This window comes from Dreissena polymorpha, chromosome 11, assembly GCF_020536995.1.
Source record: "Dreissena polymorpha isolate Duluth1 chromosome 11, UMN_Dpol_1.0, whole genome shotgun sequence".
Classification (NCBI taxonomy): Eukaryota; Metazoa; Mollusca; class Bivalvia; order Myida; family Dreissenidae; genus Dreissena; species Dreissena polymorpha.
The window spans coordinates 1,941,682-2,085,860 of record NC_068365.1 but is presented as its reverse complement, the minus strand read 5'-3'; the positions used below and the strand labels follow the sequence as shown (position 1 = coordinate 2,085,860).

Here is a 144,179-nt window from a genome sequence, read left to right as displayed (position 1 = left end):
TAACTGCCGTTGTTAATGACGCTTAGTGGCAAAAAAGATTATGACTGGTTTCAGGAATAATGAACACACAAACATTGGATAGTCACCAAGCATGTTGAAACAATCATCAAGTATAACCGATAGAGAACAAGCATGTTGGAACTGTCATGAAGCATGTTAGAATAAACATCATGCATAATGTAAATAGTCATCATGGATGATGTAATGTTGCAGCAATCATCAAGTACAAACGAATAGACAACAAGCATGTTGGAATTGTCATAAAGCAAATTAGAATAAGCATCAGTCATAATGTAAATATTCACCACGAATGATGTAATTTTTACATAAATATCCTTCCATAGACATGTGTTATTACTAAAATAGACATAGAGATTTGAGCATTGGGAGTGACCTAATCATACTGTGCTTTAGCAGTATTACGGAATACCGTTAGTGCCATCATGGTTACACATTAAAATCCAGAGGGCGAGAACGCGAGAACGCGATAGTACGATGGCGACAATGTGGCAATACGATGATCACAGGGTGACAATACGATGGCGACAATGCGATAGTACGATGGCGACAATGCGAGAATGCGATAATACGATGACGACAATCAGACAGTGCGATGACGACAGTGCGACAATACGATGGCGACAGTGAGATAGTACGATGGCGACAATACTACAGTTCGATAGTGCGATAATACGATGACGACAGTGCGAAAATACGATGACGACAGTGCGACAATACGATGGCGATAGCCGACAGTGCGATAGTACGATGGTGCCAATGCGGTAACGCGATAGTATGATGGCGGCAATTCGAAAATGCGATGGCGACAGTGAGACAATACGATGGCGACAATGCGATAGAACGATGGCGACATTGCGATGATACCACGGCGACAGTACGATATGACTTTCGCATTGTCGCCCCCGTACTATAGCACTGCCGCCATTGTATTGTCGCACTGTCACATTGTCGTCATCGTACTAGCGCGTTTTCGCAATCGTACGAACGCATTGTCGCCATCGTATTGTCGCACTGTCGTCATCGTACTTTCGCGTTCTCGCATTCTTGCCCTCTGGATTTTAATGAGTAACCACGGTGGCCCTAACGGTATTTTGTACAGTAAAGTGCGTAAAATCTGGTTTGGAATAACAATTTATATGCCGAAAACAGATGTTGAAAACCCGACTTTGTTTTATAAGTAGTAGTCTAAATATACAATGAGTTTTCCGAGCATTAAATAAACATATTAAAATAAAAATCATGTTCGTATCGGTTGAAGTTCTTGTTAATAGTAGAAGCAAAGAACACAATAAAACGCTGATTGGGCTTACTAATTTGAGGCAAGAAAAAACACATCGCGCTATTATATATAACATATAACGCGCATCCGCAAAGTTCGAGCGCCCGTCTCGGTGCCGTCGTTTCCGGTGAAAGTTTCGCACAGGAGCTACCGAGTTTGGATATGAGATCGCGAATCATGGCTTGACTTTATATATCAGTCAGCGTAGAACCTGACCAGACTGCGCGGTTGGACAAGCTAGGATGGACCAACTTTGGCCGCATATGACATAAGACCCATTTTCGCATGACGCGGGTCATCTGACCTTTATAATGTGTATATAGCTTTGAATGGAATTTGCACATAGTTTTTGGCATGGACTTATTGTTATGTTAATGTGTTGCACGCTTTCAAAAGCAGAGGGCATATATAAGATCAATTATACTACGGAGTTCATTTTCTGTTGCAAAATGAAATGCAATAAAGATTGTTACTCAGCGGTGTGTACAGTATGACAGCGTTGTCTGTCTGCGATGCATTTATACTGGTTCTAAGCTGGCATACCAATTGGACTCAACCATCTGCTCGAACAAGAAATGATAAGTTCTACTAGCATAAACCTTTAATTGTAACTTATTTTAAAAATATTCATGTTATTTATATTATTCAATTTATTATTCATAATTATAATTGTTTTTTCCTTTATTGTTGTTTTTCGCATTTAGAAACTAATTCGGCTTACGAAACTGAAAAATCCCATTGGAAAAAAAAAAATTAAAAATCCCATGGGATTTAAAAATCACATGGGAAAAATCCCATGGGAATTTTTTGTTTTTTTTTTAAACACGACTAAACGCATTAAAATATCGTAGTTGTTCATCATTTCATAAAATGATGTTTCTGAAAGTTTCATGAATAAATCTCTCAAAATAAGAAAAAAATCCCATGGGATTTTTTTCTCCCATTTTAAAATGGGATTTTTTTATTACTATATATTTATATATATAATTGGCATAAAACCAATATACAGTCCTTAAATAACGTTAAAATACTTGCAAACGCAAATAAAACACGTTTTTTAAAATGTTCAAAATCCTATGGGATTTTTCTCCCATTTGACAATTATGGGAGAAAAAAAATCCCATGGGAGAAAAAATCCCATGGGAAAATCAAAAATCCCATGGGGAAATGCAAAAATCCCATGGGAACCCCAACTTTGCTTATAAATTTCATAGTGAAGAAAACGCGTTTTTTTAGTGAAAATAACCAATTATTAATCAACGATAAGACTTTTATCGCATACTATGTCTCAAAGTAGCAAATCTTTAAGAAAAAGGGTACTTAAGTTTGCGAAATTTCGGTTTCGCAAAGTTTTTCCGGTGGCCGTTATATGTCTAATAAGTCAAAGAATAACCAGAGTAAAATAATATTGAATGAAAACCAAATAACTTTGTCAGATAATAATGAAGTAGCTGATATTTTCAACGATTTTTACGTAAATGTTGCTAAAGATATCGGAAAAGATTTTTTTTTTTGATGAAAATAACCATCCTAGTATAGAAAAAATTCTAGAGCAGAATATCTCTCAAGATGGTTTTAACTTTTCACATGTTTAACAATCCACAGTTTCAATTTTTTTAATAAATTTAATGCTAAAAAAGCTACAGGCATTGATAAAATATCTGTCAAACTACTCAAATTAGGTTCGCAGTCACTGGTCCCTTTCTATACACATTTTATAAATAAATCTATTTATACCGAAATTTTTCCGGATAGACTAAAGCAGGCACAGGTAACCCCAGTATACAAGAAAAACGACCCCCTAGAAAAATCAAACTACAGACCTGTTAGCATACTACCAGCTCCTTCAAAAATCTTTGAAAAAGTACTTGCAAACTAACTTACATTACATTTTGATAAAATTTTCAATAATTTCTTATGTGCCTTCAGAAAAGGACATGGATGCCAAACAACTCTATTGAAACTTGTCGAGGATTGGAAAACTGCATTATACTCTAACCAATATGTCGCTGCTGTTCTCATGGACCTATCTAAGGCCTTCGATTGCCTACCTCATGATATTCTTTTATGTAAATTAAAATGTTACGGCCTCTCTAAAACCTCAATCGACCTCTTAACATCTTACCTTTCCCATAGGAAACAACAAATTAAAGTTGGCAGCTCAGTAAGTTTATGGGCACACATTATCATGGGCGTGCCACAGGGCTCTATACTCGGTCCTCTCCTATTTAATGTATTTATAAATGATATATTTTACTTCATTCATAAGGGTACACTCTATAACTATGCTGACGACAACACATTATCGTACTGTACCTCAAATTTTGATGATTGAGTAAATGTTCTACAAGAAGAGAGCAATATTCTAATAGACTGGTTTACTTTTAATTGTATGCAAGCCAATCCCGACAAGTTTCAAGCAATCGCTGTAGGAAAAAGAACTTCTTCAAGAAATCCCTCTTTTGATATAAGAAATGCTAACATAAAATGTGATGATGTAGTCAAACTCCTTGGTGTAAACTTGGACTCCAACTTAAATTTTAATAGTCATATTAGTAGTATATGCAGTAAGGCAGCTCATGATTACTGTAGTTCCTATGATCAATTACTTAGTAAAGCAAATCTACCTAGCCTGTATATCAGAAGAATCAGATCTATGGCACTTGAAACTTTCAAAATTATAAATAACATGGCACCACCTGTTTTAAATGACCTAGTGTTTAAACGTGACTCTTGTTACCATTTCAGGTACACCAACTTATTAGAGATTCCCCAGGTTAAGTCATCAAAGTACGGTAATAGCAGTTTCCGGCATGCGGCTCAAGTTCTGTGGAATTCCTGTCCAGAAAGCTTCAGAAAAGCGAGCAATTTTAACCAATTTAAGAGCTTTGTTGTGCACTGGAATGGTAAAGAATGTAAATGCTCAGCATGCAATGTCACATAGGCTCGCATAGCTGGCACACTGATCTGGAGCGGCATGCCACACTGCTTTCTTTGTTTTGTTCTTCGGCTGCTTGTGCTGTCCTTATTTCTGCTTTTGTATTTTATTTTTGCTTTTGTATTTTTATTTTGCTTTAATATATTAGTTTGCCTGTGCCTTCTCATAGTTGTGTTACTCATAGTTGTGTTGCTTTTCGCTCTGTTACTTGTTCTATTGTGAGAAAGCTGCTGATCAGTTCACCCCAAATCTGATTTGAGATGATATTCGTTCTTAGATAAGTTTTATCGGGTCGCACTTTTGTGTTTCTTTTTGTGTTCAGCTATTTATTTCCTTTTCTTTTATTGCAATTTTTAGTCCTATCCACAGGAATAGATCAGCAGCTTCATACACAGCTTTTAAACTCTCATATTGTTTTATTTGTGGTTGCAAATGTACGTTTATTTTTGCTTTATATTGCTTTTGGTTTCCATCGATGCTTCTTTTCTCCCTGGTCATTATAAATAACTTCTTGCAAAGACTCTGCTGCTGGTCCAGCTAATCTACATCCTTACATTGATATGTTTGTTTTAAACATATTTAACCCCATGCGTGCCATGATGATGATAATATCATGCCTTAAATTGCCCCTCCTAGTGCAATACCAGCAGGAAAGTAAGGAATATGTCTACCGTAGTCTAATTTTTGTTTTATGCCTTAAATTGTATCGACTGTTTGTGTATTTGTATTTCTTCTGATTATGTATTTGTATTTTAATACCCAAGTAATTGTCTTTCTTTTAACTAGCTTCTTTACTCTTGTTTTACTGTTTACATTTGTTGTATAGTCGGTTCAAAAGCTTCACAGTTTATGTTATTTGTTATTGTCTTGCCGACTCAAAATAAAATTTATTTGATTTGATTTGATTTGAAATGATCGGCTTTCTTCAAGTTCATTTAATTTCTTTTCTGTATTAGTTATCTTTGTTTCAAGTGTTGAAACTTTTGCTTCTACTTGTGTCTCTTTACAGGAGATTGTTTGGACGTCAATTTCGATCTTATCGAGTTTATGTGATTTCAATTGAATGTTTCTTTGTCCTTCTTCAATGGAATATAAGGAAACACGTATGGCATTTATCATGTTTGGATCAATGTGAGGAGGTACCTGATTCAGTTGGTTACCAAACGGTGAGTGTGTAGTTCCGCCGGTCTGGAACGTAGCAGGTGATGTACTTAAGTACTGGCTACGTTGTATTGGTGTAAACTGGCTTGCAACAAATTGTAAATAAGTGGGGAAATAAGAGCCCGTTCCAGGCGATTTATCAAACGGTGCTGGTGTTGTGATGCGGTCATATTGGATGCCATTATGTGTAGTTTGTCAGGTTGTACACTGACACTGTCCGGCCACGCTTCTCTTTTAGTCCGTTTATTTCTTGTCATATCACCGTGCACAGTACATGCCCAGTAATGATTGTTCGTAAGCAGCTTTTTGATTGTGAGCAGAATTTGTAAGTATATTTGTTATGCACAATTGTCACATAGCCATAGGATATAAAGGCGCTCGAGATAATTGGCAGATGATTGTCCGAACTGGTGAAAGCGTAATCCGATGTAATCCAATTCACTCGTAAATGGCACAAAACACAATCACGCTTGATGTTAAATTTTGTACTGAAATGTGTTCACGATTAATATCCAGACTGTTCTAGATCACATTTACCTTATTTTGAATCGCGAAAATAGAATAATACTTAGTTAAATAACCTATATCTTCGACAAATTTAACAATTCAAAATTATTTTTATGGTATCTTCCTGCTATGCGATATATCCATGCATAGGTCAATTTTCAGAAATGTAGCGATATTAGATTTTTAGTAAATTCCATTGTAAGAGGAGCAAAGGTGCAAAGAAAAACACTTCCACTGTGCACTAAGACTAATAAAAAAAATGTGTTTCTGGTTAGCGCGCTTCGCATGAAACAAAAACTACCTATAGGTTTTTAAAAATGTTTTTTATGTTTCTTGCTCGATATTTGTTGTAAACATCTTGAACCGACTTCAAAATCATAAGACACCTCCGGTAAATATTTAAGTTTCAAATTGTGTTCAATTCTGATTTTCCGTTTTCAATTTTAGCTCAACTCATGTGTGGCGTCATGCTAAAATAGTTAATACAAGACATATAAAAACATTGCCCTCTGACTTTTTATATACGTTGTACAGCAACTTGACTGTTTGAAATATGATAACGTGATATAACAAGCTATAAAACTGTGTTTAAAATAATTGGTTTAAATATGTATTGCAAATGATACAGAATGGCAATGCTTTGAATTGAAAGACAATTTGTAAGTTCATGTACTTAACAATAATGAAAATAATTAATTTGCAGTATTTTACAAATATGATGTGTTACTCGAATTGAAATCGAAAATACAGGACATTTTTGTTTAGTTCAAACCCCTTCACATTAACATTGTGTGTTTCATTATGTTTCATACAATATTAATTTGATCGAGAGGTTCATATTTATTGTGGCTTTCAATTACAATTTTCGTTGCGTATTCTCGGTGATGTCTGACGAATCTCATACGGGCACACTTGCTAGGTGGCATTGTATTCACTGTTAATCAAGGTCCGTGTCAACTTCTACCAGATTCATCGAACTTCAAAGGGATTTGCATTTCGGAAGAGGATTTCATGTTCGATAACATTTCGAAGCAATAGACATCGTTTGATTTATGGAAACATTTTAAATCAATTAATTGCTTTTACGATAACTTGCTCCCATTCATGTGTTGCTTTGATATTTTAAACCTGTATGTTAATACAATCGTATCCAGTCGCTTAAAGTTCTGATGGTGCATAAGAAAAGAATTCAGTACATGTTAAGAGTGGAGAACGGGACATCAGTTTTTTAAATCAATATGTTTTGTGCATAAACAACAACTTTAAAATATGGTTGTATTGTGACTGTATTACTCGTCATGCAAGGTTTTTCAACCTCAATATATGGCAGATGCAGCCAGTTACCAAAATCACATTTCTAAACAAACGGATAAACGAGAAGATAATTGTCTTTAATTGCAATACACCGTATGTGTAATAAATATTAATTTAAGATTGTATATATATTATAATATCTATACAATCTTATCAAATATGATCCTCCGATGAGTACCGAAAATAAACCTACTAAGAAAGCCGTCTTTTTTAGAATTTGTTGACACTATTGTCGCCTGAAAGTCGCTTAAGTCCAATTTTCGATAGTTCCAATTTGTATTACATTATTTCGTGTACAATAACTTCATAGCTGTTAAACTACCACTACTACTTTTCTTACTTGGGTTTAAAACAGTACAAAGAGGGCAGCCTTTAATAATTCGTTAAAGTCTCTATAACGCTCAAAATCAACGAAAATTTCGTAAAGTATTTCGTAAAATAGAGTTAACACCTAAACAATCAGTGTTCCTTATAGTAATAGCCACAATTTCAACGCTGGATGTGGTATGATTACATAGATTTTTGTAGATACAAAATGCTCGTTTATATTTATTTGTGACCACAATTAATTCCATTTTAATTTCCCGCGAATATATCTATTCATACGACACACGAACACCATGTTAGTGTTCATGTGTCGTATGAATAGATATCGTTGCGGGAAATTAAAATGGAAAAACAACGAGCATTTTGTATCTATAAACATCTATTTTACCAGACCTCATCTTGCGTTGAAATGTCGGCAATTGTCATAAGGAACAATGATTTTTTTTATTAGTTAAGTTTATTTTACGAAATATTCTACGAGATGTTCGTTGATTTTGAGAAGTAATATTACTTTAAGAATATTAGAAAGCGTTTATTCAAATAATACGTGTCTTAAGTAGTCATTTATTGATTTATTTAATACTATTTTTATTTAAAATGTAATACCACAAACACCGTAAAGATACCCCTTTATTTGCCAATTTCTGTTCTTATTGTCTTAAATTGCCAGTTCTACTGTATTGGATCAATAAGACTCCTCTTTAATTGCCAGTTCTACTGTATTTGATCAATAAGACTCCTTTAATTGCCAGTTATACTGCATTGGATCAATAGGACTCTTTAATTGTCAGTTCTACTGTATTGGATAAATAAGGCTACTCTGTAATTGCCAGTTCTGTTGTATTGGATCAATAAGGATCCTCATAAATTGCCAGTTCTGTTGTATTGGATCAATAAGACTCCCATTTTATTGCCAGTTCTGTTGTTTTGAATCAATAAGACCCCCATTTATTGCCATTTCTGTTGTATTGAATCAATAAGACTCCCATTTTGTTGCAAATTCTTCTGTATTGGATCAATAATAACCCCAAATATTGCCAGTTCAGTTATATTGGATTAATAAGACTCCCATTTTATTGCCACTTTTGCTGTATTATATCAATAGGACTCAAATGTATTGCAAGTTCTGCTGTATTGGATAAGAAAAAGACTCCCATTGATTGCCAGTTCTATCGCATTGTATCAATAAGACTCCAATTTAATTTCCAGCTCTGTTATATTGGATCAATAAGATTCCCATTTGATTTCAAGTTCTGTTGTATTGGATCAATAAAAGTGTATTGCCAGTTCTGTTGTATTGGATCAATAAGACTCCCATTAAATTACCAGTTCTGTTGTATATGATCAATAAGAGACCCATTTAATTGCCTGTTTTGTTGTATTGGATCAATAAGACTCCCATTTTTTTGCAATTTATGTTGAATTGGATTAATAAGACTCCTATTGTATTGCCAGTTCTGTTGTATTGGATCAATAAGACTCCCATGTAATTGCCAGTTCTGTAGTATTTGATCAATAAGACTCCTCTTAAATTGCCAGTTCTGTTGTATTGGATCAATAACACTCCCTTTTTATTGCCAGTTCTGCTGTATTGGATCAATAAGACTCCTCTTAAATTACAAGTTCTGTTGTATTGGATCAATAAGCCTCCTCTTTTATTGCCAGTTCTGCTGTCGAGGATCAATAAGACTCCTATTAAATTGCCAGTTCTGCTGTATTGGATCAACAAGACTCCATCTAATGGCCAGTTCTTTTGTATTGGATCGATAAGACTCCCATGTAATTGTCAATTCTGCTGTATCGGATCAATATGACCCCCATGCAATTGCCAGTTCTGTTGTATATGTCGTACCATGAGGATCTAAAGTCATAAATTCTTCCTTAGGAAGATATAAATCTTTCTAAGGAAGATTTCTTTCTTCTATAGGAACAATTCAATCTTCCTAAGGAAGATATAAATCTTCCTAAGGAAGAGGTAATTTCAAATCTTCCTAATGAAGAATTCGTGACTTATGACCCTTTTTTCCGCGTCATCTTAATTCTTCCTGTGAAATGTGAATTCTTCCTTAAGAAGATTAAATTGTTCCTACAAATGTTATAGCCAATCAGGGTTCTGTAAAATTGCAACTAATCAAAATACGTGTAACATTTCACTTGCACTATTATATCTCCCTATGAATCTTGAAATCTTCTTCAGGAAGATTTAATTGCTCGTAATAACCTGTACCGTCAGAAATCGATATGTATATAATTATGGACTGTGGACTAAGCTGTACAAATATAGTAACGATAGTTCGTGAGTACAAAATTTATCAAAGAAATCATGTTATAAATCAAACCTACTCCATCGCATGATCGTATCGTTTGCAAGATTTCTAGACCATTATTGTATTTACGTACGCAAAATCGGCATACCGGTCGAATTCAATTATGAAATGATAGATAAACGGAAAAAGTACAGTCCATCAATTGTATAATTAGTATATAAACCAAATGAAATAACTGAACAGACAGGCAGGATAGCACTCTTTATCCGAATACCACTGGGATATTTGATGATGATCAGTAATTCAAAGCGTTTGGATTTGAACCCATTAAGGAAACTTTCAATGTAGGAATATTATTCATTAATATATTCAAGAGAAAAATGTGGGCTATCATCCTAACATAGTGTATAAAATACATGTAAACAAATAACTGTATCACACATTATTCAACTATAAATATATAAAACTGTGTACAATTTGGATCGACACCTTGAAAGTCGCAGTACATCATATAAATTATTTCGCCTGAAAAGATTCCGGCATATGTTGTGTAAATTTAAATGTAATTCTTATCCTGTGAGGAAAAACCCAGCATATATATATATATATATATATGCTGACCTTTGTTGACCTTCGATTAACCCCGCCCACACCAATCAGCACCCAGCGTTGCAGATGCAGCGTGTGTGGCGTGGCCTGGATGCGCTGGTGTTAAGATTCTCTAGTATAACGCTGGACTGTTTGTATCTCTGAGTGTGTGTTTAAAAAATATATAAACAAACTCCGTCTACTGGATCTATATCTTAACCATACCTAAACGTATATATATACGTAAAAGGCTGTACGTTTACCGTGCAAAGTGCCTAACATGGTATAGAGTATACACTTGATTTCTTCGTATTAAAGTCACATATGTTTTTAGTACAGTTTAGTAATTAAACGGCATGTAATACGGGCGTGATTATAAATCTAAACACCGCATATATTTTTTAACTTTAAGAAGTATTTTTTTTTAATAAAATGCGACTTGCATAACTCGGACAGTACTTCTGTACACTGTGCACACTGGTCTTATCAGTATTAAGAATTAGCATTACTTACTGAAGGAATATGAATCACAAAACTGTAAGTAATATGGCTGACCGCATTACCAAAACCATGTCTTTTCGTGAACCATATTACTTAAAGTCCTATGAACTCTTTCAATTCTCAAACACATTAATCTTCGACATGTGTAGGTGTTGATCTGTTAAGCTCGACGAAGTCTTTGCAATTCTACCGCCGCATACTACACCATGTAGCTTCAGCCAGTTCAGCATTGCATTATTAACACAAACGTGTTTATAAGTTATCGAACCAAAAATAGAAAAACAACAAAATGCAACCGACAATTCAAATATTACATTAAAACTGGATTTGGTACACTAAGTATCGTCGAGAATACACGAAAGTTACTAAAAAGTACACACAGAACAGATAATGCTTGGTGGAAGCGAAGAAAATATTAGACATGTTACCTTATGTTGGTCACGAGACAATGTTTTTTTATTTGTGTGACGACACTTACAGGCAGACGTCAAAACGCGTTCTTATCTTCGTCACGTATCTGATGTATTCATGTATGATGGGGAAATATAGGTATTGGTTTGCAATGTTATCCTTACATTAATTGTGAGAGCAGGGTATACTTCATACAGTTCATAGAACGTACTTAAATGTGTTTACATGACGTTCATTAAAAAAAATATGAACATTCAACAAACTTGCTGTTTGTTCATTAATACAAAAGTAAAAGTCACGACGTTAGTTATATTCATATTGCTTACATTTTGTACGGTAAATAATGAAACAGTTGACAGTTGGAATATTGTCTCCGAAAAAATGTATAATATTATATGCTATAATGTTACCCTTTGTTGATGATCAAGTGCATTCAATAATAAAAATAAATTAAAGATGCACACAAAGTTGTTCCATGAAAGAATGTGATGTATTATCATATATGGCGTTTGGAAAGCACAAATTGGCAATTCATTGAGGCCTACCTTTTACAATAGATATCATTTAATTTTACGCCTTATATGAACACGCAATATTATTCATGATATAAATATGTACATACTGCAAACCATGTTATTAAGCAAAAAATACCACTTAATTGAAAAACATCGACACAATATTTTACCACCCACTACCCTGGACGACTTGTTAATATTAGCTTTAATTGAATTCAATGTGTTGTCTTCCGGGTATAAACTGTTCCAGTTATATGATACATGCACCATAAACATTAAGGTGGCTTTTCCTCGCATGTTATGAAATGAGTGAATATCTAAAACAATATAAAATCAAAAGCTGTTTGACGCTGTATTAATTATCGACGCAAGACATAATGGATTTCCCCAGACCGTGCTTTTATTTAATTGATTGTTTTTGCATTTACGCTCAGCAATAATGCAACATACATTAAGGCATGTGTTTGAATGGTTGTGAAGTAGTTTATGGAAATAATCAAACGTTCTATAGCGATCATAAAGTGTTCACATACCATTGTTTTGAACGGTTTTGATCAAAATTGTATTCCGTCTATACCACAAGTGATATTTTAAGAAACCGACGTTTCATTCGGGAATGTGTTAATGTGTTGAAAACGGAAAAGTCAAATTCCTCAATTGTTAATTTGTATCATTTATCTCTATGTCAAATATCACAGAGATCTAATCGTACAACAGACATCAATTAACTACAATGTAATGCGCGTAATTGACATTGCGTGCTTTTCATATAATGTTGCCTCGACGTGAATGACTAATATTATGTGATGACATTTGAAGATGAAAAGCATTATTGCGTATGGAACGCCATAGCTATCTTACGTTGTTACATTTCTTTCTGTCTTCTTTAGAAGGTGTCTTATTATGTCAAACCGTCGTGATATCTTGCCCATGTTTGTAGTTGTCTTGTCAAAACACAGACGCATTATGTCAAACCGTCTTGTTATCGTGTCTGACTGTGGTGCTGACTTGTCCAAATACAGTCTAATTATGTCAAACCGTCGTGTTATCTTGTCAAAATGTGATATTGACTAGTCAAAACACAGTCTTAATATGTCAAACCGTCGTGTTATATTTTCCAAATGTGATGTTGACTTGTCAAAACACAGTGTTATTATGTCTAACAGTAATCTTGTCCAAATGTGATGATGACTTTTCAATACACAGTTCTACTATGTCAAACCGTCGTGTTATGTTGTCCAAATCTGGTGCTAACTTGTCAAAATACAGTCTTATTATGTCCAAGAGTCGTGTTATCTTGTCCAAATCTGGTGATGACTTTTCAAAATACAGTCATTTTTATGCCAAACCTTAGTGTTATCTTTTCCAAATGTGATGTTGACTTGTCAAAACACAGACCTATTTTGTCAAACAGTCGTGTTATCTTGTCTAAATGTGATGTTGACTTGTCAAAACACGGTCTTACTATGTCAAACAGTCGTGTTATCTTGTCCAAATCTGGTGCTGACTTGTCAAATACAGTCCTATTATGTCGAACCGTCGTGCTATTTTGTCCAAATGTGATGTTGACTTGGCAAAATACAGTCTTATTATGTCAAACAGTCGTGTTATCTTGTCCACAACTGGTGCTGACTTGTCAAAATACAGTCCTATTATGCCAAACCGTCGTATTATCTTGTCCGAATGTGATGTTGACTTGTCAAAACACAGTCCTGTTATGTCAAACAGTCGTGTTATCTTTTAAAAATGTTTAACATAATAAGACTGTCTTTTGACAAGTCAGCACCATATTTGGACAAGATAACATGACGGTTTGGCAAGACAGCACCACATTTGGACAAGATAACACGACGGTTTGACATAATAGGACTGTATTTTGACAAGTCAACTTCAGATGTAGACAAGATAATACGACGGTTTGACATAATAGGACTGTATTTTGACAAGTCAACACCACAATTGAACATGATAACACGACTGTTTGACATAAAAAGATATCTTCTAAAGAAAACAGAAAGAAATGTAACAACGTACGACAGCTATGGCGTTCCATAATTGCGCCTGAAAGTTCATATAGAGATGTTATCAGTAAATGACCACATTACATATATATCAACAATCAACTAACTACTGGTTTGATATTCATAAAATAACTCCGGGAATTGTCAAACTTTACGACAGTGACCATTAGAGGTGAGATACACCCGAATTTAATATGTTAGTGCCTGTGGGGAATTTCAGATGATATTTTATTGTTATCTAATTAATCATTAATATGTGTAAACTGGAGGCGAGGTACAGTATCGACATCGTCTCGTCCAGTTGTCAATTATATCAATTTATATGACGATCATCTTGAATTTTTGTTAATCCTTTTTTCTTCTTACAAGTTCATTCACATATATAAAATATTTACACACATATTCTGTTTGTTGGATAAATAATAAAGACAAATATCGTTCTTTTCGAAATATGTTACGTTATTTTTCTAGTCAAGTTTCATCCGTTTATGTAGCGTTAAAAGATCATGACACCCGTCTGTGTAAAAATGAGTAAACAATACATTTATTTGATCAATAAATCCTAAGACACATAAAACTGTGCGAACTGCACAGGCTTATCTGGGTCGACACTTTACGCATATGCATTAAACCCTATTTTCACAGAGCACGGCTCATATGTATACTATCTACGGATAGTCATCCATACCTTCTTGTATCCAGCTGCCACCCACGGCATTGCTGCAGAAATATTCCTTTCAGTTTAGCAAACCGTATTAGACGCATATGCACTCCGAAAAGTACCTTTGAATTGAGAACACAATATCTTACTCAATACATTCGTAGGCGTGAATACGACGATGAAAGTGTTTCCCAGGCTATAGCTAAAGCGAGCGCACTACAGAGGGACGAATTGCTTACATATAAAACAAAGATAACAAATTCAAGAATTCCATTTGTAGTCATCTACCATCCAGATTACCCAATATTATAGCAATTATTGACAACCACTGGTCCCAATCATGACATCGACAAAACTACAAAAAAATATTCCCTGAAAAGCCTGTTATAGCCTACCGAAGGCCAAAAAGTCTCAGGGACATACTTGTGCGTGCCAAAGTAACACCCGAAACTGTGAAAAATGTCCCAGGTGAGTCAGTCCCATGCAACACTGCTCGTTGCCAAACATGTACGATTATGCAACCAACACGGACATTCATAAGTTAATCAAGCGTTATTACGTCCATCAAGGGTACTTCAAAACAGCAAATGCAGTATACCTCATGACGTGTAATGTGCGCAACAAACTATAAGTTGGTGAGACAAAAATTACTATGAGCAAACGCATAAACTTGCATAGGTCTGATTGGAAAACACGCAAATTTAACAGATCCCCCGTTGCAGCACATTTTAGCGAACATCATCACACGTTTGATAATATCGTACTGTGCTGTATTGAAGCTAATGAAAAATGGTCAGACGAAACACGAAAACTTTGAGAAACATACTGGATAAGGCGACTCAATACTCTTCAGCTCCATGGAATGATTAAAAAAGACATATAAAAATAAAAATAAAACAACTTAACGCAAATTCGCACTTCCATATTAATCACTTTAACGTTAAATCGATATAATTAACATTTAAAGGGCCATTTTATAACACACAATTTTAATAAGTGTAAGTAAATAATCACAAAGCGAAAAATAAATATGACACAATACTGAATGAAAACGTTCACTGCGAATTTTCATATTTTATTATTACATCGGTTTATGTTATGTTTTGCGGTGGTTTATAAAGAAATATCAGTGAAATGACGTCCTGTTTTGACGAAATGACGTCATTATTCCAGCGATATTATCCAGTTAATTTCTTTAACAATGGAAATAAACGGTGAAAAAAACATCAAATAAAATGAAAATTTGTTGTTTTCGGTCGAATAACGATTTTAATTCACTCGTGATCATAAACAATATGTATTTTCACTCGAACATATAATTTTCTACGATCATCGTGAATTAAAATCGATATTCCACCGAATCCAACAAATATCCTATATATAATGAGTATCACGGGCGCCAGTCTATAACACAATTATAATATGCGTAAATAAATAAATACAAAAAATAAACGACACATAACTATAAAAACAAGACTGAATGCCCAAGAGTTAGCTTCAATTTTTACATCGATATCATAAACACTGTGGGTGCCAGTCTAAAGCACATGGCTTAAATCAGATGTAAATCAATGTGTTAATATCAATCTTTGGTATATATTTTTCATTTGTGATTCTTCTGTCTATTTTTTTTATTTTAGTTACTATTGCGTTGTTAATATTCATATTAAATAAACCATTATCTATAACAATATATATATAGACGTGCATCGGCCTTGATCCTTGGTCCAGCCACCTGGTCGATTGTAACAGGTATCAAGAAGCCCTGCTGGTGAAAGTGTACGCCGCCTTGCCGGGTTCCACCACCAAAGATTGCATTCCCCAGGCACGGTAGCAGAAGGTAGCTGAGATGTACAGCTTGATATTGACAAAAATATTAAACAGATAGCGTGTGATCGAAACATGCGCTTTCAGTTGGCGGATATAAACCAGCGCATTTTGATTGCTTGGTAGGTATGTATTGAAGAAAACATGTATTCATAATATCATCATCGTTTTATAATATTATATTAACGTTTATAGCTAATTTGTATATGAGTGCATTTCTGTGATTATTATAATCAATTAAAATAACAAAGGCATTTCATTGTTTCTATTAACAATGTGATTTTCGTTAAGTTTTTTTGTTTGATTTAATGTTCAGTGCTCTTTGAAAGCGCAGGGAAAGGACCTTGCTTGAACAGGAACTTGTCCTTAGTCGTCACTACTGGTAGCGCCCGAGTCAATAAAAGGCCAGTTGCCTTGGACATAAGAAACCCTGACCCACACGAGATCCTCATTCAGAGCAGCACTTACGGCGAGCTCACGAAAGTGCGAAGAATAATTATTCCAAGTGTTCAAGCCTGTGTCGATTCCGCAATCACCAAGTATTTACTTTTAGAAAATGGCAGAAGGAGGTATCGAGCGTACAGAGTTAGAGTCTTAAAGATATCTCAGACACAATGGCCTTTACGGTCGTTACTGCCAGGCAAGTAAACAATGATTGAATCAAAGACAGCCTCCAATGTCCATAGGGTTAAAATAAGATACACATTAGCACTGCGTGGTATTTGCCACATGTTCCGACATAAAAGCGTACTGTTGTTTTATTTGTAAAAAGGCAGCTAACAAGATTTTAAAGTAAATTCAAGTTTACTTTGTGGAATACATTTGTTTAAGCTCTGCCAATAAAGGGAACGTTCAATTGCAACAATACATATATAAATAAATATTATTTTACTGTTGTAATAACTATAGTATATTTATAATGAAACACGTGTAACTACGTATCATTATGATAAAGCTAATTCAGAAAAACAAAATATCAAATAAACAGTTTTTTGTTGTTGTTGTTGTTGGTTTACATAGACTAGGTCTTAACATGAAATAATACTTTCTACTTTACCAAATAATAAATATATAAATATATAAAATAATAAATACTAAAGTTAATAAAACAGTAAAATAATACTTATTAATTATATTTGTATTGTTGCAATTGAACGTATTATTACTTTGTTTAATCATGGCTATTTACTTTGTAAACACCGTACGCTTAATTTGTCTTCTTGGGCTTTTTTGCCTTCTGGATGTTATGTTCAAATAAACTTGTAAAAACTTATACAATTAGTTGGTCCTTTATTTAAGGCAAGTGACCAAATGCCAAAACAGTATGACCCAGCACACTAAGAAACAACATACACACATAGAAGAATAAATTTATGGTCACCGCCTTGGAACAGTCAATGCAAAGCATTGGGGGTTTAACCACCCATCCGTCTGTATTTGCAAAAGCACTTATGCCGAATATTCATCTGCAAATAAACCCCTACTTAATAGCAAATCTCAATCTCCATTATCACACAGAGCATTGTGGATTATGGCATGTCTAGGCGCTGGTTTCTCGAATAACATTATACAATGTTCCTTTAAAAAAATACATAGGGGCGCACAACGGGGAAGTATATTGTCCGGAATGGCAAAAATACAAAAACAAATATTTTCTCTGTTTTTTGTTTATAAAGTGCAATGCCTTATGATATACGATGAAACTGAATGTTGAATTATTTAATAATACCGGACAAAGTACGAGCACAAATAAATGCATATATCATTTTTTAAATTATTTGTATCATTTTTTGTATTTAAGTAATTATATTATCATTAATTTGTGTAAGTAGTGTTGATAGACATACATACACACAATTGTATTATACAAATAATACTTATATTGACATTTTTATACTTAAATAGTCGTGTATTTTTGTAAATGTAACCGTTTAAACTTTAATCATAAAGGGATCAATTTTTCAATTATGTTAAGCTCTTTCAATGCGTCATATTTTTGTTTTTCCGAGAGTAATAATATAACTCTTTTTGTAATTATTATGAACGTAAGTGATACATTTGTTCACGGAGTGTTATTGATAGGAGATGAATCGAGTATTTGATCCTTACTGTAGTAAATTCAATCTTATGCAAAAATATTCATCCGATTTTATTGGTTTATACGTTATCTTGTTGCTTATTAATTCCTCTTTCAAAAAAATTTAACTTTTAGTATATTCCCGTTGTTATTAATGGACTTATAGCGAGTTAAACACAAGATATACACATTTTATGTTTTACCACCGCGGGTTTTAACGTGTTGTGGCTATCGATCTTTTACAATTAGCGTACAGCGAAGCGCCGAGGTTATACATTTTGATGTACCCACTCACGTCTTTTGTTAAATTATAGTTTCATTTCTCGGCCGATTTTGACAAATTATATATCATTAGAAAGCTTTCGTTACGTAGTTTACAAATATATAAATATATATTAATTTTTACTTCTGATTTCGACAGCCCGGCGAGTTATAACTTTAACTTTTGCAAATATCATACCGTTTTGGAGTTTTAGAATCTAGATTTACGGTTGACATGTTCGTACTTAATACCAATTTGTAGCGTTTATATTTGGAGTTCAGTTTTAAAAATTACATCTTGCTTAGGAGAATAGAATTCTGTATATGATAGAGAAAAAAAATTATGTTGTTCCGTACACTACCATACACTCTTTATAGGACTACGAAATGACGGAGTTTTTTACCGGTACCCGCTAAATAGCGATTTTAATAATGCTACCTATGGAAAGTGAGCCTCTAACACGCAACATTGCAGTTTGTATGAGGTATTCATTATAATTCATATGGTATAAACAAGCTTGAAACGTATTTACGAGCGATAAAGGTTAAAAGTGTACGGCGGTTTTTATTTCGGGTTTGTAATCAAAGACATAACTGATTTTTTACTTCGTTAATTCTACAAATGGAAACATGTGCATTTAACGTCCTCGCACCAGTACCGAAATCCCGCACATTTCAACAGTTGTGTATCTTATTTACCACAATAAACATTTCTTTATTAATATCATAGAACTTTATGGTGTAAAAATACCCAAACATTTTGAAAATGTTTCAATGAAATCCGTTTCTGAAATATATTTTCGAATGTTTATTATGATTTTTCTGTGTGTTGCACGTGAAGGTAAGGTCTCTTTCACTCTCGGGCAAAATGAACGTGAAAGTGCTCTTATTTATTTTTCATATTAAGACCAAATAACGAAGTATATTTTAAGTGTTAACAGAAAAATGTGTTCTTTTGAAGCTGCCTGTTAAACAAACTTGTTCAAGAAAATATACTTTGATCACTCAGACTAGCATTTGGAATTGAACATTGATGAAAAGACATAACAAGTTCATATGTGGCTGGATTCGAAGGATTCCAAATTACAACATTTATTCGCAACAGCATACTTCGAATTAAGCATCAAATTTTAAATGTAAGACACGAATTCGGGAAAGACAAATACTTTCAAAATGATGAATGTGGATGTACGGTGATCAACTGTAGGGGATTACATCGGGAGTGTGCAAAATGTACCCATAACATGCTCACGTCATAACCAAAACCACGTGTGTAACTTAAGTTCAAAGCGACATAAATACTTAAAATCTACGAACATTTCGTGAAATAAAGATAACCCATAACAAATCAGAGTTCCTTATAGCAATAGCCAAAATTTCAACGCTGTATGCAGTATGGTAACATATATTTAACGAGATACATGCGAATTTTCCGCGACGATATCCGAACATTTACGAGCAAACGCGAGATTGGCTTTGGGCAGCGTCGGAAGAACAAAATAGTTTTAATGAGTTTCCCGAAGCCAATCTCGCGTTTGCTTTTGTGTCAATGCACCGATTTCAAATAAAATCCTTGCTTTCTATGGTATGTTCCATTATTTTTTATTGTATAGAGGTAATTTATTAATGGAATATTACAATTGTATGCAGATAATTATCACATTTACAAATGTGCATGTGTATTGCTGAAATATTGTTAGACAACTTTATTTAATGTGGTTTAATACTTACCAAGCACTATTAATTACTTTACAAGGGCTACTTATGTGCTTCTTCAATATATTGCGTTAAATGCTTTACAGTAAAAATTATACACATAAATAATAGTGTGCATTGTAAATATACTATCGTATTTTATGTTTAGATGACACAGGATGAGAAAATTGTGCAGCCAGTCAAGTATTTAAACCCCTTGCTTTTCTGATTGAGCAGGGCGCTACAAAACATCTCCCCTTGAGTGACAATCACTAAGTTCGTGCACTGACATTCTCCTCTGCCAAGCTGGAATTTGTTCGGGATTTCAAGTCACAGGGATCATTATAAACCTGATCCATTCAAACCACGAACAGATTTTGCTGATAATTGCTTGTGCCAGGGTCCCACAATGGCTCCAAATGTTGCAGGGTGGGAAAATTGTACAGCCAATCAGGAACTCGGATCTTTTACCCCTCGCTATCAGGGCCAGTGCTGTAAGATAAATGTGTATAATAAAACATGACGTTAATTTCTTCATCACTATTAATGGTTACCGGTAACCTGCTTATTTGGAACTGCCGTCATTGTGGGATCATACTAGTGGTCATTTATATCAAGATACGGACATATTTACTAACCTTCATCTAGAATAGTAGATGTTTGTTTCTGGTCACAATGATTAAAAGTCTAAATATATAAACTTCAGTTCTAGGTCTTATTGCCACTTAAAGATATACTAAAATATGATAAATGAAATGCTGAACGTTGCTGAATTCTTCATTCCCGCCCTTGAATTTCAAGAGAGAATACTTTGCAGTCAACCCAATTGGAAAGATGTCCGGGTTCAAGTCCCAGCAGGGGCTCCACAAGATGATGTAATGACAACATAACATTTATTGATTATATTCAATTGGTACTTTCATTTCCATACAAGAATCGCCATGGTTTTATATTGCATTTACTAGTTTATAAATATCAAAAATGCCTGAAATCAAAGATTTCATTGTAAATACATCAATAAAGCAATGATCCTGAATATTTGTGTTTGATAATGTCCATATCAGTATCAACTCCCCATAACCAGTATATAAACCATTAAAAACAATTTCAGTTTGTGAAAATATCCACAAATCAACCATAAGAAAATTAAATGAACTGCTGTTTTAACTCATGAAAAGGGGAATTTAAGCGTAAATTCAACCAAAATTGAGAACATACTATAAGTTTTCTAAATTTTTAAAATTAAAACTATGATAACCTTTGGGATTTTTGTTTAATGGAAAAGGGAAAAAATATAATGTTTTCCATTGAGAATATGACCGAATACCGGCGATAAAATCAGCTGAAAAAAGCCCCGAGTTACAATGCAAATAAATGTGCATCTTAAGTCTTAAAAAAACATAGATTTTATTCCATACCTCGTGTTTATTTTCATCATAATCTCATACCAGTAATAATTTTACATTAAACAGTCTAATTTTTTTACACTTTCCTTTAAACAGGTTTACTGGGATACATGTGTTATCTTCAATTTTGATAAATAACTAAGATTAAATTTAGATACATTCTTAATGTAATGTAGATGTATTATTTGACATTTTTAAAGTTGTATATTTCGAACCAAGTTGATATTCTTAAACAGCTTGTGGTACAATAGGCCCTATACACAAATTATTCACAATATAAATAAATGTTTAAAAACAAAAAAATAGCAACATGCATTATAAGTCTTTACAACATTTATTATATATATTAGTAAATTGTCACAGTTGTTATTTAATAAATAAACTTTGTTCTGCAATCAATTTACAATATGTAACCATTCATACAAAATTCATGAATGACATTCCTATAGATAAAATGTTAAGCTCAAATGTTAATGCTAGAATATTTTTATACTGAAGTGCTTGCATGTACATGTTACTTTTGTATATTTTGTATTGTTTAGATTGAAAAGAGACTCCCCCAAAAAAAAATTATTGGTATGGTAATGTATGTTGAAACATAAATAAAGCTGAACATGACGGATTAAAATGAACTCAAGTTGTGTTTTCCTTTTTATTGTAATCAGATATAAATTATGGAAAAGTATGCAAGTGTATGAAAGAAAAAAGTAAGGACATTTGAATTTACACCCCACTGTCCTTTTTTCTCTTATTGTTTTCTATTGTTAAAGTCATCCTCTGCACTTGCGAAGAATATCAAACAAGTCATGTCATTTTGTTATCATGTTTAAATGTGTGTACTTTGAGTATTGCTGTACATTTTGAATATCCTGAATAAATGATATTGACATTGAATAAACATGGACATGCACTAATGTATCAGCAATTCAGGTTTTATTCCAGAAATGTGCTAAGGCACAGGGGAAAATATGTGTGATTCACCGTGTACTGGGCTACCCATTTGAATTGTTTTTAAATTTTAGGCACTAAATCAAATGTTACTGTACTTAACAAAGTGCAATAATTGAACAAATATATTAAAACTAATCAGCCTTTAAAAAGCTGTTGAATCTTTTTATTTGTATGTCTTTCATGATATTGAAGAATTACAGCAACCCAAATTGGTGCGAAAATGTAATACATTCAAGATTTAGGCACAGGTGTGCCCTGGTGCTTAAAGAGCCTGGGGAAAGGCATGAGTGTAACAAGTATGGCGATTTCTTATTTATTTAAAAGATCATGTAAAAAATCGAATTAATGCTATAGCAGCTTGGTTCTGTGCAGTTTGATTCTGTACTTTGTTGACATATTGTCATATTTGTTCTTATAGTATTGTTTATTATTATAAATGTTGCTGAATGAACTTGTAAGTGTATGATATATGCTTCCAGTTGTCCCCTTTCGGGAAAACATGGGACAATTAAACGTTTTTTGTTAAAACAACAATACAAAAACAACTGTACTGGTGTTTGCCTGGAATTTATTTTAAGATTTGTATTTTACCATAGCATTCGTTTAATTGAGTGAACATCTTCTGTGTCTATGTGTACCAAACTGGCATTGCATTGATATAGCATAAACAGACCGTTTACTTTGGTCAATATTTATATTTTATATTTCTCATTCACTCAAAATCTTGTCAAAACAGCAACTAAATAGTGCTGCTTCTTGATAATTTTATATAATTTTCTATCTATCTATACTACCATGCATTATAGGCTTAGTACTTGGTGCCTATGGAGGAGATAATGTGAACACTCCCCGAGTAGGGAGCGAACCCACGAACTCCCGATTGCTAGGCGGACACCTCATCCACAACACCACCGAAATATTTTCTAATAAAGATATACAGCTTTGTCTTATTTTTAATATGGCAATATGTTCATTTAATTAAATATGTGCATGAAATAAAATTGTATAGCACGTGCCCAGTTGTAAACTTCAATTACTAGCAGTTAAAGCAAAGCCGATGGGCGCGGCCATTTTCAATATGCGACTATAATCATGTGAATAAAAGTCACGTCCGGTGGAAAGTAGGCCGTGAGACCACGACAGAGGTGAATGTAATGAACCGCAGTGTAAGAGAGTGGTAACGTCGCTTTTCCGCAACAGCTGACAGTTTATCTGACATTTCCAACGACATTCATCTGTGTAATGGCTCGTCAACAATGAGTACCATCACTTATCACTTCAGGCCAATAGGGAATAAGAGTCACATACAAATAACTAGCCAAGTACAGGCAAATGCCAACGTCTGAGTATAATGAGGCACTAATATCAAACATTATATTTGCAACAAATGTATGCTCTGTGATCAAAGTATATATAATACCACTTGGACTTCATGCCAACTTGATCAAATATAATAGAAATGCGCAGGCACATATTGTGTGTGAGTTTGTGTTATGATTGTGAATTATACGAGTGGAAATATCTACCATAAAGAGATGGGAGAAGTTTGTCGCGGAAATTGGTGATTAACCAATTATTCAGCACATATAAATAATAACGCCAGTATAAACTTTTCTACGCTCTATTAATAAGTTAAAGGAAAACAAACATTTGAATAAATATATTGTTTAACAATGACTGGAAAGAACATGTTTGGAAGAAATACATTAGGTTTTGCAATCGTTATGCTTCATTTGTGTTGTGAAATGTATTGTGCAAATTTCTCTCTCTTCGGAGAAGACACTGTTAAATCCGATTTCCGGTCAAAAGAATTAGATACTCACAAGGAATTATGTCGCCTCTCAGGTATGTGTTCAGTTACAGGAAATCCATCAAGTTGTTGTGATAAATGTAGTTGTGAGCCATCTTGTAATGCTACAGGTAATGATGAATGTTGTCCAGACTTTATTAAGATCGACTCTTTCAATGATGGTTCAAATATGATGAATTTCACTGATCAACGGTGTATTCCTCTGAAGTTGGCCAAGATGAACGGGTATATTGAACCAGGAGTTTTTGGATATGCAAACTGTCAAAATGGACCACTTCATCTTAAGAAAAGGTGTGAACTAGAATACAAATCAAACGAAGCTACACTTTCAGATATGCTTATATGTGTAAGTAATAAAACGAATACTTATTACAGAAATAAACACTGCGCACTTTGTCATGGAGAAATGGAGAATGATCTAAAATATTTAACTGCGGCGATGAATTGCTATCACCCACCTTTTTCAGAAGAAATCGATATAAAACGATCTGTGCTTGAAACTCGAAACTGCACTATAGTGTTCAAACATGAGGGAGACATTCCGCAAGACTTTAACGAAAAATCTTGTTGGACAACCATAGACAGATGTAACATAACAGGCGAATGGGACAAATACGATCCTGAATTGGAGGATGCTTGCCATAAGGATCATTCTTTCATTCGGTTTCCATACGACAATTTGAGGTTTCAAAATGTGTTTTGCTTTTTATGCAATAGATTAAAAGCTTCATCATATCAACGAGGGTGTTTTCATGACATAGTTATCTTCCCGTCGTTTTCTGGTCTCTTGAAGATAGATACGCGCACATCGACCTTGGCATCCGGAAACACGATTTTACAATCTGAGGTATGTGAGTAAAAAGTTGTCACTGGAGTATTTACAACTTCAAATAATGTTTACCAATACAACCAGATATTAGTCAATATTGTGTTATATTCAGGCCGACCTTTATATTAAAACATCCTGTCTGAACGTAAAGTTTATTGCTATCTGGTTAATGCAAATTACGGGAATCTCGTCAGGAAAAAGTTGTAATCTTCTTTTAACAAATAAAATTTTGAGTCGTAACATGCCTTAGTCTGAGTTTACTATTCAAACACCATAGTCAACTGGTTTATTAAAGTGTTGTGTTCACGTCACCCTAATAACAATTTGGATAAATACATGTATTGTATACATCAGTTAATTAAATCAAATATTTAATGAAAGAGCTTCTTATCATCATTTTCATTATTTGCAGGAGGAACATGAAGTTTATTGCCCTGGTCGACGTACCTACCAAAATGGTCAGTGTGTCTCAAATATAAAATGGTACGATTATATCATCTCGGTCAAAGTAAAGCTGATCCCTTTACACATAGTCGCCGAACAGGAGGAAGAAACTGTGCTTCACCTGATTGACGTATTAAACAAGAAGTTGGGAAATTTAACAAATCTCTGTCTTTGTGATGTAAATGCTGTATATTTAATAGCACCGCCTCGTCACGGGACAGGATCACTTTGGTTTTCTGCAGACGTTGATCTTAGATATCATGTGAAAGGGATATTAGAACTGCAAATATTTAGTAATGACACTTTATCGGCGTTACACAATTTGGAAATAGTTGATCGAGATAATAATGTGTATCAAGTGAAAGTTGTGGATACGTTTGGCGATTATGACAACAGTGTGCTTTTAATAAAAGCTAAACTAACTATTGATATTTGGCCATATATTAGTTGTCATAGCGCGAACGCTTTATGGGAAAGATATACTTTTGATTTAATGGATTTTTTACCGTGCCCTAGAATAAATTTATATCTAAATAACACACACTGGCAACGAACATACGATGGCGTATTGCACCTTAGTAATAATTTAGAAATTGATACGGACAAGTACATGGACATTAACCCTGGTGTGATATCATTGTGCCACATGACCTACCAGAAATACATGAACAACATTTCAAGAGTATCATGGTCTACTGATCAATTGGTTTCGCTTGTCTGCATTATAGTTTCGCTTGTATTCGTTTCTTTATCACTAATGACATACGCTCTTCTGCCTAGTCTCAGAAGAAACACACCTGGACAAAATACTATGACATTATTTACAGTGCTGCTCAATGCACAGGTTGTGTACATTGTTGGTAGTTTCGGACAATTGGAAGCTGATTCAACGTCATGCAAAACAGTTGGTATATTGTCTCACTTTTCTTGGTTGATGGTCATCATGTGGATGAATGTCTGTACACTGCATATGTACCGTGTGTTCCGTAAAACACAAATCATACATTCTGGATCACGATTGAGGGAATATTGCTATTATCATATATATGCTTTTACGGTTTCAGCGATATGTGTAGGAATTAATATCATTATTTCAACACATTTTAACAATAATATAGGCTATGGGTACAACATATGCTACATAAACTTACAAGAAAATGTAATTTATACATTTCTGATTCCTGTTTGCCTTGTAATCGTTTCGAATTTCGCAATGTTCGTCATTGTGATCATCAGTATCAGAAATTCTAAAATTGAAAGGCATTTGCGGAATGACAGAAATGATCTGGTCATTTTTGTCAAAATATCAACACTTACAGGAATGACTTGGGTATTTGGTATCATATACAGTTTCACCGATAATGTAGTATTCTCGTATTTATTCATTGTTCTTAACGCATCACAGGGTGCATTTCTATTTTTTGCCTTCATTGTAAACAAGCGAGTCTTAGGAATGATATTAGAACGCTTTAACAGCCATCTGCAAAACTGATACTCGACCAGAAATTACTTCATCGTCAGGGTGTATTTCTGTTTGACGATACGTCAAATATTTAAGAACCAATGCTTTACACTAATATAACGTGACGTTGATTTGATGTTTGTCTTAGATGTCTGAAAGAAAACAGAAATAAGACATACAGAGTCTTTGAGAGTGATTTTAACTGGTTATAAATAAAATAACATACGTTTTGTAAAAGAACTCTTCAAACCTGTCAAAGCATTATAAATTCACCTTAACTTAAATGTTTAACTTCCTGTTCAAAACGTATGGCGGCTTCTTCCTGATGTTCGCGACCATTATTCGTATTATGTTCTATGGCTGCAACGGGGATTAGCGATATTTGTCATGTTGGGTCGGGTATCGTTCATTGGGTCAGGAATACTCAGGACGGGTCTTGTAAAGATAATCATAAACAATAATATCAATTTTATCTCCGAATTGATAATAACAAAATATAATATATAGTACGCTATCAGTAGTAATTAATACCTTATATCCGCTTAGTGAAGAAATTTGAACAATGTGTAATGTATTTATTATCCGATTAATAAGTTTATTTACTTTTTATTGACATTGTCTTAAATGTATATTTTATATTGTATTTATCGGAGTCTGCGTCTTAAGATGTTTGTTTTAAATTTGTATCAGTAGTGAAAGCGGTATCAGTAGTGGAAGCGGTATTCAATCGGCCCATTTTAAATATTTGAGTATTAGCCGTGAGAGGTACTATTCCATCTCAAGTAATGGAATGCTATGTATGAACTGACAAGTTCTTACTGTTTTTATAGCTTATTTTATTTCATTATGATTAAACGCTTCTTACATGTCGATTTCGCCAAAAGTAAAGCTGATTAAGGCAACTTTATAATGGTCTTTAACATGGGGTCACATACGCCCTCCTGCCATTTAAAATAAATGAGCAGAAAAATGAACAGTGGTGTTACGTACACTTCTTTTGGTGGTACACATATCGCCGCAGCTTAAATAGCAATAGAATATTACTTTGTGCACATACTCGGTATTTATTTCAGGCTTACAGTAAATTATAGTTCAGTTGAAAGAGAATGCCGTTACACTCATAATTGTACATGCTTATTTTTGCATTTTACGATATATATATTAGCGTCGTGTCTTTTCCTTAGATATATATATACGAGGAATATTCAATTATCGACAACAATCTAACCAACAACGATTGTGATCCGACGAATTCGCCGACTCTAATTGAAATCAATTGCGTGTGCAAATCGCGACCAAATTCAAACCTTTTTCTAATTTGCGTTAAGACCGTTTTGGTGATTTATTTTTTTGTGGAACGTCTCTAAATAACTTTAAATCTTAACACACACAAATGCAACTTAAAAGAGTATCTTAAAAACGTAGTAATATATTTAATGACACGTGATTACCTTTATTAAATGCATGTTCGTTTATAAACTTGCAGAACAATTGCATTTGTATGAAATGGTAACCAAATTGGAACGTTAAATCATTATTTTAATGCTATGTTAATGTGTTTTTATATCAGTTCATTTTGTATACATTGCCATTAATTCAACGTTATCTAATATATATCCAAATATATAAAATCTAAAATGTATCTAAAATTAAAATTGAATGCAATCTTGCTTAGACGTCTTGAATGTTACCAATATTTATCAAAGCTGTGTTATGCATTTTATATCATGTATTATGGAATCTTTCACAGCTTCATTACGATATTCTGGAATGTGTTCTAGATGGTGCTGTGTTCTCAATAGGATGACGCTCATCTGATACTAGTATTATATCCAGTTGTGTTCCGAAAGGTTGAAATATAGTTGTTCTGATGAATACTGAGAAACAAGTTTTTAAATTGTAATCAAATTGAATAACTTATATCTTATATTAATTTTTATGCATAGTTTTATAATTGTTTTTTATTGTACAGGTTATTCGTCTATTACCTTATTTAACATAATTTGATTTTCCTGCCGATGTTTTTGGATTTGATTATTATATATATGTATTCTTTTTTCTATGCATATATTCATACTACTTAATTGAAAGGCTACCAAAAGGGTTTTAGTCATATTCTATTTTGATTCATATCTTTACATGTTGTTTCTTATTATAGTTGAAATAAATTCTTAAAGATTAATCGCATTTTAACTTCATTTAGTTAATTTAACGCACGATTTAAGCAGAGATGTGATCACCTAGAGTATATATAAAATACATTTGAAATACCATTTACATATTAAATATACTGCATTATTCTCGAGCTCAGTCCTTTTTCAGTTGTAAGACAATGTGTACAGCTTAGAAATAAATAAAATATGTATATTTAATATGCAAATTGTCTTATACAAAAATGCATTTGTACATAGCGGAGTAAACAATTCACAATTTATACAACATAATTCTTAAATAGTTATCTTATGCATTATGCCGGATGCTGTTGTTGCTTGCTTTCCTTATGCGCGTTTTTGTGCTATGAAAAGCTCAAGACATATCACCTTTACTGTATGTCGAAAATCTGCCAATGTATAAACTTTTTTTGCAAATATAAATGTGGCAAAAAACGATAGAAATTTCACCATTTTAATAATAAAAAAAAGTTTCAGGTAGGAATGGATACAATAAATATTTGTGAATCAATTTAGTTTAAACATCTCACCTTTTACAACGAGTCATTTATTGTTGGAAACACACACAACAACAAATTGCTATTATTTAAAATTACCTTAAAGTGTCTAGTTAAACAATTTTATTTAAAGTGTAATTTCAAAAAAATATTAATAAATACTTACTTACTATTACAATGTCAAGGCAACACATCAATGCAATAAATCAAACATTCTGAAAAAAACTGATCCTTACAACTTGTTCGCATAATTAAATGATATAAGAGCAATATTTATGCTTTATATGTTTCGAGCGAAAAGGTTCCAAGTAATTTTTTTTTAAATCTAAAAAAAACAAACTTGTATTAAAAATCTTAAGCATGTTCCATTTTAAATATTTGCTATAAAGTAAACATTTCCAATTGTTTAAAGAAACGTAATGTCACTTAGAACTTTTTTGCTTTTAACAATAACTTGAAAACCGTAACTTTCCAGTGCAAGCAGGTTCTAAGTGCATTTTTTGCAATATTTGTAATAATCTTTTTTTTCAAATAAGCAATGTATTGTTTATTAAATAAATGTTGTAAATAGATAACTTAAGAAAGTTGTAAAATAACTAAAAGCTTTTTCGCACTTAACGCCAAGTACAAAAAAATATGACATTTCAGTGCAAAACGGATCTAAGTGACGTTTTTCAAATAAATTCTTTATTTGTGAAAAATACAAACATGTTTCAAAATCGTGTGATTAGAGCAGACTATTATCAATAAATTTTGAAATTATAAAGCATGCATTGTTTGAATGGTTCCTTTGATACAGTTTAAACCTTCTCCTGAAAAACAAATAAAATAATGCACTTAGAGCTGTTTCGCTTTCACCCCTCAATGTAGTTGGTGGACATGTCTTCATAGTGCTCCTGTCGACCGGCAATGAACTTTGCTTCAACGTGCCCGAGAATATTTTGCTGAAATGAAATCTTTGACAATACACATGTACTTTCTTGATAATTATTATTTTAATGTATGTTTAGAATTTTATTTATCATTTATTGCACTTGCCATAACACTTTCCGCAAAAAAGCGCAAGGGATAGCATTTTGTTTACTCTTTGAGTTCTGGGAGTTCTGGTAGTACCGGTGTCGATTTTCTGACGTATTTCCGTCGAGTAGCTCGAATATCGGTCCTGCAATCTAATATGGCGAACAATTTGTACACGAATCGTTAAAGCTATAACTCCGATATATATATTTACCAAATGTAATCCTGGGTCATCAATCATGATAAACTATGCACCAATATATTAGAAAGAAAGATTGGCTACCTTGTCACGCAGATATTAAGTGAAGTCGTCAAAATATGCACAGGATAGAATTAATACCTTTTCACACAGATACATTTAAATAAAGAATTACAACCTTGTCATACAGAAATTATTACAATGTATATTGCCGAAAACACGTAGAGTAAAGAATAACTACTTTTCACCCAGATATTACAAGGTATGGCTGCCAAAACATGTACAAGAAATAAAAACGACCTTGCCATACATATATAACAGGCCCCAGATTCATGTCAGGAAATTATAAGTACCTTGTCACTCTTATATTGAAAGCCGCCAAAACATTGTGCCTACCGCAATATGTTTGGTAAACAGCTTCTCTTCTGCTATGGTGGGTTCAACCTTCAGCGCCCTAGCAAAGGTGTCCATGGCGCCTGGAATTGCCATGGCAACAACATATTTATATATATATATATGCTATTATTTGTCTGCGTTCAAACATGTTCACTTCTTACATTTCTACTACGATTTCATCACGCGACGTATAAACCATTCAACAGTGATTACAGAAGACGTAACATATTAAGCGCTTAACTTTAGTATTGTGTATGTATTAATAGATTAACCCTGTTGACTTATATTTTCAGCAGGGCTGTAAACCAAATATTAATACTTGCCACTGTCTTTAATTTATGTTTTGCCACGTCTTTATGCTTTCACAAAGTATTGGAAAACTTAGCAATCGTAAAAAAGACGATGATTACTATCGAACATGTGTTATCGGCTGTGCCAGTCCTTACTTTGCTTTAAACAAACATTAACAACAACTATGTTGTGCGATTTGTGAGAGACGCATATATTGTGGCAACATGTTCACAGAGCTTCAATACAAACTTGCTTTTATAAAAGCCAGTACAAAACGTCTAATCTATACTAACAAGTATAATTCATGCACATATTTGTATTAAGTGCATAAGTGTATGCCCTGGTAAAATCTGTAGTAATTTTTTATGTACATTTTGCCTGGTTCAAACTTAAAAAATAACTGTTTACAATTGAACCGCATTACCATAAAGTAATTTTCTTGTCCAATTTACTACAGATTAAACCTCATATTCATCACAAGAATGGTAGTCGCCCACGAGCAACTCCCTTTACTTTTCTCTGATGGGACCACCCTACCAAAGAAGAAACGTGTGGACCGTAGCCATGCACTTCAGGTCTTTATCCGAGCATCTTCGTACAATAAAAAATATACACTGTATGCATATATATACACACATAATCTTGTATACAACAACAACAACATGCATTTGAATTTGATGTTGCCACGTTGACGACTTCGCTAGAACTGAAATCGAACGCTATTTATTTCTATAAATAGCCCTACACAAACAAACTTGCAAAACCGGTTTGTTTTCTCATGTCCGTCAGGACAAAAGTACTCCGCTATACGATGTAATGCGGAGTACTAATAAGCCCTAACTTTGCTTCAAACAAGCATACACAACAACTATGTTGTGCAATTTGTGAGAGACGCATATAAACCATGCAACGTATAGTAGGATAAACATCAAATTCAAATTCATACATATGGTTTCATAAGTAGTATAGAAATGTACACGCATTTACAATCTCTAGCAAGTTACAAGTTTAAAGTTTGTGTAACTGATAATCTTTTATCTAAAGAATCTTGAAAATAACCGTCTTTTGCTATGTCAGTTCTCCATCTCCCATGCATCTTAAGACATCTTTCAGAAACGCTCGAAGCATTTGCCATATTAGTGGCTCCACTAGCTCGTAGAGAGTGTGTACCAAGGTTAAGTTCGGGACCAATTTATTTCAAATTTTTAACAATGCATTCTCTCGCTCTTGCGTAACTTAATTTCATGTCTTTCTTAATTCAAGCAGATACAGTTTTAGAACGAAAAGCTGGTTTGAGCAAAAAATCGTTTGAATCATAACATAATTTTGCTAATGACAAATATTTTCTAAAATGCCATATGGGCAAGTTGTGGTTGCACCTTTTGCAATAATAATCTCCGAACAATTTCTATAAATGTCAGTTTTGCTATGGCGCACATTAATAACTAAATGATCAGATTTGAATTGAACGTCTTTACACCGAAGTTCACTTACTTCGTTCATACGCATGAAACCATCATATCCTAAAATGATCATAGCTAAATCTCTTACATCAATAACATCAGTAGAATCTTTATACATCAAGCATAATGACTGTTTCATTTCTGAAGAAAATACATCTTTCTTTTGAACTGGTTTTGAACAAACATGTTTTGAAGCTTCTAATAATTGTTAAACAATGTGTTTTTTTCCCGTTGGATCATTTACACCAGCAATTCACTGGGCTCTATGTCCACTTCCGGGGACCATAGTATAAGCTCTATGTCCACTTCCGGGGACCATAACATACAAGATCTGCTCACTTCCGGGAGCAATCTACTGGGCTCTATGTCCACTTCCGGGGACCATAGCATCGGCTCCATGTCCACTTCCGGGGATCATAGCTTCCTCTTTCTGCTCACTTCAGGGAGTGATAACATACCTTTTCTCAGAGACCGTATGTCTGTACCTTTACTCTGTTCGCCAAGTGAATTAAACAAATTGCTGTTTAAATTTGCTCTTTGATTTCTATGAAAGTCGTAAACTTGACTATCATTTTGCCTATCAACATGAAATCTACAACTTTCTATTAAACCTCCATAACCTGTGCTACTTGCATCAGCAAATATATTAAACAAACACACTTGATTGTGTTTGAAATATTTTCCACTGCTATTAAATTGCGTAGCATTTTCTTTCCAGAACGTAAGCTCGGAAATAGCTTGCACTCTCACAATAACGGGAGCTCTCCAACTAGCCCTGGCATTTATGCAATTGTATAAATGTCTCGTTAGCAACCTAACTTTATTTCCAATAACACTCTGAAAGGATATTATCTGCCGTACAATGCTAGCTACGGATCTTACTGGCAATATTTTTTCGCTCGTTTGATGAATTTGATAGATCATCGAATCAATACTTTTCTCTAGTCTAGTCACTCTGTTTTCAGTAATGAAGAGCCGAATTGTTTGCATATCAAGCACATGCCCTTATCATTCAACTCTCTGAGAAGGAATCCAATTACATTTATCTTCGGCCAATAAAAATCCAAACTCTTCCGGGTTATTTCTTGTAAATTCACTGGCATATAATGCTCTATCGTATTCTACATTTCCACCAGTACCATCATCCAAAAACATAACTATTTTCAGTCCTTTTGATCTAAGGAATGCTACTACAACTCGTAGAAGTTTAGTAAATATATGACCGGATGTTTTTATGCTGAATGGAAGCGAATTATACATATAATAACACTGTTCGTTATTGTCTTGACAGCTAAATCCTAAATATGTTTTATGTTCATTGAATATATCAATGTGATGATATGCTCCTTAATATAATATTATATAATAATATTGAAAGTAAATAAAAAGGAATTTTTCTCAAACAAAGCTTCAGCAACTTTAATATCTTCAAATTTTACTTTAAACTGGTGCAAGTGTGGATTAATATACCTACACTCTAGAACTAATCGTGGTTTCCCTTTCTTATTAAATGCGACTGTAAGCGGATTAACAATATGTGGAATATCGTAACATCTCGAAACAAGACTTTTCTCTAATAAAGCTTTTATTTCGCTTTCTACAAATACTGAATTTACTCTCGCAGAGTAATTGTTTCTAATCTGAGAATGTTCGGGAACAGTTTTAAAAGGAAGCTTGTATCCGTTACTTACTACATCTAAAATGTACTTACTATCAGTAGCTTCTTGCCTCTTGGCCACGTGTCTTCAGTCTACTTACCGGCGAACTTCCGGTATTAATCTCTGTAATAGGATCCTTTTGATCCATATCAGTTTTTACAACTTTATGTACGTTACCGTTTTACGACGGAATCAGCACTTCCAATATTTTGGATAGCGGTGTCTCAAACATAAAAACATATAGACTGCACGCCACTATTGATGTGCCCAATAGTTGATTATATATGTTCCTTTACCTGTTTCCATGCGTTGCTATTCAAACATTGGAATATTCTAGACGGATCTTATAGTATGACTTATTCGACTTTACCTAAACTTAAAACAGTTGTTGCATACCTTTTAGAAGGACCGGTAGTGAGCAGGATATTCCATGTTATTTATAATAATCTCTCCGATTTTCTTAAGCATAAGCTTGTTTAACAGTGTTAACACTAGCTGAATAATTCCACGCTTCGGTCGACTGAACATGGAGCAAGTATGATATTTCTTTGCTGAATCACGAACATTTGCTAAATCAATGTTAATTGAAAATATTTGGAACCGCCCTGCTTTGTTCAAAAATGAACACAGATACGTCCCCGTATAAGAATCTAACACTTAATCGACTTTGTATTTACGGGTACTTGAAGTTAGCAATTTCGGTAATCGTACAACTTTTGAAGAAATGGTAAATACTCAAATCATATTTAATTGTTTAATAGTCGATTTGCGTTATTACAATTCACAAAGAGCCGTCCTTTATGTTTACAAGACCTAGCGGCGTATGTTCAAGAGGACATTCATGACATCCACAATGTCACGCTAGTAAGTGACAATGTAGTGTATTGGAATACGGAGAGTTTTGCGCGTTGGCCTCGGATCCAGCTTTAATTTAAACATAAAATTGTATCGTGATTATACATAATCATTTTAATAGGCAGTAACGCTCTACTGCGAGGGACATAACAAATCGGGTTATAGTTACATGTCGAAAGCGTACTTTCCCGTATCGGCTAAAAATAACGTATGTTAACTATTTGAGCCTTGTTCTGAGAAAACTGGGCTTACTGCATGTGCGTAAAGTGTTATCCCAGATTAGCTGTGCAGTCCGCACAGGCTTATAAGGGAAGACACTTTCGGCCTAAACATGATTTTCGGTTAGAAGGTACTTCCTTGAAACTAAAAATACCATAACAGCAGAAAGTGTCGTCCCTGATTAGCCTGTGTGGACTGCACAGGCTAATCTGGGATGACACTTTACGCACATGCATTCAGCCCAGTTTTCTCAGAACGCGTCTCATCTGTGTAACATGATTTCCTTACAATATTTGATTGGGGATTTTCAAATACAAATAGTGCATTGTCAGTTTACGAAAGTACATACATATTAGAATACAATAAAGCATTTGGCTTTATCATGATTGCAGTCATTAAATTATTCTTACAAAAACATATTTTGGATGTCACAAATTTAACGATTGTGCTTTATAGCAATACGTGTTGAACAATATAAGTATTTTTTGATATTTTTTAGTTGTGAGCGTTAGCTCACATCTAATGTTACAGAGCAGTTTTGCAAGTCAATATGCGCTTAGCTACGCTAGGAACGATAACCACTGCCTGTTGCACTACCTGCAGTAAAATTATGCAGACGACGAATGCTAAGAGCGTCTGCTCTATTACGCTAGGATCGGTAAGGAGCGCATCTGCCTGTTTATAGTTCACCACTGGTACACTGCAGTGTGTGTTTATGATCAATAGTGTTTAACAGCTTGTAAGACGACATTGGCCAGTCTAGTGTTTATGATTGAAATCTGTACATATTGGCTGCTTTCAGGGAGAACGGTGCTAAATGCATGTCAAATAAGATTAGCCTGTGCACACTGATTAGCCTGTGCAACGCGCACAAGCTACTCAAGGGCGACACTTTCTGATTTTATGTTGTTTTTCGTTTAAAGAGAGTCTCTCGTACTGGGATGACAATTAATGCATATGCATAAACCCCTGTTTTCCCAAAATGAATCTTAAATTATTTTTTTATTAATTATTTGAAAAAACCCACATCTCGACCTGTGCTTTAAGACACACTCTTTATAAATTTGAATGGGTTGTGTTCATTTCAAACTTGCGATATAAACAGCTATAACATAATTTTGAAAACTGAGTTGCGTCTAAGATTATACAACAGCGAACAACTTCGGTGCCTTCAGCGCGTTGATTAACATGTTGTATTCCCAGCATATTATGTACGAGTTTACATATGCATGGATGTGTTGGAATGACATCGGCCTTGTTCGTCTATACCTTTTAATTTACGAACTCAATTGTATCCATAATATGCCGGGACACCAAATTACCAGAGGAACACCAAAGAACAACCACTTCACTGACGCTGGAAAGATGAGTTTATCATTTCATTACGGACGTTTATTTATGAAACGTTGTTTTTATCTTCACCTTTGGATTTTGCTTAGCGTTTTGTTTTTTAAATGTGTAGTTTGTCGTTCATTTTGACACTAAATGATAAAAAACGCCGTTTCTATCTGGATCTAAGAAAGAATTGGTATCCGTCCTGTGGTGTATGCTTTGAAGACTAAAGCCAAATGACATGGTCCGTAATGAAAACGGTTTGTTGAGAGCAATTTTAAGTTTACCATTACCATCCGGTAGCAATTTATGATTTAACTTGTGAAAAGAACGGACCTTACGTTGGATCTGAATAAATCCTACCTGCCTATTGTTTAAATATTGTTACTTGCTATTGCTTTTTGAATTGAAAAAAAGGTACTTATAGGTGGGCTAATGGGCAGTTGTTAAAAGGTATCTGATAGCACGGTGTTCCATCCGCATTGGTTTTTAATTTTCAAAGGTATTCGAGCCAGTATTTAGTACGTAAGTTACTTGGGGATAGGAGCAGAACGCAGTATGCGACAATCATTATACACAAGTCAGTACGCAAATTTAATTTTACCATACTATGATTGCACAAGCCCTAAAATTATGCAGAAATCCATTCAGGGGTCGATGTGGTTACGCATAAATGAAACTTTGACTGATCCTGTCTTCAACGATCTTTTCGTCACTGATCCTTTCCGAATGTCATCTGATAAATCGGAAATACACCGACATCAGAATTAATAATATATATATATATATCTCTACCCCCCCTCATGAACTTATGATAACATTTTTGAATTAAAAATCACTACTGTTTTTAATATTATATATGCATCTGTTTACTCGAGTTAATGACAGTGCGGCACTAAATATATCTATACCAATACTTATACACAGACCACTTGAAGTAAATTACAGGCACATAAAAAAATTATGTTAAGTGCCAATAAGCGCTTCTCTTGCATTATATGATTGTACATGTATAATTAAATGCGAGCATGACTCATCAATATATACTTTTAAAAGGCGACTTTATATGCGGTGCCTATCAAGTTCTCAAGATAGTGGGCTTGTGGCACAAGTCTCGAACACATATACATTTCATTTGACGACACAATGCAAGAAAAAGAGTATTTAATGTACTAAAGATTTTTGCAAATGTATTTCATTAACTTGAGATACTTGAAGTAAAAAAAGTTCTTAATGGTGTGTTTACATTATTTCAAGCCCGCGTTTAACGCCCTGAAAAGTTCCGTTGATTCTGCACCCATGCTACTGTAATCGGCTCGACTCTAACACATACAAAATCTTACCTTAACATGACTTTCTTAATTTAAAAAAAATGTGCCACACTCATCTAGCCTGGATTACCTCCCCCTCCCCCGACATTACGTGGATGGGTCACAAACCGACGACAAAAAGCCGAGCAACAACAATATGTGATTAGGAATTTTAGTCGATGTAAATATATGTGTTATGAATTAATGTGGTTATTTTTTGTATTTGTAATTCTTCTTACCTACCTGGCCGTCTATAACATGTATCAAGAAGCCCTATGGTGAAATAGTACGCCGCCTTCCGGGTTCCACCACCAAAAATGTTCCCCGGGCTTCGTTATAGGACGGTACCGGAGAAGTACAATTTTATATGAGAGAAGGTGTTCAAAAGATAGCGTGTGATGCAAGACATGCGATTGCAGCTGGCGGATATAAACCCGCGTAATTTGAATGGTTGGCAGGTAGTTATTGACGAGTACATGTATTCATAAAAATCATCATCGTCTTGTAATATTTTATTTACGTTTATAGCAAATTTTCATATCGTTAAATTTATGAATACAATTTATTTAAAGATTATAATCAATTAAAATTAAGAAAGGATATCCTTGTTTCTATTTAAAAAAATATGATTTTTGTTAGTATTGTTGTGTGATTTCAGGTCCAGTGTTCTTTGAAAGCACACGGAGAGGACCTTGCTTGAACAGGGACTTATCATTACACGCTGGTAATGCGGATACTATTAAATGGGCATTTTAAGGTTTGGCTAAATTGACAAAATTGAAACAAAGTTGTTTCAGAATCGCAAATTTTCGTTTTAGTTTTGATATTTGTGAGGAAACAGTAATACTGAACATTTACCATGCTCTAAATTAGTTATCATATGCATATTTTGACGATTTAAAAACCAGAAAATTATAAAGCGTTGCAACGCGAAACGAATTAATAATTTGGAGAGTTCTGTTGTTGTCGTTATATTTTGTGAAACTACGAGGATTATTTATATAAAGTATAAAATACGTCTGGCATTATATCCGGAAGGATGGCCGAGTGGTCTAAATGGTGGACTTTTTACTTCAGGACTCCAGAGTTAGTGGTTCGAGCCCTACTGGGGGTTACCTTTTTTTTCTTTTTTAATTTTATTCTTGATTTTTTACTGGAGCTTTTTATATCCAATGTTTACATTTATCAATATAAAGCATTTAATGACAAACTTGAAAACATGCCAAAATCTGTGAAAAGGTCCCTTTAATTAATAATATCAATATTAAAATGGAATTTTTTTAATAAGATCAAAATGCTTACTTCTGAAGAAATATATGTTAAGTGACGACCAGAAATAATTGTCCACATAATGAACTTGTGTTTTTGTGGCAACTTGAGATTCAGAGAGATGAAAATACAACTGATCATGTGGATCTACTCGATCGTGTTAAATGTTACTTATAGCAGGGTTCAAATAACGGGAGCGAATGGGTCTTTATTAGGCAAATACACCTGTGTTCTTCATAAAATCCTATATCATTGGTGCTCATTAGAATCGCATCGTCAAAACGATTCTAATGCGTAGCCACAAAATTAATAAGAGAATTGAAAACGCCCTTTATCTTGAGCTCTGCTTATAGAGAGCACTTACTTTTACACAATGATAACGTAAGCTCGAAGTGCGATTCAACTGATCCTACATCACTTTATTGGTTGAGTTAAAAGAATTTCGGACCTGCATCGCTGCTGATATTTATCTTTCAATAGCAAATTTAGCTTAGTGATGTTTCATGACATGTTATCTAACATATAAGTAAATAACCTTAGTACCTTTATTATGACATAATTATACATGTTTTAGATCAACCGCTACGCTACAAGGAACGTTAGTAAAAGTTGTAAAAGCTCGCGTACTATGCGAAGATCCGGTCGTTGGGTGACTCGAAAATTGAAAAATATATGGTCATATACACGGTACTCATTACACATATCGAATTAGTATGACATTTATATTTCACATGTATACAAAATCATAAACATATTCCAAAGGGATAAGAAATATTTCGGTAATTCGTTTTTAATTTATTTCAGTACATATATTTTTATGCATTGTCTGCCAATTATACCAGTATTCCACAGCGATTTCTGCATTTCTGATTCACTAAAAAGAGTGTGTTATATCTGGTAAAAATTATCGACTAATCGGGAATAGAAGTGCCATTTTCATTGAGATGATCGGTTAAAGAAGTGTCCATGAAAAAGTGGCATCCGACTCTTTAAACATTTGAATTTTCACTAATACGTTAGTAAGCTAAAATGTAACATGTTGTAACATTAATGGATATATTGAACTTTTATTTCGAAAAGTACTCACGTTTTTGGTTTATTTCTTAGTATTTTAAAATAAGAAAATAAATGCAAAAAAAATGAAGAACTCTTCTCTCGCCCGTGGCTTTTGTTGTTCTCTGTTATCGAAGTGCCATCTGTTATCAAAGTATCCGCATACCCGGCGTGCATAAGTCATCTTTATTGATAGCGCCCGAGGCAAGTAATGGCTATTTTCCCTGCCTTGAAAACCCCTGACCCAATGAGATCCCCATTCAGAGAAGCACTACTCAGTCCAGAGAATCATGCCACAAAAAGTGCTTATTCAGGCTGGCTTGGCTGAAGCATATTTACAGTTACCACTGATGGGCCACATGTGGGCTGTGGTCAGTCTCTCAGCATGGTAGGGTAATAAGAGGCCATAAAACTGCCATAAAACTGTACAGGGCAGGTGTGGTTTCAAGTTGCTTCCAAGTACTCTTTAACCATGTATTCTAATAATTGTTCTTGTAATAAAAACCTTAAACAGTTTTGCATGTTTTCACGGTTTATGTTTAGACTGAAAAGTTAATTAAGATACAGTAAAATATATAATTTCAATATATTTAAAATACATGGAATATTTCAAAATTCAGAATTCATATTCATAAAAAATAGGTACATGTATGAACAATGTGTACTTGAGTAATGGCATTTGAGACATTTTGCTACATATTAATTTCAAAATGTATTGTTTGCAATAAAACAAAACAAAATATCCAGACGAAAAAATGTCACACAAATTTATTCACAGATCAATGCAGTAATTAAACTCACAGTTTGCATTGTTTTGCTAACCACACTAAAAGGTCACATTTTAAGATATTTTATTCGAAGTCAACACTGACATAACACTAATCTATGGGAGTTTACGACATTTTTGCCAAGGAACTGTCCAAAATGCTCATTATAGACACAGTGCATCCTTTGATTTTGTATGCACGAGATTTTAAACATAAAATCTTATATCAATTAAATTTTAAAATATAAAGTTAAGTGTCATGTTCAAAAATGTCTAAACAATAAGAGTACAATAAAATGTACAAACAAGCAGAGTAAATATTGTCCCCAATCATTTATATGTATACTTTGATCAGACAGCTCCTACAGGATGTACTTGATTAGGCTAAACAACACTAAATAACTTTTTTTTTTAAGTAAAAAAGATAACCCTCAGCAGGGCTCGAACCACTGATCCCTGGAGTTCTGGAGTAAAATGTCTACCACTTAGACAACTCGGCAATCCTTCCTCAAGTCAAGTCAAGTCAAGTAATATTTATTTATACAGTCGGGTATATAAACATATATTTACATGATAACACAATAGCACATATAGTATGCAACTTCCTAACGTAAGACATATTATTTAAAAAAAAAAGTTAAAACTGTTTAACATGACAAAATGAGCAATACATGGCAGCACAACATTTGATAACGAAATCGATTATTTATCAAACCAGTCAGTCAATTAATTATTTAGATAATTAGACAAACAAAACTATCATTCGAGCAAACTGCTGAAATTGAACCTACTCAAGCATAGATGTCTGTAGATACAGATTTTGAAACAGCATAGTTATTTTATAGCATTAAAATATAATAAAATACTCAGACTAGAATCATTAATCATGAATATTTACATAGGTTTAGTACAATAAGGTTAAAATAACAAATTTCAGTGTGTATTTTATAACATGAATATAAAGCATTTGGACACATAGTATTTTATCATCCTCTGGAGAAGGAGGAGGCTAAAGTATAACAAGTTACATACATGCATATCACATTATAGCATAAGTTTGAAAGAACTTGATTAGAAATAAATTAAAATAAATAAAACAGAATATAAAACTAAACTTAACACTTGAATATATGGTACTACAGCAAAGGATTGAGCAGAAACATTCTCTACATTCATAATGCCAGACATGCATAATAGTCCCGCAGGAGAAAACTAACTAGAGGGAAACTAGACTCATAGATAATGTCACGTAAGTACACATTGTTTGTGGATAACACACAGTAACAACCAAAGTTCATTTCTGTTTTCATCGAGATTTATTTCTGTTGAATATTCTCTAACACAACGCTTGCTAATGTTCATGAAATACAATTTTACAGCGCGGCAGCCAACATGGCTGCCACGTTAAGAAGACATGACCACTTTCCAAGTTCTTATCAAATCTAACCGCGGAGTCCTTATTAACTAAAACACTTCATTTTATCCCCAGGTTAATTTACATAAAATCTACTTGTAATTTCCATTGGTCACCAAGGTCCGGGCTTATTACGGATTGGTTGACTCTGGACTCATTGTGTTCTTATTTGGATTTAATCTTAAATCAGGTCTGACTTTCCATTTTATTGATTCCAATTATACCCCCCCCCCCCTGAGTGTAAACGTATTTGCGTTATTACTTTAAATAAATCTTTAATCAGGTCTTAGTTTTGCAAATACCTCCCAAGATGTATTATTAAATTCTCAAACTTCATCTTAACATTGCATATACATATTATTGAAATATCCCCTTATTAATTTCCATCATAAGAATAACTCATAAGAATAAACGATATGTTATAAGCTGTTACATGACACAACTTTCCCCATAAATAATTTTTTTAATATCAGCAAGCGTTGTGTTAGAGAATATTCAACAGAAATAAATCTCGATGAAAACAGAAATGAACTTTGGTTGTTACTGTGTGTTATCCACGAACAATGTGTAATTACGTGACACAGAACATTTAATTCTCAAACCTCATCTTAACATTGCATATACATATTATTGAAATATCCCATTATTAATTTTCATCATAAGAATAACTCATAAGAATAAACGATATGTTATAAGCTGTTACATGACAATAAAAGCAAGCAAAAAGTAGCAAAGCTAAAGGCAAAACATATTGATACAAGCACGCAAAATAGTAGCCGACTAAAGGCAAAACATATAGATACAAACAAGCAAATGATAGCAAACTAAAAGCAAAACATATAGATACTGCTAGCAAATAATAGTAGAAAACTAAAGACAAAACATATGGATACCAGCAAGCAAATACAGCAACTAATAGCAAGCTAATGAAAAAAAGACACAAGGTAAAATGAACAAAAGATAAGCATTACAGAGTACAGGGTAACATAATGCTATGCAGTATTGTATCTGGCCAGCCAGCATGTCAGCGCTCCCTACCGGGCACACGCAGAACAGTTGCAATCTGGTCCATTCCATTGGTCCTGCTACAATGTCGGATGTATTTTTATACCTTATCTAAGCAATCCTCATAGTTTTCAGATGTCTGTAGAAATGGTGTTGTTGTTTTGTTAATTCAAACAATTGCTTCGCAGTGTTTATTATGCACAAGGTATAAAATCTCGATTTCCAACATATTTTGCATGTGCTTCAAGGATTATGTAGTGAATAAAACACTGTGTAGCTGTTTAATAACAGAAACGCAGAGGGTACCTCAGAAGTGAAGTTTGGGCATACCAGCCAACTTTTTATCAACTTTAATGGCCCCTAAATTACTCAAATCATGCTGGGATGCTGACCGCAGCACACATTAATGGACATCTTTCCATTATCTGTAACTGTAATTATGGTTGGAACTTAACAGCCGGAATGAGCTCTTTTCATGTCATGATTCTCTGGACTGTTAAGCCCTTAACTGTTTGTTCTCAAGCAATGAGTCAGTCTCGTACAGAGCTCCTTCCCATATGGCTGGTAGCCATTCCTGCAGCCGATATATTCGAGGGATATTATTCGCCTTCCTCTAAAGCGCCCGCTACATGACACGTAAATAAACATATGCTCAACTTAACTATTATATTAAGTTTACAAAACGCTTCGCTTAAATTAGTTTAATTAGAACAAGTGCATTAACTAAATCTAAGTTGTCCATTCTGAAGATCAAATTACAGATTATAAATAAGATCATTGCCAAATACGTGAACGGTGTATTAGACATTTTAACAATGGTCTTTATTTCAATATCGTATGGGAGTATAGAAGCGCTTTGATGCCAGGTATAAATTAAAAAAGAAATAAATTAAGTCGTTGTTACAACGTTTTAAATCATAATTAATTAGAGTTTAGTATTTTGAATAAGTATTTTGTACTGACGACTTTTTATATCGTAATTATGACTTAGTATGTCGCAACTACGACTTTCTATCCTGTATTTACGTCTCTTTGTATATTCAAAAGTCGCAATTACGTGATAATATGTCATAATTACGAGATACAAAGTAGTAATTACGAGAAAACAAGTCTATATTACGAGAGAGTAAGTCAAAGTAACGAGATACTAAGTCGTAGTTACGAGATACCATGTCGTTATTTAGGGATTTTTTGGGGTTTAATATTTAGCAATTAGTTGGTCTTAAAATGGTTATTGAAGTTCCATCCTCAGAAATGTAAATGTATGACAATTAGCTCAAAAGAAAGCACTTGAAACTTAAAATATACTCTAAAAACTGGAATAGAGTCTATGGAAAAATCTAAATCAGAAAAGGACATTGGGGTTATAATCGATAATGAATTGTATTTTGAAGAACATATACTAAAAAATGAACAAGGCTAACTCAGTACTGGGGGTCATACGCAGATCTTTTGAATATCTTGATAGAGAAACATTTGTGACATTACATAAAAGTTTAGTTAGGCCACACCTCAGAGTGTCTGTCCGTCTGTCTGTCTGTCTGTCTGTCTGTCTGTCTGTCTGTCTGTCTGTCTGTCTGTCTGTCTGTCTGTCTGTCTGTCTGTCTGTCTGTCTGTCTGTCTGTCTGTCTGTCTGTCTGTCTGTCAATCAATTGTGTGCACCACACTTGAAGAGGCATATATATCTGATAGAGAATGTCCAGCGTCGTGCTACAAAACTGGTCCCTGGATTACACGAGTTACCGTACGAAGAAAAACTGAGAGCTCTGAAACTGCCAAGCCTGTCATATAGACGTATCCGTGGATACATGATATAGACACATACGATCATGAATGAAAAATATGATTACAAGCGCAGAAATATGTTTACGTTACAAAGTGAAGTAGTGGCTGACAATTTAAAGAAACATTCATTCGCATACAGAACTGTTGATCTATGTACTAGCTTACCACTTAGTGTTATAGGCTCAAACAATGTCAACACATTCGAATTGAGGCTAGATTAGATCTGGATGGATCAAGAAATAAAGTTTAATTATAAATCCACCGTCGTGACAGGGCAAAGCATCCGCCACAGTGAAGAAAACTTAGAGTTGGTGTCACAGGAGAAATCCTTCTACCAGAATCAACTATAACTATGTATATATGTATGTATGTTTAGTTTTTAAATTAACGACTGTCTTAGGACGTTTCGATACTATCGAGCAGTGTTCGCGATACACGACCGACAGTGTATTATTGTGTTGGTGGAATTTATTATTATATCAGGCAATTCCTAGTGGGTTTTTTTGGATTTTCTATGCAATCTGATATATATAATCCGTTTTAATGACTGCCTGAAGGAAACATCCACACATTCGCGTGTGACATACAAACGATGGTTTTGCAGTTGCAGTCAGACTTATAACAGGTATTCTGAATATGAGATTTATCATCATATTTAAAAATAACTGTTTGAAAAAAGATGTGTTATGATGCGTAGCAATTAAACCACAAGGTTGCATTTTAATATTCCCATATTAGTTTAATAGTCACTTAAATAGAAAGATAATGGCAATGCGAAATTTTCGATTCTACCAGAGACCTTATATTTAATCAATTGAAATGAGATATACAAATGCGTGTATCAACGTTATGGTAACGTCTGTTTGCGTTGTAAATTACGAATGCAGTTTAACTAGGACTATTTCATGTTGTTATTACGACTTTTTATCTCGTTAGTCTTTAATAACTGCATAAGTTATAACCTTTAATACACACCTGTCTGTCTGTCTGTCTGTCTTCTGCCTGCCTGTCTGTCTGTCTGTCTGTCTGTCTGTCTGTCTGTCTGTCTGTCTGTCTGTTAGTATGTCTGTCTTTCTGATTGGTCATTTGTCTGTATGTTTGTCCATCTGTCTGTATGTTCGTGTACTTGTCATTACATATTTCACATATAAAATTAATGGCTGAATGAATGTTAAAATGCACAATCACGTATTGCTTGTAATACCATCAACCCTTTAAGCCTTACTAACGAGATAAATAGTCGTAATTTCACGATAATTTGTCAAAATGGAAACATTAAAAGTAGTTATTAATAAATTAAAATCTAAATTACAAGATAATAAGTCTTAATTACTAGATACTGATTCGTAATTACTGTATATCTTGTCGTATTTGCGAGATCAAACGCCGTTTTACGAGATAAATTACGCGATCCTATGACGTGATAACGACTTGTTTTTTTGTTGTTTTTGTAATGTCCAAATCGCTCAAGGACGCTTCTATACAAAGTCCAAGAACACATACGTTTGAATCTAATGGAATATAATTATGACTAGCTTGTCATATTTGGTAATTTCTTTTTTCAATAGTCATTTTCAACTGTTCTACTTAACAGTGGCTAGGCTTACTAGTGATAATAACATTTCAAGTATTGCTGTACTGCAGCAATATAAATATTTGTTTTAGTATGATTGTCGTTATGAGAACACGATTATCATGCAATTTAATTCATATAACAAATACCATCATTCATGCAATTACCATACAGTCCAGAGAATCATGACATGAAAAGCGCTCATTCCGGCTGGTCAGTTCCAACCATATTTACAGTTACAGATAATGGCAAGATGCCCATTAATGTGTGCTGCGGTCAGCATCCCAGCATGATTTGAGTAATTTAGTTGATAAAAAGTTGGCTGGTATGCCCAAACTTCACTTCTGAGGTACCCTCTGCGTTTCTGGTATTAAACAGCTACACAGTGTTTTATTCACTACATAATCCTAGAAGCACATGCAAAAAATGTTGGAAATCGAGATTTTATACCTTGTGCATAATAAACGTTGCGAAGCAATTGTTTGAATTAACAAAACAACAACACCATTTCTACAGACATCTGAAAACTATATGGATTGCTTAGATAAGGTATAAAATACATCCGACATTGTATCAGGAAGGATGGCCGAGTTGTCTAAGTGGTAGACATTTTACTCCAGAACTCTAGGGGTCAGTGGTTCGAGCCCTGCTGACGGTTATCTGTTTTACTTAAAAAAAATGTTAGTTAGTGTTGTTTAGCCTTATCAAGTACATCCTGTAGGAGCTGTCTGATCAAAGTATACATATAAATGATTGGGGACAATACTTACTCTGCTTGTTTGTACATTTGATTGTACTCGTATTGTTTAGACATTTTTCAACATGACACTTAACTTTATATTTTAAAATTTAATTGATATAATATTTTATGTTTAAAATCTCGTGCATATAAAATCAAAGGTTGCACTGTGTCGATAATGAGCATTTTTGTCAGTTCCTTGTCAAAAATGTCGTTAACTCCCATAGATTAGTGTTATGTCAGTGTTGACTTCGAATAAAACATCTTAAAATGTGACCTTTTAGCGTGGTTAGCAAAACAATGCAAACTGTGAGTTTAATTACTGCATTGATCTGTGAATAAATTTGTGTGACATTTTTTCGTCTGGATATTTTGTTTTGTTTTATTGCAAACAATACATTTTGAAATTAATATGTAGCAAAATGTCTCAAATGTCATTACTCAAGTACACATTGTTCATACATGTACCTATTTTTTATGAATATGAATTCTGAATTTTGAAATATTCCATGTATTTTAAATATATTGAAATTATATATTTTACTGTATTTTAATTAACTTTTCAGTCTAAACATATACCGTGAAAACATGCAAAACTGTTTAAGGTTTTTATTACAAGAACAATTATTAGAATACATGGTTAAAGAGTACTTGGAAGCAACTTGAAACCACACCGGCCCTGTGCAGTTTCATGACAGTTTTATGGCGCCTAATTACCCTACCATGCTGAGAGACTGACCACAGCCCACATGTGGCCCATCAGTGGTAACTGTAAATATGCTTCAGCCAAGCCAGCCTTAATGAGCACTTTTTGTGGCATGATTCTCTGGACTGCTGACGGGCTAAATCTCGTTTATTACAGCTAACAAGTAATGGTCTTCATTATAAAGAAAGAATGCAATAAAGAAAATAAGAAGAGCACACTGATAAATTTATCATGAAATAGAACAAATGAGAAACAATGTGGTTTTTTTTATACATTATTGTCCAGTTACTTTCTCAATGTTAACCCATAGAACATATACCCGTTGTGTCTATTCATTGCATCCTGTTTCAGGTCATTAATAGACCCTTTTCACAATAGGCCAAATTGATAAGAGCGCAAAGTAACGTGACTCGCAGAACTCCAGAACGGTGCTGAACGTGTAGCCATTTCCAATAGTACAGCGCAGCGCCGCATCTGATTTCAACCTTTTACTCATTTGAACTTTCGGCGATGTAACGATTAAGAAAACACAATATAACATTTTCAGAATAAGTAATAAATACGTACTTCACATTATAAGCGTCAATACATTAAATAAATGTTCTTGATTACAGTATTTGTTTTTCTTCTTTTTTGCACACATTTGACACGCTTTGTTAGTGCTTTTTTATCGCGCTGCTTGAATAAAGATCTATCTTGTTTATTGATACATCTGTGGTATAATAGCCCCTGTATTCACCACAAACCCATTATCTCGTTATGATCAGATACTGTGCCGACAAATACTAAATACCAGCATGGTGTCATAAACCACCCGTGGTAAATGCCTTATCATTGAACATCATTTATGATACCCCAATGTCTTATCGTGGTAGTAGTATTACGTTGTCATTTCTTAGACTAATGTAACGCCAAAGACTCAAACTAAATACTGTATAGATAGTAGACAGCTTAATCATAATAATACAGTACATTCGTCCTAGCCTTTTATTCACACTGGCGGACATTCGTTCCTAATTTTTTTGACAACCTGAACATTCGTTCCTTCGTTATATCGACAGCCCAGAGATTCGTTCCTGAATAATTGCTATCCCGGTCATTATTATCACATTTCATCAAAATAATATGACACTCTGGGCATCGACACTCTGGGCATTTTATCCGGTATTTTAATGCGTCGTTATTAAACTATTTTGTTTTTTATACATTTTTCTCATATTTTTTGTTATACTTTATACTGTTGTAAGACTTTATCGTGATCATGAGAATCATAACGTTAAAACTATTCAAATAAATCGACTTACACTGAGATCTGTACTTTGCGAAACCTTGCAGAAATTGGAGGTGAAAACTTTGTAGTAGCGAATATCCGGTCTGTCAACATAATGTTGGAACGATTGTCCGGGATGTCAAAACAAGGTGGGAATGAATGTCCGGGTAGTTAAAACAACGTATGAACGAATGTCCGCCTCGTCAAAATGAGCGTAGTCCTACCGATCGTCCGTGTGAAAGAATGTTCGGATACATAATTAAATGCTTAATACCTATACATTTGAATATTTATTAAATTTTATTCTTATCAGGAAACCTATTTAGCGGGTAATGCTAAAATAAATATCCGTTATTACATAGTCTTACAAAGAGTGTTCGTTAATATATGGAAGAATACAATTAAAACAGGCATTTTCGTTGACCACAACGGGGTTAAATAATGTTTCCGAAAAATACAGACAAAAGAGATTTATGACATAAAGTGACATATATTTATCACTCATAATCACGTTTAAAGAGAAATCAATGTGCGTGCATAGACAGTTCAGTTTGCTCCACGTTTGTTGTTTTCACCTGTATAAAAGAATTCTTCAATACCGTCTTTCGCTGCAAAAGAACAATAATTCAAGTTAAAAGAAAAATGACATACCATTTAAATAGTGTCATGTGCTTTTCATTTTCTTTTGCTTTTTCTTATGATTGAGTCAAAACACATTTCACACGTTCGATCGTTCATGAACATATTACAGACCAACACACATACCTTTGAGAATTTAAGTTATCATAACGTTTTGTAGTATACGACTAATGTATATCTTTGTTTGTGCAATTATTAATGTGTATTCTTCAGGCCACATTTGCTCTGATGATCATGGGTATCTTGAACTTTAATAAAGATGAAATAAAATGTATATACACGAATACACTAGTGGTACTAAATACTATGGCTTTGAAATATGAATTAGGTGTAAGAATGTTCATTTTATAACCCCCTCATCAATGTATTGATTAAACAACACATAAGTGTATGAATATGTTTGCTGTAATTGTAAGCAGTGTCAGTGGTTATGAAAATCACGAATGCCATTAATAAAATTAAACTGATTTATAATCATCGATATTCTCCGTCAACGATCTATACACGTTCTGAAATTCGACGCGTCACGTGATATCTAAAATAGCAACAACGGTAGTATTGTTAAACTGGTCTATTAAACAACTGTATAATGATGAAACCGTGCATTACTTAATTAACTTGAATTTTCAAACTGCAGGTGCAGTAATAAATTAATTCACACTTGTATATACATTCTCAAATAAAGTTCCACATAAACAATTTATTTTAAATCATCTACTTTAAATATGTCACGTAAATACTTATTGTTTTTATCGACCTAAACTCATGTCAAATAATGATGAGAAATTGGGTGAAATATTTGGGTTTTCTTTATGTACGAAATATTGACAAGTATATCAGTGGCGAGTATGCATGACGGTCAAAAGATTAAATATTTGGATCTGGTGTGTGTTTAACAACAAAGGCGTTACAATGCTGTTGACACAAGCCTTAGGCTGTATTTGCATTATTTATTGGTATCACAATGCTGTTTAACGTGTGCATACTTGAATAGTGACTTCTCCAGTAGGTTGAAATTCAGCCAATCAGAAATAAACACGCATAGAACACTGACCAATGGGATTCATAACTGAGTTTCACGGGGCAGATGTTAGAGGGAAATAGGCAGTTAGCGTTTAGACCTAGAGGTGGACAGATGGAAAGGACACAATCATGTAGCAATCACAACGTATTTGTATGGCTGAAATATTAGCTAAGTCAGACATTAAATTGGACTAGAAACTGATATATATAGTGTTGTTGAATATTTTATCCTTCATTATGCAGAATAATTAATATTATTAGAGAGGGACGGACTTGTCCCATGCGCGGTACGAGAAAATGGTAGTTAATGCAAATCTTGTCATCTTGGCATTATGCGCATGAAGAGATATCGAAAGATAAGCTACACACCGGTAATTTAAGAGTAATGAACATTGTTAGTAACTATGTGTCGTCCATGAGCTATGAACGATTACGTGACACAGGACGTTAAATGGTGCTCGTGAACCAAGGATTCGAACAAAGAAATACTACCACTTACGATTACAAGGCCATGAAAAACAACGCGAAGAAACTCCGTTTCGGCAACTTCTTTAACCAGTAACAACGACCGTGAGCCGGGAACAACGACATCAGACCGCACATATTCTGCAACTTCCGGTGAGTGACTGTTTTATTTCCTAACGCTTGTATCAAAATGGCAAATCAAATAATCCCTGAGTTATTTCAAAATTTGAATGAACAAATTAAAGATGTTAAAACGGCCATAAGCACTCAGACTATTTCACAGGTAGTACAATCATTTGATGGAAATTCAAAAGAATTTAAAAATTGGATTAAAAATGTAGAAAAATATGGAACACTTACCAATTTAGATGAGAATAAATTAAAATTTGTTGCTTACCAATCTAGTAAAGGGCTTGTTAGTGATTACATACATCGTTTTTTAACTGATGATCCGACAGGGACGTGGACAGATTTAAAGGAACAGCTTAAATTAAGATTTGCAGAAATTCAAGACCCACAATACGCTTTCTCATTATTAAAGACGACTAAACAAAAGACCGACGAAAATGTTCAAATATACGCTGAGCGACTTTTATCTCTTGCGACTGACGCATACGAAAATATTGAAGGAAATTTAGACTATAAAGAAAAACAGTTAGTAGAAATTTTTATCGACGGATTATCGCACGATTATTTGAGACTTAAATTAATGCGCGAAAATCATGCAACCCTATCGAAATCTTTAAAAAGCGCTATACAGGAGCAAAGTGTTAGAGCTAGATTTGAGTTGCGATCACAGGTAAATAAACTTGATAACATTACGACCGATAATATTCAGACAGATATCGATTATATTAGGTCATCTATTGTTTGCGCATATTGCAAGAAACACGGTCATTCTATTGAAATCTGTCGCCGTAGGCAACGCGAGATAAGTGCATATACGGTAGGGCGGAACAGTCATACGATAGATCAAAACGGTATCAGGCGCAAGAACGAATATGACAAAAATTGGAAAGATAAAATTGATTGTTGGAATTGTGGTAAATTAGGACACTTTAGTAGAGAATGTACTCAAAGAAAAACGTACATTAATCGAAAAAACTAGGAAATTCTTACCAAAAAGGGGTCTATGGTAAGAATGAAAAAGTCGAGACATATAATATCGCTTTGTGTGGTAGTCCAAATTCTTGTGTTATTTCAACAGGTGGTTATCAATTTAGGAGCTTAAGGGATAGTGGAGCTGAAGCATCCTTGATAAACAAACGTACTTATGATATGTTAAAACAAAAACCCGCACTGATAATTAAAAAAGTAAATCTAAAGTCGGTAAACGGAAATTCATTATATGTCCACGGATGTGTAAAATTGAGATTCAAAATAGGGAGCATGTATAAAGAGCACATGTTTTTTGTAGTAAGTAACGTTAATAGAAATGTTATTTTAGGAAGAGACTTTTTACAAGATAATGGTGTCCGTTTATACTTTGATTTAGGATGTTTGAGGATTGATAACTGTTATGTACCTCTAGAAGAAGATGTACATCTTTCAACGATAGCGAGATTAACTAGACATACTGTGTTAAAACCACAAACTGCATATAGACTCTTTGCTCAAGCTAAAAGAAACTGCATACGTTCAAATACAAATTATGAATTTAATGGAATAAGCAATTCTTTCTTTGATAATGAATCTGGTTTAACAATTGTTTATTCAGTAGTCAAGACAACGCGTGATAGACAATTTCCCATTTTAATTATAAACAATACGCACAAAACAATAAGGCTTAGACGACACTGTGCCATAGGGCGAATAAAATCGGTAAATGATACTGAAATATGCTCAGTACAAGAAGTTATCAAAAATAATCAGCCGAAATCAGGCTTATCTAAAGATGAAATCTTATCAGATTTACGTGTAGATGAAGATCAAAATGAAAATATTCTACCGGTACTCTTAAAACACAGATCTCTCTTCGCAAGAAATAATTTAGAATTAACACAAACTTCAGCGATAGAATTTACCATAGATACAGGGGATCATCCACCCATTAAATTGAAACCGTATCGAACACCATTAAACAATAAGGTATTCATAGATAAAGCCATCGACGAAATGCTAGCCGCAAACATAATAAGTCTATCAAGAAGTCCGTGGAGCTTTCCTATTGTTTTAGTAGATAAAAAGAAAAATAACCATGACTCAAACAAAGATAATAAAGATGAGAAAAGGTTTTGCGTTGATTTTAGACAATAAAACAAAATTACAAAACCAATTGCCTATCCATTACCATTAATAGATGATATATTGGCCTTGTTAGGTAAAAGTAAATATTTCACCAGTTTAGATTTGATATCGGGATATTGGCAAATACCTATAAAGGAAGAGGACAGAGAAAAAACGGCCTTTGCTTCGGGATTCAGGGGTCTATTTCAATTTAACGTTATGCCCTTCGGTGCCTCCTCTGCAGGTGCTATATTTCAAGAATTAGCTAATAAAGTTCTCAAAGGTTGTGAGAGCTTCGCTGTGGCGTATCTAGACGATATTCTAATATTTTCACCTGACTCTCATTTATCACACGTAGATACAGTACTACAGAGTCTCAGTAAACATAACCTAAAACTAAAACTATCAAAATGTCAATTCATACAAAGAGAGACTAGATACCTAGGCTTCATCATAGATCAAAATGGTATAAGGCCGGATCCGTTAAAAGTGGAAGCGATCCGACAATTCACTAGGCCAAAGTGCGTGCGCGATGTACGATCTATCTTAGGCGCAGCGGGATTTTATAGGAGATTCTGTCCGTCGTATTCAGAAGTAGTCGAGCCTCTCATTAATCTCACGAGAAAGAATGTCCCATTTAAATGGTCAAAACAATGCGAAGATAGTTTCATACAATTTAAAGACTCATTTACGCAAATCCTTATCGTTCATACCATGATCCGAAAAAAGGTTATATACTGTATACTGATGCATCCGATAAATGCATAGGATCTTGCTTAACTCAAAAATGCGACAATAACGAGACCGGGGATTATGTGGGCGAAAAGCCGATATTTTTCATATCGCACAGATTAAGCCCCACGCAATGCAAATATAGTACCATTGAAAAAGAATGTTACAGCATATTTTACAGTCTAAGTAAATTACACCATTATTTACACAACGCCGAATTTGTTATCAAGACGGATCAAAGGCCGTTGAAATTTCTTCTGGAAAGTCCGATGCAAAACAAGAAAATACAATTATGGGCCTTAAGTATAGCGGGTTACAACTGCAAAATTGAATATATACCGGGAAAAAAGAATATTATTGCCGACTTTCTAAGCCGACCTCCAAAAACCAAAAAAAAGAATAATCAATGCGATCAAACGGAACTAGAATTAGATATTAACGATAAACATTTTACGATTAATTCGCAAATAAATAAACAAGACCAAACACGCGAGATTAATGTGATCGACTCCACAAACATTGACCACAAGCAAATAATTGATACTATTATTACCCCGCATCCACTCCCAGTCGATGACACAGCGTTGAACGATAACATATCAGGGCTTAATATGCAAATAGAACAAGAAAAAGACCCTCATATATCTGAGATTAAAGCGAGGTTAAGATTAGGAAAACAGAACAAGAGTGAAGATGATAGATATATTACGGTAGATGCAATACTGTACTACATATCAAACGTAGATGAGGAACCTACTCTCAGGCTTTTTGTACCTAAACACCTGACTGGTTCAGTTGTCAAGCAATATCATGATGAAAACGGGCATCCTGGGTCTCAAAGGCTTTTTCAGACACTAAAAGAGAAATATTACTGGCCTAAAATGTTCAAAGAATTAAATGATTATGTATCTAAGTGCATTATATGTCAAAGTAGAAACTTCAAAGCAATTAAAGCTCCCATATTGTCGGACACCTCAATACCGCCGTTTCCGTTTTCAGTTGTTTCCATAGATATATGCGGGCCATATCCGAAAACGCTTTCCGGAAATAGATATATAATATGTTTCGTAGATCAATACTCCGGATACATAGAAGGATTTACCTCGCCAGATAAATCTTCTGATAGCGTAATACACCTGTTAATGAACGAGGTTTATTGCCGTCATAGTTGTTCTATAAGAATTATAACTGATAACGGAAAAGAATTCACTAGCACAGCGTTCACGGAAACATTAAAATCAATGAACATTGACCACGTAAAGACGACAATATATCATCCCGCAGCTAATGGCATGAACGAACGTTCACATGGGACTATGAACAATATACTATCAAAACGGGTTCAAGAAAATCTACAACAATGGGACGTACATTTAAACATGTCTTTAGCGGCAATGAGATTTAGTACATCCGAGACTTCGAAGCACACACCATTCTTTTTACTTTTTAATAGAGACCCTATTCTTACAATAGACAACTTGTTAAAGCCTAGGCGTAAATATCACGGTGAAGATTATCATAAAATAATATTAGAAGAACAACACAAATCATTTAAAAAAGTATGTGCCCAAATTCAAAAATCGCAACTTAGACAAGCTGATTATGCGAATAAAAATACGAAAGATATTAAATTCGAAATCAATGACCCCGTTTACTATAAAAACTTTCAACGTACGAATAAATTAGACAGTAAATGGAGGCCATATTATCGTATAATCGAACAAAAGTCACCGTTAAAATACGTAATATAGAATCAGTTAGACAACTCAACTATTACAGTTCACGCTGATCAAATAAGGCACGCAAATATCGATGAATGGCCAATGATAAATAAACCACTAGCGCGCCCGATTAGAAAAGCAAATTTAGCCTTTGCGGACGACACATTATCTTCTGATAGCGATTCAAATACGTCAGTACATGGGTTACCTGTAATTACGCAACAGACCCGACTGATTAGAGATAACACGGATGACGAGGAAAACACTCCGCTTGCTGAATTGCAAAAACATTTGAGAAACAAACAATTCGCGGATATACAGTCAAGCTCCAGTGAATCAGATACGATGCATTCCGATACCAGTAATTCACAAAACTCACCTGTACGTAGGTTTGAAAATGATTCTTCGGATGATCAGATGCAAATTGACGCGGTAGCGTTAAGACACAAAAAACGAAAATTAACCAAAAAGACTTCACGTTCAAATAACGCCATGAAGAAAGCAATTTTCACGTGCCTTCAGACAATGGCTGAACACATGTAAATGAATGGACTACAAAATAAAGCGAGATAAATGTCGAGACTTAAAGACCCCAGATTTTTGTATATAGAGAAATATGTTTTGAATGTATATGTAGTAAATATGTAAAAACAGGATTCTAGAGGACGGTATCGTCCGATTTTTATAATGTATCGTCATTAGCATTGATTTACGGGTTTAGAATGAAATGAAAATGTCATATTTAAGTCTACGGGTGATATAATAGATATATTTCAGTAATATGTAACGAACAAAAAATATAAGAATCGTGACTCGCAAAATGCACATAAACAGTTAGTAGGTACATTAAGAGGGAAGAAACGCGGCATTCCGATGCTTAAAATGTAAGAATCGTGACTCGCAAAATGCATATAAACAATTAGTAAGTACATTAAGCGGGAAAGAGCGACATTCCGATACGTTTTCCAGGTGTGAATACAAATTGGCTTGTCAAATTAAATGGAGACCCGCGAGTACAGAAGGCGTACAATCCGTAGGGATGGTATGTCATCTGTCTATGAACGCCAAGATACACACGTTTGACGCCCATTACTTGATGACAGGCGTGGGTCACGAATTAGGCGAGTACGTAACGAAATTTGTATAAATTATGACAACGCACTTGACAGCGACATTTACCAACGCTAGCTTATGCCCTACAGCGCTCAGGTAAACACCATTTTAGGCATAAATAACATTTTAATACAGTTTGTAAATATCCTTAAAAGCAAAGCAGTTGACCTTTAATAAGTACAATGTAAAAGATACAACTATATTGCTATAATTCATTAAAAATTTGATACTGTTCGAATATGTGGTTTATTCTTTTTCGTTTCTTTATAAGAATAACTACATTAAGACAAATGATTTTGTTTGTTAATTTTTGTTCTCAAAGTAAATAAAACAAAATAAAGCACAATGCATTTTATTGAATAGACAAACGCGTATAGTTTAAATAAAACATCATAAATTTGCGTCATGAGAATCGCGTTCCTTTAGCACAGTAACTTTATTTGGGTATATCTTATCATAGGTGTGAATAGTAATCTGAGTGCTTATATAGTAAATTCCATTAATATGTAAATAAAAGGCCCGTTTATCATTTCATGAAATTGACCCTATAAGATTTGCCAATGCGATACAAGTTAAGGAGAAAAACAGTGCTCCTGACATCGTTGGCGTGGTTTGCCTGCAGCAACATGCGTTCATAACGCATTTGAGATCGTGATCAGATCTTAACACCCCGACAAAGAAGAAGAATATGTCATCGATATACAGATATCTTCGACGACGATGTATCCGTCGAGAATCAGATGACGTAACAGACGACTTCAATTAGGATCCAACATTGTCGACATTGATCCAAATTGTGAACCAGCATCAGTACCATACAACGAGTGGACTGTTAATGGACATTTCATGCGTCGTCGAAAATGATTTTTAAAGATACGATGATATGAAAGGACTTGATGATGAAAAATCGCGCGTACGTTGTACATATATTAGGTGAACATTTTATCATCTATGAACTTATATATACCTATATGTGTGTTACCTTAATTACGTGTACATAAACAATTATTATGATGCTACAGTCGTGAGCGCAGTCATTCTTTAGAACTCTATATAATAAACGTTTGAAGTATTCTAAATCGTGCGACAACCGAGGACCAACAGCTCCTCCGACTGACAATCATCGTCTTCATTCGGAAGCCGCCGTCTTCAATCGACTGCATGTCACCATCTACAACCCGATGTCACATACTCTCCAACCAGACGTCTCATCTCTTCACCTATTCGCCACTTCGCCTCCAGCAAAGATGTCAAAAATGGACACTATTCGTATTGGATTTCCCAAATCAGCGACGCATTCCACGTCATTGTGATTGAAATTGACTATTTAAATATTCTGACGTTTTATTATTTCAGCAGAAACATTCGTTAAAACTTTCATTAATAATTTGCAGATTTTCATCATATATATGTTTTAGTCACTGATGTTTTCATGTTTGCGTGTTTGATTTTCTACATCGTATGTATTAATATGTTTTCGTTTACTTCCATACTTACATTCTTAAAGATTTTTCTGTATCCTAAAATACATAAAAATCAAATTGAGAGGATAAGTTGTGTCAAATAATGATGAGAAATTGGGTGAAATATTTGGGTTTTCTTTATGTACGAAATATTTACAAGTATATCAGTGGCGAGTATGCATGACGGTCAAAAGATTAAATATTTGGATCTGGTGTGTGTTTAACAACAAAGGGGTTAAATGCTGTTGACACAAGCCTTAGGCTGTATTTGCATTATTTATTGGTATCACAATGCTGTTTAACGTGTGCATACTTGAATAGTGACTTCTCCAGTAGGTTGAAATTCAGCCAATCAGAAATAAACACGCATAGAACACTGACCAATGGGATTCATAACTGAGTTTCACGGGGCAGATGTTAGAGGGAAATAGGCAGTTAGCGTTTAGACCTAGAGGTGGACAGATGGAAAGGACACAATCATGTAGCAATCACAACGTATTTGTATAGCTGAAATATTAGTTAAGTCAGACATAAAATTGGACTAGAAACTGATATATATAGTGTTGTTGAATATTTTAACCTTCATTATGCAGAATAATTAATATTATCAGAGAGGGACGGGCTTGTCCCATGCGCGGTACGAGAAAATGGTAGTTAATGCAAATCTTGTCATCTTGGCATTATGCGCATGGCGAGATATCGAAAGATAAGCTACACACCGGTAATTTAAGAGTAATGAACATTGTTAGTAACTATGTGTCGTCCATGAGCTATGAACGATTACGCGACACTAACTCATAATTATCGAAATATTAATATTAATATGTTCCTCACCCTTCTGCAAATTCTTCTAATTGTATGTATTGTTAATAAACTAGTAAATATTATTTGTGCAGTTGCAATATTAGTTGCAACTATTTATTTCCTTCATAACTTTCCATGTTAACCAGTTCATAACACTATCGCCCAGCCTCTATCTTCTTCCATAACTCATAAATTGTATCATGCATATCCAATGTATGCCATGAGCTTGTATAAGCTTCATTGCTGAATGACTGTGGGCATTCATGTTCTTCTTGTTGTTGTTGTAAAAATACAGACAACATATACATTTTGTGATAACTAGTATTTGTTGTGTAGGTGTTTATTACACTCAGAGAAGGTTTGCACAAAACATAAGTATTGAAAGTTGAAAGATGAATTATGTTACCAACAGTACTGTTTTCATTGTGTCTTCCAGTGTTACATCACAAATTGATGTGAATATGTAATCACATATTTTTTTCAAAACTACTGTAGAGATTGTCTGCCCCTTTCTGAAAATGTAAGTAATCGACGTTGGCTTGACACTGTAGTAGAAAGTTAACACATCAATTTATTATAATGTTTAAAACAAGTTGGACATCATGGAATTATCGATTTATTGAAAGTTGCTGGTTCAAACGTGATCGTATGAATTCCAATGTCCAGTGTCATTGCGTTTATATCTGTTTAACTGCTACTACACATGTTAAGGCTTAAATAAAAACAGTCCGGGAAGAACAACTTGTTATACTTCTTTTAGCAATATTTAGAATCGTGTATACACACGAGACACGTGTGCCTAGTAATCATTTATTGTATTTGTTTATTATATGAGTCGCGTTCTGAGAAAACTGGGCTTAATGCATGTGCGTAAAGTGTCGTCCCAGATTAGCCTGTGCAGTCTGCACAGGCTTATCAGGGACGAAACTTTCCGCCTTACTGGATTTTCTTGTAGAAGAGACTTCCTTTAAATGAAAAATACCATAAAGGTGGAAAGTGTCGTCCCTGATTAGCCTGTGCGGACTGCACAGGCTCATCTCGGACGACATTTTACGCACATGCATAAAACCCAGTTTTCTCAGAACGCGTCTCATATAGTCTTGTCTTTTGAAAATGTAAAACAAGATACCCCATTATTTGCCACTTATGTTGGTTTGGATCTATTAGACTCAAGAAACTTTAGCAACAATTCTTGTTTAAAATAGGTAGTGTTTTATTTAAGACAACGCATTATCTCATAACTACGTTTAATATAATAAACAGTATATGTACCGTATGTGTCGAATTGCCCCTTGAGACCCTCACAGATTACAATCTCGCCTAAGAGAAGCAGATTAAATTTACAGCGCTTTGATAAATAAGCGTAGAAGAAGTGTCCGTAAGGGTGACAGGTGACCGTTGGCTGAGGAATCCGACAGCCAGAGTGCAGAAATATCCTTTAATGTATCCTTTGAGTTAATGAAATCTGTGTCTTTATGTTCCCAAATATTTGCTCATAATAGCATGTCAATTATTGACTTAACCTTAGTTATATCAATTTTTATCCCACTTTTACAGCGAAATCGGTTGATTAAAGCCCCGTTTATTAAATTTCATCTATAATCAACGGCAAGGCTATAATCAATGGCACGAAATGACGTCATCAACTGCCAAACCGGGACTACTTTTTCCCACGCACCTCGTCACCTGTATTTGCCAAGTGCATCAATAATAAAAACAATCTCAAAAGTTTTTCAATCTTAATAACCTTAAAACAAAGAAAAGTAGCAAAAAAACGTGTTTTTGTCATTTATTTTTATAAAAACCTCTAGTATTAGGTACATTTAACACTATGCAAATAGGTTCTGTTGTTGTTGCTCCCCTTTGAAGAAGTCAGTTCGAGTTGTTCCCCTTTGACCGTAGAACATCGTCTGGACCAAGAAATCCTGTGTTAATAGATAATGATATAAAACTCGGATATGCGTCCATCTGATTTTTCTTCAAAGCATCTTTTCAACCTGGCAATACGCACAAATGACACTGCATCCCAGTGGTTCTTGCGTCAACAATTGGGTGTCAACAAGCTAGGTCAGACGCTGAAGGCCATGGAAAAAGACGCCGGCTTTCTCAAGCACAAGAGAATAACGAACCACTCAGTTCGCAAATTCCTGGTCCCAAAACTTCGAAATGCAAACATTCCACCCACTGAAACCATGGCAATAACAGGGCACAAAAATGTTCAGTCCATAACCAATTATTCCAACATATCTGTTGAACAGCAGCAAAAGTGTTCATTCTTGCTCAGTCCAGTAAATGTAACAATGCAACAGATTCCTCTTGTTCACTTTCATGCACCGAAACTATGGCCGAAATGCAGCCTAGACAACCACTGTCTACCGTCGAACAAGTTGATCTTGATGTTCGCCCCACCCAATCACTTCACCAGCAAATGTCTTTCTCTAGTTCGAACAACTTTGCCTCACAATTCTTTGGTGCCACTTTCAACATTCAAAATGTATAAAATAAGCTTAAATCCAAGTAATCTTTGTTATTTCGTCACGAAATAACCACATATTATAACAAAGAAGCAAATATTGTGCACCTCGTGATCGACTTGATAGTTTGATATTTGTGTGTGGTGTTAGGCTACGTTGTAAACAAATGTAGTTCCTTGTATATAACAACTTAATGTCGTATTGATATCATAAAACTTTAAGATTTGCAATTAAATATGATCAAAATTGTATTTAATAACGCTGGACACTTTGTTACAGAACGATATTCTGATTAAAAAAAGATTATTTGATCAGCGGTTATTTTTGGAACGCGGAGTAATACACTGACCTTGGTTACACTACAGTCATTATCAAAGTACGACAAACACTTATGAAAACTTATTTTGTTTAAATAAAAAAGTTTACTGAATAAAAAGTGGGATAAATAGAATAATAGGCTCGTGCTTTTTGTTTTCTAAGCCTCGCATGATAAACCTGATCTATAATCAACACTAACCTATTATTCTCTATATAACATAATAGTTTACTGTTACTGTGTTTTAATATTGTAGCCGGCATTGCTTTATTGCTTAAGTTTCTTACAGCATTTTTATTTATATCACACACTTTAGGATTATTAATCCTTTAATTTATGCTTCATAATAGTATCAATCACTCTTATTTTTTATCATTTTTATGTACATAAATATGTTTTGTATAACGCCATTGAATATAATTATATCAATAGGCGTTTCATCAAATTAGCCAATCTCCACGCAGAGTTGTCGTTCCTTGCTCTCACATACAACTCTGCAAAAGGCTCAGCCCTCCATTTTGTCTATAAAATAGATCAAACCGAACAAACGCATTAAACGTATATTTGATTGGATATTTAAGATCGCATGCATTAAATTAAGAAACATGACTTTTAAATGTACGATAAATCGTGCAAAAACATGCAAGTTTTAATGCAACTCTTTGGAACTAATTTATTGCCCATTTACGCAGATGGAATCATTCCACGCACTTCACAAATGTAAACAATTGAACATATTTTTTTTGAGTGACGTTAGGAATTGCTTCGAAGTGTGTATGTATGTATGTTGGTTTCTTAACATAAAAAAAACATATCAATTTTATAATAATGAATTAAGACTGATATAAGATATCATGGTATGAGATGGTTTTCTTTAATGCAGTGAATGCAATGTAACCGTCGTGCAAGAGATTGTTTAGTATTCTGTAACCTCAATGATGAACGCTTGGAATGATCATGACATAAATGAGACGCTTTCATAACAATAGTCCGTTCTGAGCCCAACACAGTGGTGAATGTAATGTAACCGTCGTGCAAGAGATTGCAAATTAGCAGGTTTCAAGTTTCAAGTTGCATGTGTAAATAATAACGTAAAAGCTATTTAAAGAATTGCCTTACTAACTTAACCATGGGCAGAGGTAGTTTAACGAGGATATGATTTACACCGTGGAAATATTCATTCGCATATATTTGTTCCGTAGGTAGCTTTGTTATTATATATTTTATGTTTATAAGCGAATTTATGTATACACGAATCATATTATTTTTAATATTGTTCAAAACTACCTTATCTTCAAAGTTACTTTTCTTGTGATTTATAAACAGTTGTATTCATACGATGGTGATGTTTTATATTTGTCTTGTTACTTCTTGTTCTTAAATTAGCTTAATCAAACGATGAATTAATTTACATATTTGAGCCGTTTTGTAGGAATCTGTGGCTTAATTAATGTAAGCAAAGAATCGTTCAAGATATGCCAATGCAGCTCATGTGTATACTATTTAAAACTTGTGATTTTCAAGAAATATTTGATTAAGAGAACAACTGGGAATGCCAACTAGGTTTTTAAATCCGTTTTCATTCGTCTAACTCAGGCTATTATTTTATATTGAAGTCGTTACGTTGTGCGGTTTTTTACCAACTCGTCTATTGATACAACCAGGCCTATATTGTCTTGATTCTGGACCCTCAGTCCAGAGAATCATGCCACAAAAAGTGCTCATTTAGGCAAGCTTGGCTGAAGAATATTTACAGTTACCATTAATGGGCCACATGTGGACTGTGGTCAGTCTCTCAGCATGGTAGGGTAATTAGGGGCCATAAAACTGTCATAAAACTGCACAGGGCCGGTGTGGTTTCATGTTGCTTCCAAGTACTCTTTAACCATGTATCCTAATAATTGTTCTTGTAATAAAAACCTTAAACAGTTTTGCATGTTTTTACAGTATATGTTTAGACTGAAAAGTTAATTAAAATACAGTAAAATATATAATTTCAATATATTTAAAATACATGGAGTATTTCAAAATTTAGAATTCATATTCATAAAAAATAGGTACATGTATGAACAATGTGTACTTGAGTAATGACATTTGAGACATTTTGCTACATATTTATTTCAAAATGTATTGTTTGCAATAAAACAAAAAAAAATATCCAGACGAAAAAATGTCACGCAAATTTATTCACAGATCAATGCAGTAATTAAACTCACAGTTTGCATTGTTTTGCTAACCACGCTAAAAGGTCACATTTTAAGATATTTTATTCGAAGTCAACACTGACATAACACTAATCTATGGGAGTTAACGACATTTTTGCCAAGGAACTGACAAAAATGCTCATTATCGACACAGTGCATCCTTTGATTTTGTATGCATGAGATTTTAAACATAAAATCTTATATCAATTAAATTTTAAAATATAAAGTTAAGTGTCATGTTGAAAAATGTCTAAACAATACGAGTACAATACAATGTACAAACAAGCAGAGTTTATATTGTCCCCAATCATTTATATGTATACTTTGATCAGACAGCTCCTACAGGATGTACTTGATTAGGCTAAACAACACTAAATAACTTTTTTTTTAAGTAAAAAAGATAACCCTCAGCAGGGCTCGAACCACTGACCCCTGGAGTCTTGGAGTAAAATGTCTACCACTTAGACAACTCGGCCATCCTTCCTGATAAATGTCGGATGTATTTTATACCTTATCTAAGCAATCCTCGTAGTTTTCATATGTCTGTAGAAATGGTGTTGTTTTTTTGTGAATTCAAACAATTGCTTCGCAATGTTTATTATGCACAAGGTATAAAATCTCGATTTCCAACATTTTTTGCATGTGCTTCTAGGAGTATGTAGTGAATAACACACTGTGTAGCTGTTTAATACCAGAAACGCAGAGGGTACCTCAGAAGTGAAGTTTGGGCATACCAGCCAACTTTTTATCAACTTTAATGGCCCCTAAATTACTCAAATCATGCTGGGATGCTGACCGCAGCACATATTTATGGACATCTTGCCATTATCTGTAACTGTAAATATGGTTGGAACTGACCAGCCGGAATGAGCGCTTTTCATGTCATGATTCTCTAGACTGCCCTTGTGATGAGCCATCGTTCCTTTTCATATTTCCATAGGAGCATAGATCTTTTTTGAACCAGGAGGTAGCATATATGTATAAACGACTTTTATATGGCATGTTATGCGATATAATAATTTAAAGATTAATTCGAAAAACGTATTTCTTTTTATGCGAGCTTATTTGACATTTAACATCGATAAAACGTGTCAATTCTATCAAAACAAAATATGAAAGTTGATAATACCTATTTAATTTTATCTTAAACAATAAAAATCCCTTTTACTTTCAGTAAATGGCGGAAGGAGGTATTGGACGTACAGAGTTAGAGGCTGAAAGCAATATCAGACACAGCAGCATGTACAGTCGTCAGTCTCAGGCAAGTCAACAAACAATGTTTGTATTAAAGATAGCCGCAGCTGAATTACGGATTACATACACCACACTATTTATCAATTAGAATTTTTACACATAATTTCAAACAAAAATCGCACACTTTTTGTGCACACTTATTTCGAATATTACAAAAAATGCTTAATTAGCGTCTCGAAAAAGAAATCAGCGACTTATTGACTTGGTGCAATTACGTTCAGGCTAACGGTTAAAGTCAAATCGTGGCGAGTCTGTGCCTGAATGTATTCAGGTTTCTTCAAATACCCGTATCAATTCTGCACGATATTTATTATCTAAATTTAGATTCGGCTACGGATTTCAACGGGATACTCATTAGGGCCGTGTTAAATCTATTGTTCAATACATGCAGGGTTACAATCATAGATTAAGTTTTGATTCTGGCAGTATAGTTTTGTTAAAATGGCGAAAGTGTAACTTGGCATACGAAGGGTGTCGGGGCCAATTGCTGTAATTGAAACCTCTACGTATTCAACAAAATTAAGTATTTTAAATTATCAAAGGTTTCACGTTTATCAATAGTTATTGAAATCATATCCATCAACGATGCCAACACCACCATCTGAAACAAATTTTAAATAATTGAGAAAGTGAAAAGTAAACTAGTCTAATTACAAAACTAGACTTAACGTCGATTTGAAATGGATGAAAATCAATAGCAACGTTCTAACAGCAGGTAAACATTGAACATTAGTAAGTTTAACGGAAAGAACAAAATACATAATAATGACAATAATTGCTATAAGCGATACGACCCGAACGTTAGGTCTCCCCGAAAAACGATAAATACTAAAGAAGATAATTTCTCGTAATTGGTTTATTTCTTCTCCAATACTTTGAGAAGGATAATTGCATACAAAGTTCAACATATATTTGCAAATCCGTGTAATTAAATGTATATCCTTCTTTCGTATTGTTTCATCCATTTCTATAGATTCATCCCCCCCATGTATATTGGAAATAAATTAGGATTTCTTATAAAATTTACGCCAGTCATCTGTATTGGGGCAGGTCTGTCACAAAATCTTCTTTTGTTGTCGAAATAATGAGGGGAAATACATTTTGTGTAAAACCATGAGATTTTAAAAGGATTTCTATGTAAATTGCTACACACAGTTTGTAAAAACCTACGATATTGCACAATCTTAATTTCAAATAATGAACGGTTGTGTGTTTGCTAGGTAAGGAAAGCTTCTGATAAAGTATATCACAATTGCTTGAACATTCAGATGTTTTCTTATCAAAATGGAGACTGAACAGATTGATAGGAAAGATGGCGTCATTCTTGTTTGAATTGATAGGAAAGATGGCGTCATTCTTGTTTGAATTGATAGGAAAGATGGCGTCATTCTTGTTTGAATTGATAGGAAAGATGGCGTCATTCTTGTTTGAATTGTGTACATTTATAATATATAATCTGTAAATGTTTTAAGTTGATGAAGATACAGGAAAAGAGGCTAATTAGTTATACCTTTTTATCACGAACATTTTATGACCGTTATGTAACCAAGGTACGCGATAATAAATTAGTTTCGTTTTTAAAGATAGAACATGAACGTACAATAATTATGACACGCTTGAAATTGTACTAACAAATGTGTTTAAGTTGTTTAGTTAACCGTTCAATCAAGAGGTTAACCGGTTGATGTTTATGTAACGTGTTTCATTTTATTCTACGAGCCCGCACGACAAATAGAATACGATGTCACACCATCAACGACTGCGATACATCACACCGGAAAACAATGATTTTGGCATATTCCACCACATTTATATATCTATAGGAAAACATAATGGAAAATACACTAGAAAACAACCATTTTCTTTCAAAATGGTAAATTTATACTAAAGGAGAACAGATGACATGTTGTCAACATAGAACGTGTTTTCCCAAATGTCCCTCGGAACATTACAAATATATACAACAGTTAACACATAAGAGAAGTCACTTTCTCAGCCGTTCAATACGGAAACGGACTATGAGTATATAATAAAGAACTGTATATGATCATCAACATTTTAAACGTTCAGTTTCTTATAATGTTAGCATGTGGCGGGTGCGATTGGTACGATTCGCCCTGATGTAATCGTAACAGATGGTCACCGTGAATCTGACTTCATCATATTTTGACGTATTTGTTTGTCCCCATTGTTTTTTTTCAATTAATTGATAAATTTGACGCTTTATTTGGAAGTACGTTGCTTGAAATGATTTCTTTTTATTTCTAATCAATCGCTTTCACTTGGTCAATTTATCATTGTTTAAATCTAAGTTATGTGAGTGATCAAAATCTTTGTTTATAGACAGGTTTTTTTACAGGCAGCCTCAAATTACCATTTATTCTCTGTTAACACTTAACGCTTTACAAATACTTTTTTTCTTTAATATGATTGAGTATCTATCAATTAACCAATGTATTTCCACGTGATTTTTGACAGAGCGTGTACGAGAAAAAACTTTTGATGTCAAGCATTAGCTGGACGGGAGCAACTTATTATTCGGCGTCTTCTTAATTTAATCGCATAAGTGAATACCGAATCATTTGATAATACACATAATATTTTATAGAAACAATTTGGAATAAAATACCATCATTGTCTTTTTCGAAGCGTTTAATAAAGAATTTCCTTTCTTCATACTCTCAATTTACCTTTCAGCTATCGACATTTAGCGCGCTTTCAAAGCCGTTTCTCAATTCAATTTTAATTTTATGTAGCATAATAGGTAAATTTCTATCATAATAATTTAAGATAAGTAGGACAGTATCGAATGACGAAAGAAAACATACGCTTAAGTGAACATATGGCTATCAGGGGAGAAGTTGAGTTTCGACTTGTATTAATTAACAGAATTAAATGTTTTGATAAAATATTAAAATCACCTGTTAAAGTCACCAAGCATTTATTCATTAATACAAAATAACGATCAATATGACGACAGTCTTCATGTAATTATATAAACATGTTAGGGAAATCGACATGATTTGTGTAGATAAGTTTTGACTTTGAACACGAAAATGACATTTTCATGTAAAAATATAATAATATTTATCCCACTTTTACAGCGAGTTCGGTTGATTAAAGCCCCGTTTATTAAAGTTCTGCTATAATCAACGGCACTTGCGACGTTGTTAGGCTACGTTTTACGCAATTGTACTTCCTTGTATATAACAACTTAATGTTATATTAGTTTAAATCTATTTTGATGTTATAAAACTTTTAGATTTGCAATTCAATATGAATAAAATTGTAATTAATAACGCACGACCCTTTGTCACAGAACGACTTTCTGTTTAAAAAAAGGATTATTTGATCAGCGGTTATTTTTGGAACGCGGAGTAATACACTGACCTTGGTTACATAAAAGTCATTATCAAAGTACGACTAACACTCATGTAAACTAATTTCGTTTAAATAAAAAGGTTTACTGAATAAACAGTGGGATAAATAGAATAATAGAGTAGTGCTGATTATAGATCAGGTTTATCATGCTCGGCACGAAAACGAAAAAGAACTCGCCAAGGCTCGTGCTTTTCTGTTTTCTAAGCCTCGCATGATAAACCTGAGCTATAATCAACAATAACCTATCATTCTCTATTCATAACATGATAATATGCATCTGTAGTGGGTCAATATTTTACGATCTCAAAAGTTACTTAATGTATCTTATTTTTTTGGGATATTTTGAGAACTTGTTGATTAGCAGAATTAAATCTAAATGAATACTTCATCGGACTTGTGTATGCATTGTCATCCCTTCGAATTACGTGACATTTATATATAATAAATAAATTTACAAAATTAATGTTTTTATTATAAAAATTAACACGATTAAACTTAAATAACTACCAATACATTACTAAGGTATAAAATGGTATTAATCGTCTTAGGAGTATCCATACTACAAATACAATACTGTTTAAGTATTCATAGCTTAGGATCAAACTGAAACAAATGGTTATAACATACATTAATTATATGTTGTTAAACTGTATAGATGGCAGAAGAACTGCATATGCCCATCGAGAGAAAATTGTTGAAGAGAGAGTCTGGTATATCCATAAATGAAGAGACTATAAAGAGTCTCTCAGCAAGGAAAAACACAATTCTGAACCAGAGAGTATATCCAGTGGTCATTGATATCATGCCATCAACCAGTGTAAGTCGAGGCATTATTGCTACTGTTGACGTCAGTGATATTCCAATGGCCTCGCAATCAGAAGGAGTCAAGAATTTCAGGAAGCCAGAAATGGTCAGTCGTACCTCCATTATTGTATGCTTTTTGGTTTTAAGTAGCACTTGTTTTTGTCTTTCTAAAATTGTTCAATGCAGCACAAGTGAAACAATTTAAAACATACATTCTCCTAACATCAGAATATTAAAAGCAATATGCCTAAGGGTTAATATATAGTTCAAACCTCTGATGTGAAGAATTTTAAATTTATATAAAAATATGTGGTACTTAACACACCGGTAGTTGCAAACCCAAAGAGAATTATACATTTAAATTTTGAGTAGTAAAAATGTTTTTATTTTGGACAGAAAATGACAAGTTCTACTAAGTCAGCGACCATGTTGAATATGACACCTCATTCCAAGGATTTTGTAAGGCGTATTACTCCCTCTTCTGCTAGACAGGCGGCGGAAAATGAACAGGTGGGTTAAGTATGTCTCAATTCAATGGAATAACTTCTGTTCGATAATGATGATAATAATGGTGATAAAGCTGATGATGATGACTATAATGATGTGATAATTGCACATTATTATTGTTATTATCATCATCATAGTCTTCTTCATTTAATGCTCCCGGTAGGGTGGCGTACAGCAGTCTGACTGTCTGTCCGTCTTCATGCAACGCTTTCTGATATTGAACTTACTTTCGTTATGTTAGTCTACCTACGACCTACAGATCAAGTGTTATATTTGTTCTGGTCCATTGTTTTTTGGAAAAATTAAGGACCTTCGATTTGGACAATTTTCCCTAAAATAGCTGCTATGCAGCTTCAAAGCGCAGGAGCGATCGTTGTATTTTACACACACAGGTCTTGTTTTTTCTCCTTCTTCATCATCATTTAACTCAAATATCTGTCAGCCTTGGACGAAACAAGTTTAATGAAGTTTGTACTAGTAATAGTTAAGATATTACAAGATTAAGTGCCCTGTAATTGATGTTGATCTTCTGCAGAGGCTTGATAATTATGATAATGATTATGATGATGAGATTTATTGATTCAAACTATCAATGTTATAGCTTGTTAACTCCCATTTGCGTTGGTTATACTTGATTGTATTAATAAGACTGCCCTCTATCATAAGCTGTTGTAATATTTATTATAGGCAATTAAAAAAGAGTATTGCCAGTTTGTTCGACAGCACTTCAACATGGTGGAATGTCACAGATTTGTGCCTGCTGCTGGACAAAAGGGAAAGAAAATCAAAGAAGTCAAGTAAGAAAACAATGTGACTTTTTCCATTACCTCGGTATATTCCAAGCCTACAGAGACTCTAATTCCATAATATGTCTTACACCTTTTTGGACATCGGGCTTGGGCTGTTTTGATTAGGATAATTCTTGTCACTTTGACTGAATTAGGGAAAGTGGTGTTGTTGATGTGTTCTTTGCTAAATAATACCTTAAGATTGAGGATGATGGTATTTCAAAAAAAACTTATTTTTATGTTTAACTTATAGATCTGAATATGGAGTTTACCTAAATATTGCAAGTTAAAAAAAAAAAATACACCTTCGAATGGGAATTAAGGCAGTCATTTTGGAATAATTTGAAACATTTGACATTGGGAATGGTGCTGAATGTCGGCCCCATATTTGACAAAACATCCCACTGATTTCATCACTGTTGAACTTATGAGGTGGAATATTTATGAAGGCTTGTGTTTTTTTTACACAAATGGGAGTCCATAAGTCTGCTTGTAGGACTTTTTTTTAACGTACATGAATGTTACGTCGAGGGTTCAGAAATATTTTATACAGCAACCTTTTTTAATACTGACGGATCATTATGTCAGGAAATACTTGTTGTTATGTAAGGCCAAAAAGATCCCTATGTCAGGAAAGACCGGTCAATATGTCAGAGAAGACAGATCACTATATAAGTGGAGACATATCACTAAATCAGGGAATACATATCTCTTTTCCAGGGTATGCAGATCACTAAACCAGGGAAGATATATATCTTTTCCAGGGTATGCAGATCTCTATGTCAGGGTATACATATCACTATGTCAGTGGAAGACATATAACTATGTCAGTGGAGACAGATCACTATGTCAGGGAAGACAGATCACTATGTCAGGGTAAACATATCACTTTATCAGGGAAGACAGATCACTATGTCAGGGAAGACAGATCACTATGTCAGGGAATACAGATCACTATGCACTAGTATACAGATGACAATGACAGGGAAGACAGATCACTTTGTCAAGGAAGACAGATCAATATGTACGGGTATACAGATCACTATGTCAGGGAAGACAGATTACTATGTCAGGGAAGACAGATCACTATGAAATAGTATACTGATGACAATGACAGGGAAGACAAATCACTATGTCAGGGAAGACAGATCACTTTGTAAGGGAAGACAGATCAATATGTCAGGGTATACATATCACTTTGTCAAGGAAAACAGATCACTATGTCAAGAGTATACAGATGACATTGCACGGAAAAATAGATCACTAGGTCATGGAAGACAGATACCTATGTCAGGAGAAACAGATCACTATGTCCAGGAAGACAAACTCTTTGTCACGTAAAAATATTACTGTTTCTGGGAAGTTATATCAATATGTCAGGGAATATAGATCACTCGTGGAAAGATAGGTCTGGATAATATTGAATAGCGATCTATATGTCAGAGAAGATGGAACACTATAAAGGGATATACAAACCACTATGTCAGGGGAGACAAATTACTTTGTCAGATAAAACAAACACTTGTGTACGGGATATTGATATGTATGTCAGGATAGACTGAGTGTTATCTCAGAGAAGACAGGTTACTATTTTTCTGTTTTCAGGTGCCATTGTGGAGAGGTGCTAAATGAACATGCCTGGGTGGCAAGCAAAAAACTGGCCAAGACTAGTGAAAAAGTCCTTGACATTGCAGAGAGACCTATAGTACCAGCTGGTATGTACTGGATAATGTTTGAACTAATCATAAGTCATTAAAATATAAAGTTTAGCCTTTCAGTCCCATTTTCTCATATATATGAGTACTCGTGTGTAGTAGTGGTTAACACCTACCAATGTTAATCGAAGAAAACCATGCAAAATTCAACACAACAGGTGTTAAAGGCATTTGCTTAATTTGAAGCTTAATTCGTATTCATGGAACAAAGTGATTCAGGATTGTTATCACCTTCCCTCCCTCTCTCCCTCTCAGCATCTACAGATGGTAGGCTTATATGAATTGGTGTGTCAGTTTTCCGTCCGTTTATCTGTCTGTATGAGGTTATCCCAAATTAACATGTTTCGTCTAACATAAATAATGCTTCCAACTTAACTTTGCTATTTGCATGGACAATGTCTTCTAGCACTATCAAGACACATTCACATCACTTGACCTCATTTTTTCTTAACATCGACGGACTTTTGTGCTAGAATAATTCTGAAGGTCAAAATTCCTGGTTAACCAAAAATAACGTGTTCTGTCTAATACCAATTACAAACCCTTGATACTTGTATGGGTTTTTTGTATGAACACTATCAACACACTCACTTCACCTTAACTCATTGTGACCTTGACACTGACATTCTTTTGAAATAAGCCTTACTCAGACGGTCCTTATCTTAGATTTAATCAAGCTGACATGTTTCGTCGAACATCATTAATTGTTCATACAATTTTCTAATACTTGTACTAATGTTATCTATATTCTGTCAGAATACAACCTAATTACCTTACCATATTTTAACCTTGGTTGATCTACATTTGGACTTAAACTTATTAAAATAGGCTATTGGATAATAATGACAAGGCTTCCGCTAAAAGTGTATGCATTTACTTATAACAGCATCTTGGTTATTAAGGAAATAGTTGGTTCATTTTTAAAATATGCTTTGCTTTTAATACAACCATATGCATGTTGTGCTACTTGATAATCTTTAAAAGTAAAGACAAATTAAATTCCACAATTCCAGTGAAGTTTTTCTGTTCATCTATAACAGCCATATGGGCCTTGCTCTGTGAAAAAGGGGTTAAATGCATGTGCGTAAAGTGTTGTCCCAGATTAGCCTGTGCGGGATGACACTTTCCGCTTTTATGATATGTTTTGTTTCAAGAAAGTCTCTGCTAAGCGCAAATCCAGTTTAGTCGGAAGTGTCGTCCCTGATTAGCCTATGCGGACTCTACAGCCTAATCTAGGACGTCACTTTACGCACATGCATTAAGACCCCTTTTCATAGAGCACGTCTCATATGCTTGTCTGCAAAGAAATAAATTGTTACCACTGCTAAATTGTAATCTTGAAGCAACATTTTTGAAGTGAAGGAACAACAACATTATCTGAGTAGATTGGAGTTCAAAAACAACACCAACTACAAACAAAAATCTTCAAAAAGATTTTATCTATTTGATAAAGAAGACAACACAATGTCTTAATATCCATCAATATTGCTCTCAAAATAATTTCAGAGCAGAAGCTTATTTTCCAAGACATAAATCTTGACGATCCAAGTCCGGACAACATTCCCCAACTTGAGTGGAGCAGGGATGAGGCTTTCAGCAAGAAGGTTACCAATGCCTTCGGGGAAATTGACTTTGTCAATGTTGAGCACGTGGGCGGGAAAAAGCCTGCAAAGGTTTGTGTAATCAGATGGCTTGTTGCTTTTTGTGTTATTTTCTCCAAAATTAGTACTTAAAAGTAACAATATGGTGCCCTTTTATCATATAGGGAAAAAACCTCATCAACAATATTTTCCTAGACGAATTCATTGTAGTGCTTTTTTGTTAATAATATGGGTATTAAACTTGTGCTAGTTTTCTACCATACTGATTTACTGATTTTGCAAATAAATGTTTCTATTTAGATTATTTTTCATTAACTCAGTCATGAGTTACAGGCTTAATGCTAAATTAAAAGTTGTGGACATGTATGTACTTTGAATGATCAGCAATAATTATTTATCCTGTCTATGCTGCAAACATTGACCAAATAAAGCAGGGTCGGATAAACTAGTTGATATCCGGCAGTACATCACGTGACCGTGATCTAACCGTAAGTATGTATTCCTACGCGCCGATTAACATATTCTAATATTTGACCTTTGAAATTTATAAGAACGCATCATGAATGTTATCGGTATTATATATCATCCTTTTTATCTTCTTTAAAATATATTACCGAAACAGCTTTCCCTATTTTTTTATTTTCATTTAATTGATTACGCAATTTATGACGTATCTATTGTGAGGTCATTTCTCAGACAAAACATACTATTTAGTTTCTCTGAGGATTTTAGGGACAACAATTTTTACGTGGTGGTTTTAACAGTATTTTTTATATATTTTAAAGCATCGAACTAATCATAAACGTATTTCGGATTGTGTGTTTGTCATTGATAAGTGTTAACTTCGATAGGAATAAAAATAAAATTCGCTACGATAGGATTACGATTTCGTAAATCGGGTTTTGGGTCAGAATGGTTAGCATTCGATACAAACGCTATCAAAATATAGCGTGGGTTAAAATACATTTCGATATTAAAGATGAAAAAACAGGAATGGATTTCGACAAAGGGATGGAAGAACAGTGAATGGATGTGTATATCGTTGTAAATTTATTGTTATAAGCAATTGATTAAAGTTGTCATTAAGGTAAATAAAATTTAGTTTGTGTTTTGCTGCTGCATTTTGTTTTCATTTTTACCAAGAAAAATATCAAATTCTCGATTCGTTTTTAATTTCTTCTCATATTTTCAATAGGAAAGTATTAAAAGGAACAGTTTAATGTGGAACTATTTTTTACGTGACAAAATCGGTAGTTATTCGATCGTCAGGAATGTATGAGGCCCGACATGAATAGTTTTATTGTTATGTCAATTAATCATTTGTCTGTGATAAAATGTGTCAACGGCATGAAGCAGGATAAATCAAATACATGGTTGGTGCCAAAGCTCGCCCTATTTTCTTTTTCTAAGCCTCACCAGAAAAACTTTCTCCATCTCGGCACCAACCATGTATTCTCTATATCTTTTGTTACAAAACATGAACAATATATTTTTGATATTTTTGTTTTCATGTCTTAACTGATATTTATGACAATGAATTGAATAAAATTTCATAGAATATCAGTTTCGCTATTAACACCCATAAAAGTCTTCTATTTTACAAGTTTTGAGATGGCATTCCTTTAATCCGTTCTCACTTATCATAAGATTCGCTAGATTTCCCCCAGCAATCATAGGTTTTTAGGTATGGAGTTTAAAAAGTTGTCCTGAATTATGTATTAGTAACAACATTTTATGCGAACACAAATTTTATAACAACAAAAATGGTTGTTTGTTGTAAGTTATACCATACACGGTTGTTTTTATTTTACCAAAGCATATCCCCAATCAAATTTTTTTATTCTTGCATTTTCCCCAAAAGCTGATTTGACATATTGATCTATTAATTCAACCTTTTACCTATTTTCCATGTGAAGCCTTTTTATTTTTATGTAAAACCTATCGCATTGACTGTGACATATTTTAATTGTGTTTACCTGCATAACTCTTGACCGCTCAGATATGCAATTGGAACATGTGTGTAGCCCCATAGAAAATCAACTTAAATTTAAGACCTTTCTTAAAGGGGCCTTTAATTGACAAAAAGTTTCAGATTCGCAAAGTTTGGTTGTTGTCATGATATTTATGAGTAAACAGTAATACTAAACATTCATCATGCTATACAATATCAATTATATGCATCTTTTGGCGATTTAAAAACCTGAAAATGATAAAGCATTGCAACGTATAACTATTGAATAATTTGGAAAGTTCGGTTGTTGTCGTTATTTTTTGTGATACTACGAGGGTTGCTTATATAAAGTATAACATACAGCATTTATTGTATGCGAAAGTTTGGCCGAGTTGTCTGAGAGCGATAGACTTTTACTCCAGATGTTAGTGGTTCGAGCTACTTGAGGGTTACTTTTTTCTTTCTTTAATGTTATTCTTGTTTTTTACTGGATCTTTTTAGATCCAATGTTTACATTTAACAATATAAAAATGTAATGATAAACTTCAATACATGTCAAATCTGTGAAAAGGTCCCTTTAATAGGTTCAAGTTGTAAAGGCTTCATTTTCAACCGTAAGATACTGATTACAAGCAAACAGCAAAAAAACTGAACAGACTGCAAATTAGTGAAAGGATGTTTTGGTTTGATTCTGTTTGCATGTTGCCATTTTAACTATTTATTTGAGTGGGAAAGGGTTTAATTCTTTTGATCATTAACCCTACCCAAACGAAGCAAAGTAAAATTGGCTAGGTGCAAAGTAACTCTTAGTCTGTTCAGGTTTTATGCTGTTTGCTGCTTATCCGTGTTTTTGGGTCAGAAATGAAGCTTTTACAACTTGAATCTAGTAAGGTCTTTAATAAAATGTTACTTTCTGAGCGAATACAAATGATAATACGTATCTAAGTGGTAAAGAGTTAATATTTTTCAATTGACTTCCTCCTTAGTACATTCGACTCAGCGTTGACAACTCAGTGGACGACTTATTTGAGATGATGAAGACTCACTGGAACATCATGGAGCCCCAGGCCCCTAATCTTGTCATCTCAGTGGTGGGTGGGGCAAAGAACTTCAAACTGGACGGTAGAAACAGAACCACCTTCGCTAACGGCCTTATTAAGGTGAGTTTTATTTTGGATGAATCCTAGTATTAGTATCAAGTATTAGGGACTATAAATGCCTTAAAGGATTGTATAGTCCTTTTTTTACCCTCTTTTCCCCTCTTACCCTCTTCCCTTCCACCGACCCCTTCCAAAAGATAAAAAAGATATCGGGTTTGATACACTTGTGTTTAGGCAACCTGATGGTCCTGTGATTAATTTGCTTAAAATTACAAATGGCAACATCAGACCAAAATTCAAAAACAAAATGGCAACCTGTTTAAACTAATCTCAACCAGCAATGTTATACAATGACTATTCAGTCATATGTCTGATAATACACTAAAATGCACGACAGCGCTCTCTTCCCTTAAGCAGATTTCAAATGGGCTGTAACTCTTGTTCTGATTGGTCAAAGCTAAACAATCACCTCACAATTGCCCAGTTTTCAGACACAAAAGATGGCAGATACTAAATAGAGATAAATACAAAATTGTAGGCCAAACATCAAAACATTTTTCTAACCACGCTTTTAATTTAAAAAATCTGATATGGTCAAGATTGAATCGACTCAAAGGGCCATGTTCACATAACTCCTAAATGTGCTAATTATATTATTGTATGAAGTGACGAAAGTTTATATAAAGAAGTGAAACTCCAGCTGCTGGAGCAGTATTGAATTTTCATTAAAAACAATTAGTAGGTCCTTTATTTAAGGCAAGTGACCGATTGCCCAAACAGTACAAAACAGCACAATACAACTTTCGGGTTTTTTGTAATCAATCTGTCCATAGGTTATTTATTTGGCGAAACCACCAATCTTATAATCACATTAATACACATTGCCAAGTCAACATACATAAAAGAGTAAGAGGCAGCTTGTCAGATAATGGTCTATAAAAATTCAGTATAACCTGCAGAACTCTCAATTGATGAGCATACACGTTTACTTTATAAGTACAGATAATGTATAAGAATCTAAGTATAAGAAAGGTCTTAAACAAGGTTTCTTAAAAAATAATACAAACACAATACCGCCACCAGCCTCTGAAGGCTGAAAATATAACAACATTGAAGATATGTACGGGGATACACGCTACTGCATCCACGCAGCACACATCAAACTGTTGTGCAGTGCAATATAAAGAAGCGGAACTCCAGCTGCTGGAGCAGTATTGAATTTTCATTAAAAACAATTAGTAGGTCCTTTATTTAAGGCAAGTGACCAATTGCCCAAACAGTACAAAACAGCACAATAAAACTTTTGTTTTTTTTTGTAATCAATCTGTCCATAGGTTATTTATTTGGCGAAATCACCAATCTTATAATCACATTAATACACATTGCCAAGTCAACATACATGAAAGAGTAAGAGGCAGCTTGTCAGATAATGGTCTGTAAAAATTCAGTATAACCTGCTAAACTTTCAATTGATGAACATACACGTTTACTTTATAAGTACAGAGAATGTATAAGAATCTAAGTATAAGAAAGGTCTTAAACAAGGTTTCTTAAAAAATAATAAAAACACAATACCGCCACCAGCCTCTGAAGGCTGAAAATATAACAACATTGAAGATATGTACGGGGATACACGCTACTGCATCCACGCAGCACACATCAAACTGTTTTCTTTATCAAATGCTTTAACACAAAATAAAACCTACCAAAGATATGATAAATCCATATCATTGTGTTCTGATGTACAAATATTTCCTGTTTACATTGTAATGTCACCAAATTAATCGGCGATATGAATTTCTTGAAGTCTTTTGTGAGCTCCCAGCAACAAACTTTTACAATAAACTTAATTTGATTGGCTTGTAATTTCAAAACAAATATTTGTGAAAACTGTTTTCACAACTTTTAATATTGACAAAATTGGCTTGTACTTTCAATGAAATATTTTCACAAACTGTTTAATGTTGATGATTAGACTGTGCAGGCGACATCGGCTTGGCTCATTACTTCGGGATTTAACATGGGCGTGATGAAGGCAGTGGGTCAGGCAGTGGCGCAGGGACAGTCGTTCGTCTGGACCGAGGATCGCATGACACCCCGGCTACGGTGCATAGGGATCGCACCCTGGGGATATGTGCGCGACAGGAAGTGCCTGGAGGAGACTGAGGAAGGCAAGGTGAGGGCATGTTTATACTGACTCAAGAGCATTTTAATAAACTTTTTTATTTTAATTCAGTCAAGGTATAATTAAAAGGTTTAAACCACCCAGGAAATGAATGGGCTCAAGAGTGTGTATCAAGCCTTTAGCGTTTTATGCTATCCCGGCTAAATAAATAGATTTTAATTAACTAAACTAGGTGATGGCAAAGGCGCACTGGATATGGTGTTTTCCTTGGAGATCACAGGTTCTTCAGATCCCTCTCAAAAACAGGATTCAGACTTTAGAAAGCGTTCCGAAATGCCTTAGGCTATCGATGCAAAAGATAAATAGGTTTAAACTAAAATAAGGCATGATACAGGGTCTGGTATTTTATGTTGGGTGACCAAGGGCTTGGACGATCGAACTTGATAAAAACACGATAGAGTGGGAAAGGTTAAAGATCTCTTTGGCTATGACTTCAGAAAATAATGCAGGGTGGCTGAGACTCTGGAAGTTGCTTAAAATGTTATCTAGAGAATGCTTTGACATACACTCATTTAAGTTGGTATGCCGGTTTCTTGGGAGGAAACAAAGATGCCCCAATAATGTTGAGGATAATAGGTCAATGGTCTTGGCCACATAGAGAGTAACATTACTTACGCTTTTGAATGATATTAAGAGAAGATAATAAGCTTTGACGTATGATTATAAATGTTTACTAGGAGGAAAGGAACACATATCAACATTTAGGTTAAATGATAAGGTTACATATATTTTCGCATGTTTTCTTCTTTAAACACTCATTAGTGGCATGATTTCGTAGAAATGTATCCCTTAAAATCTAAATTTTTAATTGTTTGCTTTTTTCACCGTTTATTTACATTTTCAAAAAGTTTTAGTGGACAATATCTCGCTCTCTTATCGGCTTCGGCATTTGAAAGTATCAAATAAATTGTCTTTCCGGCAACGCTGATGAATCAATAATATAACACACATCAGCCTGTAAAACATGTAATTCGAAAGTGAAATTCAAGCTTTCCTTGCTGAATAATATTATTAAGTTAATTAATAAAATTGTCATTAATTAGTTGAATTCATATTGGCTGTCTTCAGCTCAATAACAAAGCTAATATGATTTCGACTAATTAATAACATTCTAGTTTTATTTAGTTGCACATTGCCCTACTATAGAGAATAAATAAATAAAGCAAATATTTTGGTTCCATTGTTTACATTAAAACAGTGTTTAACTAGAGATTATAAATGTCCTGGCATCACAATTAAGGCGATATTAATCACAGATTTTAGGTTAAGCATGTCATTTATTGTATAAAGTGAACCAGGAAAAGGCCCTGAAAAATATCAATTATTGTCAGTGTTTTTTTTTACTGTTTGATACAGTGAATTACCAGTTTTACATAACTGTCTTCCGCTGTAAACCAAATAGTAAATTTTTATATGAAGTTTTATATTACTGACTTCTGCTATAAACCACTCTTCAGCATAACATGTACATATTTATTGCACAATAATTATAAAATATAAAATATGGCACAATTATTATAAAATATTAAATGCACTTCATTTTGTCAAGTTCCTGTCCCTCTGTGTCAATTATGAGCATCACTTGTTTTACCCTCCTGACGATTTATTTTTTAGTAAATGTGTACCAAAGACAGTAAATATGTATGTTTCTTTGTGTCGCAGCTCTTTTATAACTCAAGCAGGTACCATGTTTTTTTCTGCGAGTTTGAGAGACTTATAACAATAACAACAAGATATTGGTTAAAGAGAATTTTTTACTGATGTCTTTACTTTTCAGAAACCATCTTATACACTCAATCCCTGGAGTTATTACTTACCAGCACAAAACTCAACGCTCAAAGTGTCCACATTGTGACAGAGAATTAACAGCATCAATATTTTATGAGCTCCTAAAATGAGTATAATGCCATAAGCGACCAGCATAGCTGCAGACCAGCCTGTGCATTCACGCACTTTGGTCAAGTTCTACTCAGTCCACTTATGGGACTCTCCGTGACGTAAAACCTGACTACATATGGCATGACACCCATTTCACATTATACCGTTCATATCTTAATCTCTTCTTTAAATGCACTTTATTAAAGTATATATTTTTATGATAAATCCATCATCTTCAATAAAAAAAATCTTTATCTTCTTTGCTTCAAGTTTGAACATTAAGTATATGGTGTTGTGGGTGTGTTATTCTTTAAACATTTCTAAATCCTTAAATACAATAAATAAAAAGTGTACACATATTAAAGGGGCCTTTTCACAGATTTTGGCATGTATTGAGGTTTGTCATTAGATGCTTTAAATTGATAAATGTAAACATTCGATCTAAAAGCTCTACTAAAAAAACACAAGAATAACATTAAAAGAAAGAAAAAAAAGTAACCCTCAATCGGCTCGAACCACTGACCCCTTGAGTAAAAGTATATTGCTTAGACCATGCGGCCATTCATTATCATACTATGATAGATGTATTTGATACCTTATATAGGTCCTCGTTGTCTGACAACATTTTACGACAACAACAAAAACTCTCCAAATTATTAAATCGTTTCACTTTTTAGGTTTATAAATCGTCAAAAGATGCATTTAGTCCGGCAGAGAAGGACATATCCCCGACATTGTGATGTATATAAAATGTTTAAGTGGTTTTTTAGGGAGCATGATACTGATCAAGAACCTAAATGATGCCGGGCTGGTATCTTTGTTTTTTTTCCGAAATCCAACATGGCGTCCAAGATGGCCGTCGTTTGCACCATTTTAACATGAATGGTGATATAATCATGTTTTTGATTATCCATTATTTTGGATCTTTTGAGCCTAAAATAGAATGGTGTTATGATGCTTAAGGTTTTAAAAGTGAATCAATCAAATGAAATTCCAGATTATACGCAAGATGAGTGCAGATAATGTTGCTCATGCAAAAGATTGCAGTATAAATTCCGTTCCACTACATTGAATCAAAGTTTCATGCTATGCAAACTGAAATAATTGTTTTTTTGCATGGTGTTATGTTAATTAAATATAAGCCAATAAAAGCCCTTAAATGTAATATTTTACCTAAACAAGAAGAGATTACAGACAAAGAAACTAAGAAACCATAATTAACATATAAAAGTACTGCATATGCTCTAGGTGCGAACATCGTTAATACATATTCGTTAAGCATAAATGTTTTACATCCGTTTGATTTACATCAGGTAAGCATGGACTATGCAAATACGATAATTATAATTCTCAATTATGTTCCTAATACATTAAATAACAGTTTACACAAATTACCGCGTACTTCACCTGAATGGAGGAAATATCCACAAAATGTACAGGAACTACGAATAGTGACAGAGGAATTGTTGCGCAAGGTATTCTTTAAGAATCATGTTCAGACATTTGATGAACTATAAATGTATCTTAACAGCATTGCATCTGTCAGTCGTACTTCTACATTGTTGGTTGATTGTTTGATAAAGGCATTATTTCTTATAATGATGTATGTTCAAGCAGAAAGAGAAGGTGATTGGCCGCTGAACTTGGAATCAGTTAAGCTCACGTTACCATAACTCTTGCCGCTGCACACCCAAGCTACTTAAGATATGACCTCTTTTATCTAAAGTCAATGGAGAATACCTAAATGCCTAAAACGCACAAAACAAGTTCTTAAAGGGTGAGCATGTCATGAGACATGTTCCGGGGTATGGAATGCCATATGCAGCGACATGTTCGTAGAAACAACTTGTATGAGATGTAGCAATGACAGGAAGTTAAATATATGTTCAACACTAAATCCTGAAACTCTTAAGGCTTTGAGTTTGAGCCTACATATTTGCAACAGGATGGAGGAAGATCTGAGCAGTGCCAGTTAAGTAGACACTGATGAGCATTTCAAGGAGGAAAAGCGGGCGAGGATTAATGCCGATGCAATAATGAAGCAAGTATTCAGAGAAAGTTGACAGAATGTATTGGTCCGTTGGATTCAAGCAAGCACCCACCCTGTGTAGTGAACAGTTTGACTGGAACAATAGCACCAACGTCTGCCGATTTTGACCAAGCAAAAAATATTGGTAAAAACCAAAACCAAATGATGAATTTTGAAAACTCCTGGTCGAACAATTCTTTATGGGTCACTATCTAATAAACTTAAAACCCAGGTTGTGTCTTGAAAGCACATTAGAGTTGCAGATACCAAAGTTTATGACATCAATCGGATTTATTTAAGTCTGATGTAAGACATAATGTGAAAAAATGTGATGACTCTACGTAATGTTTTGCTGATACTTGGAGTTCATCACTAAGAGTGTGGTGAGGTCGAATAGAAAATAAAATGTCTCAAGGGTGTCGATCTTACTGTTGTTGCAATAATCCAACTCCAGCTATTGACCCTCCGGGTCGCTGGGAGTTGCAACAGGTAACAAGATTGTTCATAGAAACATGTATATATATTTATGAGTAATGCGCACATTAAAACTACTTACGTGATAGTGTGTGCTCGCATAGTAATGATATTATACCAAAGTTTCAAATGCGTCAATGGTTTTTGTATTAAGTTTTTGTTTTGAGTTTTTTCCACAAATGACTCGCCAATTGATGTCGATGACAACAGGTGTTGTGTTTGTCACGATGTATTAGGTGTATTGAAATCGATTGTAAAGACATATGTGAGAAATTATTTTTTGCCATGTAATTTGGTCTTATCAAGAAGAACTCTGCGCTGTTTGTATGTAATCATAAAAGCTGAGATCATTCAAGAAGAACTAGATCTAACGGGTGAAATGATTGTTCCATCATAGAATGTTATACTTGTAGTCACTGGAACAAAAACCAGCTAATATCTCTGATTTGTTAAGCTTTATGTACGGACAACGAATTTCACCTCTTACGCAATGGCAAACGTTGGTCCTTACAGGAGATCATGATATTCCCACTGAAATATATAAAGTTGTCATGATCCATGACATGATAATAATACAATCCACGAAGAAGCAAATGTTATTATGTTAACCCTTTCCCACTTAGAAGCAAAGTGAAAAGGGCTATGTGCAAACAGCATACAACCAGAACAGCCTGTGAGTAACTCGCAGTCTGTTCATGTTTTATGCTGTTTGCTGCTCATCAGTATCTAAGGGTTGGAAATGAAGCCTTTAAATTTTTAATTTAGTAATAAAGGTCTTTAATTAAATTTAACTTTCTATGGGAATACAATTGCGTCAAAATATGTATCTAAGTGGTAAAAGGTTAAGGCTAATGGTCTATGCTGTAGAAGCAGAACAAACTGGCATTACTGTGGAAGCTAATGATACAGACGTGTTTGTTTTGTTGTTACATTACTATTCTGTCCTGAAACTTTTATCATTGGTCATCATGGACTCACCCTTGAGAGAAAGACTGCCCCACCCCCAAACAAAATAGAAATATTGCGACCGATTTGCTCTCTGCACACGCTATATCAAGATGCAACAAGGTGGCTGGATATTTTGGTATCAGTAAGGGAACATTAAATTATTATGATGCTGAACGCAGGCAACTCCATCAAACTATTCGGCGATATGACATCTTTTATGATAGAAGTTGTGAAGGAAGCAACCTGATTTGTCTCAACATGCTATGGAAATCCTGATACAGAGGAAATGTGTATTACAGCACAAACCCTTTGGTCAACAAGAGAAGGCATGTCGGATAAGGCTATGGCATCGCTAGCAAGCTTGCCACGAACCATGGAAGCATTCTATGCAAATGTGAGAGGTGTTCTTATACAGGCATGCATATGCAAACATTAGATGTAGACCCCCCCCCCCCGATCTGAATCCATGTACTTTATTGTTTTATCCATTACAGTAGCAGCAAATGTTGCTTAAGCTCCACGCAATGTGCTTAAAATGATAAAAAGTTATGTGTTTATGCAATAGCCCATGTTCAACACTTGGGTGCTCAAGTAATTAAGCGCAACTACCATGTATGTACTATCTTTTGCACTTGTCAAAAGATTCAGGTTGACATAATACAATGTAACAATGATCAAACAAAACAAGCCCGATAAATAAATTACTTTGTCGATGAGAAAGGAAAGATGGAAAGTAATAGTGCATTGCGTTATGTAAATGTTTGTACGAAAGACAAACATCGGAACTGAACTCATGTTTACATTATAACATCACTCCATGCTAGACAACTCCCAACATGAGCTGAACTAGTATACATACTACGTTATACCATGAAGGTGGAAAAATGTGACCTTATCATAACCTCGATGAACAAATGTTGAATTATATGTATGATGGTGTTTCAATTGATATATTATGTGCTTTAGGACATTTATGACATCGGTGTATTTTCATATCACAAATCATATATTTGACGAAGTTGCTGTTATTGTTCACACAGATAATATACATTTTCAATTGTAAGGATTTGTTTGATATGTTCTTGTTATACTATTAAAATTCATGTACTCGAACACTTATTAAACACTTAATTGCCACTAAATTGTCTTATTTTTCCATATTCCTTATTCTTATGTGGAAAATGAGGGTATGATCTTGGTTTGAGAAGCAATTTTTTGAGCAGCCAAATCAACTCTGGCAGCAATTTCGGACGCCATCATTATGTATTGTTTATGTAACACACGTTTGTACTTTTGTATTCATATTTAACATGTTTTATAATATCAAATTGACTTTATAATACATAAAATAATGCCTATATATATGTTTATACAAATCAGACCAAAAATGGCCATCATTTTGGATAGCCATCTTGAATTTCTCGTAACCCTCCAAATATACCAGCCCTGCATCGTTTAGATTCTTCATCAGTAGTATGTCCCCTAGCAAAAACACTTTAACATTTACTTTACATACCGTTGTCGGGTTAAGTGAGAAATGGCCACTTTTCTGCTAGATAAATATAATAAATATTTAAGAACATGGTCAATGTGTAGTATTACTGTTTCCTCACAAATATCATTAATACAACACAAATGTTTGTTAAGCAAGACTTGGTACATGAAGTCTTATTTCAGCATGCTTAGAATCCAGAAAAAACAATTTACATGAAATGCATGAAAAACTTACCACTTGATTCCCAATCCGAAAAATTGTAATCACTTTCTATGGATCCAAAAACTGTGATGAAAGGGATCTGTAGTGTAAACATAATACAAAGGCTATATTTGATAATCATCAACATTTCCCAGTAACTTCAACGTGTTGCAGCTTTTACTGATGTTTGGGAAGTTATCAATATCTTAATGTTAATCATTTTTTTTTCATCAACATTTTATGACAATGTTTCTAAGCATATTATACCTTTGCCTATCGAAATCACACCAAACAAGCAATTTAGGAGAAATGGTCCACAGTGAAAGTATATAGCAGCAAATTCTAATAACTATAATTTTTGAAAATGATGTTTTACTTCATGTATACATCCTTAAACCCAGACAACTAAAACAATATGTCGTGAATTTTTATGACAAAATGGGTTGTGCATAGTTTTTATTTCATTATTGTTATTGAATAAAGCACATTTCTTAATAATAAAAAAATACATTTCTGCTGCAGATAAAATCTGCATTATTTTGCAATACATGCTTGGATGTAAGTGCGCCTTGTGCTTAGAACAAATTGGCTAAATGCATTGCGTTCAGTTTTATCTTACATCAGCCTGTGCAGTCTACACAGGCTAACCAGGGACAACACTTTCCGCCTAAACTGGATTTTGGACAAGAAGAGTATTCCTTTAAATGAACAATACACTAAAATAGGAAAGTTCGAATTGCAAAGGCTACCTGGGACGACACTTTATCCACACGCATTAATCACAGTTTTATCAGAACACTGCTCATATGAATATTTCAGGGTTGTTTTTACGCCAAATATCGCACCAGCAACGTGATATTACACGGTGAGCCGGTTCCCTTAAATGCAGACCACACGCATTTCCTTTTTGTGGACGATGGTTACCGGAACCGGTATGGCGGCGTGGCTAAAATGAGATCAAAGATCGAGCAGAAGATCTCAGAACCTCACGAGAGTATGTCATAAATGCTTCTTTTATATCTAAGCCTTGCTCTGGGGAAATAGGGCTAATGTTAATGGGTAAAGTGTTGTTGTGCTAGATTAGCCTGTTTACTAAACTAATTTTTGGTTTGAACAAATTTCCATGTAAGGAAAAACACTATTAAAGCAGACATTTTCAAATCTTCTAAGTCTGTGCAGGATTCACACGTGTATATATAAAGAACACTTTAAGCACATACATTAAGCTCCGTTTTCATAGACTGCTGCTCATTTTGTGGAATGGAGAAGATCTGTATGCCTAAATACACATTTTAGGAATATCCCAAAAAAGCTCAGAAAAGAAAGAAACAATGGGATTTGCTAAAATTGTTGTTTGTTTCAAAATAAAGAACTGTGAAGGATCAGAAGAAACAAAAGCAAAACCATTGCAATCTAGGAAAGCAGGGCTGAATGCACGCATATTAAGTGTCATTCCAGATTAGCCTGTCTAGTCTGCACAGGCTAATCAGGGAAACATGTTCCTCTTTTATGGCATATTTAATGTAAGGAGTTTTATTCTGAACAAAAAATCAAATCTAGGCTTAAGGTGTCGTTCCTGATTAGCCAGTGCGGACTTCACAGGCTAATACGGAATGACAGTTAAGTCACGTGCATTAAGCCCCATTTTCCCAAATCGAGGTTCATTTCTTGGTATAGAGAAGATTGCTATCCCTTGTAACATATTTTAGGAATAAATTAATAATATTTTGCATAACAGTATCTTTCTTTGAAAAATACCCTCATTAAATACATGTGTACACAATACATATTGCAGCGGATGGTCTGGGTATTCCCGTAGTGCTGGTGGTGGTGGAGGGAGGTACTGATGCCATCGACGACGCCATGTCCTCCATTTTGCATCAGATTCCTGTGGTCGTCTGCTCGGGCACAGGCCGGGCGGCTGATATACTATCCTACGCTTACTCGCACACAAAGAAAATATACAGGTTCCTAGTGCTTTAGGCATAATATTATTCTGCATAATATCATTGAGCCATTCTGTGATAAAACGGGGCTTAATGCATGTGCGAAATGTGTCTTCCAAGATTGGCTTGTGCAGTCTAGTGCACGGGCTAATCTGGGAAGATTCTTTCTACTTTACCTGAATTTTTGCTAAGAAGAAACTTAAAAAGAAAAATACCATAAAAGTAAAAAACTTCGTCTCTTATTAGCCTGTGGAGAACATTCTAAGAACATGCTTTAAACCATGTTTTCCCAGAAGTCGGCTCATTTATTTCCTTTGTAATGTTATTGATTTCCTGTCAGATGGTTAGTTTGTTATTTATTCTTTCTTCTGTCTTGACAAGGTTATGAAATCAATAATGCTCACTACAAAGCTTTCATATTTGCGTGGACGTTATCTCTGAACATTATCCACATCACCTGACCTCATTTTCACCTTTACATTGATTTACTTTTGGACTTATTTAACCCTTTACCACTTAGATACATATTTTAATGCATGTTAGCCCCTTAAAAATTTAAATTTAAATTTAATTTAAGACCTTGCTTACTATATTCAAGTTTAAAGGCTCCATTCCAACCATAAGATGCTAATGAGCAGCGAGCAACATAAAATTTGAACACACTGCGAGTTACTCGCAGGCTGTTCTGGTTTTATGCTGTTTGCACATAGCCATGTTCACTACGCTGCTGAGTGGGTAAAGGATAAATAAATAAATGGGGCAATAGATCACCACTGATAAGACTTCCTCTTTGGGCAAGATGTTAATTGAATGCTGTTCTTTTTTATATCCAGTAAATAAATCCCATCACCATATTTTATTTGAACTGTTTTACCTTATTAAATTGCATAATTCCAAGTCTTGAAATTGGTATACTATATAAAAGAATATGATACATTGAAAATGTTCCATATTATTTTATGGTTTTTACTGAAATACGTTTTAATTGCTAAGATAGAATAAGAGCACCGCATAGCGGGTGCCAACGCTCGGCTGTGGGTGCAATTTTGAATATTTTGAATAAATAAAAGCTTGTCAGAAGAAAAGTGAACTAAAAGAGAATATAATGGTTCTAAAGGTCATTAAGATGCATAGACTCTGAAGGCTGTAGGTGGAAGAACTATTTTAGAAGCATTGTGTAAATGAAAAATAGGGGGCACTGTGACATTGACCTTTTACCTGGTGACCCACAAATGGGTGTGGCGAGTAGAACTCATCAAGGTGCATCTACATGTGGAGTTTCAAAGTTGTAGATGGAAGCACTTTGATTTTAGAGCCTATGTTAATGTTTTATGTTTGAGATCACAGTTACCTTGACCTTTGACCTAGTGACACAAAAATTGGTTGCGTATAGAACTTATCAAGGTGCATCTTCATATGAAGTTTCAAAGTTGTTGGTGGAAGCACTTTGATTTTAGAGCATATGTTAAAGTTTTATATTCTGTTATTTTCTCCGAAAACAGCCAAGCTCAAAGTCATTCGGGCTTCAATACCCTGTTAATATCTTAAATGACGTCCGTTGCTATATATTGCTTTGCTTGTAAACAGTTTGGTGATTAATTAGATTAAATACATAACAATATTAAATGTAATATACCAATATTGTGATAAAGAAAGAATCTAAAAAATTGCCTAACATTGAACACACTTATTATGTTTATTGATAAAGTCAGATGTACATCAAATTGAGTTCCTGGGGTAACGCACTTAGGAGTTCAACACCGTCCTATAGAACCCACTTTAGCTTGAACACCAAAGTAAGGTAATGACACAAAAGTTGGGTGAAATATTTTGCAATCAACGGACATGATGGATTGTTAACCAAATGACCTAAATATGAGCTGTGCGGCGCTAAATGCCTGTGCATAAAGTGGTGTCCCAGATTAGCCTGTACAGACCGCACACGCTAATTAGGGATATCATTAAGTATAGGAATTATGCACATGCATTAAGCCCCGTGTTACCAGAGAATTAACCGGTCCCATGGTCGGAGAGATCTCTGACAAGCACCTGAAAAAGCTGAGGGAGAAGATTGTCACGGCATTTGCCAAGTCGTGGGAGGAGGCTGAAGTGCAGGAGAGAACAGACAGCACACTGGAGTCAGTGCAGAAATGCTGTCAAAACCCGGACCTGGTAAGCCAGAGGATGGTGCCAATAGGCACTCATTTATTTAGAATTATTCGTAAATTTAGAATGCTGAATCTGTATCTTTCCGAAAATTTGGTCATATCTTTTGTTTAAAAAAGTAATGTTTCACAAAGTATAAATAAATCCCTCCTGACAATATTGACCAGTTTAAAATACTTTAAAAGTGTAAAACATATATTCATATATACAAAAAGTTAAAATGACACTTTAAAAGAAACAAATAAAGGACAAATTACTTTAAAAGAAAAAAAGCTACCATCTTTTTTGGGCTTTATTTACATTTTGTAATGCTGGCTTCTACAATATTCAAAAAAAATAAATTATGTTGTTGATAGCTTTACATTTACTGTTAACTGACGCCGACATGGTGAGCTCCGAAACCTCCGACATTCGTTGACAACAATTAGATAATAAATAAAACTAACAGACATGTAGATGCATTAGATCATAAGGCAGTAACGCTCTCTTGGGTCTCAAGATCAGCAGTCTTTTTTATGTACATATTACACAAAATGTATGCCTTTAATTACTTACATTTCTATTAGTTAACAGATTCACCATCTTTTTTGCCACTTGCATTGTTTGTTGTTATGTTGCAAAAGTAAAGTTGTTATTGCAACTTAGGTTTGGCATTCTAGAAGCTGATTAGACCAGTTTATAGGATAGCATTTACTAATTAGAAATACTCAAGTGCTTTCGGTTTGATTGAGAATGTATGTATATACTTAAACCAAAAACAATGCGCTTTACATTGTAGAACCAAACCTTGTGTTTGATGGAAAAGATTCTGTTGTACACCATTAAGTGTATCTAAACTGGTACCCTTAAGTAGGAAAACAAATGTCTTATTTATTGTATATGGATTCTTCTGTACATAATATTACCGACATGTTTACCAGTTTTCCCTTACCTTAATAGAAACATTTGTTTTTGCATAGGGAAATTTATTTTAAGTTGTCAGGATATTTCTTACATTCACAATATCATACAAGTGGTGAGCTCTTTCGGGTGTTTGTATTTCTACATTTAACAAGTTGATTAAATCAATATTAATAAAATGATTTATGTGTTATGTTTTTGTAATCAGATGTCCAGGAGGATTTAAAACATGTTTTGGCAAATCCTGGAATCTTTTGTGAAGTTGATACGGTATCCCTATTTATGGAACATTATGAAGAATCCTGTTCTTCTCTGAAAACTCACTAAAAATGTCTGTATAATCCATTTCCATTTGTGCTGGATCGAATTGAATGCATGTGCATAGAGTGTCCAGATAAGACTTTGAAGTCTGCACATGTGTATTAGAGACAGCACCTCCTGCTTTCACGATTTTTTTGGTTTAATGAAGTATCTTCTTAGCAAAAAAAATTTAATACGGAAACTGTCGTCCCTGATTAGCCTGTGTGGCTAATCGCAGATGACATTTAACGAACATGCTTCCAGCTCTGTTTTTCAAGAGCGGGGCTTATATTTATTTAATAAGTGTATACATAATACAAACCTAGACTTGTTAAACATTCCTTTCCAGCTAACGAGCTAACGATATTAGACATTTCAACATGCAAAAATAGGACGACAAAGATCTTGCCATACACCTAGTGTATTCATTTTCCCAAAAAAAAGGCTTAAGTATTTTTAATAGTTTTTACAAAACACCAACCCAAACTTGGTGAATAGTTCTATTCCAGCTGACGGTATTCAACATGAATAAATATGATGAGTTAGACCTGATCATTCTCTCTGTGCGGAAGACATATTCATGAGCAGATAAAAAATCTAAGTTTCGGGACGCTTGAAAAAAAATAATTTAAAAGTGAAGATAATCAAAAACTCATGGAGCATTATGAAGGATTAAGTTTTTTAGAAAACTGTCATTAAAATGTATGTATTCTATATATTTTTATGCAAGAATTGAGCTAAAATAACTATTTTTAATAGATGTAATCAAAATACTATTCCAGACATTGGGAACATTCATTTTTACAGCGGTGACAAAGTGGTGTTGGTGTCCCCTTCTGTTGGAGGGTTCTTTTTCTCAGAAAATGAACTCAAGAGCGTTTCAATAAACATCCTGCACGCATGCAATTGAGCTCAAATAAGTAATCTTAAACATTCCTATTACAGCTGACGGTGTTCAACATGAATAAACACGACGAGCTAGACCTTGCCATACTATCTGTGCTGCTGAAGTCACATTCAGGGGCAGATAAATGCCAACGAGATCAGCAGCTCAAACTTGCACTCATGTGGAATCGCGTGGACATTGCACGTGAAGAGATCTTCCGAGAAGACGTTTTATGGGAACAAGGTAGGTGAATGGTTAACCAGGCGCCAAGTGCTCAAAACAATAAACAAAACAATCGGCCAGGCTCATTGTTTGATAAGGTTAAAATCTTGTTAGACATTTTGCTTGTCTGTAAGACACACATCATGTTATATTTAAACATTTTTTTCAAATGTATTTTTCTGTCTGTCCAAATGATTTCTTAGATCCTGAGTTCCAAACCTCATTTGAATAATTTTAGAATCTAGTTGAGCCTGGACACATTTAATCATCAGGCACAAATTTATCTTACGCCATTCCAGAAATGACCCTGGGTCATTTAGTGCCAATTGTAATGCACCAAGAACATTCAACCTAAGTTTGATGTCTCATGCAAAATATGAGTTAGGAGAATAGGGCAGAGCAAGGGATCAAGTATCCTACTTGTGCAAGTATATTACCACTTCACCATGGATCTGCTTAAAAGAGAGTGTTTTCATTCACAGTCTTGGTCTGTTTCTAAAACATTGAACCCTTTACCACTTACATACGTATTTTGAGGCATGTGTAGTTTCTTAGAAAGTTAAATGAAATAAAAGACCTTTCTTACCAGATTCCAGTTTTAAAGGCTTCATGTCCAGCCCTTAGATAATGTTGAGCCGCAAACAGCATAAAACCTGAACAGACTTCGAGTTACTCGCAGGCAGTAATCGTTTTATGCAGTTTGCACATATACATTTTTACTTTGCTTCTGAGAGGGAAAGGGTCAGCCATTGGAAATTCAAGCTCAGATGTCAGATACATTCTCATATAGAAAGCATTCATGTTTTACACTAAAGGTTTGCTCAAGAAATAGTTGTCCTATAGGACCTGAGTAACATATTAAACCTGTTTTATGAACAAAGACCCAGGAGCCTGTCTCACTGCACATCAAACAAACAAGTTAAGCAACATGTACAATACATTTTTGGAAGAAGCATATTTTTATTGCACCAACATCTATGGTTACTTTATGTTTGTAGTTCATTGTATCGTTCACATGTCCCTCATTGAAGGAAAAAAATTATATATAAACATGTATTTTTTGAAGGTAAACAATTTAATTTGTAACCGAAGCTTGTAGTTAGTTCTTTAGCAGCGCTCTGATGTCTGTTTCAGGGAGCCTTGACGAGATGCTGACAGAGGCAATCGTGTCTGACAAGGTGGCCTTTATGAGGCTCATCCTCGAGCAAGGGGTCATTATTACGGAGTTTTTGACCGACGTTAGGCTCCAGACGCTATACAGCAAGGTATGTAAAAGGTGTGCTCTAATACCAATCGTTGCATTGAAAAACTTAATTCATTGATCCAAAGTATGTTTTTAAACTAACATGACCACCAGTGTTTGCGGAGAAGTTCATATATTTTATATACATGTATAAAAACTCACATGCCTTTAACAAACTCGGTGTTTGTCTGAATATGTGTTTTAGAATTGTTTATTTAGTGAAACGACGTTCTTACCCCACAAGCAAAACATTTTAAGCACAGGGACTTGTCCATGTTGTGTGTGCATTTTCGTGCAAATGTGCATGGTCTTGTAGTCTGTATTCACAAGGACTTTTATAGGAATATTAAGGATATGTATTACGTGAATTTTATAAATTGCTTCCGTTCTCTTGGTGTTCCATGTTTTAATAATAACACATTTAAAATGAGACAAAAAATGCTTAAATGATTACTAGTTTCCACTTTCAACAGCAGAATCTCCTGATTTTGCTGATAATTTTTTATATCGGAAATTCGAATTTTGATTTGAAAAGTTCCCTTAAATACATATTGAATAAAGAATAAAGTTCCGAGCTTGTGAATGGGGATCCATAGGCGAAGACCAGGGACATACAATTATACGGATCACATCGTGAGTCTGTCTTGTTTGCGTTAATGCCATTTGGTAAATTAACATTAGTCTGTTCTGGGTAAAAATGGATTAATGCATGTGCGTACTTTCCCCTATTCTTGAATTTTTGTTTGCAGAAGCCTCTACTCGGCAAGTCTAGTTGAGGCAGAAAGTGTTGTCCCTGATTGCATAGGCTTAATGGCGACACTTAAAGTACGTACATTAAGTCCCATTTTTGGAAAGCAAGACACAAATGTTCTTCCTTCTGTCAATGCAGGTAGAGAAAACCCACCCAATCTACAAGCTTCTCCTCAAGCTGACGGGACAGACTAAGCTCAGTCTTGAAAATGTGGCACGTTTTTTGGCTATATTGCTTGACAGGTTGGTGGCAAGTTTGTTAGATTTGACACTTATATTGTCTCTCAGATGCCGCTTTTCCAAATACTGTAAAGTGTTTTATATTGTTTGGTCTGAAATCGTGTGGTTTTTAAAATAAATCTTTTTTGAACACGTTATTTGATTCCTGATTTGGGCAAAAAATGAATTTGCTTTAGTCATTTTACAATGTGTTTGTGTTAAATTCATGGATGACTGTAAACCTAGGAAATAAATGAAACTAAGTGTCCCATAAATAATGATTTTTTAATATTTTCCTATCTGTTTGAACTCGATCGAAAAATCTAGCAATTTGTATTTCATTTAATGACTATTTAAAAAATGTCAGTGTACAAATATAGCAAACTTTACATGAAACAAATAATCTTTAAATGAAAAACATAAATATTATTTTGTAAAACACCATTAACTTTAAAACATCTTAAGCTAGTAATTCAGACTTCAAACTTCTTTTGAAATCAGGGTCAGATTTTCATTAAAGGTAATCACATATACTTTTACTATGGAAAGCTTTGGGTATTATAGTTTGAGGATTGGACGCAAGATAGTCAGTTCTTGTTAGGTAAGTGCTAGTAATTTGGATTGCAGATAATCAGTTATCGTCAAATGACTGCTCATCAAACTTTTTTACTGTGATGTTAATTAGTTAAACGGACTTGAACTTTGGATACCGTCAGACATTTTCTTAACATATGTGTACTAACTTTTGCCAAGAAATAATATGTGTGACATAGTTTTTGTCAAAGTATTATACTATTGATACGTATAAGCATTAAGCAAGGTGTGCATGTGTTCTAAATGAAGTTGTTGTGTGTTGGTGTAATTTATATATCTATTTTTTGTACCAGAGTTGATAAGGATATATTTCTACGAGCGTTCGAAGAAGAACTGTCTAATAACGATGATAAGTTTGCAAGGCCTTACCAGCAACTGTTAATATACGCTGCATTATTACAAAGGTATGAACCCTGCTTGTAAAAGTATGTAATGCCCATTGAATGTTGGGTTATTGGGAACTGTATCTTTTTCTGCCATTAATTTACATGATGCGCCCAATTTATACTAGTGAAAGTGACAAAAGTCACTTTCAACTAAACAAAAATATCCACATTTTTTTCTGCATTATAAATTACACACTTAAGTGCATTTAAAATATATTCCTCCTTATAAGATTGTACACTTATCCATACAATAATTAACGTTAAAGTGCATTTTAAGTTTGTTTTAAGTACATTTTTAATTGCATTACTACTCTTTTTATTCTTAAAAAAGAAGAAAAAGTACAAAGAAAATACACAAGAATACATAAAAATGCCCAAACAGCATAGTGTAATGGGAATTAAATACACCTTTTGGAAAAGTAAAGCTCTGATCCAATATAAAATGTGTCCCTGTTGATCATTCATCTTAGTCATTGGACTTCATAACTTATTTAAAATGAAAATATTTTGCATGTCTTATTCAAGAAAATAATTTAACAATTAAATACAAGTGGGCAATTGAATTTGGTCTTCATAAACACTATTAAACTGCAGTTGTGCAGCCAGTTTTTTTTGTGTTATGGTTACTGCGTCTACCATAAAAATACTTCTGCTTTATGGAGAACTTAAAAGCCCTGTACAAATGAAATACAATTACCCTTAATGACTTTTTGATAGTAGGAATACCATGAACATAACTTAAATGCATGAAATTGTGTTGCCTAATTAGCAATTGCCTTATAAGTAGCTTGCATGTGCGCTTAACACTGGTATACGAGCTTACACAGGAATAGTGTAAGTTTATTACTTCACTTCTGTAATATGACTGAACCATTTTTGAAGACGGCAATTATCCAACTAAACAAACAAACAAACTTGAATTGCCAGTTAATGACAGATATATACAATATAAAATCTCATATCATTGGTGTATGCAAATTATGCATGATATTTCTTTCCATGCAGACACTTTTAAGAGGAATCCAAATGCTGATATGTAAATTTCAATAAGAAGTTGATAAATGAATCTGTAAATCTACCATAACAACTACAAAGGACCATTATTCTGTGAAAAGCATACCCATTTTAGCCTATTTGCTGTAAAAAGTTTTCAATGAAATTGAACATCTTCTGGGAAAGGCTTAGTGCATTTGCTAAAAGGGACATCCCAGATAATCGTGTTTGGGCTTAGTGCATGTGCTAAAATGGTCATCCCAGATTATCGTGATTGGGCTTTGTGCATGAGCTAAAAGGGTCATCCCAAATTATCGTGATTCGGCTTAGTGCATTTGCTAAAGGGTCAGCCCATATTATCATGATTGGGGTTGGTGCATGTGCTAAAAGGGTCATCCCAGATTATCTTGATTGGGCTTACTGCATGTGCTAAAATGGTCAACCCAGATTATCATGATTGGGGTTGGTGCATGTGCTTAAAGTGTCATCTCAGATTATCGTGATTGGGCTTAGTGCCTGTGCTAAAAGGGTCATCCTAGATTATCGTGATTCGGCTTAGTGTATGTGCTAAAGGGTCAGCCCATATTATGATTGGGGTAAGGCATGTGCTTAAAGGGTCATCCCAGATTTTCGTGATTGGGCTTACTGCATGTGCTAAAATGGTCATCCCAGATTCTCTTGATTGGGCTTAGTGCATGTGTTAAAAGAGTAAACCCAGATTATCCTGATTCGGGTTGGTGCATGTGCTAAAAGGGTTATCCCAGATTATCGTGATTTAGCTTAGTGCTTTTGCTAATAGGGTCATCCAAGATTAGTATGATTGGGGTTGGTGCATGTGTTTACAGGGTCATTCCAGATGATCGTGAATTTGCTTAAAGAGTGTGCTTAAAGGGTCATCCCAGATTATTGTGATTGGTTTTAGTGCATGTGCTAAAAGGGTCATCCCAGCGTAACGTGATTGGGATTAGTACATGTGCTGACAGGGTCATTCTATATTATCGTGATTAGGCTTAGTGCATGTGCTAAAAGGGTCATCCCATATTATCATGATTGAGGTTGGTGCATGTGCTTAAATAGTCTTCAAAAACGTTTCGTCATTGGTTTAAGTGCATGTGCTTAAATGGGCATCCAAGATTACCGTGATTTAGCTTAGGGCATGTGCTGAAAGGGTCTTCCCTAGATTATCATGATTGGGGTTGGTGCATGTGCTAAAGGGTCATCTCAGATTATCGTGATTGGGCTTATGCATGTGCTAAAAGGGTCATCTCAGATTATCGTGATTCGGCTTAGTGCATGTGCAAAAATGATCATCCCAGATTATCGTGATTGGGCTTAGTGCATGTGCAAAAATGATCATCCCAGATTATCGTGATTGGGCTTAGTACATGTGCTAAAAGAGTCATCCCAGATTATCATGATTGGGCTTAGTGCAAGTGCTAAAATGATCATCCCAGATTATCGTGATTGGGCTTAGTGCATGTGCTAAAGGGTCAGCCCTTATTATCATGATTGGGGTTGGTGCATGTGCTCAAAATGTCATCCCAGCTTATCGTAATTGGGCTTAGTGCATGTGCTAAAAGGGTAAGCCAGATTATCGTGATTAGTATTAGTACATGTGCTAAAGAGTCATCACAGAATATCATGATTGGGCTTTGTGCATGTGCTTTAAGGGTCAACCCAGATTACCATGATTGGGCTAAGTGCATGTGTTAAAGGGTTATCCCAGATTATTGTGATTGGTTTTAGTGCATGTGCTAAAGGGTCAACCCAGATTATCATGATTGGGGTTGGTAAATGTGCTAAAATGATGATCACAGATTATCGTGATTGGGCTTACTGCATGTGCTAATAGGGTAATTCCAGATTAACATGACTGGGCTAAGTGCATGTGCTTAAAGGGTCATCCCAGATTATCGTGATTGGGCTTAGCGCATGTGCTTAATAGATCATCCCAGATTATCGTGATTTATCTTAGTGCATGTGCTAAAAGGGTCATTCCAGATTATCGTGATTGGGTTTAGTGCGTGTGCATACAGTGTCATTCTAGATTATAGCGTATGGGCTTAGCGCATGTGCTAAAAGGGTAATCCCAGATTATACTGATTGGGTTTAGTGCATGTGCTAAAAGGGTCAACCCAGATTATCATGATTGGGCTTAGAGCATGTGCTTAAAGGGTCACCCCAGATTTTACTGATTGGGCTTAGTGCATGTGCTTAAAGGGTCACTTCAGATTTTACTGATTGGGCTTAGTGCATGTACTTAAAGGGTTATCCCAGATTATCGTGATTGGGCTTAGTGCATGTGCTTAAATTGTCACCCGAGATTTTACTGATTGGGCTTAGTGCATGTGCTTAAAGGGTCATCCCAGATTATCTTGATTGGGCTTAGTGCATGTGCTTAAAGGGCCACCAAAGATTATCGGGATTGGACATAGTGAATGCGCTAAAAGGGTCATTTGAGATTATCGTGAGTTGGCTTAGTGCATGTGCTAAAAGGGTCATCCCAGATTATCGTGATTGGGCTTAGTGCATGTGCTAAAAAGGGTCAACCTAGATAACCATGATTGGAGTTGCTGCATGTGCTAAAAGGGTCATACCAGTTTATCGTGATTGGGCTTAGTGCATGTGCTAATAGGGTCATCCCAGATTTTCTTTCTTGGGCCTAGTGCATGTGCTATAAGGGTCATCCCAGAATATTGTGATTGGGTAGGTGCATGTGCTTTAAAGGTCATCCCAGATTATTGTGATTTGGCTTATTGCATGTGCTAAAAGGGTCACCCCAGATTATCGTGTAGAGTCTGCACTGGTTAATGAAGGACAAAACTTTCTGCTTTCATGTTTTTTTTTCATACAGGAAGTCCTTTCTTAGCAATAATCCAGTTTAGTCAAAATGTGTCGTCTCACTTGAGCCTATGCAAAGTGCACTGGCCGGTCTGGGATAACACTTAAGACACATGTATTAAGCCCAGTTTCACAGAACAAGACTTACATTTTTTCTGCCAGACAAGAGTTAGCCAAGTTCTGTTGGGAGATGGGAGATGAGCCTGTGATAAGTGCCATTGTAGTGACACGCCTATACAGCGCACTGGCACGTAAAATGACACGCGATGAGTCCAGCGTCCGTGAAACCGTGGAGGCATACAAAGTGTAAGTACAGAAAACAATATGAATATTTATTGTCTACTGTTTTAGAAATTTAATTTATTTCACTTATTGTGAGTTAGGTATATGTCCATAGGTTGGACAGTGTTCTTACTGATTGTGAATACCGTATATGTCCATATGTTGGACATGATTCTTATTGATTGTGAGTACCGTATATGTCCATAGATTGGACAGGGTTCTTACTGATTGTGAGTACCGTATATGTCCATAGATTGGACAGGATTCTTACTGATTGTGAGTACCGTATATGTCCATAGGTTGGACAGGGTTCCTACTGATTGTGAGTACTGTATATGTCCATAGATTGGACTGTGTTCTTACTGATTGTGAGGACGGTTTATGTCCATAGGTTGGACAGGGTTCTTACTGATTGTGAGTACGGTATATGTCAATAGGTTGGACAGGGTTCTTACTGATTGTAAGTACCGTTTATGTCCATAGTTTGGACAGAGTTCTTATTTGTGATTACGGTATACATGTATATCCATATGTTGACAGGGTTCGTACTGATTGTGAGTACTGTATATATCCATATGTTGACAGGGTTCTTACTGACTGTGAGTACGGTATATGTCCATAGGTTGGACTGGTTTCTTACTGATTGTGAGTACCGTATATGTCCATATTTTGGACTGGGTTCTTACTGATTTTGAGTACGGTATATGCCCATAGGTTGGATAGGGTTCTTACTGATTGTGAGTACCGTATATGTCCATAGGTTGGACATTGTTCTTACTGATTGTGAGTACGGTATATGTCCATAGGTTGGACAGAGTTCTTACTGATTGTGAGTACCGTATATGTCCATAGATTGGACTGTGTTCTTACCGATTGTGAGTACCGTATATATCCATAGGTTGGGAAGGGTTCTTACAGATTGTGAGTACCGTATATATCCATAGGTTGGGAAGGGTTCTTACAGATTGTGAGTACGGTATATGTCCATAGGTTGGACAGATTTCTCACTGATTGTGAGTACAATATATGTCTTTAGGTTGGACAGAGTTAATACTGATTGTTTGTAACGTACATGTCTAAAGGGTGGAAAGGGTTCTTATTCAGCTTGAAAGTGCAGTAGTTTACAGCTAAGCAGTTAAGTAATGCGTTTCATGTCCATATGCATTTTTTGTAAGTTTTTTTACGTTTCGCTTCTTTCTCAGGGAGTTTGAAACCCTTGCGACCAGTGTTTTAAACGAATGCTACGAACGTGATCAAGAACATGCAATACTGATTGTTGAACGCAAATCACCTGTCTGGAATGGGTTGTCTGCTCTGCAGATTGCATCTGTGTCAGACGATCAGGTAATGTATTGGGACCAAATCTTGATTACCAAAACGTTCATTAAATTGTTTTACCAAGATTTAGTTAAGCTTGCTATTTCTGTATTGCAATACCATTTGCATTCATACTACATTGAAGACAGCATACATATTTTATGCCAAAAAATGTTTGTAAGAACAAATCAATTATAATATTTTACCAGCTGTCCTTTAGGCAATAAATGTGGGCCTTTCGGCATGACTAATCTTCACTTTAAATACTAACCAATGAAAAAAACATACAGAATTCTGTATAAGTCCTGTATTGCTCTCGAAACTTTGGCCTGAAACAATTGGTACGTGTTTTAGTCAAATGTTTATTCATTACTCAAAATTGTTACTATACAAATGCAACAATAGTGATTGTGGTATTCAAAATGACTTTGTATACACAAGATGTTCATTGCCTCTGGAGCGTGCCAAAGTTCCATCGAGTCCACCTGGAAACAAGGCATCTTGAGCAGCTGGGAAAAGGTGAGTTGCCTTGTAAACTTGTTTGTCTGCCAATAAAGCAGAGTGTCTGTGTTATTAAGGTCAATGTTATAAATACCCAAGCACCATAGATTTTACTTGGAAACAAGGAATCTAGGTTGTCAGAATCGAAATTGAGTTACAAAGCTACCAATAGTGCTGTAACCATGTTTGTCTGCCAGTTAAATTGAAGTTCATCGGATTTTTGGTAAAGGTTATTAATACCTATGCACCATAGATTCCGCTCTCAAGCAAATCGTCTGGCAAGCTGAAATATGGTGAGTTGAATATTCAAGAGTGACATTCTTTGACCACAAATACAGTTGATGGACAACAGAATTTATGTTAAGGTTAATAAATACCATACTCCAGCTGGAATAAGATGATTTGACTGGTGGGTCTTACACTTTTCTTACCCCTTGTTAAAGGGTCATTTGTACATGGGATAAGTCAAAATTGACTTTAAAAAAATATCTATTTTAATTTTCTGGGAAAACTGTGCTTTAAGCATGTGCGCAAAGTGTGGCCTCTTATTTACATGTGCAGTCAGCACTGGCTAATCAGGGGAGATGCATACCTCTTAAGCTGGATTATTATTGAGAAGACACTACCTTTCAATAAAAATGTCATCAAAGTGTCATCCCTTACCGCACAAGCTAATCAATACTTTATGTCCATGAATAAAGCCCAGTAAACGAGACATTATTATAAAGGTATCCTGTTCAGGTATTCATGGCGATGATCTGCCCCATACTTATAGTGTGTAAAATGGAGTTCGTGAATGTTGGACAGAAACCACTCACCTGGTATCAGCGTCTTGCAACCTTCTACTCCTCCCCGATATCAAAATTTTATCACGGAATGGTGAATATACATTTATTAATTTTTATTATATACTTTTTATTTTGTTTAATTCATTATTTGTTCATCTTTATTTCTATTTTGTTAACAATTTCATGGGACAGTGAATGTCATAAACTCCTATTAATAACTACATTGTACAACTTTTACTCTGGCACGGTTGAAAGCTCTGTTACATAATAATAAATCTAGAACCTCAAAGGTCAAGGTCACAGGTAGGGGTCAATCAGTTTCGGCCATGAAAAAGATTGTTTTTTTAAATAAGTGGAGTTTGAGACAAAAGTGGAATGTAGGGGTATCTGTGCCCTATGGATACATGTCTTGTAACCTAAAATTGAAATGAAGAACATTGAAATTGTGTGTACGTAATACATGGAAACAGTCATTTTCAGCCGTTTTGTTTTTTTTTTTGAAAATTTGAGTTATATATTATCCTTTTTAAATTCCGCATGAACTAAAATGTTGTTGTTTTTTCATCTTTGCAGTTAATGTACTTGGTTTTCCTGGGCATTTTCTCGTACCTGGTGCTGTTGGATTTCGACCCTGACAGAGTAACGGTCCTCGAGTACGTGTGCATTGTCTGGGTGTTCACTATGACTGTGGACCAGATACATGTGGTATGGTAAAATGTCTTGTGAATTGAAAACATTTGCTGCTACATGTTAAAAAAAATCCTATCATTGTACAAAAAAACGCGCTTAAAACCTTACTTAATGCACAGGCATCATAACGAGCTTGGACGAATGTCGAGCCAGCTCTTACATCGACATTCGGCTATAGTCCCGAATATCGAGCAGGGGCGAATGCCGAGCCAGCTCTATCATCGCCATTCGGCACTTGTCCCGAATATCGAGCTGGGGTTATGTCGAGCCAGCTCTGACATCGACATTCGGCAAAAGTCTCGAATATCGAGCTGGGGAGAATGTCTGACAAGCTCTGACATCGACATTTTGCATTAGTCCCGAATATCGAGCTGGGGCGAATGTCGAACTAGGTCTAACATCGACATTCGACTAAATACCCGAATATCGAGCGTGTGCGAATGTCGAGCCAGATCTTACATAGACATTCGGGTAAAGTACCGAATATCCAGCTGACTCGAATGTCGAGCCAGCTCTGACATCGACATTCGACACTTGTTCTGAATATCGAGCTTGGGCGAATGTCAAGCCACCTCTGACATCGACATTCGGCACTAGTCCCGAGTATCGAGCTGGGGCGAATGTCGAGCCAGCTCTGACATCGACATTTGGCACAAGTCCTGAATATCGAACTTGGACAAATGTCGAGCTCAATATTCGGGCCGAATGTCGATGTCAGAGCTGGCTGGACATTCGCATCAGCTCGATATCCGGGAATTTTGCCAAATGTCTAAGTAAGAGCTTGTTCGACATTCGCCCCAGCTCGATATTCGGGACTTTTGCAGAATGTCGATGTCATAGCTGGCTCGACATTCGTCCCAGCTCGAAATTCGGGACTTTTGCCGAATGTCGATGTCAGAGCTTGCTGGACATTCGCCCTTACTCGATATTCGAAACTTTTTCCGAATGTCGATGTCAGAGCTGGCTCGATATTCGTCCCAGCTCGATCTTCGGGACTTTTGCCGAATTTTGATGTCAAAACTGGCTAGACATTCGTCCCAGCTCGATATTCGGGACTTTTGCCGAATGGCAATGTCAGAGCTGGCTCGAAATTCTCCCAAGCTCAATATTTGGAACTATTGTGGAATGTCGATATAAGAGCTGGCTCGACATTCGCCTCAGCTCGATATTCGGGACTTTTGCCGAATGTCGATGTCAGAGCTGGCTCGACATACGCCCCAGCTCGATATTCGGGATTAGTTTCAAATGTCCATGTCAGAGCTGGCTCGACATTCGTCCCAGCTCGATATTCGGGACTTTTGACGAATTTCGATGTCAGATCTGGCTCGACATTCGCCCAGCTCGATATGCGGGACTTTTGCCGAATGTCGATGTCAGAGCTGGCTCAACATTCGTCCCAGCTCGATATTTGGGACTTTTGCCGACTGTCAGAGCTGGCTCGACATTCGTTTAGCTCGATATTCGGGACTTTTGACGAATGTAGATGTCATAGTGGGCAAGACATTTGCCCCAGCTCGATATTTGGGACGTTTGCCAAATGTTGATGTCAGAGCTGGCTCGACATTCGCCCCAGCTTGATATTAGGGACTTTTGCCGAATGTCGATGTCAGAGCTGGCTCGATATTCGTCCCAGTTCGATATTCGAATGTCGATTGCCGATGTCAATGCCAACATCACGTACCTAGATAAATATTCTTTTCATACAGTTTATATCGTTCCCGTCGCCAACTTTTCTCTCCTTGATCCGTGACTGGTATGGGTTCGTGGGCTGCATGGAGGCTGTCAACCTGCTGTTGTGTATCCTGGGGTTCGTGCTCCATCACCTCGGTTACCCATCAGTCACCAAGGTATTGTACTGCCTCAACTCTGTGGTGTTCATTGCGAAAATCAACAAGTTCTACAGGACCAGTTGCAACGTGGGTCCCAAGATGGTCATGGTTCGCAGGATGGTGAGTCAGGCCAGAAAAACATTAGCCTCATTTTGATAAAAAGGGGCTTAAATGGATGTGCATACAGTGTTGATGTATAAGCCTGTGCAGTCCATACTGGCGGATGAGGAACCAAACTTTTCGCTTTTATGGTGTTTTTTGTTAAAAGAAAGTCTCTTTTAGAGTCTACTTAATGGTAACAGTGTTGGCTTTGACTCTGGGACCACAGTTGAGCTCTTGAGAATTTATAATCCAGAAAAAAAACTGTTTGTTTGGAAAACTAAAAAAGAATAATGGGTGATTATCCATAGCGTTTATCCAAAAAAATAAGTGAATATAAAGTAAAAATGGGCTTTAAAGATATAGTTTTCAATATTGTGGCAAATCATTTATTGATTTCCAACAATGAAACAGTTGTGGCAGTGTTTCGTACAAGAATCATTTTTTTTAGAAACATTTTTAGGAAATACAGTTATATGTATCAGTTGAAAATGTTTAGCCCAGGACTGCTTATTTCTAACGTTAAATTAATATCATATACCTATATAATAATAATAAAAAATAATTAACTGACAGACGCCATTTCGACTAATATACTATTGAAAATGTCAAAAACATATCACATAAACAAACAAACAAGCTCTAATCCTGATATTTCTCTCAAGTTTAGAGAGATGGGTCTGTTCCTGGTGGTCATGATTGTGATCCTGTTGGCGTACGGCATAGCAGCCCAGGGTCTCCTGTACACGGAGCGCTCCCCCAGCTGGGCCATAATCAAGGACGTCTTCTATTTCCCGTACTGGATGATCTATGGGGAAATCTTTTTCAAGTCCATTGGGGAATGTGACGGAGGTAAATATGTTACAATTTTTTGGCGGGACTGCTGCCACTTGTTAGCCAAGGTTTGCATTATGAGTGGAGTAACACACTTAGCTTAAAATTTATCATATTTCGCCTAGACTCTATTATCTATTGAGAAATCTTTTATAAGTCTATTGGGGACTGTGATTAATGTAATATGAGCCGCGTTATGTTAGAATATGTCAATGACATACGTAGCAAGCTTAGCTGAAGACAAGCCTGTGCATTACGCGCAGTCTGGTCAGAAGCATGTTTTTCCGTTATAAAAGCAACCAAGGCTTCATTGTTTCATTAGCGGACAGGGTAGCTGCTGACCTGACTGCCTTGTGCAGGCTAGTCTGGAGCAAGGCTTGCTGCATATGGCATAAGACCCATTTTTGCATGACGTGGCTCATATGTTACAATTTTAAGGGAATTCTTCGGCCACTTGGTAGCCAATATTTGCATAGAAAGTTGAAAAACGCAATTTTCTTTAAGTTTTGTATGTAAAGATTCCAAAGACAACGCCAAATGGAGAAGAATTTATTCTGGCATACTACAGATCTAATCAAAACTTTCAAGACCTGGATATTTTTGTATATTTCCTTAAATCGATATAATAGAAAATATGAAATTTAATAAACAAATAATAACGTAATTATCATGTCAAATAATAGCATGTTGTAACCTTTCTTTCATGCAAACAATATCGATAATTAATTAAAAGTAAGGATGGTAACGATTATCCTGATATCCGGATATCCGAATACTGGTCAAGTATCCGAATTGTAAAAGAGGATCCGAATACTTGATTAAACTATATTATCCCTGTTTTTATGCACACTATGTTCCTTATCGTATATTTCGACGTTAATCTATATACCAAACACCGTTGGCAGACTGACACACATCCGTTAAACGGTTGTTGCTCAGCGAGTGCCCCCAGCCAGTTCCCGATCACCTTGGTGATAATGACCGAGTTGCATAATTGCCAACTTGCGCCTCCGTGTTTTGTTTTATGGTCCTTACTTCTCGATAATTGACACCAATTGGCTACTTGGCTTCAATCGACGGGTGCAACAGTATGGAAAAATTATTTCTGTCCAATGAAATAAAAGTTTTTTAATTGGTCAATCAAAAGTTATCTGTTAAAAAGAAGAGTATACAAATTGCGATTTCCCTAACTGGCATATGTCGCCTGAAGTATTCTGGCGTTTCCGGCAACATCGGGTCCGTCCGAGCGCATATTCTAGTCGGCCGGCTTGGTACTTACCAAGCTAAGGAACAGACTCAATAGCGACTTAGTCGATGCAATTATTTTCATAAACAAAAACCGTAGGTCATTGCATCTTAGAAAATACAAATAAAATTAAACTGAATGTATTAAATGTATGTAGAATATACGGTATACATCGTAGTATGGTTTTGTTTTAGTTTTACGATGTGTGTGTGTTTTTTTTTAAAGAAATTACGTATTTTGCGACTTTGATATTGTTCTTATAAATGAAATTATTGAAATAAAGTAATCATATAAATGAGTTATATTGTTTGTTTAGGAAATGTTCACCCATGCCATCATTGTTTTCAAAGTTTTCAGGCAGGCCAATGTTGACATAAATATTTAAAATAAAACCATTCAGCCTTTAATTTATTGCCATAGAGAAACCAAGCTTCAACTAGTTACACCTTTGCTGCTCAGTAGCAAACTTCAAATAGCTTTATGCAACCAGCATTAATCCGAAACAGCCTGCGAGAAATTTGCAGTCTGTTCAGGTTTTATGCTTTTTTCTGAGCATCAGTATCTTGGGGTTGGAAATGAAGTGTTTCTAACTTGTATTTGTTAAGGAAGTATATTTAATAAATGTTATTTTTATGGGATAACAAACGGTGACAAAATGCGTATCTGAGCTGTTAAGGGTTTAGTCACTATAGGTAATGCTAAAGACCCTTTCAGTTATTGCCGGTTTTTAATTATCTCCCTTGTGTGACGTCATGCGATGATTATCGAGTGTATCGATTGTAAACGAGAACAGAGATCTTGTTTGAAAAAAAAATCAACGATGTAAATGGACTGAACATATGCACTAAAAGGTTTATAATTACCTAATTGTTAATACTGTATTATGTTCTAATGAAATTTTGATATTCTGTTTATAATGCTGATAAAGCAGCGATATTGTTCATCAGAGAACGTGATCGGATAACTAAATACTGAAAATCCCACAAAACAAAACAACTAAATGAGCCGTATTCATACTTATGGTAAGACATTTATAAATGATGTTTAAAAAAATAATGAAACATATGTCTATTTGATCACAATTATAAGTGGTGTGGATAGTGTTGTTGTTCATCAGCGATCGAATGTGTAAGAGGTGCATTTAATCAATTGTAAAACGAAGCCCTAAAATTCGGAATACATAAAATTGTTAAATTTTATCATTTTCTTTTCCAATGAATGAATTTTCGTTTCGTTTCAATTGAATGACAATATTAATACTTTAAAGCATACAAATGGAAAAGTAGTGTGAATAGTGATATTTTTCATCAGCGATCGAAAGTGCATTTCAATTATAAAACAAAGCCCTAACCGGCGGAATACATATCAATTTTTATTATGCTGTGGTGATTTTCTTTTCCATTGAATGGATTTTCGTTTTCTTTTCATTAAAAGACAGTATTAATAAATTTTAGCAAACATACCTAAAAGAACTCTGCATATTATGTAAATTAACTGTCGGCATGTGTACATATTGAAATCTCTTTACTAGTGATAAGGAGTGATACAAATCTAGCATTTTATGATCAATAAATCTATATATTTAATTTATATAACGCAAGTATTGTTTACCCTATTGTGATTATTTTCATGATGTTGTTTCATACACTGCAATAACGTACTTGAAATCTATACACGTAATAGCGGAGTTTACATTTACCGGTAACAGTTAAATACCTCAGTTGATTAGCAGTTAAATTGCAAAATATTTTAAATTTATTTATAGTTATTAAACATGTATTATATGATTAAACTGGCAAATATATTTTCCTGTAAATCCATTTCCGATAATGTCTTCATTTTTTATATTTTTAAATATTAAATTGAAGCAACTGTTCACTATTTTGGCTTTAAAATTTGGCTAAAATGACTGCTTAATATGCCAAGTGGTGATGACATGGGGTATCATAAATTGTGTTTAATTACCAGACACTAGGCTGAAATATGTGGTTTATGCAGGGACCCAAGTAAAGGTCCCTAGATTTATGACACCTTGTTTTCTTTGTAATTATCTGGACAGTATCAGATCATAACGAGATAATCGGGTTGTGATGAACAAAGGTGCAATAAAACACCGGGATAAAAAAGCTGCAACAAAGAGTGTCAACATTGGTGTGAAAAATTAAAACAAACAATTACATTAATCAAGAGAAGTTATTTATGTGTAACAAGGTAAGTTTTTTCAGACAAAAAAAGGTTCAAATCAGTGTGTTGCGTACATAAAATCGATCTATTAAATTGTTGTTTGCTTTCATCATTATTTGTTTTCGTTCGGTAAATTTAAATTAAATTCATTCTGAAATAAGTTCAATTTATGAGAATTTTTTAACCAAAAAAAGGTCGCGAAGTGCCAAGTATGGAGATTTTTGTCGTAACTACATTGTGTTCTAATCCCGAGTTCGTTTTTAGTAGAAACAAATAATAACAACAATATAATCGTTTCACAAATGCATTTCCTTGCATGCAAATGTTTTATTCAGACATTATTAGTAAAATTTTATTTGATATTTTGCATGATAATCATTAAAAAAGATGATTTTGTCAACCTTTCCTCTTTGCGCGACACTGTACAATTTTCTCTCTGGCGGATTTGTATTATCGCATGACGTCACATCCGGCTAAGGGACACTCTTACACTAGTAAATGCGAATAACTGAAAGGGTCTATTCTGTTCCCCAGACAAAGCTTGCAACTCTACGTGTTTGGCGGGGGAGAGGGACTGTCTTACCCCTCATTGGATGGTTCCCTTCATCCTTGCAGCCTACCTCATGATTGGCGGCATCCTTCTTCTGAACCTGCTTATAGCCATATTCAGGTAACCTGCTATTGGACATCTTTGGGTAACCTGGTTCCGCTAAAACTTTCCGTCTGGATTTTCGTTGAGAAGAGAGTTTTAACTTTCTTTAATTAAAAGACTACATGAGACGACACTTAACCTACATTCATAGAGCTCCGTTTTCCCAGAGTGACCGTGGATAATTTTGATTAATTGATTAGAAAAATGAAATTATTCTCGGTTTGATAAATATGGTATAGTATGGTTTTATACATGTTTTTAGAAGAGTAATTATGGTAATTGTTTAGCGCGAAAAATGCACGGGTTTTGTGTTTGAGATTTAGCGCGAAAGCGCACGAGTTTTTCATTTTGGGGCATATATGATTTGCAAATCTATTGAGTCGCCATTCGAGGTGTGTATTTGACAGGCACACGTTGTGGAAAAGGAAAACGAAAGGGTGATAAACCCGCCCGCCCGCCCTTAATGAACATATGCATGTCTAAATAATCGGTTACATTACTTTTACGTTTGTAATTTTGCAATATAAAAGTCGATATTAAGTTTATTATCAGTTCGGTTTTTAGTCCATGTGAGATGGGATCTAAACACAAAACCGATTCCTTTACCGAGAAAGTCGGTTGTTGTTGTTTCATTTAGGTCTGTAGCAACTAAGTTTACTTGATTATTTTGTTTCATCTTTTACTTCATATTATGTTTTTAATGTGAATTTTAAGTTATGTGCATCATATTTGTGACTCTCACTTCCACATATTTTGAAATCTTAGTAATTTTAAATGTCATTCATATCATTCTTTGTTTTCTTACGTAATGAAGGTTTAATTTTAAAAGGTAATATTACTTTTACGATTACTTAATGTTTTCTGTTTGGTGTGAATGGTTTGATTTTGACGTCGGTTGAGTACAGCTGTTGCAAAATTGTGTCATATGCCTGTATATATTACACGGAATACTTATGATTTATCTAAATTCATATTATTTTATGGATATTATGGTTTGAATGATTTGGTTGCTTATTGTCCCGGGTGCGTACGGGTTTGTTTGTTATGTTAATTTTCACAATTAGATTGATAAGATTCATTTACTTGTTTTGCTAAAGAATACTTAATGTGTACAATATAATATTTTTAGATTTCTCTTAAATTTGAGGTTTCGGGGGGGGGGGGTTGATGAAGGCACCTAGACACGGGTCTTGAGCCATGAGTCCTCGTACGTCCCACTGCCATTAAAAGAAAAAGGAAAGAAAAGAAAAATGAGCAGTTAGGGTTGCGCATCCCGCTCGCGGTTTTGCTTGAATCGTTCATTACTACCATTTATTGTATGGGGTGTACGTGAAGTCATGTGTACTTATCTTGGTGGTGCTGGTGGGTGTATCTTGTAAATAATAGCAGCTTTTAAAAATAATTCATGCTTCACATTTGTAAATTTATGCTATTTTAAGCAATGATTGATGGGCAATGGAGGCGACCTATGTGCGCTTTGGGTATCGGCGGCGATCAGTTTTCTCAAACCTTAACTCTAAATTTTAGGTTTAGACTTACCGTCTGATTTTGTATGAATTAATTTGCACTATTCACGTGCCACACATTTGCATGTTTAGTATAAATAATGACATGTCCTACACCACTTAACTAGTATCGTTTGAGTTCTTTATACATTTGAACAAGGATGTTACTTCGTTTACAGTAATCTCGAGACTCATCAACTGATCGGTGCCATTGAGGTCGATCTCCGTTGCACATGGAACACAAACGAGCGTCAGAAGAATTGTTTTTGCATGTATATATGGAAAGTCCTGACAAATTCAAACACCCACTCCTATTTTGTCTTTGGATTATTATTTACATGATAATGATAATGATGTTGATAGGATGATGATGATATGGTTGATAATGATGATGAGAATTTAATTGTATTTTGAGAATAGAGAATAATAAATTTACTCATAACTATGAGTAAATCTACTCTCTATTTCAGCATCTTTTTCAGCTCTGTGTTGAGAAATTCATTCCAGAGAATTCCATGAAAGCATTCTGCACAGACTCATCAGGGACGACACTTTATGCAGATGCATTAAATCTACTCTTGTTTTTCTAGCAACGTGTTCAACTCAGTGGAAAGGAACTCTTTCCAGATCTGGAAGTTTGAGATGTACTACCTGGTGATGGAATACTCCAACAAAACGTTCCTCGTGCCTCCGTTGAGCATCCTCGTACACGTCTACCTGGTGGTGACCTCCATCGTCAAGAAGTTGGGCTGGAGTAAACCCAGGGATGGTGAGTGTGACAATCGTGTAATGTGCTTCAGTGACTATGGTGTGTACATAATTGTTGAATTGTGCTATCATGCTCTTTATGCCAAAACTGGCCCCGCCCCAGGATTAACATAGACTTTTAAATTGAATGTATTTAAAATCTTCTTTTCTTAAACAATAAAGACTAGAATTTCTATATTTGGTATGTAACGTCTTTTAGAGGTCTTTTAAAAAGTTTGTTCAGATTATTCCCCATGGGTCAAGACTGGCCCCATCCCGGGGATCTTCAGTTTAACACTGACTGAAGTAAAATTGTTAAAACCTTTCTTGTCTGAAACAACAAAAAAGACTTCATATTTGGTGTGTATCATCATCTACATGTGATCTGTAAAACCTGTGCAAATTAAGCCCATGGTGTAAAAACAGGCCCCTCCCCTAACTAGTTTAACACAGATATATAAAGGGAAACCCTTAACAATTCTTCTTATCTGAGACCGCAAATCCAAAGACTTATATAATTTGTATATAAAATCATCTAGAGGACCTTAATAAGTTTTAAAATTATGCCAAAACTGGCACTGCCTTAGAGATCAACAGTTTTAAGCATTCCTGAGCCCTAACTGCTCAAGCTATTGGCATGCGTAACATCTTTGTCTATGTGTGTACATGTTTGGCGTGTATCTCATCTCCTCTTTGACAAATGGGCAGAAACTGACAAAACTTATTAGGAAGTTTCTGAATGGTCCTTAAAAAACATTGTTGAAATCCTTCAAGTCCGTTGATTAAGCAGTTCATAGGGCTTAAAGATGAATTATAATCATGAACACTTAAAACAAATCGTGTCTGAAACTGCAAGGCAAAGAGGTTTCATATTTGGTATCTATAATTGTTGTGTGGTCCCTTCCACAAAAATTCAAACTAATCCCCTGGTGTAAAGTCTGGCCTCATCAAAGGGAAGGTCACAACATTTACAAAGATTGACAAAACAAAAACTACTGTAAAATTCTTCTTAAACTTTAATTCATGAAAAATAAGTGAAAATCAGCATTATAGTAAGGGAAATATCAGGGCAAATTACACTTTAGTGGGGATAATGCACTTCTTCAGTTAGAGAAATATCATGGAATTCTCCGGAAATTCCAAATCCACCATAAAATCACTATCTTTGAAAGCTATTGACTATTGTAAACTTTCCAATCTAGGACTGAATGGACCGGTTCTGGGTTCAAATTGGATTTCAGTTGAAGATAACATCACATTAAAATTATATATGATAAAAATAAATCCGACAACAGAAAAGCTGAACGGTCTGTGTTTGTCTACTGTTAATTGTCAGCTATAGATGTCTTACTTTTTATTTCAGGGCAGTGGCTGGACAAGAAGCATCAAGAGTACCTGCAGATATTTGAGAAGACGATGATGTCTGATTTTCTTAGAAGGAAACGAGAGGCTGACCAGAACAGCCTTGATACAAGGGTGCAGAACCTTGAAAAAAGGTCAGCACCAAGTTTCAAGAGCATGCTGTATTTAATCTTTTACAGCGTAGATACCTATTTTGACTCGTGCGTAGTCCTTAAAAAATCAAATTAAATCAATGACCTCTTCATTACAAAACTTTAGATACTGATAAGCAGCGACTCGGAGGCTATTGTGATTTCATTCTGGTTTCAAAAGCCATTTTCACTGAAGTGGGAAAGGGTTAATTTTTCAAAGAATTGAGTTTTTTGTTTCTTTTGTTATTCTTTAGGCTTTTTGAGCTCAACATGCTTATGTTGAGCTATAACGATACCATAGCTCATAGTTCGTCCATGTGTGTGTTTGTGCATGTTTCCGTCTGTCAACTTTTTCTTCAAACACCAATTCCTCATGAACCACTTCCACAGAAATTTACAAAACTTCACAGGAATGTTTTTTGGGTGGTCATCTACGAATATATAAAGAAGTGAAACTCCAGCTGCTGGAGCAGTATTGAATTCTCATTATACACAATTAGTTGGTCCTGTATTTAAGGCAAGTGACCAATTGCCAAAACAGTACAAAACAGCACAAAACAGCACAATACAAAACAACATACAGAACACATAAAAAACATTGTTAAATTGTTATTGTTTAGGTCACATCACCCAAAAAGAAGTTTAAAAATAAAAACCTAAACAATATGTTCTTATACTGCAAGGCCCTGAGGTTTAATATTTGATATTTAGCATTGTATCATTGTCCTCTACAAGGTTTGTTCAAATTATGACATTGGAGTGAAAACTAGCCCTACCCCGGGGGTCAATACTTTTACAAAGACATATATAGGGAAAACCTTTATTAAAATCTTCTTGTCTGAAACTACAAAGCCCAAGGCTTAAATATTTTCTATGTAATATCATATACATGTCCTCTTCAAAGTTTGTTCAAATTATGCCACTTTTTGTTTTACGATGATGATTTTAATAATAAAAAATAAATAAGGCAAGTCTCTTTAAAAAAAAAACGTTTGTTCTCATTTAAATATAAATAATACACATTGTTTTCACTACAGTAATTTGTGTTCTATCTATACATGAGGTCACCATTATTTTGCTACAGAGACATCATTCAGTTGTATTTAATCATAAATTGAATACAGGCAATAGGTATGCTGGATTCACATAGATGTCAATGTGTTCGTCACTCTGCCTGTAGAATCAAACTTTCCGGACTAGGTTCTCAAATACTGTTAAACATAAAACATTTAAACTTGCAATTAGTGTTCATTATGAAGTGGTGCAGTGTACATTTTTCATTATCCTATGCAACAACTTTCAAAAACTGTGCCCTGTTTTCAACCTTAAAATTTCTATGACATGATTATTAAAGCTTTCTCATTATAATTACAACATTGTGGCATTAGGGGGCAGCTCTAATTAATTTCGTTTTATCCATATAACTGGGCAAGCTAACTCAGTTGCTAAAGCACTGGACTTCAAATTGGAGAATTTCAGGTTTGATTCCCGGCCACGCCAAAGAACTTGTGTAGTGATTGGTCATAAAATTCTTGCCACGTCCATTCTCCCCTACCTATGATTCAAGGAGGACAGTTGTCAGTTTCTTGCATAAGTATGTCAACTTTGCACTGGTGAGCCAGCTCACCTAGGGAAAGTTTACCTTGGTCTGCTGGAAGCTGAGATATGACTGAAAAATTTTTGGAAATTGCCAAAAATATCCAACTTAATAATAAAATTATTCGCAAAACGTGTCGATATATAATTATTTATTAAATGCTTATGAAAGGGTGGATCTGCAGATCAAGCTGATTGAGGATGAAGTATTAGGTGACAATCACCAGCGAGAGTTCCCAGAGTTCCCCGCTGGCACAATCATCACTATCGTCATTGGAAGGTAAAAGACTTAATGCATGTGCGGAAAGTGTCATCCCAGATAAGCCTGGTCACAGTGCAACCTTTTAAGCTCAATTAGAATTGTTGTTCACCCAAAATGCTTGGGATTGGCTGTGTCACACTGTAAAGAAAATAGAGTATTTGGTGTAAATAAAAGAACATATGTTATGGTATGGTAACTCGCTGGTGCAGCTTAAATTTTACTTTGTTTAGATTCGTTCTGCAATCGATGCATATATTTATGGACTGTTTAGTCCATGACACCAAATCACAGAAATTGTGTAAAATGGAAAAATAGACACTTCTTGTTTTTTGGTTTTATTTTACTAAATTGCATTTCCATTTTAAAGTTAATGAATTGAGAAAAGGTAAAAATGGCATGCACATTGATAATTGAAAAATGACATTAGTCAAGACATGGGCAGGGTAGCAAGTAAGAATGCTGTATTTTAACTAAACTTCTATTTAATTGGTTTAAAAAAGAACAATTAAACTGTGTATCTTAATTACAGCGACGGGAGTCCGACAATTGTGAGGGCGCGTCCCCCTTCTGCCTTGTCAAAGGACGATGGAACAGGTGATGTTGCCAAGGAGGATCAAAATAGAGCAGCAACAGCAAAATCTGATGGAATAAACAATATTGATGAAGATGAAAAGAAGATTAAGAATGACGCTTATGTTGACAGAGAAATAACTGAAGCTGAAAAGGAAATGGTCAAACACAACATGAGGGCAGAAAAGAAGGAGCGACGAAGAAAAAGAAGAGAACGAAGAGAAAAGAGACTGAAAGTTTAAATGCTGGGCTATCTGCCATACATGATGTCAGTCAGCCTGGCTTTTTAAAGTTTATGGATTCTTATGTAGGAAAAGATGAAAAAGGACCTGGAGAACTTGACCCGTCCAATGGGGACGGGTCACAGGCAAGGGAACGGCCTTGGACAGCTCCTCAGAGGTCAAGGTCACCAAAGGTATTCACCAGACTGATATGCAGTTTACTGAAGACACCATAAAAGGAAACTACCAGCCTGGAATTAAAGCTTCAACATGTTTAGAATCAATGTATGTATGTGTGTACATGTACTATTTGAACTGAATTTAAAACAGAATAATAAGAAACAATATAGTATGGCTGTTTTTTTTACTTTAACTCATTTCCCTTTGAATGTTTTTGGTTAGTTTGGATTTATTGATGTTTATGATTTTTAATTCATGACCCTTTAAATGTTTTTGTTGGGTTTTATGGCTGTTTATGCATTAAATGACTGGTCTTGGTTGGTATAGATTTATGGCTGTTAATGATTTTAACTCATGACATTTCGACTGATTTTAGTTAGGTTGGCTGTCAGTCTGCCTAAATTATTATTATTAATGATATTTTCATTAATATTGATGTCATAAATCATTGTTATTTGAATATAAATTTGTATTATATCATTTTTGATTACGTGATTGTATAATTTGATAACTTTCCTCAGTGTATCTGTTGTAGAAAGTGTTTGCTTTTAAATTCATATTGAACATTTCTATAGTACAGAATTCATGTACTTTCTTGATTTAATATGATATCTCTTTACCCCCGTTCTCACATAGCTGCGACTTTACGACGATCATCCCGATCAAGCCACGATCTGAAAAAAAGGAACGAGGCCATTCTGAGTCTAAATAGAGCAATTTTGAAAATTATGGTCTTCATTTCGACCGTTCTACGATGCCCCTACGTCAAACGCTTACTGCGTTTACTGCCGCGACATTCACGATCATACTACGACGCTACGTAGAGCTTTTACTGCGCTTTTACTACGATCATGAAGATCTCCCCACGATGCTTCCGCGCTGCCTGTACAATGACGGCGCTTCTACTACGCTCTTTGTACGACTTTACACCGATTCTTGTTGGCCACGATCCCGCTACGCTTGTTTTGAGCATGTTCAAAATAAGCTTGGCGAGAGCGTAAAGCTCTCCGATCATGAAGACTCTACCGTGATCATACTACGCTTATGAAGACTCCACTACGTTTCTCCTGCGATTCGTCACGATCGGCCACGTTTTCGGCCATGCTTTAATCGTAGTAGAAGCGACGTCTATGTGTGAACGGGGGGTTAGAGTATAGGTATATTGATACAGTATGATACTCTCAATGTGATTGCAATCATAAATCTAATCTTCCATAAATAAATACATAAATAAATGTATATATATATATAATTATATATATATAATTATATATATATATATATATATATATATATATATATATATATATATATATATATATATATATATATATATATATATATATATATATATATATATATATATATATATATATATATATATTTATTTATTTATTTATTTATTTATTTATTTATTTATTTATTTATTTATTTATTTATAGTTATATATATATATATATATTTATTTATTTTTATTTATTTATTTATTTATTGACCATTTGACCATTTAAGCTGTTAAATGCACAACTTGGTGTATGAAATCATAAGCATATTTGATGGCTTAATCATAGGCGGGAATGCTGATAGAAACAAAGCCCTATGTTTTCGTAAATTTTGTATGAGTTCAGGTCAAAAATCAATACATTTGGCAGAGGGGTGGTAATGTAAATGGTGAATTGTAGACAGAATGAATATAATCCCTCCAAATTATTGTACATCCCCCGCCCCTTTTCTTTTTAACTGACATAATTAAATGGCCTTTTTCATTGTTATTCTCTCTTTAAATCAAGTGGTTATAATTTTAAAAATAATATGAACAGTTTGAAATTTAAACCAAACATCTATCAATAAGCAAGTTTATTCAGAGTTTTTTGTTTAAACACATACCTTATGGTCAGTTCATAAATTCAAAAGTGTTTGTTTTTTGCCACAAATATTTAATAAGGAAAATGATTAATCATAATTCAGCAGTATAATGCTCAGATGCAATGAAACATGAGTGTTTTCTATTGTATTGTTTTTTTTAACTTTTCATTGTATTACATATGAGCCGTGCTCTGTGAGAAGGAGGTTTAATGCATGTGCGTAAAGCGCCGTCCCAGATTAACCTGAGCAGTCCGCAAAGGCTAATCAGGGACGACACTTTCTAGTTTCAAGTTATTTTCGTTTCAAGAAAGTCTCTTCTTAGAAAAAAACTAGTTTTTGCGCAAAGTATCATCCCTGATTAGCATGTGAGGACTGCACAGGCTAATCTGGGACGACACTTCACGCACTTGCATTTAACCTTTTTTTCACAGAGCACGACTCGTATGTTTATTTCAATTAAGTAATTGTTAGAAGTCTTTGATAAGATTCACAGGAATACGTTTTGGTGCATGTTTTATGTAGTTTGCACCAATAACCTTAAAATAAAATGTAGAAAACTAATTGAGTGCAACTGTAGATTAATTCTAATTGAAATAAAGCTATTTTTGCTTTTCTGTATATATTATCTTATCTCAAAAAAGATATATCTGTCATTTTTATTATGTATAACAGAAACAACGTTAATCATATGAGTGTTGTTAGAAAAAAAAATGAAAATTAGTATTATTGGAAATTTCAAATAAGCCTGAATCTCTAAATTAGTTTCTTTGTTTTTGGCTATTGACAGTCTGTCATGTTATACACATAAGAGTACGATCTCACGTGATGTTGCAGTTTTTATTGAGATTGAATGTTAACTATATGCCTTCTTTTTTAACAGACCCTAGTTTGTAGATGCAATACACTTTGTAAAACGTGATTTGCGTGGACGATTTAGTGCTGTGATGTTTTGTTGGTATTTATACAGGTTATTTAAAATGTGTGTATACACGCATGTTGTAAATATTTTAGTTAGCATATTGGGATTAGTTTTACTATTTGTTTTCCTTATTTATTATTGTTTACCTTATTTGTTTTCGTATTTTATGCCGCTACTTTATAATAAGCAGCATATAAATTTGCCCTTGTTTGTCCGTCCGTCAAGCCAACTTTTGTGTGTCGCAGTCAAATTGTAAATGTGAAACTTTGCGATCATTTCAACCAGCATGTAGATGAGCGAACCTCTATTTGTAGTCCAGATATTTTTTACATAACCAGAGTTATGGACCCTTTTAAGCCAAAATCGATGCATTTTTATATCGCGGTGCGCGTAATTCGGACGCTATTGCGGCCGGATGGGCTGACACTTCACAAACATATGAGTAGCGTTCTAGGAAAACTGGGTTTAATGCATGTGCGTAAAGTGTCGTCCCTGATTAGCTTGTGCAATTTCCGCCTTAACTGGATTTTCGTGTAGAAGAGACTTCCTTTAAACAAAACATACCATAAAAGCGGAAAGTGTCGTCCCTGATTAGCCTGTGCGGACTGCACAGGCTTATCTGGGATGACACTTTACGCATATGCATTAAGCCTAGTTTTCTCAGAACGCGACTCATATTAATAAGCATGTGAACTTGCGCGCCTTCATATTTTGGTTTTCAATTTTCCACACATCTTTAGTAACGACGCATTTTTATGAAAAGTGACATTTTACACATGTCGCGTTTAACTCATAAGTATAATACTATTGCTTTTAGAGGACTAGAAATTTTGTAAAACAACTTAACCTTCATGATAATTTGCGCATTTCATATTTTTCATCGGATCTTTTCGTCACAACCGGAGTTTCTGTAACCTTTTTATACTTAAAAAAAACACAGTTTAACTAGTGTTGATCGTAATTAAAAGGTATTGCTGCTAAAGAGCTTAAACTTTACAAGCATGTTAGTCATTGTGTGAAGTAACGCATCTCTATATTTTAGTGCGGATGTTTAACACCCAAGTGGAGTTTTGGTCGATTTTAAAGAAAAACTTAATGTGTTTCAATTTTTAAGCGCCTAACTCAAACGTTATTGCTGCTAGAGGGCTTAAACTTTACTTATAGGTTAACCATCATGTGCACTCTGTATATTTTGATTCGGTTCTCTTCCGACATGAGTGGAGGTTTCAGAAAAAAATTGAAATTGTGGACATCCATTTCCAATGGATTTATTACTAGTTTATCTATATGACGTTCTTTTCTCTTGTTTTATTTGATCGACTTTTATACTAATTATACAAGTTGCCATCGTCGAATGTGATATTTATTTATACATGTATACAAGCTGATTAATCTATATTTCAAAAACTTTTTACACAGTTTACATTTCGCACCATATATGCATTTGATAGAGGCGCAACATTCGAACATACGAATATTATTTATGATGCAGTGAATTGTGATGTAGTAAGATTGTCCGCGATTTTAATGAATGCAAAGTACAAGCATTATATTTCATCTTGTTCAGCGTAGCTGTCTTACTCAGGCTTTTACTCATCAAAGTCGCAAAATCGCCGTGCAGTCACTGGATTTACAGGTATTAAATATACCGGTAAGTATTACCTTCCGGTTTCCAATTGGGCTCAATTTTCCGAGTTAGTGGTTACCGTGCATGCAATATTGACAAATGGTCATATATCCGCTTCAAACAATGTCATTCATAAAGAGGTTCATCGACGGCTTGCACAGTATTACGTTATGAATGAATGGCAAAATAAGTCTTCGTAATTATCAATGCACATAATAGTTTTATGTTTTAGTCTAAAAGGTTGTCTCGGAGACAAATAAGCTTGTACGAGAAAATAAGTAGTATATTTGTATGTTTCTTTAACAATTGGACTCGTCCGATAAAAAGTGACAACATTTGTAATTGTAATTGTTTGAGCAACATAATCATAGTGAAAATAAGCTTGAGATTTCCTCAAATAAATGTTCAACGTGAATATAATATTGTTGTTTTTTCTAGCCCTTTTTTAAATATTATATCAATTTCACACAGTGAAAAATTACATATCTTAATGTAATATAATACCGGTAGTAAGTTAACAATAACTGTAAATTATGTTAACCTAAAAAATAGCAAGATTATAGTAATGTATCAGGGTTTGGTACAAGGATTAATTATACTGCCTTGCTATATGAGCAGCGCGGTAGAGTGTCTGCCTGATTGTGTAGGAGGATTCAGTATAAGGAGAACTAATACAGTCTTGCTTTATGGGCTAGCTTTCATAGCGGCGCGGTAGAGTGTCTGCCTGATTGTGTAGCAGAGTTCGGTATAAGAATAACCTTTACAGCCTTGCTAAATGAGCTAGCGTTTATAGCGACGCGGTAGGGTGTCTGCTTGATTGTGTAATTGTGAAGCAGTGTTCGGTATAAGGATAACTTATACAGCCTGGGCTAGCGTTTAAAGCGACGCGGTAGAGTGTCCGCCTCAGTGTGAAATTGTGCAGCAGTGTTCGGTATAAGGATAACCTATACAGCATTGCTATATGAGCTACCGTTTACAGCGACGCGGTAGAGTGTCTACCTGTTTTGGAACCGGGTGGTCCCGGGTTTTATCCCCTTTGTTGACGGGAACTTTTCTGGGTGGGTTACGGTTTGATAGAAAGAAATGTGGTTGTTTTAATAGTCAAAACGCTTGTAGCTATATATTATAATTGCTAGGCTATGTATATTAGTGACATATCGGATTTTGAGACTGATTCAACGCGACATAATGTAACTTGTTTAAATGTTGATGTTGCCGCATACCAGAAAAGCTTATTTCATTACATCTCAAACATGTACATGCAGTACATGTTCAACAAATCAACATGGCACGTAGTGTTATGTTAATTAGTTTATTATATAAAAAAAATTATATTGGCTTTGTCTAATGTTTCCTTATCCTTTTGTTCAAAACATGTTCGAGATCGCCACATTGGAATATGTAAGCTCACTAAAAGAGTGGCTCCGCGTCAATAATATCAATCGCGTTATTCCAGCGTTCAAACCGGTTGACATTATCAAGAAAAGTTCATTCAAATATTCAGAGAGCGTTACCAACAGACTTGACATCAAAGGGCAAATGGACATTATTGCAATATCTTCCGACCAACAGGCTACTTTAAAAATATATCAATAACAATGGACCGGTAATTAATTGACGTTTCAACATTGGCAATAATGTGAAAACAACATAACTTATTTAAATAATCCGCGCTATGTTAAAACCGGGCATACTTTTTGTGAGTAAAATAACGCCCCAGATAATCATGTGCAGCAGAAGTCAGTGCATGTGGAAAGTGTCATTAATGAATAGACTAAACAGGCTAATCTGGGACGATTCTTTCAGCACGCGCATGAAGCCCGGTTTTTAAAAGGCGCGGCTTAAATTCATGCTTGGTGCAGCTTAAATAAGTTCACTCTTTGGTAAAGTTGTTTACATGCACTGTTGCTTTTTAACCGATACTACAATCAACTGTGTTTATGTGCAAAATCAAAGCAAACAATCATATTAAAAATATATACATTACAAATTTAACAAAGTGACCATATTGTTTTAATGTCGATATAACAACTCAAAATTGAAACAATTCCAAAATTACTTTTCAGATGTTATTAATGGCATTTCTATTTGCATCTCTTAATTAAACCACGACTATATAGCATACAATTAAAAAGTGGTTTGCATTTAGATTATCAATGACAACCGAGTCAATAATATGCTTTAAGGCAAACGTGTACATTATAATTCAAAGTTCTGTATTTGCTTGCAACACAATGCAGAATAATCAACCTCTTGTGTTATGTTCAAATATCTCATGACCAGTACTGCATTGAAATTCAAGTTATTACCCACAACAAATGGCGGCGTACTACAGTTGATTCTCGTCGAATCCTTGAACAAACCGCATAAAATAAAAAGTTATCTTCTGAACAATAACCATACCGTATGTCGCACTTACTTGTGTGAAGGAGTTGGGGTTTTAGAACAGATTTAAGAGGAGCTATCCTCACTCAGTTTACTACAGTTTACAAAAAACCGTTTCCACTCGATATTTTAATTTTGATGCAAGAATCGCTTTACTATTTTGTAAGAAGCTTTGCATTGTATAATTATTTAAATAAAATTCAATGATTGAGTGATAACGGCCTTATTCTGTGGCGTGTCATATTTTTGAAAGACCTCTCTCACTGCGTCGCTGCAAGATGATGAGTCAAATCACAACCTCGCTGTCATCTCTACATGAATGTCGCTGATAAACTCCTCCAGCAACATCTTTTTGCACTTAAATTTATGATCACATTACTATTCTTTTCAGAATAGCCGACATATCATCAACAGAATAGCCTTCAACGCGCATCCGTTGTGCCACCTCAACCGTAAGCTCTACCATACGTCTTATTATCTCCTGCTTGATATCATCATACTCATCAACAACTCCATTCTCACTGAGGCATTTCCAGTCTCTGTTAAAAAACTCCAGGTACAGAATTTCCAGCTCCATCCTTTTCTTGCTGAACCACAACATCGGCTCTGGGGACGCGATGACGGCCTTGCGTATCTTCGGCAATCTCAGTATTACCCGGGGTCCTTCCGCCATCATATCCGTGATATCTGTAAGCCACTGACTTTTCTGTTGGTCCTGCAAACCACTGCCTGCCATTAAATTTCTTTCCGGAATCATGTAATATGACAGTTGTTGTGTGGCAATAGCAGTCTTAAGTTCTCTCAGTCCGTCATGCAGCCAGTGGAAAAAACTCCGTGTATCAAACTCGTCCTGTGAGTTACTCTCAGCTTGCCAAAGTACTATATTTTTAATTACGTATGATGTAACTTCTTTCTTACAAGGCCTTAGAACATCTGTTAGAATCGTTTTAAGCATAACATACACTTGCGCTTGTGTGCCATTAAGGTTATTTACCAGTTCTGACTCACCGGTGTTAAAGCAATTCCGCCACTCCATGTGCTTGGTTTCACTTTCCTTAAAACCCACCGGAGTAACAAAGGCTCCTAATGCAACGACTTTCTGAACTATGGCTGGTGACGGCCAATGACGGGGTCTTGCAGCCCATCTTTGGAGGATGCTGGGGCAGTGACAGCGTAGCGCCCTTACACCGTCCACATGAAGTACACCACCAGCCAGCCACGGTGTCGACGGCCCCGCTCGCTCAAGAAGCACCATATCTGCAGATGATGTCGAATATTTATCTAGGAATAAACTACTACTGAGTAGAATGTCCCCATATCCATTATCACACAGACAATTGTGAATTTCGTTTGAATGTGTATGCCCTCGTCTCTCTTGTAACAGTCTGCAGTTTCCAGGATATACACGTGTATCCATTCTAAACACACCAATGTCGCCTGGTATTTTATGAAGATTGAAACCAGCTTCCACACAGAGGACACCCTCCAGCACGTATAATATGTCGTTGTCGCTTTCTAACCAGCAGGTTAGCCCCTCTGCCTTGCTGCCAGCTGTGATTACAGTTATATTACCTAATCGTACATTCATCAGCCTATCACGTTCCCTGTATTTCTCAACTCGCCACCGTCTCATCTCCTCGCTGTACCCCAGCCGTGTCATTATTGTACAGATCTCAAAAGACATACGTTCGACATGATTCTGAAAGTACAATAACACAATATAAAAGTTTGTTAACAATAAGTAATTCATTCTATTTGAAGTATTAACAATTAATAAATACACTTTCCGGACATTGGTTGAAATATAGTTTAAGATAATAATTATGTTTCAATTATTCATAATAGCGCATAATGTCTTCTAATATACGATTTAAATAAATGTTTAATTATTAAATAAAATATTAGAAATAGTACAAGTAAAAATAAACGTATACATCGTGTTTATGTATATGTGATGTTGTTTATATTATTAATACGTTTCATAAGAAATTTTGATAGGCATTAAGACAACCCAATGTCGTATGGAAACTAATACTACATTTAATGATTATTTTTATATTTTAAAAGTTTGTGTATATACTAATTGTCTATAACTCACAAAGTAAGTTTCCGCGTTTGTTTTCTTATTTACGCTGCTAACAAGCTAGCCAAGCACTTAATTGTTACTACATATTCACCCCTGGAAACCCGATATGCTGTGAAAAGTTGGATGTATATTTCGCTGAATTTCGGTAGGGTAAGTAAATCCAGTTCTATAACTGTTTAAAGGCATTTTTGAATTAAAATATATTTTGGTATATGCAAAGGAGGTATTACCATGTACATAATGTTAGAAAAATCCTGGTTTAATATTATTATTCAAGATTTATTGAAATCTGGCTACTGTAAGTCGACGATGCAGGAATTTGTCCCATATTTAGCACTTTATTTACAAATTTTGTTAAAGGTATGCCTGTGAAAAAGTTTTTGCACCGACAATTATATTAACCAATGTTCCCGAGTAACATATCCTCCAGGATTTGTTTAAAAATTCGTATTGGTGGAAAAATGCGACTTTACATTCAACGTTTTGATGAAAAAATGATATGACCTGGTGCAGTTCAAAAGATGTCGAGCTATGACAGGAATGCAGTTCTTTTATAAACTTAAAAGCTCACTATTACAGCTGATTTATGCGCTTTGCATGCTTGTTCATTGCAATGAAACTTTTCATACTTACTATTCGGTCACTGTTTGAAATAATTGTGGAGTAGATGAAACTCTAACGTAGTAATCCACAAGTATATTTTAACCCCGTAAGAGCGATTTTTTACGGAATAAACCCCTATTGTGTCAAGTTGTACAGAAAACCGGACATAAAGAACCCCCAACTGTAGCTCCAGTATGTACGGACAGACAGACAGACACTGACAGAGACAGACACAGAGGAGATAAGCAGACTAAGAGAGATTCACGACATGTATGCGAGAGCCGTTAGTTTATAATCTACCTTTAATGGGTTATGCGACTTGCAAACAAACTGTATGTCGTACTTAATATTCAATACGATAAACACCCTTTATCCATGACGTGAAACTTTAAATGACTTGTAAAGTAAAACACATACTATAACGTCATTTAATGAGTATAGTGATAAAAGACCAGAGCTATATAATTTAAATGCAAGCTTGACGATTTCTCTCAATATGCGTTTTACGCTCAAATGGAAAGTACGTCCTTGTTTTAAATATTATAATTTGCTGAAATCTGGCTGAATATATTCCTTCAAGGCTTGGGGCTTCAGCAGATGAGAACTGCGTGTTATCTATGCAAATACACATAAGAAGGAGGCGTGAAATGGGTTTTGAAAATAAATGTTTACAGTTTGCATATATCATTAACAAAAAAAAAACGAAAAGAAACAGACATTGACACACGTGAATTGTCGGGGATGTTTGCAAAGCTGTCAACTTTAAAGTGATATTATGGGCATCTAACAGTTTATAGGTGTCTATCGCAACCGTTGTTTATTTTTTGGTGTTTTCACTTCATATACACTTATATTTGTTAATGCAGCATCAACATACTAAAAAAATATCCCGGAAAGAGAAAAATAATGCATTTGAATATCAATCGTACTTTCGTTTGACAACTGATCACTCATGTACAATGTGAACCTAAATTTAGTTTTAGTGCAGATTCGTTCATACGACACCAAGACACAATTTTGTTTTACGGATCATTTCGGCTTAGAGGACTGGTTGAGTCATGTAAAATATCGTATATAAAATATATTTTTAATAAACAAATAGTAGCAAGATGAGTTGCAGATAATTGGTCAGTAACCACATTTTAACTAACTCTTTTGACCTGTCAATTCTTTTCAGCTCAATTCAACAGTGAAAAATGCCCATAATATCATTTTAAGCCATGTATCATAGATCCAAATTTAGTTCAGATTTATGAAAGTCTACCCATTCGAACTATAGGCAGAAAATATTATTATAAATGTTTAGATTGCCTAACTGACGTATATTTTTACCTGTATGAATCAATTGCTTAACATTTACAATGATTTTCAAACAATAAAAAAGGATACAAAGAAGCTGGAAATTAACTAAGCTTCAGAACGAATATAATAATGAAACCTCAAAGTTCAATGAAATCGATCTAAAATGCATCAGAGTGGGCATAACTCAGCTGTAATAGTGAGCCCATAAGTTTATAAACTAACTGCACTCCTGTCATATCTTGACATGTTTTGAACTGCACCAGGTCATATCATTTTTACATCAACATGTTTAATGTAAAGTCGAATTTTTCCACCAATACGAATTTTTTTAAGAAACCCTGGCGGATATGTTACTCGGGGACATCGGTTGATATAATTGTCGGTGCAAAAACTTTTTTACTGGCATACCTTTAAAGAAATTTGTAAATAAAGTGCTAAATATGGGACAAATCCCTGCATCGTCGACTTTAAATAGCCATATTTCAATAAATCCTGAGTAATAGTGACCATGATTTTAGTAACATACATGGTAATATCTCCTTTGCATATACCAAAATATATTTTAATTCAAAAATGCCTTTAAACAGTTATAGAACTGGATTAACTTACCCTACCGAAATTCAGCGAAATCTAACGGCAACCTTTCCAAGCACATCCAACTTTTCACAGCATATCAGGTTTCCGGCGGTGATATTTTTCCAATTAAACGCTATAAACTGAACTTTACTAGGCTATTCTGGAGTCACACCCTGTCAAAATTGCCTTTTTGCTATCAGTGCAATATTAGTTTTAAGGCCACAGTATACTAATCCCAAACCTTATGTTATTTTATTTAAAATATTTACTTTTATTCAAACATAAAGTCAACATTTGGAACATAGGGACACCCATTACAAAACATTTTCTTAAAGAGCATTCAATTACCCTAAATGCATTTAAAAAAATAAAATAAAGAATAATAAAAAGGTATATAAGAACTTAACACGTTTCTAAATCCGCTGATTGTTCATGTTTTTACAAAGAAGTTTGATGTAACCCGCCTTCGCATTTAGTCTCCAGTATTGAAATAAAATAGTGGTGTCTTAGTGAACATCAATTCTTCCTCTTAACACATGTCTACAACAAATAGGATAAGATTTGCGTTTCATGAAAACAGATATGTAGATATACTCGCAGATCTCCATTATTTAGTATACTGTAACCTCGAGTCTCTCTGTTAACCGTACGTGACGAATGCACATGCCCTTGTGTGTAGGAAAGTTGTAAGTCCCTTACTTACTACTACCGGGTATGTTGCGTCAGTATAGAGCGCTGTCGTATAGGCTTTTGTGTCTGTAGGCGCTTTCGGCCCCTGTCTTACCTGAGAGTGACGACTGTGAAGGCTTCTTTGTCCTGGAACACTTTCAGTCTTTGACATGGCTGATTCGATGCCTCCTTCTGCCATTTTCAGTCGGCTGCGTGTACATAATTGTATTCAAACATTAAAATATAATGATAAGGGAAGATAGCTAACATGTAAGCCCGAAGAATTCGTCAGAGATAAAAGATAACCATAAGTCAGCATATAAACATCGGTGTAAATTTTGTAATGTGTTAACGGATCCAAAGATTCGCTAAAAGTCTATAGGGTCTTCATAGGGCTTTCAATTCCATTACAGAGCAGTAAGATTTCGCAAGAAATACTTGGAATCCCAGTCAGGTTGGTATATTGGAATTTTAGGCGTGTCCGAACCTGATTAACGATACAATAAGTGCAAAATATTTATGTTCATGATTGCGATTAAGATAAAGTTTGACTAAAAAATATATATATATAAATAAAACACAATGGAGCGGAAATTGGAACGTTATAGTCGTAATTAAATACATTTTCTTCTTACAGTGCATCTGCACTTTCGATTTCAAAATCGTTCAATAAATAGAATGTTCTTGTTAGGGTTAATAATTACGCGATAAACATGTTTCATTATTGTGTCAGATCAAACAAACTTAATATAAATCTATTTGAGTAAACATTAACAATCTGCGAAGATTCACTTATTACAAAGGAACTTACATTTTGGGTAATCACTCGGTATACTGCGAGCACAAGTATTGACTTCAGTAATGCTTAACCTACATTCTATTAATAGCGTTCGCGTCACACACAAATATAAAACACTACTTACCGTCAAGTGATTATCACCCAATCGTGATATATCGATTATCTCCTATTACCAGATGAAAATCGATAGTAAAACAACGATCGTATAAACGTTAGCTTTATACAATCGCTATTTTTAGATCAGATTCGTTTTTTATCCAAAAATTGGAGAATCTGTTTTTGTCAACTACGGAAAGATAAAATCGTCAAAAATGCGATAGGCCTATTATAAAATAATTAATCGAAAATAGGAAGGAAATAATAGGATAAATAGAATAGTATGTGAATTTTGGATAAAGATCAAGTTTATCATGCTAGGCTCGAACCATGTAAGCGCTCGGCAAGCCTCGCGCTACATCGGTTCTAAGCCTCGCATGAATAACTTGATCTTTATCCAAAACTCACATATTAATATTCTCTATATATTAATACATGTAATTAGGGTCTAAAGAGCTTCATTAAAAACAAGAATACAATTAAAGAAAGAAAGAAAGAAAGAAAGAAAGAAAGAAATGTAACCCTCGAGTTGGCTCGAACTACTGACCCCTGGGAGTAAAACAATCGCTAAGACAACTCGGCCATCCGTGCTCATATCGATACAATGTGTTATGTATTTTATACTTTATATAAGCAATCCTCGTAGTATCACAAAATATAACGACATCAACAGAACTCTCCAAATTATTCATTCGTTTCGCGTTTAACGCTTTATAATTATCAGGTTTTTAAATCAAAAGATGCATATAATGGATATTTTAGAGCATGGTAAATGTTCAGTTTTACTGTTTCCTCACAAATATCATAACTTTAAAGGCAATTTGCGAATCTGAAACAATTATTTTGATTTTTTTCCAATTAACCAAAACGTGAAAAGGCCCCTTTAATGTCTGATATATGACTTCGGACTTGAACTTGCATTGTTCAATTATTTCATGGTGAAGAGGACACACGAAATTCCACGAAAGTAAGGGAAAGTTTTGTCTTGTTTGACATAAATAACGAACATAACAAAGGCATTTGACACCATGTATCTTTGTTGATCCTTAAAATTATTAGAGGTACCAGGTCATTTCTCCTCGTACCAGTTTAGAGCTTTAAGAGCAGTCATGCGACGTTGGGCTCGCAACTTCAGCATAATTAAGCTGCGCTTTGGGAAAACGGTGCTTAATGCTTGCAGGTAATAGAGTGTCGCCTGTGCCTGTGCAGTCTAATCATGGACGAAAGCTTCACACTGTTATTCATTTTTGTTTCGATCTAAAAGGAAGGTTCTTATTAACGAAATACATTTACTATGTGTTAAACATAGCATTTTCAACTGAAAGAAAAGTCCATGTTCATGTTAAAATCAATTTCAATAAGAGAATATGTACTTTTCAATACGTCATCACGAAATCAAATGTTAACAGCTTAATGTAACTCCAAACCTGAATAAGCCGGATAGAATGTGACCGATCTGTTCGAAGAGAATGTGACCGATATGTCCTGAGTGAATTAGACCAATCTGTCCTTAGAGAATGTGACCGATCTGACCTGAGAGAATATGACCGATCTGTTATATATATGAGAGAATATAATATGATCTATCCTGAGACAATGTGAGCAATCTGTCCTAAGAGAATGTGACCGATCTGTCCTGAGAGATGTAACCAATCTGTTCTGTGAGAGTGTGACTGATCTGTACTGACTCGATGTGACCAATCTGTCATGATAGAATGTGTCGATCTGTTCTGAGAGAATGTGACCGATCTGTTCTGAGTTAGTGTGGCTTACGAGAAGGCCAGAAAAGTTGATGCTACGAGTGCTTGCAGGTAACTAGCTCAGGTCACAGACTAAGGACGGCTGGCTGTTCCAGGATACATTAAATGTACATTCCTATAAATATAACATACATAAGCCTCGCTCTTGGTAACCGCACAGGCTAATATGAGACGACACTTTCCGCCTTGGCTAATTTTGCGTTTAGAAGTGACATTTTTTAAACAACATTTGCATACAAGCAGAAAGTGTACTCTCTGCTAAGACAGTACGAACTTGCATTTAGCCCAGTTTTCCCAGAACAAGGGTCATATTACGTCTGAACTACAATTAAACCATTTGAAATTCAATATAAGAAGTTATCGGTTGTTATGCCATGTCGTGTAACTTACCAATCGATCTACACATTTAACCTCATGCTGACCAACTTCATTTCTGGTAAACATCAAATGTTTATTTAATGCCATCACGTTTTTCTGACCAATATTTGTATATACAGCATGTTTACATGTACCGTATACACGGGTTCGCTCACTTATATGAGGTGATTTATTTTCTTTTATTTTTTACCAAACGACATATTTACATGAATGTGTTGGGCAAAACAGAAAATCATAATTTTATACATATGCGTAGTGCGTTAGGATGCCGATTTTGCATGCGTCATTTAGTATATGAAGTTTTCATCCTCAAATTAATGGCGAACTAGTAATTAATATGTAATGTCTATTTTTTCAATTCGTTTTAAACAAGTATTTTGTTTTTGATTTGGCTTCGTGTGATTGGCGTCGCTCTGGAGAGCGGCGACTAGTATGTAATGCTGAAGTTGTTTACGCAACAGTCATCTAAAGGCATCGGTTCAATCCCGGGTTCCGGCGCGAACGGAACAGTTTGGCGGCTGAAATTTTTTTTTCAGTCAGGTTAATAATTATAATAAAGCTTTATTTTATGTAGACATTTGAAATTCCATTTTACTACAATTGGACATTTTTATCAAAATTAATGGATGCCGCGTGGTGACAACGTTAATTAAAATTTCTTACATCACTAACATGTCTTATAAAAAAAATACACGTGTTTTTATATTAACAAATAAATGCAAACAACACATCTATTATTCATGTATTTTTATGGTTGTCTATCAAAGGCCCTAAGTACTATCCCTACCACATATAGAGCGCAAAGCGCGACACGTATTATTGATTGTAACAATGAGTTGCGATAAAGAAAGCAGCCGCTTATCAAGGAGGAGCTGTGTCCCAGCAACCCGTTTCCCTAGAGCCAAGCACTCCTCGGAGTTTTTTTTAAGAACCACATAAAGAGCGCGAGGCGCGACACGTATTACTATCCAGGTGGTATGGGCCCTTTAGCATTATCCGACCATTACGTCCATAGTTATCTTCCTTAGAAGTTGAGAAATTTTGAAATCGTTGTTCGAAGTCCAAATTTTTCATCCGATTGTTCCCAAACTTGCACACGTTTTTTTTTATCAATGAGGACCCAACCCAAACTCTATATGAGCAATATTGGACCATAAGTTCAGAATTATGTCTCTTTGAATTTAAAACTAAAAGTGAAAAACTGCTTGGTTTGGTGATTATGTAAACATTTTTCATCAGATTCTTTCCAAACTTACAGTGTCTTTATATCAATGAGCATTTTTACCTCATTTAAAATGAGAAACACCGGGACAATAAGTCCAGAATTTTTTTCCATTCAATTTGACAAAATAAACAATTTCTACTTGTTTAAAAGATTTCACAACTTTCGTCTGAATCTTTCCAAACTTGTTAAGTGTTTTTATATTAGTATTACTCGAACCCTATTGGAAATGATGAATATCGGAGCAATAAATCTATTATGATCTTTTACTGAATTTCAAAGTATTGTGAAATGCAGCTTCTTTATGCAATTTACAGTTTTCATTAAAAAAAAATCAAACTTGTACAGTGTTTTCATATCAACCCCTCTCGTAAATGAGCAACGTAAGAATAAGTTCAGAATTATCTCCCTTTGAAGTTGAGAAAAATATGTAATTACGCTTACAAGATGAAGCAGATGTTTTAAAACCTACACAGTTCTGTTCCATTAATGAAAACTGCACACGGATGCCAGTAAAAAAAGAAAACAAACGTAAATAAAATGAACTATGAAATATTTGGGGGTTACAACACATAATCATAGATAATGGTATTTTGGGGGTTATAACACAACATCATAAATACTGGTTATTTGGGGGTTATAACACAAAATTAAAGATAATGGTTATACCAGTATTTTTTTCTATTTTGTTAAAAATAATCGGCCAATATATTAATATTTACAGTAGAAAAAAAATCGTTCCATGTAATTTCATTGAGTGCCTTTTACACTGAAATTCCCGACGCCCTTTGATGCTTTGCATCAATACTTAGCTTGTACGGTATTTCACTGTATCTTGTGTTATGCCGTGGTAGACATAAGTCGCGCCATTCAAACATGGGTCTTATGCGGCGACAAATGCATTTAAATGGTCTGTGGAAAAAAAGAGTGTTGCCTCAGACTTCAGTATAATTCTATGATAAAATACTGCTCCCCGCAGAGTCAGCAAAACACATAGGAATAATGCTTCACAGATCGCTTAAGCCGTCACAAGCAGTCGACGAACGAATACAAAAGAGTCGCTCATTCCTTTTATTCCCTAATGACAATACAAGAAACAATATACGACATTAATCCGTTGAAAATGGCCGATCTCGTGGAAAAGATATCCATCCACAGAGCTCTGTACGGATCGGAACTCTGGTCATCACTGACGAACTATTATACCCTTAAACTAGAAAGATTAATTACATTTAACCCTTAAAGCGCTGGAGCTGAATTTTAAAGGCCTTTGCAAACAGTTTGGATCCAGATGAGACGCCACAGAACGTGGCGTCTCATCTGGATCCAAACTGTTTGCTATTCTGATAGTATTCTTTGAAAAAAAATGAAGAAAATGCTTATTTTAGAAATTCAGCAGACGACATTTTAGCAGAAGACAAATTACCCAGCATGCAAAGAGTTAAAGCAGAAGAACTGGCATGTCATTAAGCCTTATCGGCTTATAGACGCAAGAAAACTGATGTTCTTTCATAAACTATGACACTAAATATCGTACGAAACAACTATTTGAGTATAGACTAGCGCTATTTAATATCTGAAGCAATTCATCACATAAAGGGTTTATACCAGACATAAATGCATTAATGGAAAAGTATAACATTTTCAACTATTATATAGCGTATTGTGAATCCACTTTGATTCTTCCTAAACTGACGTGGAAACGTATAGCAATTAATGCGATACGCCAATATCACACGGAGCAATGGACAGGACGCGTAACAGAGGATCCAGAATTTGTGCAATTCAGCGTCGTTCACCCCCACATCAGGGCTGCTTGCCTCTCGGCCGCGACGAGGACCCCCCATGAAACAACGGATGCCTCGACAGCTGCTAGTGAACACACGGACGCAAACTCCCAGACATCTTTGCAGACACTGTGGCCTCATAGTTAGAGAGAGCGACTTTAATGCCGTCGCCCCCTGTCCAAGACTGAGTGCATATAGACTTACATTACTACGAGAGTGTCACATCTTTCCCGATACAAATCCATATGATAAAGTGACATTACTTCTATCAGCGGCCAATTTTATTTTATTCATATGAGTATAAATTCAAAGTAAGTGTGTTGCAACAAACAGACGTTTAATGAATTTCAAGTTACGTTGTATTCAGATGCAAATAATACTTGTGTAAATAGTATATGACGTCACGTTTATATGTCTGAATGTATATTTAAATTATTCTGTTTGTATGTTAAATAACTTAAAAGTGGAATTTCAAAGTATATATATTTTTAAATACACTTCCCGTCTTCGCGCACTAGATACACGTTTGCACGGATCGAAGATAAATGTTTTAAGTTTGCACAGTGTCTTCTGCAATGCGGTTTCATATATAAACACAATTTTACTCTTTTATGCTGGGGATTTACGAACATGCATTAAATTCCTTTGTCACAGAGCGAGGGTCAATTATGTGTAGTCTTTTTGTCATTAACGTTGATATAGCAAACATTGCAAAATACTTGATATAAATTTCAAACAAAATATAGACGTATATATTAATCGCAAAAACTGAAAGATAACGCATTCAAATTTTGATCTGCAAGTATGATATTCAAACCATGTTTTAGGAACTTAAATGATAATAAATCATTTATAACATTACAGGTGAAATGAATAGGTCTTATGCAGTGTATTGTACAGAAACACGTGAAAGTTGTGTTAAAGAGCATGCGTGGAGATGGCGGCAAAATGTTGATATAGCAAAATTCAGGATTTTATGAAATTATTATATTTTTTTAATAAGCAAAAGCTTAAACGTGGGTGGAACAGAATTGTATATCTTTATTTTGATTGTGTTAACGTCGCTTGATGACCATAAAAGGTAAATCATCAAAACAATCGCATTAAACATTAAACAGGAACTTAAAAAATTCAAACAAAGACAACATAACGGCGCAACATGTTCCGTGTACACCATGACACGGTTCAAGTGGACATTTAGAGGCCAATTAGCTAGTCCAGTTTCTCCAAACCATGACATTTTTTTTTTCGACATTACTGGGCCGTTTAAATTCAATGGACAATAAATTGTCACGACTTTTGGAAGGTACATTCCACAAGTAAACATGGCTATTATAATTATATTTAAAAACATGCATTTCACTATAACGCATACTCAATGTGAGTTTTTGAGATCACTTTTTATCCGTCGTGCGTCACCCTTTAACGTACCGTTGACACACACAAGACAGCTGCTATTTACAGAGGCATAACGACGATGAATCCGTTATTACATTTAAAAAAAATATTATCTTCGTTAAAAGTGAGTATTAAATAGTTAGTTAAAGATGCGGTATAAAGATATTTTCGGCAAAATGCTGATATTGGTCGTTCGAAGATCAAATTATGGTCATCATGTTGTATGACTTCATAATGATTGAATTAAAATACAAATTAATTATTTTACTTGTTTACGACCGGCAAGATAACAGTAATGAACTGGGAACTCAATTTTGTAAATACTAACTATTTTAAATAAGTGTGTTTTTGATAGTAAATCTTTAGGTAATACGGCAGACTTTCAAGCGAGCGCACGTGCGTATTTTTGAGGCAGTCTTTGCGGTTGTAGACCCGCAAATCATATGCATTGTTTTGATGGGTTTTGATACACCAGACTGCATTTCAAAAAGCATGTTTTGGGTTTCCGAAATTGTCATCCTTCAAATGCCTTATTGATTTAACAGGCTTGCTCTTCATCCTTCCACTTTATAATTTATCATAAGATACCTCAAGGGACATTTACCCGCTTTCACCAACTGCTTCAAAACATGAACATAAGAGGACGATGTTGTAGAATGTATCAACTGTCCCGAGTGTATGTTTAAAACACATGGTTGAAGCTTAAATGTGTAAACGTGCCAAAGCTTTTATTCCATAGAAACTATTGTACAAAAGGATTGTTTTGCCAGTTCAGAGATTAGTCACACATTTGATGATTTAAACAAAAATGTTTGAATGCTTATTATATATTCTACGAAGATCAATCCTGCGTGCGCACCTTAGAGCTCGACCTTTCGAAGTAAATGTCAACTATTCTACTCTCCCCTGCGTTGGCGTCAATGCTTTGTTTTATTGTTTCGTTACGCTAGTTTCTCAGGAATGGATTGAGTGTTTTCATTCGAAATTGATGATAACTCAAGAACGCCTAAGCCTGGGATCAGGTTATTCATAGGGACATTGGTCATGACTGACAGATGACCCCTATTGATTTTCAGGTCTCTATGTAAAAGGTCAAGGTCACACTGACTTGAAACAGTAAAATGGTTTCAGGATGATAACTAACAAATGCTTAGGGTAAGGATCAGGAAAATTCATGGGGACATTGGTCATGACTTACAGATGACCCCTATTGATTTTCAGGACTCTAGGTCAAAGTTCAAGGTCACAGTGACCTAAACCCACTACAACTGACAGCCCATTTGGGGGGCATTGGTATCTTACAAACCCTTGTTACAAGCCCTTGTTTATTTGATCATTTTGTAAGAGAGCAATTTGCCAGTTGAAAAGAATACGCATCTTAAGGAAAATAAATTGGATTTATTTCAATTAAAACACAAACAGAACAAACTAACCTGTTCTCTATCAGTAGGACAATTTAAAAGAAAAGTACCATAAAATATCACAGCTTTGAGGCCCAGTGTAGCGCCAATACTGTAAGTAGGACTTAGTCCCTAACTTAAGTCTTTGTGATTTTTAGAGGCCAAAGGTCAAATATGGCCACGATATAGCAGGTCTAAACTATAACCAGTTGCGTCCATAATGTCATGTGGATACTAGAAACTAGGTCTCTCCGTGAAATCAAATAACACATTTTCGGAACACTCCGAAATTACAATCAGTGTTGAGTGTTGGTTGTGTGCATTTGTCTTATCAAGCAATAAGATAGCTGACTTGTATTACCTAATGCACATATATTCACGAAGCGTTTGTTTGGTCATATAAAGGTTAGTTCATAAAATTAATTGTCAATATCATTGATGTTTCACAGGGGCTCCTGACTGTCAAGAGACTTCTGGGTGTAGGTACACGTGCTCAGTATGTGGAGCAGACTTCTCAGAGTTGCTGGGGTTCAGAAAACATCACCATATACACAATGGAACTGGCATTACTACTCCAAATGAAAACGTGCTTCAAGTAAACGAGGGGATTTCTTCAAGAGACCACACTAATGCTATAAGGATTGGCAGCGGAGAGCGACTGCATATCTGCAGCGTGTGTGGAAAGGGCTCTTCAGCTCCCATCTCACTAATCATATGAAAACCCACTCAGAAGAGCGGCCACACCGTTGCAGCGTGTGTGGAAAGAACTATCTCTTCAGCTCCCATCTCACTAATCATATGAAAACCCACTCAGGGGAGCCGCCACCCCGTTGCAGCGTGTGTGGAGAGGACTTTGTTAACATCACCAAACTGAAAAGGCACATAAGGCATCATGACCGGCCACACAGTTGCAGCATTTGTGCAAAGAGTTTTGCCACCAGTTGGAGACTCAAAATCCATATGCTGATTCACACGGGAGATCGGCCACACAGTTGCAGTGTTTGTGGAAAGGGATTTGTCACCAGTGGCCATCTCTATCAGCATATGCACATTCACACGGGAGAACGGCCACATAGTTGCTGCGTGTGTGGAAAGGACTTTGTCACCAAAAAACAATTGAACAGGCACATGATGTTTCATACAGGAGAGCAGCCACACAGTTGCAGCATGTGTGGAAAAGGATTTGCCACCGGCTTCAACCTCAAAGTCCATATAAGGTTTCATACGGGAGAGCGGCCACATAGTTGCAGCGTGTGTGGAAAGGACTTTGTCACCAAAAACCAGTTGAATATTCACATGGTGTCTCATACAGGAGAGTGGCCTTACAGTTGCAGCCTGTGTGGAAAAGGATTTGCTAACGGCTTCGACCTCAAAGTCTATATGAGGATTCACACGGGAGAGCGGCCACACAATTGCAGCGTGTGTGGAAAGGAGTTTGTCACCAAAACGAAATTGAAAAGGCACATGATGTCTCATACAGGAGAGCGGCCACACAGATGCAGCGTGTGTGAAAAAGGATTTGCCACTGGCTTTGACCTCAAAGTCCATATGTGGTTTCACACGGGAGAACGGCCACACAGTTGCAGCGTGTGTGGAAAAGATTTTCCACCAGCTTCGACCTCAAAATCCATATGAGGTTTCACACGGGAGACCGGCCATACGGTTGCAGCGTATGTGAAAAGAGATTTGAGGATTCACACGGGAGAGCGGCCACACAGTTGCAGCGTTTATGGAAAGGGATTTGCTGCCAGCTTCACTCTCACTAAGCATATGATTATTCACAAGGGAGAGCGGCCACACGAATGCAGTGTTTGTGGAAAGGGATTTGGCGTGAGTTCCAGTCTCACTAAGCATATGATGATTCACACTGGGGAGCGGCCACACAAATGCAGTGTTTGTGGAAAGGGATTTGGCGTGAGTTCCAGTCTCACTAGGCATATGAGCATTCACACTGGAGAGTGGCCACACAGTTGCAGTGTTTGTGAAAAGGGATTTGACACGAGTTCCCTACTCACTTACCATATGAGGGTTCACACAGGGATAGGCCGTACCCGTGCAACTTGTGTGGGAAGGCCTTTGTTTCAGACTCCTCCCTCAAAAGGCATATGATGATTCACACGTGAGAGCAGCCTTACAATTAAAACGTGTGTGGAAAGGATTTTGTCACCAGATCTCATCTCAAGTGGCACATGAGGTTTCATAGAGTAGAGAGTTACACAGCTGTAGCGTATCTGACAAAAGCTTTTAAAATACAGCAGTCCTAAAAGTGCACATGAGGTGACACACAGGATTTAAAACTTTCCGATGTTCCATGTGCGGGATAAAGTTCCGCCAAAGGGAAATCTGAAAAGAAATATACAGAGCCACAATAAGGAGTGCATTGACAAGTGTCTGCAATAAGATATCTGTGAAGTCCTTTTCATTAAACGCTCATAACACACGCGTCCATCATGGGGAACAGAATGACGCGATCTTTGCAGTTTAAGATAAATGTTAAATCACAAAAAATCCAGGCACATGGATTGGCATTTATTAGTTTGTGAAGATCCTGACATTTGTCGATCATGTTGTATTATTATTTGTTCAAACATTAACCTTCTTGTGGGATAAACTTGCTTTAGATGTAAACAAATATTAATATTTTATTGACTTTACATGGCTTTAACAAATCTTAACTTGAGCTGTTATGCTTATTACACACACATATATATATATATTGAAAGTTGTTAAAGGGACCGTCACCCACAAACGATGAAAAAATAAAAGTTCTAAAATACCGTATTTTTTAAAATTATTAGTTTGTATTGATTAAAATATCACGACTGGTATATTACATTACTTGAAAACAGTTCCCAATTACTGTCCGTTGGATATTTTTTTTTAATTTATTCAATTGCATCTTTTTATGGTAAATAGCTTTCCTTAAACTAGAGTTCATAAAAGGAGCAGGTTTATTAACTTGTTTTTTTATAGTTTTAATTGGTGCATGCTTATCAAAACCGTTCAAAATACTTTGTTGGAATATTTCATATGCCTTGTAAGCATTGGAATCATCCAAAATATGGTTGAAATCTGTAAGAAAACATTCATAGTCAAAGTTTTTAAAGCTTCTGTATTTTATCCATTTGTTGGAGAAGTTTGGTACATCATATTTAAGTTGAAAGCCTATCATTTTGTGCATATCACTCAAACCACAGTACATGTAAAAGTTTAAAATAGTACAGCAGGCATTTTCCTGGTTCATTAAAACAACATCAATAAGGCTTGGGTCTTAGCTTTTTGGAAAACATGTAGAGGTTTTAACCATGTTAGTTATGTCAAAAATATCACAGAACTGCATTAAATGAACACATTTATCAGGATTCATGACATTGTAATTGCAAAATTATCATATTTGATTGTGACTTTTGCCATTCATGACTAATTGTGTGTACTATGTAACACAATGCAATACGTAAACGTCAACGTTTCTCACACTGCAACGCTGATGAATGGACAAAAGTTCAAAGCCTGTACTACATTCTCACGTGCTACATCTAATACTGATGGTTAAAACATTTGTGAAATATATGTTAGTTAATGTGTGTTCAGGTTAAATAATATAAACCGGGCAATTATTTTCGAAGTAATTTATTTCCTACTCCTGCTAATCTTCTATATAGAAAATTCTTTGGCGTCTGTTTTCATTATACTGATCGATGCTCATATATCAAGGATTTGCTTGAAAGATTTTGCTTCAACTCACATCTCCAACGAATAGGATAGATAGGTTAACGTTTTGTCGTTATTTTTTGTTATTTTGCCCAAGTTACTGCTTACTTTACATACGGACGTTCAATAACAAACATATTTCATATCCCTGTGTTAGATATGTTTCGTAGTAAGTATTGCGAAAATAATCAAATGTAACAAAAATGATCGAAAACTCAACCGTGCATAGCAAAAAACAAACAAACGTATATGGTCAGAACCAAAAATAAGGGCCGATCAGGTTAGTGGAAAAGACATCTTGTTAGGCAGTATGTGTTTATATTTCAGTCTGAAAAAGCCCATGGTTGCACTATATCGAAACGATACTGTGCAAACTCTTCGACAAACAACCGAAGGGTTCAGCAATGATGTGTGTATACTCGTCAATTGAAAATGAAACAAATACTGATGATACAATGTTCTTACACATTCAAGGCGGTAGTTTTTACTTCTAGAGGTCCCAGGTTCAAGCTCAAGCGCACACATTTTTGTTATTTTATCTGATCCCTTGTTATTATATATTTTTAAACAATTAATTGCAGATTTGGTAGTACGTTCATTAAATTACATTTCCCAAACTTCGTGAACAAGTCTATAAAGTAGATATTATTCAACTATGCAATAGTATACATGACCATCGACATTACTTGAATGATAACACGGTACGATACAACTTGGATAAACATAGTCCATAAATACCAACGTTTACTAATCTTGAACATGAAACGTATTCATATGTGTTTGTACATACAAACACTTTTGCAATGATATCAGTGAAACGCATAGCTTGTGCTATATTTCGTACATAATTATTATCAATTCAAGTATAAGATGCATTTAATCATATAATAATCAACACGGAACATATGCTTATATAAATAACACGCCATATAAACAAACTGAAACTATTCAAATTACTAAATATGTCCAGTTCAAATGTTAAAACAGTGATTGTTTGTATGCATTATACAAACGTTTATAACAAATTGAATCCGCGGTAGATTGCTATGAAAAATTGTATGTATATACAATGCACCTGTAGTTTATACGCTCGTTAAGTATTGAACAGTCGAGGTCTACTCCCAATACATAATACTTATGGAATACTATGATACACACTTAAATGTGCACAAAGCACTGGTTAATCAGCTCAGCCAGAAAATGTGAATGAGTAAACTGACCGCCGTGATATAAATAAAAAACAATAAATGGTCGAAAGTATACCAATAAAAATACACAAATATTATTTATTTATTTTTGAAAATAAATGATAAGTGTATAAATTACAAAACATCTTTGTTTTAGGCCGGCGAAGAATAAACTTCACGTCGAATGGACGGTAAGAACATCTCGATCTTGCAA

The 144,179-nt window shown here is 34.9% G+C and overlaps 3 protein-coding genes and 1 long non-coding RNA gene across 4 annotated transcripts; 3 read left to right on the top strand and 1 right to left on the bottom strand.

The window, feature by feature from the left end:
• The first annotated feature begins 72,119 nt into the window (after positions 1-72,119).
• LOC127851126 (transient receptor potential cation channel subfamily M member 6-like) lies at positions 72,120-118,035 on the top strand. The gene is made up of 23 exons (XM_052384687.1): positions 72,120-72,184; positions 73,781-73,890; positions 75,397-75,563; positions 78,429-78,602; positions 80,518-80,718; positions 88,572-88,746; positions 89,548-89,719; positions 91,705-91,870; positions 94,010-94,193; positions 95,307-95,437; positions 96,305-96,408; positions 101,361-101,504; positions 102,683-102,824; positions 103,239-103,316; positions 104,040-104,177; positions 104,660-104,791; positions 106,483-106,725; positions 107,370-107,556; positions 111,503-111,638; positions 113,716-113,894; positions 115,236-115,368; positions 117,134-117,241; positions 117,753-118,035. The coding sequence occupies exons 1-23, from the start codon at positions 72,120-72,122 to the stop codon at positions 118,033-118,035; spliced, it is 3,552 nt and encodes a 1,183-aa protein (XP_052240647.1).
• Positions 102,696-104,133, top strand: LOC127850749 (uncharacterized). The gene is made up of 3 exons (XR_008035434.1): positions 102,696-102,824; positions 103,239-103,316; positions 104,040-104,133. It is a non-coding gene; the product is annotated as an uncharacterized LOC127850749 (long non-coding RNA).
• A 7,066-nt stretch (positions 118,036-125,101) lies between the features above and the next one.
• LOC127850736 (uncharacterized) lies at positions 125,102-130,433 on the bottom strand. The gene is made up of 2 exons (XM_052384021.1): positions 130,343-130,433; positions 125,102-126,690 (listed from the first exon to the last, which is right to left on the bottom strand). Exons 1-2 carry the CDS (start codon positions 130,424-130,426, stop codon positions 125,362-125,364), a joined length of 1,413 nt encoding a protein of 470 aa, XP_052239981.1. The 5' UTR covers positions 130,427-130,433; the 3' UTR covers positions 125,102-125,361.
• Positions 130,434-139,781: 9,348 nt separating this feature from the next.
• On the top strand, positions 139,782-140,702 carry LOC127851125 (zinc finger protein 239-like). Its single transcript, XM_052384686.1, has one exon. The coding sequence runs from the start codon at positions 139,782-139,784 to the stop codon at positions 140,700-140,702; it is 921 nt and encodes a 306-aa protein (XP_052240646.1).
• The last annotated feature ends 3,477 nt before the right edge of the window (positions 140,703-144,179 follow it).

What these genes read in the sequence shown, in the direction of transcription:
- LOC127851125 (XM_052384686.1), top strand. Translation starts at nt 139,782, where the DNA reads ATGAAAACCCACTCAGAAGAGCGGCCACACCGTTGCAGCGTGTGTGGA.
- LOC127851126 (XM_052384687.1), top strand. Translation starts at nt 72,120, where the DNA reads ATGGTGGAATGTCACAGATTTGTGCCTGCTGCTGGACAAAAGGGAAAG. An exon ending in CATCTGTGTCAGACGATCAG is followed by an intron (nt 102,825 to 103,238) that starts GTAATGTATTGG and finishes TGTATACACAAG; the next exon opens with ATGTTCATTGCCTCTGGAGC. An exon ending in CTGGAGTAAACCCAGGGATG is followed by an intron (nt 113,895 to 115,235) that starts GTGAGTGTGACA and finishes TTTTTATTTCAG; the next exon opens with GGCAGTGGCTGGACAAGAAG.
- LOC127850736 (XM_052384021.1), bottom strand. Translation starts at nt 130,426, where the DNA reads ATGGCAGAAGGAGGCATCGAATCAGCCATGTCAAAGACTGAAAGTGTT. An exon ending in TTCACAGTCGTCACTCTCAG is followed by an intron (nt 126,691 to 130,342) that starts GTAAGACAGGGG and finishes TTGTACTTTCAG; the next exon opens with AATCATGTCGAACGTATGTC.